At 47.7% G+C, this 144,179-nt stretch overlaps 1 protein-coding gene across 1 annotated transcript; it reads right to left on the bottom strand.

Annotated features, from left to right (window-relative positions):
* Positions 1–74,223: 74,223 nt before the first annotated feature.
* Positions 74,224–142,942, bottom strand: LOC142257456 (uncharacterized). The gene is made up of 13 exons (XM_075329577.1): positions 142,824–142,942; positions 131,635–131,946; positions 131,451–131,546; positions 130,203–130,379; positions 129,997–130,120; positions 129,848–129,915; positions 129,544–129,646; positions 92,057–92,175; positions 91,350–91,526; positions 91,144–91,267; positions 90,998–91,062; positions 83,535–83,637; positions 74,224–81,879 (listed from the first exon to the last, which is right to left on the bottom strand). Exons 3-13 carry the CDS (start codon positions 131,505–131,507, stop codon positions 80,633–80,635), a joined length of 2,364 nt encoding a protein of 787 aa, XP_075185692.1. The 5' UTR covers positions 131,508–131,546; positions 131,635–131,946; positions 142,824–142,942; the 3' UTR covers positions 74,224–80,632.
* Positions 142,943–144,179: the final 1,237 nt, after the last annotated feature.

Genomic DNA, 144,179 nt, shown 5'->3' with positions numbered 1-144,179 from the left:
GGATTCGTTTTCGAAGCTCTTGTCCCGTCTGTCCGACATATATTTTGGGGCATCCGCAAATAAGTCCATAGACCAGATTTTTGGTCCTGCAATTAAAGAAGCCCCGAGGTCTCTGTAAAGATGGAAACATAGTACAGTAAATTAGGTCCCTTGCTAACATAAGAGGGCAGATACTACAGTTACCACATGGGTAGGAGCCTTCAATCAAGGAACCCCCATCTGTTCTTTTTGTGGACCTAATGAAATGACTATTGGAAAGAGAATCCTTCAGATTCCTCGCCCTCCTAGCCACCATACTTGGTACATCCGAGATGTGTTTAGCTAGAGCTCGTTCACTTTGCAAGATATCCCAATTTTTTTGTAATATATGTCGCAGATCTGACCATTGATTATTATATATGGTAATAATACTAGTTTTGTATTCTGCTCTACCCTGGCGATCTTGTTTAGCTAGTACATCCTTCCTTTCTTTAGATGCAGAATACTGAAAAGCCTGGGAAATTACCTTTTTAGGATATCCTCGTGCCAGAAACTTTTTTGTCAGATCCAGGGATTGTGAGCGAAAGTCTTCCTCTCTACTACAATTCCTTCGAAGATGAAGGAATTGGCCCTTTGGGATTCCTTTTCGTTGATGTACTGGGTGAAAACTTGAGTAATGCAGGAGACTGTTTGTTGAGGTGGGTTTCCGAAAAAGGTCTGTCACGATTCTTGAGTTTGATGAAGAAATTTTCAAATCTACAAAATCAACTGTGGTGAGCGAAAAAAAGGATGTGAGAAAAATATTGAGTGACTTGTTATTCAATTCCATAACAAAGTTCTCACAATCCTCCCACGACCCAGTCCATAACATCAAAATGTCGTCCAAGTACCTAAACCACCTGTAAACGTATCTTCCATAGTTGATCGTATTTCGGACCTTCGTCTCCTCCCACCATCCAAGAAAAATGCCAGCATACGAGGGGGCACAACGTGCCCCCATCGCGGTCCCAGACACCTGCTTATAAAACACCCTGTCAAAGACAAAGTAATTCAAGTTTAAAATCAAAGACAGCAGGTTTAGCAGGAACTCATCATGTTCTCTGGAGCCCGTACTATTTTTAGATAGGAAATATGAAACTGCCCCCACACCCAGATCATGTTTGATGTTGGTGTAAAGGGACTCAACGTCCATAGTTACCAAAATAGTACCCTCCGGGATATCGAGATCTTCTAATCGTGTGATGAGGTCCGCCGAGTCTCTAATATAGGAGTCCAACTGTAGGGCAATGGGCTGTAAGTAAAAATCTAAATATAGACAAGGTTGTTCCAAAATTCCGCCTATTCCAGCAACAATAGGTCTACCTGGTGGATTAGTCAATGATTTATGCACCTTTGGAAGCATGTAAAACGTTGGCGTAGTGGGATTCTTGACAGTAAGAAATTCGAGTTCTCTCTCTGTAATGATTCCTTGGTGATGTACATGAATCAAAAGACGATCCATCTTAGCCTTAAAAATCAAAGTAGGGTCAGAGGTTTACCTGTGTTGTACTGCCCCCAGCATGGGTGCAGTACTCAGTGGCACCTGACCAGCTCAGGGGCGCCACAGGGTGAAATCATCATCAGACCAGTAACGCTTATACAGTACATAAGGTATAGTCGTTACCTGCGAGCCAGTGTCCAGGAGTGCGAACATCGGGATCCCGTCTACGGTGAGGGAGATGATAGGGCGGCCTCCGACATACTGCTCACGTCAATCAGCTGGACCTGGTGGATCTATTCCTGAGGATTGGCCCTTGGCCTCAGGGGTTGCTCGTTTAAAGGGCACCGACGGGAGTAGTGGCCGGTCTTGTTGCACCTGTAACAAACGGGCTGTCCATACCAGTTGTTGCTCCTTCTCTGCATCCAGGGCGAGCTGGATCTTCTCCGCCGGCTTGGTCTTTTGCTGGAGCTGCATGGCATCGAGGATCCTGTTGACGTCCTTGCTCAGCTGCTGAACTTGGGATGACAGGTCAAAAGGAGTTCCAGGGGTTGCAACTAGCACTGCAGGTGCTGGTATGGCTAATAGAGGAGGCTTCACCAATAAGTGAGAAGTATCAGTTGGCCAGGGCGATGGTACAGAGTCAATAGCTTTGGGGGTTTGTAAAGCCTTGATGGCCCAGTTATTTAGAACTGCAAAGTTTAAGTCCGGATGCTCCAGGGCCCACAGCTGCAGCTGCTTACGGTCCTTCGCTGACCCCAGCCCCTGCAGGAACTGCTCCACCAGCATTTTGTTACTCTTGGGCTCGTTGATAGAGTTTACCTGCCCCAGAGTGCGCAGAACGGTTTGTAGCCTCAAGGCGTAGTCTCTGATGCTGTCCTGTGTACGCTGCCGGCAATTATAAAACTGCATCCTTAATTCCGCCTCCGTGCGGGTCTCAAAGGCTACTTGCAACTTGTCAAAGATGGAGGCCCGATCTTCGTCAGTTCAAGTTTCTACAGCCTGCTCGGAGGCGCCGGTCAGCTGTCCGAGCACCACTGACACACGCTGCTTGCCAGTAAGGGCATACATATCAAGAACAGTGCATATCTTCTTCTTAAATACCTGCAGGGCATGGGGTCTGCCATCATATTGGGGTAGCTAGGCAGCGCCGGGCACGAAAGGAAAGGTGATCGGCATAACTTGTGTAACCGCCGGGACTGCTATCTCCACCGCTCCTGCGACCGGAGCAGGGCCTGCTGCTTCTCCGTCATCCTGCACCGCTGCGGGAGCCACCGCTCCACCGTCACCATCAGGTGCCGACATCCTTTCGGTCTTTCCCCGTTGGTTTTCGACAGTAGTCTCGCGGAACCAACTGTCCTTTGCAACTTCCTGCTTTGGGAGTCACCGGGTTCCGCCCACGTTCCTAGGGGGCGGAGCTTCAACTTTGCACCTTTTTCGGGGAATAAGATGACGATGTTGTTGTTTTGGGCGCCAAAGATGGTGGGCAAGATGGAGGCAGTTCAAAATTTTGCAACGGTTCACGGTCTAGAGTTCAAAAGAAGGCGCATGTCATCCAGGTCTGTGGATGGGGTAGGAATCCTGTTCGTGACGCCAGGTTCGGGTTGTTGCGGGCGTGGGCCGCTGCCGCTTCTGGGGTCGCTCGGATCTGGGTTCGCTGCTGCGGCTCGAGTGGTGACCGGACCCGGGCTCGCACAACCGTGCGTCCTCACAACCGTCGGAAGGGGATATTTACAGGGGATTGATGTGTCGGTGACACCACCCGTGGTTTGCAGTGAGGGATGGTGACACCACCGCTGCCTGGTGATGTGGGCACCCGAGGCTGATGGAGCGGGGCAGCAAGATGGGATCCCCTCCATGGGTAGAGGAGGTGTAGTCCCGGGACCCTTTTTGGTACACGGGAGTAATGGCGGCTGAAGGTGGCGTGCCGGGTTGGACTGGGGATCAATGGTGTACTCACAGTTCAGTAATCACACACAAGTCCAGTGGTAAACCAAATTGCCAGTGACCGGTCGCCTTTGGTAAGTGTATTCGGGTCCCACACCCGGGTGTAGCAAACAGGGGTCCCTTCCTCCTGCCCTCTGTCTGTGTCTTCTGTGGGACGACTCCGCATAAAACGGGGAAGTCCACTCCCGGTACTGTGTATGTTTGGGGTCTGTGGCCCGCGAAATCTGACCTTTGGGATTTCTGTGGGTTGTGACGGACACCCTATCCCCCACATTGGGCTTCTGTTTCACTCTCTGGGCTTCTGGGTAACAAGGCCTGAAACCTCGTCCTCTGCAGGTTGATTGACAAGGGGGCATGCAACCTTCCTCGTCCTAGGGTCCAGACACTCCATCTGTGCATGGCCTCCGGACCGGATTCCCGCTGTTGGCACCGGCGGGATACAACCCTGCCCCGGTCCATTAAGGTCTCCCGCGACCGGATCTCCGTCGCCTGTGGCCCTGTTTACTGTCTGCCACCTAGCCAGGTAGTCCAGGGGCCCCTACCCCTGACTTCACTTCACTTCACTGTCAGACTTCAACTTCCATTCTCCTTCAACTGTTAGCTTAAACTACTGCGCAAACTTGTCTCTACTTTAAAACTGTCGTGTTTCCGCCCCTGACACCTCAAGACCCCTAGGTGGGCGTTCTCATCGTCCTGATCCTGCCCACTGGTGTGTCCTTATTATCATGAGGGGGTGGCTAGGCTTTAATGGCTGTGTGTTGTACCTGGGTGTGGGTTTTTGGTGGTATCAAGGAGGGTGGACTACTTCTGTGACTACCTGATTTTGCCAGGGCGTCACACATATATATATATATATATGTTGAGGATAAAGAATTGAGTATCCAAAAATACTTAATTCAGCCATTTCATAGACTCAGTTATATAGTTCAGTAGATGTGAACTAACACACATATTTGTGAATGCTTTTGTTTCTTACTAACATGTATATAAGTATATTGCATATTCAGTGTATTTTCCTTAAACTCAGTATATACTAGAATATATATATATGTATAGCTTGAAGATGGCCACCATTTCCTGGTTTACACCCAAGACAGATGAACAAAGAGAAATTCCTGGAGCCTAGACTGACCAATCAACGGAGAATATGCAGATCTCTCTACGTCATGAAGCCCTGACCTACGATACTTGATTGGACTAAAACTTTTGTTTACACCCCTTTCACTTCGTGGTCTAATTGTCCGAGAATAAAGATTTTCAGTCTTGCCTCAGCCTTGGTCGTGAGAGGAAGAGTTTTAATTGATTTCCAATTAATTATTATTCTTTTTCGCCGTGCACAAACGACATTTTGATTTGGAACAACGATCAGATCGAGGGATCAATTGTATCTCATCCTTAACAACTGGAGGCACCGCTGGGATACCGTAAGAAAGATTGGCCGAACTTCTATCTCGGATCCGAGGGATCGTTTCCTAGTACCCACAGGCCGCCGAAACAGGAGCTGATCACTCAAAATCGCAGGTAAGTGTCATATATAATGTATATGAGAACTGCCTGCGGTTTCGGAGATCTGTGGCGAAAGGTCTGATCCCTGAACTGAGGAAGGGGTTGACGCTATTGACCCTTAGCGGGCTTGAATCTTTCGCCGGTAGTCTAAGAACAAAGAGACGGACCCAGACCCCATAGCGTCATAGGGTCCGTGGATCATACGATCTGATCGTTTGTTTTCTTTATTGCTAATTGTGAACGGTGTTTTTAGCTTCATAGATAGCTTGTAGATTCTACGCTCTGATCTAGTTTTCAAAGAGTTAATTGCCTGTAGTTTTTTTCTTCTTCGCTGTGAACAAAGGAAGAGGGGGGGGTAGTCACAGACTAAGCGCGGGAGTTGTATTACACGCTGTGTCTGCAGTGTCTTAGACAAAGAAAGCAGGGGGGTTGATAGTTAATTCCCCCTTGCCTGCACTTCTTCACTAAGAGGAAAGTTTGTGTGTGTTAGAAAGCGGGGGGGGGGGGGGTTAATAGAGCCCACATTAGACGCAGCCGCTGTCTTTGTTCTGTGGGGGAGAAGGGGGTGGAAGAGGGAAGAGGCAGACACCGGGTGTTAAAACAGCGCAGCTCTTTGGAGAGAGGAGGGGTCAGTGGGCTGCAGCCTTTGTATCGTAAAGCAAGCAGAGTTGTAATGATTTGAAAGAAAAACAAGTGTTATTTTAGTTTGGATTTGAGAGAAATTAACGGGTTCATGCATTTTTCAGTTTTTTTAACTTGTTTGTTTTTGAACAGAAGTATGAGAACTAGCGATTCCCCTGTGTTGCGGACACAGCCACTGTTTGTTAGATATTAAACATCAGATATTAAATATTGAATATTAAATATTGAATATTGAATGTTGGATAAATAATAAACGAGGCGGGAAGGGTTCTGTTAACTTAAAGTGGATTTAGCGTATTCCTCTGCGTTTTAAACGTGAGCCACTGTTATGAGCAGGTAGGTCTTCATAACGAGGCGGGAAAGGAACTCCCTTTAGTTGAGGTAAGGGTGCTGGAGTTAGCGGATTCTCATGCGTATTAGACGCGAGTCACTGTCAGCGTGTTACAAACGCGGACGAGACGAGAAAGGACTCCATTGGAACGGCCGATCCAATTAAGCACTGTATACTCTGTTCAAAAGATAAATATGTTGTTTTTAGTAGGAGCTGAGAACGCTGTCGCCCTAGTTACAAAAAACGGAAAAAATATAAAAGATTGCAAAAAGTTGTGTAATATCGTTGGACTACCACTAGATGGCAGGCTGCAACCCATGTATTGAAGTTCAGATTAATATGTAGTGAGTTTATAATGAAGAACAAAGACCTCATTCACTGTCTGTTGCTGTTTGTAGAATCACTAAATGTGTTTCTCTAGCGGTGCCTCATTGTTCTGCTCTAGAAGTCATTATATCTGGTGCTAATCAAATCTCTCCTTTGTATGCTGAAATGCAAATTTACAGGCACCAAAAGTATCCCTGGTTTACTACGTAGTTCCAGCCACTCCCAGTACACCCAGGGAGTCACAACATGGATGCTGCACCCGGAAGTCAGGTGCCTGGAACTTCCTGTGGCAGCCGTCTTGCTACACTCACTGATGGCAGTACACCTCATAAGCCACACCCCTCGCAATGGCTCTTTGTTCAAAGCTCTCCACCCATCCCCGGTGGGAGGTGTTCTCTGGTATATATGACTAACACATTTGAATAAGTATAAATAGTATATTTGTTTACTCAGTTATCCCATAAGTGCAAGTCAAAGATAAGTAAGTGAAACTTTTACAGAATTGATGTGGAAATAGATCTGTTCACATAAAATTAATTGGTATTTTAAAAGTCCTGCAGCATTATATCATAAAATAAAATAGAGGAAGGTAAATATATATATATCTTTGTACTATGTTAGTTAATTTAAAACAAAAATCGTAAACGACTTACCTCTACTGATGTCAAAATGTATCAAATCCATTTGTAAAAAAGGAATTAGGAAAAATGTATAATGCATCCAATGTACATATGGGTAATGGATGTGTTCCCTGCTACGTCTTTGTTATAACAAAGGATGAGTTTTTTTCTTCTTCCTGTCTCGCTTTTAAGAGACAGGGATGGAATGTGTCTTGATGGAATGTGTCTCTCTCCAATAGTGACGTAAGTTTGGTTTAACCCTTAGAGTTCAGGGTTTCCCATTTTTAGTTTGCTGTTTATACCTGAATAGGGAATATTAAATTTTATGGGATGTGCGATATAATTTGTGTTGTTTTGTTTTTAATGGCGATTTATTTGAACAATATATTTTTATTTTGTGACTCTATCACCTTTTCTGTTTTTTTTCGATTATTTCTAAACAATTTATATATTTTTGCAGGTTAGTCGCCTAATCACAGCTGTCATTTAATCATGTCTTAGTTGTTTCTACTATGAAAGGTTTTTCTTTTCTTTATGGATACAGTGTTTATTGTAAAGTTTAAAATTTCCCAGTAATGTATAGTGTTCTGAGATGTACGTTATTTTCAGTGTTTGTTCATTTTAGGTTTTAGTATGTGGCTAATTTATTACCTGCTGTTTTATATTTTCTTTTAGGGAATACCAGTATACAAATGCTGAATTTTGCCATATTGGTAAATAAACAATTAAACAAGGGGGGAATAAGGTATTAATTATATTCTCCAGTTTCTTGGAGGGCGCAGCAGGCATATTAGATAGGTTTTGAAGCTGACCTTTTTCCCATAAGTTATGTTTATTAGATTACTATGAGGTATATCTGTTAACTGAAATAGGAAAGTCTTGTCTTATATGTTTATTTGTTTATTTATTTGTTTGTTTATTTATTTAGTATTCTCAGTCATGTGAGGTATAGATGACCACTAACTGTATTATGATCAGAGATAAAGTTATAAGAATGATCTAATGTATATTTTTTAGTTTTTGTTTTTATAGATGAAACCAGATGGTGGTCGATTCTGCACTGGATATGCTGCTGTTTACACCACATGAGGTAGTCTAAATTCGACCACTCCCTCCAATCCTATTGATACAGGAGACAGTGATGCATTAAATGCCCTCTCTAGATGGGTAGAACAGGAGTGGTTAAGAGTCTTTAGAGGTGTATGTAGGTTGTAGATTTTTTCCTGTTGTCAAATGAATTAGGTATGCCGAAAAGAAAGTCTAGATCTGAGCTGATGGATTCGGATGGAGATCCCCGCACAGGTGCAGCTGACCAAGAAGCAGTGAACGGGCCTAGAGTTGAGAGTCTTTCACCAATACCGACCATGCCTTGGTGACATTGGTCACGTCAGTGACTTCTGTTACTCCTTGTGTTCTTAAATCCCTACAGGAACAAGCGATACAACAAGGAATGGAGTGTGACATGCAGGGAGCCAGCTGACTGAGGAAGGTCTGTGGATAAAGGGTGGTAAGCTTTCTCTGCCATGAGAGCTCTTCTTAATGATGGCCCAGGTAACATCTGTGAAAGACAATTGTCAGTGTGTGCTTTGGTGACACCGGGTTCAGTACCCAGGTGGGCAGATTCACCCAGTCTTGTGAGACAAGTGCCTAGGACGAAGTGAAAAAAAAACAAAAAAAAAAAAACTGTAAAGAGTCCGTAGAAACACCCTGCACCTACTCTACCCATTCTTAGAGACTGCAAACTGATTATAGATGTATATCATGAGCACGTTGTATGCAAGTCTGTGCGTGTTGTGTAAATTTCTCTCCAGGTTTGGTCAGAGGCATTCCAGTGCAGAAAACGACATTATTGTTGAGAAGCACATGAAGGTGGTATGTAAAGAAAAATGTGTTTACAAAAAGTGTATATTTTATAGAAAAGTGGAAACTAGTAAATGGTGTATAAAATGTATATGTTCTGTTTTCTTTTTGCAATAAGCAGGTCTTTATGTAAGATGTTTTTTTGGTTTAGCATAGGCATGTATATTTTTATATAATTGATTGAATAGTGTGATAATCAGGTGTATTTTATAATTCCAGATCTTAAATCAGAGCTATTAGCATATGGTCTCCAGTCAGGAGACTGATTAATCCTAAAGGACAAGCGAGAAAGAGCTATGAGTCAACACTAGAGGAGCTGATCCAAGCACAGAAACATCTATGGATCCACACCTCGCATTGTAGAAGGGTTAATCAACCAGAGCTGCACTGAGCGTTCTGCTCATACTTATCCTTTTCAGAAAACCCTGTACAGTTTTAGACCAGCATTGCCAGAACAGTTAGAAGAGAGGACTTAGAGAACCTTGAGACATGGGAAAGTCCAACTACAAAGGGTGAGGACTCGCCTAGGAGTCCTTGGTCTCAAACCGGTGAAGAAAACCCCTTTCCCCTTTCCGCCCATGTTTCAACGTTCAGTTAGGCAGGTTTTTCAACAGATCTTCCTACCTCTCTTCCTAAGGGAACACAGTACCCTTAGAATTCAGAAATGGCAGAAGTAAGTCTTTAGGGGGGACTGTTGAGGATAAAGAATTGAGTATCCAAAAATACTTAATTCAGCCATTTCATAGACTCAGTTATATAGTTCAGTAGATGTGAACTAACACACATATTTGTGAATGCTTTTGTTTCTTACTAACATGTATATAAGTATATTGCATATTCAGTGTATTTTCCTTAAACTCAGTATATACTAGAATATATATATATATGTATAGCTTGAAGATGGCCACCATTTCCTGGTTTACACCCAAGACAGATGAACAAAGAGAAATTCCTGGAGCCTAGACTGACCAATCAACGGAGAATATGCAGATCTCTCTACGTCATGAAGCCCTGACCTACGATACTTGATTGGACTAAAACTTTTGTTTACACCCCTTTCACTTCGTGGTCTAATTGTCCGAGAATAAAGATTTTCAGTCTTGCCTCAGCCTTGGTCGTGAGAGGAAGAGTTTTAATTGATTTCCAATTAATTATTATTCTTTTTCGCCGTGCACAAACGACATTTTGATTTGGAACAACGATCAGATCGAGGGATCAATTGTATCTCATCCTTAACATATATATGTATATATATTCTGTAAATGCCATCCTGTATATATTGTAGTATCTAGTGTGCCCTTAAGGCGATTAAATATATATAATTTAATCTTAGGCTGTTCTGTTATCTCGATCTCTGAATTCCATGTCTGTAAGCTCGGCGTAATAGTTATCATAATCAATTGGTGGCAGCAAATTTATGCCAAGGATCATTGTGAGGTGACCAGTGAAATCAGACCAGGATTAGATATATTCCGCTCGCAGGAGTCGGGAGAATATGTACCTTACTCTCACCGGGAACCCTTCAATCATCGGCATAGTAGAATAGCGGCCTTCTTGCTTATCGTCTGGCAATTCTACAATTGGCCTGACTATAAGAGGGGCGTTAGAGAGCGGGTCACATGCTCTGTCTGGTGGAAAGGGGGGGTCCCTTCCTCTTCCTTCCCCCTTTCCCTAATAACCACACTGGGGGGTACACACAGCACTGAGCGATGGGGCAGCGATGGGTTGTGTACTCACATTACTGGAGGGAGGAGTCACACACACAGCACAGGTTTGGGAGGCCAGTAAATCTGCTGCAGCTCTTCTGTCGCATGAGTGCAGCGTGCTGCTTACCCTGCCCACCAGAGCACGCTAGCACAGGCCGGGGTAAGCCTAGAATGTATGGGCTGCAGTTGGGTCCTGGAAGGAGCCCGTACATTCTAGTGTTTACAATGTACGGGCTAAAGTCAGGATCTGGATGAAGCCCGTACATTCTAGCATCTACCAACAGGGCATCATGCAGTGAGATTTAAAAGGTCGGCAGCCAGGAAAAGTGCGGCAGCCGCCAGAGCACTGCGGTCCCCGGGAATGTGCTCAGGGGCCGCATAAAAAGTCGTCACGGGCCGCATATGGCCCTCGAGCCGAAGGTTCCCCACCCCTGCTCTATTGCATTCCCTGCCCGGCTTTGGGTCATCTATGAAGACAGAACCTGTTCTTCTTTTCTCCTACAGAGGCGGATGAATGGCTAAACACCTGCGGTGCTGCCAAGAAGCGCTGATATGGATGCTAGAAAGAGATCCTGTTTTCATCCCCTGCTAAGAGACTGCTCTAGGGTCTGATGTACTTCGGTTGGAGGATGTCACCCTGGAGATTTTGGACTGGAGTTATCTTGTCTTCCCTCATCGTTGGAGTTGTATGAGGCTAACGTTTATAGTTCCCGTTGTTGCTGCTAATTGCTTCTCCTGCTGCTTCTGTTGTCTCCCAATTCCCTGATCCTATTATATTCCACTTCCTATTCTCCCTTCTCCTTTCCTTACTTCTTTCTGCCCTGTGGCGCCTATTCTCTATACTCTTCCCCTCATCCTTCCCCCTCCCCCTAGTACTTTTTCCTGTCCTCATATTGTATATCTATGAACATATTGCTTTTATATGGCTATATATTGATCACCTCTTACCATATGTTTGTACTGCTGTCACTATTAATGATGGCTATGCTGGGTGTTCCTCTGAGATATGTACAGTAAAGACCAAAAGTTTGGACACACCTTCTCATGTCTAGAACAACAGGTAAGAGGACACTTTGTGTAGTAGGCTTCATGGTAAAATAGCTGCTAGGAAACCACTGCTAAGGACAGGACACAAGCAGAAGAGACTTGTTTGGGCTAAAGAACACAAGGAATGGACATTAGACCAGTGGAAATCTGTGCTTTGGTCTGATGAGTCAAAATTTGAGATCTTTGGATCCAACCACTGTGTCTTTGTAGAAAAGGTGAACGGATGGACTCTACATGGCTGGTTCCCACCGTGAAGCATGGAGGAGGAGGTGTGATGGTGTGGGGATGCTTTGCTGGTGACACTGTTGGGGATTTATTCAAAACTGAAGGCATAAAGAACCAGCATGCCTACCACAGCATCTTGCAGTGGCGTGCTATTCCATCCGGTTTGAGTTTAGTTGGAAAATCATTTATTTTTCAACAGTACAATGACCACAAACACACCTCCAGGCTGTGTAAGGGCTATTTGACTAAGAAGGAGAGTGATGGGGTGCTACGCCAGATGACCTGGTCTCCACAGTCACCAGACTTGAACCCAATCAAGATGGTTTGGGGTGAGCTGGACTGTAGAGTGAAGGCAAAATGGTCAACAAGTGCTAAGCATCTCTGGTAACTCCTTCAAGACTGTTGGAAAACCATTTCCGGGGACTACCTCTTGAAGCTCATCAAGAGAATGCCAAGAGTGTGCAAAGTAGTAATCAAAGCAAAAGGTGGCTACTTTGAAGAACCTAGAATATAAGACATATTTTCAGTTGTTTCACACTTTTTTAAGTATTTCATTCCACATGTGTTAATTCATAGTTTTGATGCCTTCAATGTGAATCTACAATTTTCAGAGTCCTGAAAATAAAGAAAACTCTTTGAATGAGAAGGTGTGTCCAAACTTTTGGTCTGTACTGTAGATGCCTGATGGTTGGTGCTGTTCAGACAACACAGGGTGAGGGAACCACAATAATTAGACTTTATTGGATCCCATAACAATTAACGGCACATAACACATAACCAGCAAAACACACAAATGTAACAGGCAACACAGTCTCACCCTTCCGCTGGCTCACCAGGGATTTAGAATGTCCATGCTTCAGAGGTGCCAGGGCTATTCACTCCAATCCAGCAGCACCCCGCTTTTGGCGGGCACCCACCGAGAAAGGAATAATGCCAGATTTAGGAAGCTGTGTGAGGTCTGCAAAGTCTGTAACAGGTGACTGAACTGTTCCAACCTGAGTTTCCTCCTTAAGTAGTCTCTGGTTTGATGATACAATCCTGTCAGCCGGAGTCGAAATCCCTAGGCAGTGGATATGGTCTCCAACCGGAACCGGAGTCCCTAGATTGAAGCCATAAGGTATCCTGATCCTCTAGTCAGCTCCAAAGAGCTTAAACTGGATCCATCAGCATCCATCAACAACCACCTGGTGGCTTAAAGAAATCCCTTTTATAGCCACAGCCTTCCACTTGGATACACTGTGTCCTCATCGATTGGTTGGACAAGATCGCCTCTCCCATTGGCTGAATCTCAAGCTGAATGGACAATGTTCATCCAAATGATGTCTACAGAAAGACTGAGGGTATACATGTAGTCTGGAATGCACAGACTAGATAATGGCTACTAAGGTAATCACATTAGCAATACACAACTACAATACAATGATTACTGGAAAAGTCTGGAGAAACAATACGTCTGGCTTTCAGTGGCCAACACAATTACATGAGTGCACAAGAGTCTTGTAAAAACAATGAGGGACTTATCCCCCGTCTATAAACAATCTATCATCCTGTCTGGCTGAATTTTAAGAAACTTTAACCCATGAAAGTCCATGTCGTCACAGGGTACATGCCGGATAGCAGCACCTTGGACAATTTGAGCAGGGCACAGATAGTTCTGCAGATGGGGGACAGGTAGGAGAAGGATTGGGCCCTGGTGTCTCTAGATGCAGCCAAGGCCTTTGATTCTATAGAATGGCCATACCTTTATGAGGTCTTGCGAGAATTTGGGTTTGAAAGCAATTTTGTACAATGGAACAAATTAATATGCAAGTGTCCTAGTGCTAATATTCAGTTGAATGGAGATATATCAGATACTTTTCGTCTGGGTAGGGGCACTCGACAAGGTTGCCCCTTTCCCCCTTTTTGTTTGCACTGGTGATTGAACCCCTGGCGATCCGTATTCAGGGAGATCCCGTGTATGCTGGAGTGCGGTGTGGGCTGGGAGAGGAGAGGTTGGCATTGTATGCAGACGATCTGATTCCATTTGCCTCGACCCTGAATTCCTCGATTTCGAGGGCCATGGAGTTGATTGACAGGTTTGGAGAATTCTCAGGCCTGGAAATAAACTGGACCAAATCTTATGCACTTTTCATGTCCCATGGCAGAGAGCATCTGCTGGGCTCCAGAATGCATGGAATCAAAGTGGTAAATCAATTCAAATGGGGGTTCTCCTATCTAGATCTTCAACGGAGATGATAGCCTCCAATGTCTCCTCTCTGCTCTCTCTATTTAAAGATGAATTCAAACGATGAAGCTCTCTCCCTCTCTCGGTGGCGGTAAGAATCAATTTAATTAAGATGATAGTGCAACTGAAGTGCGTATATATCACCCAGAACATCTTTGTGTGGATCCCTCGCTCTTTCTTCAGATCATTGGACTCCATGATGATTAACTTCATATGGGGCCCAGCTAGACCTAGTTTGCCAAACTGCAAAGACCTAAACTCTTGGAGATATGGCGATTCCGGACCTATATATGTATTACGTAGCGGGGCAGCTTAAGTATTTGGGGTCGTGGACACGGACGAGCCCCCTTAGATCCCCTGAGCCCTGTCTGCCGGAAATTTTGGATCTGAAGGTTGCGGAAATCTGTTCCCTCCAGCAAGTTGCTCCCGGTACACAGGTTGGCAGTTAAAATCTGGAAGCAGGCTAAATTAATTTATAACCACATAGATGTCCCCCTGGAAACTCCGATTTGGTGCAATGCGTGCCTGCCTCAGTTTGGTGAACACGAAGGATTTCGTGACTGGGAGACTAAGGGAATAGCTCTGATTGGGGACTTAATACAGGATAATGCGTTCAAATTTTTTCCCCAAATTCAAGAAACTTTTGAGCTACAGACTCTGATTTCTTTAAATATCTCCAGATACGTCATGCATTCCACTCACAATTCCCGCACAAGGCAAATAAATTCTCCTCTTTCCCAAAAATTGGTATTTATCCACTCCCAGGGCCCTGGGCGTTTAATATCCAGGTTATACTGCTCCTTTATCAGGGCCAAGGCTCACGGCTATCCCCTCACAGTTCTGGATACATGGAGATCACGAATACCTGCTATAGATGACATTATTGAAAGCGACATTCTTGAATCTCATACATTGGTCTCAGCTGCTATAAATAATAAGCTGATTCAACTATGTATTGTACACGAAAGCTATATTACGCCTGCCTGACTGGGTAAAATGGGTGGTGTCAGGGGTCATTGCTGTCCGAGATGCAGGGAGGAGGCAGCGGATTTTTGGAACATGATTTGAGCCTGTAGTGACCTTCAACAATATTGGAGGGAGGTGGTAGTCTTTCTATCGGACATTTTGGATCAACGTTCCCCTTGACCCCTTATTATGTATTTTTGGAGTCCTTGATGCTGAGGAATGATCATAGTATAATAATATTTTCTTGAAGAAGACACGTAAAGGGGTAGTCTTAAGATGAAAGGACAGACATCCTCCTAGCATATGTAACTGGATACAGCTGGTCAACACTATGTCGTTCTTCGAACACTTCATTTACAAAAATAGAGGTTGTCCGCAGATGTGTTGATAGGGTATGGGGAGGTTGGCTGAACCCACCACTGACTGTGGGGTCTGTATCGGGCTTCAGATCTCAGATGAGGGACCTCATATGCCCTTGATATCATTATCGCATTTTCGCTTTGAATCCCTTGTAGTTGTCCAGTAATGATGTTTCTGTGGTCCAACACAACTTGTTTTAAGGTTGGGTTTATTTCTAGCTTCCTTAAGTTGACCCCTGAGTTGAATAGAACTCCGGGGACTGTTCAAAGAGTTTGTAACACACAAGTTAACTTGCTATGAGCATATTAAGATCTATATGTACTGATACGTATTCTTTCAAACGGTAATAATTGATATCTATGCTTTGATTCTATGTTTTTATATTTGAAACAAAGTATTTTTGTTTATTTGTATACTAAATAATAGAAAAGAGGCACTGCCAGATTAAAGTGAAAAACGTGGAAAATTTATTAAACGTTCAGTCTTAGTGCATCAGACGTTTCGGCCCAGAACATGGCCTTTGTCAATGACTGAAAATAAATTAGACAAATATTATACAATTAATAAAATTAATAAAAAATAAAATAAAGTTCATAGTACATATGGTTGCATCTTGAAAAAATTATGCAATAAATAAGGAAAAAAAGGGGAGGGAAAAAAAAAAGATCAAAAAGAATAGACCAACAGAGATAAAATAATGTAAGTGAGATTGGTAGTGTCATATAACATAAAGCTTCCAGGTGAGGGTGAAGGAGCAAGGGACTTGGGTGTCATTATAGAGAAATAGCGCTATTGTGAAGTAATACTCTTACCCAGCAAATGAGTTATCCCTTCAAACCATAGAAATTCCATAATAAGGGAACATGTGCAAAGCGCTGTTTAGTATATACAGAAAACAAAGTGGTCACTAATAGGTTAAAGTCTGGGGAACAGTCTGAAGCTCAGCCCACCCTGCTCACCTATTAGGTATGCGCTGTAAGATAAGGCTCTATTGAAAGCGGTATCCACGGTATGTAAGCGGTATGTGTATTTATAAAGCGCTAAGGAAAACAAACAGAAGCAGTCATCACTAATAGGTTCATGATAAGCATGGAGCGGGCTTGTTGATTACTGCGCTTACCTAGTGGGATGGCACCATCTGTATGGAATCTATGAAGCAGCGGTATCCACCGCCGTGCTAGCAAGAGGGCTGGGGAAGGCAGCGGGGTAAAAAAAGCGGTCCAAGCCAATCAGGTGTGAGTGGGCAGTTCTGTCTATGTCGCAGAGCGATGACTGGTCATAGGAGGCTTGTTCAATACAACCAATGAAAGGTTAGTGGGCGTGGCTAAACAGCACTGCATAGAAATGCATGGAGAAAAGCAGGCGCTTGCGCAGTGGCCCCAAATCTGGACTTAGGCGCTCATGGAGGGGAGTGTTTACACTAGGCTTGAGCTGTGAGCAGGCGCACATGTTGTGGACTAGAAGGGCATACAAATAACAGGAAAACGAGAATTAGTCAGTAAATTATAGGTGAAATCCTGATCTTATGGCAGAATCAGCCGGTGAGGCATGGAAACCAGTGGACACAGAGGAGAATCCAGAGGATAATTTATGAAAATTGTATAATCACAGATGTATCCATAAGGAAAGAGAATTTACGTTAGTATTCAAATAGGCACAATACTATTACAGTAAGGTCATCAGTAAAGGGCAGAAACAATTTAAAATTAATCAAAAATCATGAAAATGAGTAAATGATATGCCTTATTCAACCCTTTTTGGTGCAATATATTAAGTTTGTGAATCCAAAAGGCTTCTCTCTTAAGCATCATTTGCTTATTGTTGCCACCCCTGCGCGGGGGCAAAACCTGTTCAATTACCTGGAACTTCAATTGCGAAATTCTGTGTCCCGTGGTGTTGAAATGGTGGGGAACTGGTAATATATTGTCTTGGCATCTTATTGTGCACTTATGTTTAGCTATTCTATCCTTTATGCGCTGTGAGGTCTCGCTAACGTATAATAAGCCACATGGGCACTTGATAATGTATATAACATGCATTGAGTCGCAGGAAAATAGTCTCTTATCTGATATCTTTTTCCGGTACGTGGATGTACTAGTGTATCCCCCTTCTGTATATTATTGCACTGGGAACAATGCAGACAGGGAAATGTTCCCATTTTGGGTGTTCCCAGAAGTCTTTGGATGGGTAAAGTTTTATTGGGCCCTATATCGGCCCTGACTGATCTTTAAGATTGTTCCTCGACGAAAACAGGGGCGAAATTTGTTATGGAATTCAGGAACTTTGGGATACCCATTTTTCAAAATGTGCCAATGTTTACGAATAGCACCATGTAATTTATACATAAAGGGATGAAAGGTGTGGACAAATGGGATATGCCCTGTGTTACCCTACTTTTGAAAGGATGTGTGTTGTAAACACTCATCAAGGACAATTGGAGGATATCCACGCTGTGCAAATGTATTTCTCATTTCCGATAATCTTAGTTCCCATATATCGGGATCAGAAACAATTCTTTTAAACCGTTCAAACTAGGAGATAGGATTGAATTTTTGGTGGCTTTGGGATGGTGACTTGTGTAGTGTAGTAGGGTATTATGGTCTGTGGGTTTAACGTGAAGATCAGTGGAAAGATTACCATAAACATCCTTTAGTATATATGTATCCAGAAAATTGATCTTATTATGATGGAGCTGCATAGTAAACCTGAGTGAAGGTCACGTGTTATTGATGCTTAAGGAGAATTCATTGTACAAATAAAACCGCAAAAAAAGTGGCTTAAAGGGAATAACAATTCATATTTTATTGAATAACAAGTGCCTTACAAAGTTTCAGAAAAAACATTAATATTGCACAAAGATGAGGGAACAAAGGGTCCTCAGGTACATACATACACTAATTCATTAAAGCATGATTTTTGTAATACAAAAGATGCCATTAATCCCCACAATATGATAGATATTCATAAAGTGCTGTGTGCAATAACTACCGTACTGAACCCATGGCCCCAGAGCAGGCATTAGTCAGTATTTGTAATATCACATTATGCTCTGGCGCATATAAGGAACAGGGTGATCAGTTATACAAGTTACCATATTTTTTTGCTTTATAAGACGCACCTGATTATAAGTCGCACCCCCAAATTTGGAGAAGGAAAAGATAATTTTTTTTTTAATGTTAAATGGGGTCCATCTTATAATGCCAGTGTCCGTCTAACAAATCATATAGGGTATATGTCCCTCATAGCCCCCCATCCTAAAATTAGCCCCCTTAATCTGGATATGGCCCCCTTATATTGAATATAGCCCCCTTGTGATGGTACACGTTCCCCTGTGCTGCCGATGGCCCCCTATGGATTGCACACGTTCCCTGTGCTGCCTATGGACCCCTATAGATTGCATACGTTCCCCGGTGCTGCCTATGGCCCCCAATGGATTGCATACATTCCCCTGTGCTGCCTATGGCCCCCTATGGATTGCATACGTTCCCCTGTGCTGCCTATGGCCCCCTATGGATTGCATACGTTCATCTGTGCTGCCTATGGCCCCCCATGGATTGCATACATTCCCCTGTGCTGCCTATTGCCCCCTATGGATTGCACACGTTGCCCTGTGTTAGATATTGCCCCCATGGTGCTGCCCATGGCCCTATATAGATCGCACAAGTCCCCCTGTGTTAGATATCGCCTCCATGGTGCTGCCCATGGTCCCTATATAGATCGCACAAGTCCCCCTGTGTTAGATATCGCCCCCAGGCTGCTGCCCATAGTAAAATAAAACCCTCTTTCCTTACCTCCTCCAGCGCTGAGCTCCCTCCTGTCTTGCTCCGAGCTTCTCTTCCTCCACTTCCTGGTTCTCGGCCGGTCATGTGATCGGCACAGCAGACTGATATCTCTGCGTGCCTGATCACAGTGGAAGCAGGGACACAGGGAGAAACGCTGGAGGGGGTAAGTAAAGCTTTTTTATTTTAGAATGAGCAGCAGCATGGGGGCCATATCTAACATGGGGGGGCATGTGCGATCACAGGGGGGCGCAGAGACATATAGTATGCACCGCTCCCCCAGCCCGTCACTGCGGTGCAGTTTCAGCACCACTGAGATTGTCAGCGGCTGTGCATATTATATGGGCGGGAGCAGGAGATCAAACACTGCCGCCGCAGCGTTCACCTGCCCCCAGCACAGCGCCCCCACCTCCCCTGGACCCTGCAGTGTATATATATATATACATATATATATGTATATATATATATACACCCCCCCCCCCCGTATATTCGGCTTATAAGACGCACCCCCTACTTTCCCCCAAAATTTGGGGGAACAAAAGTGCGTCTTATAAAGCGAAAAATACGGTATTTACTCAAAAATAATGAATTCTATTTCACACAAGAACAAAATAAAAAACTACATTGTACAAGAGATTGTGCAAAATGCGTACTGCATAACATGGAATGATGGTAACAATTTCAAATATGTTCTATACAATAGCAAAGATGACGATATTCTCCTCAATATGATAAATGCTCATAAAGTGCCATGTGCAGTAGCTAACCTATTACCCCCATAGCCCCAGAGTAAGCATTAATTATTATTGTCCCATTATACTCCAACCCATGTAAGTGCATATAAGAGACGTGGTTAACATATAAGAAACATAGAAGGGGCAGGGTTAACAATTACAAGGGTTAATACTCATAAATAGCGATTTCATTGCACATTTGCTCAGTAGAAAAACAGACCATACAAGGGTTGTACAAAAAACCTAGAACATAGCCTAAAACATACATGATAACATTAGTGCATACATGTACCGGTGACCTAGGAGTGGAGGTGACAAAGCACCCGGCCTAGGACGTGCATTTTGTGTTCCGCTTTTTTGAAACCAGGCAGAGGATGTGGCTAAATCATACATGGACAGGACCTTTATAGATCCGCCCAGCAGGTCATGTGCTGCTGCGTGACCAATCCCAGCAGCCGGCGTGTACATGCACATTGCAACCAATAGGTCCTTCTACATCTCAACCACTTATGAGGGAATATCCCAATATATGAGCCATATGGTAAATACTCCGCCAGCACACTTGCGCTGGCGGAATATATGCACCACTCGCAATAGAATACAACAAAAGGAGGACAATCGAGTGTATATGCAAATAAATTGTTTATTATAGAAAAGACACACGCAAAACAGTAATAGGACAGGAAATAAAAACAACTACCACTGAATCAAGGGGGGGCATACAATGTGATGAAATGGTACAATATATAGGCCGCCAGTAGCCGTGGGAGAAGTGAACATATGGTAATATTGTATAAAAAAGGCCAATATAGTTAGGATATGGTAATAGAATCAAATGTTCATAGTCCCTGATAGTCGTGGGAGAGGTAAGCGGTCTAAAGGGAATAGTATAACAATTGGTAATATATAGCCGTGGAAGAGAGGAATGCAAGTTATGGTATCATCCTCTAGTCATGGGAGAGGTGAACCGGTCAAACTTAGTAGAAAAAAATAATAGTAATAGTAGCTCACCCGTCGGGGTGGATAGATACCACCTGCACCTTATTCAACTGAAAATCCCATTGTGCAAATTATAACATGTATATTAATGCAGTGCCGGAAGGAATCTAATCATGACCCAGGTGTATAAAATTACATGCATTCACATCATACCCAAGAGCTATACATTACCAATAAGCTTGCACTAATCAACGATATAGGAAATAGATACCATACATCTTTTTGCGAGCATGATGTCCAAAAACATAAAGTATGAGGGTCTGCTGCTTGAAGAAGCAACAACACCTCACGAAACGCGCGTTGGTGGCGATCCCCTTCCTTCTCTATCTGGGTATGTGCATTATGTGATGATTCCTTTATATGCCTGGTGCCAGTAGCTCATTTTATCTGTGGGTATGCGGTCCTTTACCATACTTTATATGATATTGTGAACTGTTTCTGGTATGCACTTGCACCTTATGTGTTTGGACATCATACTCGCAAAAAGATGTATGGTATCTATTTCCTATATCGTTGATTAGTGCAAGCTCTTTGGTAATGTATAGCTCTTGGGTATGATGTGAATGCATGTAATTTTATACGCCTGGGTCACGATTAGATTCCTTCCGGCACTGTATTAATATACATGTTATAATTTGCACAATGGGATTTTCAGTTGAATAAGGTGCCGGTGGTATCTATCCACCCCGACGGGTGAGCTACTATTACTATTATTTTTTTTCTACTATGTTTGACCGGTTCACCTCTCCCACGACTAGAGGATGATACCATAACTTGCATTCCTCTCTTCCACGGCTATATATTACCAATTGTTGGTTGACTATACTATTCCCTTTTGACCGCTTACCTCTCCCACGACTATCAGGGACTATGAACATTTGATTCTATTACCATATCCTAATTATATTGGCCTTTTTTATACAATATTACCATATGTTCACTTCTCCCACGGCTACTGGCGGCCTATATATTGTACCATTTCATCACATTGTATGCCCCCCTTGATTCAGTGGTAGTTGTTTTTATTTCCTGTCCTACTACTGTTTTGCGTGTGTCTTTTCTATAATAAACAATTTATTTGCATATACACTCGATTGTCCTCCTTTTGTTGTATCTCAACCACTTAGTCCGGACATTGTTCACAGATTGGGAGGAGGGACGCGTCACCATCCCTCCAAGCTCCTGCGTTACCGCACGCAGCCAGACAGAGGGGAGATATAGCGGACCTTGGTGCATATAAGGTGTCATTAATACTCTTTAGAGAGTAAATGGAAAAGTGCATTTGGAGATAATCACACCATCTCCAAAATAGCCACATACACCATATGTAGGGGAATAGACAAACCCCATAGACATATGAACCATGCTGATCGCAAACTTACTATATAGAATAGGATTTCCACAATATCCACCCAATACAGAAAGAAAGGACACCAAAATACATAAATTACATAAATCGCATATATGCAGACTACTGCAGAGAGTCGCACAGGACGCATCTGGAGATGATGGATGTATACGCAGTAATTAGCGGCAAGATAAAAAACTGCTGAATGGTCCAGACCGAATGAGTAGCCACGAGTGAAACTAAAAAAATTAATGAAATACAAATGTATTAAAAATATAATTACAATTAAAATACAAAAGGTGCATAAACAAAGTGAAGCATGGAAGGCCAACATAAAAGAGAGAACCAGATCACACAAAAAAAAAATCACAAAAAATAAATCACAAAATAGGGGCAAAACTAAGGCTTTCATTAAGTCCCGCGGGAGACATTGTGCCCAATATCACAATCCATCGTGTCTCCCGCTGGGCAAGCACGTTTTTCACGTCACCACCACGAAACCCCATATGAATGACATCAATACCTACAAATCTAAGGGATCTTGGATCACAGTCATGGAATTTTTTAAAATGGGTCAGCAAAGTTTTTAATTTTGTAATGTCCTTTTCAAATCTGGCGGCCTCAATGTCTCAAACGTGTTCCCGCACGCGGATACGGAACTCACGAGAAGTCAACCCAATATATATCCTGTTGCACGTGCAAGTTGCGTGATAGATAACATTTTTTGTGCCACAGGATACATAATGCTCAACAGAGAATTCCTTTGTATTAGCCACGCCCCGGAACAATCTAGTCCTACGTATGGTACTACAGGCCGCACAGCGACCACAGGGATAATATCCCTTAATGGGGCGAGTTTCCCCAAAGGGATTCCCTGAAACAGCAACGTAGTGACTGTGCATCAGGAGATCCTTGAGATTTTTTGATCTCCTTGGAGTCATAGCTGGCTCACCGGTGATACATTTCCCCAGAACGGGATCTGTACGCAGAATGGACCAATGTTTTCTCAAGATCAACCTCATGGTGTCCCACTGATCATTAAAGGTTCCAATAAACTGAATAATACTCTGGTCATCCTCCCTCCTCCCTTTGTTATATAACAGCTGATGTCTTAGAGTATTCTTATCACTTTTGTGCCCATGTCTCACACAGCGACGGCTATAGCCCCTTTCAAAAAGACGAGTTTGTAAATCACCAGCTTGTTTTTCAAAGGCTTCTGGGGTAGAAGAAATCCGCCGCCTACGTAAAAATTGTCAGATCGGGACAGCCCTGATAGTGCTAGAATGAGGACGCATGAAGGAGTGCATTTACAGATGTGTACTTCCTGTAGACTTCATCTGCAAATGCCGCTACCTATACACCATTAGGGAGATATCCAAGAAATCCATCCTCTGGGTATCAAATTTGAAAGTGAGTCTGATATTATATGGATTTTGGTTTAATGCATCCATAAATGATCTGAACTGGTCCACTGTACCCTGCCACAACACAATCATCGATGTACCTCATTCAGCACTGCACATGGGAAGCGACCCCAGCGCCCTTGTCACCAAAAATCTCCCTCTCCCAAAACCCTAGAAAGAGATTAGCGTACGAGGGCGTGCAGACCGCACCCATTGCAGTGCCGTGTGTCTGCAGATAAATCCGGTCACGGAATACGAAAAAGTTGTGGAACAGGCTATAGTGGAGTAGCTCAAGAATCAATTCACAAAGAAGGCTGTCCCGACAACTGCTCATCAAAAAATAGCGGACTGCTCGCAAACCATCACTGTGTGAAATACACGTGTACAGGGATTCTACATCAGCAGACACAATCAAGGTGTCTGGATCCACAAAGACCCCATCAACCTGTTTAAGGACGTCCGTTGTGTCCTTAACAAATCACGGCAAAGTCTCAACTAGTGGCTGTAAATAGAAGTCTATAAACCTGCAAGCTGGTTCACATAAGCTGCCAATGCCAGACACAATCGGACGCCCCAGGGAGTTGAAGGGGGCTTTGTGGATTTTAGGGAGGAGATAGAAGGTTGAGGAATCTCACCGTGAGGCCATTGAGTACTTTTTTGGTAATGATGCCCTCCAGAATCCTCTGTAACTGAGCCACAAATGTGGGTAGTGGGTTAAAATCCAATCTACGATAGGTGTTTTTATCATGAAGATGTCTCATTACCTCCTTCTCATATTTTTGATTAGGCCATACAACAATGTTTCCCCTCTTTTCCGCTGCTTTTATCTGAACATTAGTGATCCCCTGGAGCTCTCTCAATGCCACCCTTTGACGCTGACTGCAGTTATCATGTGCACGTCAAGTGGAGATAGTACGGAAATCATCCGCAACTAACCATGTAAAGATCTCCACTGATGAACACAGAGACAGAGGGGGAAACTTTGTCGATTTAGGCACAATCTTAGGAGGGAATCCACCTTGTGGCTCAGAGTTACTCTCTAACGGAAGCTCCTCGAGGGCCATCAATGCCTCCATTTCAGCGTCACTTGCTCCGGGTGTCCAGAACCACATGTGTGCAATCTTCTTAATAACAGTTTTTTGGAAAAGATATGGAAATCAGGTAGGGACTCGAGTGGCCCCACCCATATGCAAAAGACATCATCTATAAATCTACGCCATAGAGGACAATGTTTGATGAATAATGGATGCTTGTAAACGATGTTGTCCTCAAAGTCTGCCATGTAATAATTGGCATAAGGGGGGCCACAGTCAAGGCCATCATGGTCCATCGTGCTTTTAGATAGTATATATCCTCAAACAAGAAGTTTTCCCTTAAAACTAGATCATGGAGATCCATACACAGATCTATGACTGGTGATTGAATGCTATTGTCACATAAGAGGAGTTTACGTATGGACTCCATGCCCCTGTCGCGTGTAATATTAGTGTAGAGACTTTCTACGTCAAGCTGACCAGCAAGGCCGTGGGGTCAATTTTACCTATGCGTTTAATGGTGTCTAGAAAATCAGACGTATCCAAAATAAATGCTTTTGTTTTATTGGTAAGGGGGTCAGTATCTTTTCAAGAAATTTGGAGAGGGGGAGAGTAGAGAGTCTGAGGATGCAACAATTGGTCTCCCTGGGGGGGTATTAAGGCTTTTATAAATTTGCGGGAGTATATATATGACCAGTGTGACGGGGTGTTTATTCGTTAAATATTCTACTGTCTTTTGATTGATAGTACTATTATTCAGGTGTTTCAATAAAACATCCCTGATTTTTTGTGTGGGATCCCTCAACAGTGCATGATATACATCAGAATTATTTAATTGTCTTTTAATCTCTCCTATATAATCATTACGATTCATAATTACAACCGCGCCACCCTTGTCAGTGGGTTTAATTATGATGTCTTTATCTTCCAGTAAGCTGTTGATCGCCCGTTGCTCGACGACTTACAGATTGCTTCGTAGATGAATTTGTCCACATTCAACACTTTTTATTAGCTGTTCAAAGTCTCTCTGGGTGAACTCTATGAAGGTCTCTAGGGGAGCTGATCCCCTTGGGGGTCTGAATGAACTCTTCTTTCTAAGGCCCAAGTCTGTGATAGAGACCAAGGCAGATGTAGGTTGGGTTATGGATGTTATAGATTCACTATAATGGGCCTCGAGTCTAAGACTTCTATAGAATCTATTCAAGTACATTTCTAATTCAAAAGTGTTGAATTTTTGGATTGGGCAAAACGATAAGCCTCTCTGTAGAACCAGCAATTGTGCTGGACTGATTAACTTAGATGAAATATTAACGACTAATGAGTCTTTACCTGTGACCTGGTTGATTTCGACATTCCTATGTTGCCTCTCCTGTAGCCCCCTCTCCTTGTTGTTGATTTTGTTGTCGTGTGCATCCCCTTAAAACAGAAGAAGTGGAAGACTGCAGACCTCAAGGGTCCCTGGTATCTCTCTCCTGGCTGGACAAGGATTTGCTGGAAGATCCTCTGTATTGTGATCAGGGTCTGGAGCTGAAGAAACCTGAATACCATCTGTATACTTGATTGTATTGATAATCCTCCGTGTCACGAGAGAATTTTTGGCGTTTTTTATTCTCTACATCACTTCTGTGGGTAGCAAGGATTTCGTTGATTCGAGTTTTTAATCCCTCAAGTTCCTCTTGGGATGTGATAAAGGTCTCTAGCTGGGTGTTAATGCCTGTGATCTTATCTTAGGTCTCCTTAATTTCCTTCTGTAAAAATTCAACTGTTAGGGTCATTAAGTCAAAAGAACATTTGTTAAGAATCTGTTCAAACCTCCTGTTGTTGTCTGGGTTCTCGTGAAAAATTGTGGGTCTGAGGTTGACCTTCAGTCCTCCGGATATCCTCTGTGCCCTCAGGTACTCCGTGAGGGTCACACAATGCAGTTCTAGATTAATGAGGTGTCTTGACTCTTTCAAATTCCCATCCTCTATAAGATGCCAAGAGAATATATTTGTAAGGTTCTGGTGGTGGAACCGCTGGGCCGTGCACCGGACTCCTCCAGCGGAGCAACGCGGAGCTAACCCCTATACACGGACTGTCCGGTCACCCCGTCAGAGGGCCTAGATGCACGGTAGCTGAAGCACTAGCTGTGAGGGCACAGTCCGTTCCGGAAGGAGGAAGACAGAAGTCCCTGAGGTTACAAGGGTCCAGATGGTAGTCCCAACGACAAGGCCTCGGTTCCGGTGCCGGGTGGAGATGACAAGTGGATCCGGATCCAACTGGACGAGAGGACGGAGGTCACCACGTGGCGTTGGGAATTGGAACCGGGTCCGGACTGAAGATGATGGTGGAGTCCTCAGCCGACAACCCCCGACAGGAATTACGCAGCAGTCTTGGTTAGGACCGGATGGCAAGACAGGACGGGCTCTGCGAGACAAACAAGGGTTAATACCAGACAAGGCAAAGGGGGACCTGAACTCCTAGCTCACTAAACACGTAGAACAGGCCCCGCCCACCTGGAATGATAACCCTCTTATACCCTGTACCTGCATATGCAATATCCTGTTTCTGGACGCTGGCCCTTTAAGAGAGGGTCAATGACCGCGCGCGCGCCATAATGCGCATGCGCGAGGCCCGTGTGCCAGACGCCAGGGCAGGAAGCGGTGCAGAGGACGCAGGTGAAGGAGAGGAAGCAGGAAGGCCGTGGAGGAGGAGGCCAGAGGCCGGAGCGGTGAGCAGGGGGCGCCGTCGGGACCCAGAGAGCGGGGCACGGGACCCAGAGAGCGGGGCACGGGACCCGGAGAGCAGGGCACAGGACCCAGAGAGCGGGGCACGGGACCCGGAGAGCAGGGCACGGGGACCGGGGAGCGTGACAATATTACCAGTTCCCCACCATTTCAACACCACGGGACACAGAATTTTGCAATTGAAGTTCCAAGCAATTGAACAGGTTTTGCCCCCGTGCAGGGGTGGCAACATTAAACTAATGATGCTTAAGAGAGAGGCCTTTTGGATTCACAAACTTAATATATTGCACCCAAAAGGGTTGAATAAGGAATATGATTTAGTCATTTTCATGATTTTTGATTAATTTTAAATTGTTTCTGCCCTTTTCTTTTTTTTTAATCCAATTAGTTTTTATTGAAAACACGGCAGATACAAAATCATACATGGTAAATGAAGATTACATTTGTCAAGCGCCCGCACATGAGGGCTCCATACTAATATACTCCAAGACAATCCGGTTACAATTCCTCTGCCTTACACTTTAACCACACAACAACATGGGGAGGCAGGAAGGGGGGAGGAAAGATGGGGACTTTATTCAAGTAACTGGGCACAAAAACAAAGGGGGGGGGGAGAAGGTAGGGTTGTGGGGAGTGGGAGGGGAGGTTAGTAAGGGTAGAGGGTTTGATGCCTGCCTGCATTACCAACCCCAGCCCACCAGCCCGGCCCATCAACTCCTCCTAGACCTCTCTTATAGTTTCTGCCCTTTACTGATGATCTTACTGTAATAGTATTGTGCCTATTTGAATACTAACGTAAATTCTCTTTCCTTATGGATATTGGGATTACACAATTTTCATAAATTATCCTCTGGATTCTCCTCTGGTTTCCATGCCTCACCGGCTGATTCTGCCATAAGAACAGGGTTTCACCTATAATTCACTGACTAATTCTCGTTTTCCTGTTATTTGTATGCCCTTCTAGTCCACAACGTGTGCACCTGCTCACAGCACAAGCCTAGTGTAAACACTCCCCTCCATGAGCGCTTAAGTCCAGTTTTGGAGCCACTGCGCAAGCGCCTGCTTTTCTCCATGCATTTCTATGCAGTGCTGTTTAGCCACGCCCACTAACCTTTCATTGGTTGTATTGAACGAGCCTCCTATGACCGGTCATCGCTCTGCCATGTAGACAGAACTGCCCACTCACACCTGATTGGCTTGGATCGGCTTTTTAACCCTGGTGCCTTCCCCAGCCCTCTTGCTAGCACGGCGGTGGATACCGCTGCTTCATAGATTCCATACAGATGGTGCCATCCCACTAGGTAAGTGCAGTAATCAACAATCCCGCTCCATGCTTATCATGAACCTATTAGTGATGACTGCTTCTGTTCGTTTTCCTTAGCGCTTTATAAATACACATACCGCTTACATACCGTGGATACCGCTTTCAATAGAGCCTTATCTTACAGCGCATACCTAATAGGTGAGCAGACCCGGACATCCTACAAGTGTGTATAGGTGCCAGCTGAAACAACATAGCAAATACAAAATACAAACAGCTGCACACTAAAATGGCATCAATGTATAAGGGAACTCTGGTACTGCATTACTGCTATTGAAAAAATGAGATTTTTAGTTTATGAATTGGCCAATGCATGTAAGCCCGGAAACCAGCGGCAAGGTAAATCTCAATATTACGGGTACCTAACTAAAATGCCACTATCTAGGTTAAAAACATCCTTGTCTGGGCAGCTAGGCTAAAAAATCTAACTTGAAATGCCACTATGTGGACTAACCTCCATGCCTGGGCAGCTAGGACTCCTGGTATAAGGATCATGAACACAGCCTGGTTTATAGGGCGGAGTGCTCAGTCAGAAAGAGACTCACTCAAAATATTTCAAAAAAACTGACCCGCACATCCTACAAGTGTGTATAGGTGCCAGCTAAAAAACATAGCCAGGGCCGGCCTTAGCCTGAATGGCGCCCTGTGAAAAACTGCCCTTTGGTGCCCCCCGTACTGATTTTGTACCCAGTTTCCAGGAAACAAGCGAGGACCAGGGGCCATTTTTTTATATCCTAAGAAAATTGATTTCTTCAAATGTACAATAAAGTCCTCCAGATTTGTGCTGGAGAATCTGCACCTCAATCCACATTAATTCCACCACATCTGAAATTATTCTTATTGGGGTCTTCTCATCTCGTACATTCTGTATGCCTGTATATTACATTATGGATGGTACATATGGATCCCCCAATGGGGCGCACATGTATCTGCAGAATGAGGCGCTGCTGCTCTTTGTGGAGAGATGGTATAAATTCCTATTCACTTAGAGCGGCGCAGGTCGAGGTCCCATTGGTGGGATCAGCATCTACTATACAAATCCTGAGGATAAATGTACCAGATGATAGCAGACAAGGCACCATAGAGCCGATGGCCGATGCTGTGTGTAGGCCGGACCAAAAAGTCCAAAATACAGATGTTGAAGGGGAATGTACGAAATTAAAAAAAATCTCTGCTTTCTACATAATAAAGAGTCCTCAGGTTATATGTGTCGCTGCCTCTCAGCTCCAATGACCTGAACAGACTGAGGTGCAGTATCACATACACACCATAAGGACGGGGGGGCGCTGTGTATGTGTCGCTGCCTCTCAGCTAAAATGACCTGAACAGACTGAGGTGCAGCACCACATACACACCATAAAAACAGGGGGCGCTGTGTATGTGTCGCTGCCTCTCAGCTCCAATGACCTGAACAGACTGAGGTGCAGTACCACATACACACCATAAGGACGGCGGGCGCTGTGTATGTGTCGCTTCCTCTCAGCTAAAATGACCTGAACAGACTGAGGTGCAGCACCACGTACACACCATAAGAACAGGAGGCGCTGTGTATGTGTCGCTGCTTCTCAGCTCCACTGACCTGAACAGACTGAGCTGCAGTACCACATACACACCATGAGGATGGGGGGCACTGTGTATGTGTCGCTGCCTCTCACCTAAAATGACCTGAACATTCTGAGGTGCAGCACCACATACACACCATGAGGGAGGGGCATGGTGTATGGAAGAACTACGGCATATATATTGTAATCCCTTTATTAACCAGACTGGGCACACCCCATTTGGCAATGCTGCAAATAATTTTGTTGGAAAATTTGTAAGATAAATCCACACCGAATAATGTAATATTCTCTAGAACTTCATAATGCACACCTCAGCTGCTGCAGAACCTCAAAATACACACCTCAGATGCTATAGAACCTCATTATACACACCTCAGCTGCTGCAAAATCTCATAATTCACCTCAGCTGCTTCAGAACCCCATAATACATACATCAGCGGCTGCAGAACCCCATAATACACACCTCAGCTGCTGCAGAACCCCATAATACACACCTCAGCTGCTGCAGAACCCCATAATACACACCTCAGCTACTGCAGAACCCCATAATACACACCTCAGCTGCTGCAGAACCCCATAATACACAACTCAGCGGCTGCAGAACTCCATAATACACCTCAGCTACTGCAGAACCCCATAATACACACCTCAGCTGCTGCAGAACCCCATAATACACAACTCAGCGGCTGCAGAACTCCATAATACACCTCAGCTACTGCAGAACCCCATAATACACACCTCAGCTGCTGCAGAACCCCATAATACACAACTCAGCGGCTGCAGAACTCCATAATACACATCTCAGCTGCTGCAGAACTCCATAATACACACCTCAGCTGCTGCAGAACCCTATAATACACATCTCAGCTGCTGCAGAACCCCATAATACATACCTCAGCGGCTGCAGAACCCCATAATACACACCTCAGCCACTGCAGAACCCCATAATACACACCTCAGCTGCTGCAGAACCCCATAATACACACCTCAGCTGCTGCAGAACCCCATAATACACACCTCAGCTGCTGCAGAACCTCATAATACACACCTCAGCTGCTGCAGAACCCCATGATACACATCTCAGCTGCTGCAGAACCCCATAATACACAACTCAGCGGCTGCAGAACTCTATAATACACACCTCAGCTGCTGCAGAACCCCATAATACACACCTCAGCGGCTGCAGAACCCCATAATACACATCTCAGCTGCTGCAGAACCCCATAATACACAACTCAGCGGCTGCAGAACCCCATGATACACATCTCAGCTGATGCAGAACCCCATGATACACATCTCAGCTGCTGCAGAACCCCATAATACATACCTCAGCTGCTCCAAAACCCCATAATACACACCTCAGCTGCTGCAGGACCTCATCATACACAACTCAGCGGCTGCAGAACCCCATAATACACCTCATCTGCTGACAATGCATTACATTGATAGAATGGCGTTCATAACAACATTAAGGCTAAGTTCACACAGGACATCTTTTGTAGCATTTTTGAGGTCACACAGATGCCCCTATATGCAGCATTTCCTCCTCCCAGCAAAGTCTATGGGATTGCTCTTTTGCTGTCCACACTGGGCATCTTTTGTTGGCTGCGTTTTTGAAGATGCAGCTGTCAGTTCTTTTTGCGTTTTCGTTTTTGAGCCCTTCCAGTCAATAGATTAGACTTAAAAACCGCATTAGGCAAAACGCGGTAAAAATGTGTCAAAAACACATTGCTTTTTTATGCGTTTTTGCCGCGGTGCATTTTTGGTGCATTCTTGGGACAAAAACGCTGCATATTTGTGGTATAAAAGATGCCCCCGTGTGAACATCCTCTAAACCATTCCATGTGATGTGCAGACGGCAGTGACGCCAGGTAACATACGAGACTCCACTGTTATTTTCTACCAGGTGAGGAATCTGACAGCCGATTCCTCTGCACGACCCCCGCGTGGAAGGAATCAGACACCGGCTCCATTATTGCAGTCCTGTATATTTTACTCTGATGCTTCCACATTTCAGATAAAACACATTTTATCTCTGGCCGAGGACGATGCAACTAGGATGAGGAGCCCGGGAGGCCGGTGCCCAATGGCTTCTCCCTGCTCTGCTGCACATTGACTGGTCGAACCCCCAAAACGTGTAATACACACTGTTAGGATTTCATTTCCAATGAAATCACTCACAAGTGATTTGCAGACTCGGGGTCATCTGCTGAATGACGTCTCCTCCTGCTTCTCTCATTGTTATCATTATCAATTTCAGAGGAACAGGAGGAGACGTCATTCTGCAGATGACCACACATTGCAAATCGCATGTGAGTGATCAGGTGACAACTACTCGAATCAGCAAGTGAAATCCTAACAGAGCACATATTACACACCCATATGATATGGCAGGTCAATATTCAGAATTACAGCACATTACACACTATACGTGACAGGTACAGGGCATATGTAGGGTGTATAATCTAATATATAAAGCTGATGTGTGTGTGTGTGTCCGTCCAATAAAGGAATCCTAACCGTCACATTTACAATCACGAAATTTTGCACAGACGCCTCATGTGACTCAGGGAATGTCATAGACTATGTTTTGATGAGAAATTTTAACCCCGCACTTTACAGTTATTTGCCGCAAAAGCCTGCTTACACTAAAATCAATGGCGCTGGGAACTACAGGTCATTAATAAGAGCTGTAATTGGTTGCTATAGGCAACAAAGGACATTCTTTTTTTAAGACAGGTAATGTGTCAGATAATATGATGTCAATAGAGACAAACACAGGGACACAGAGTCTGAGACAGAGACACAGAAACACAGAGACAGACACAGAAACAGACACAGACACACACACACAGACTGATGCAGAGACACACACAGGGACAGGGACACACACAGGGACAGGGACACACAAAAACAGACACACAGAGACAAAGACACAGACATAGAATCACAGAGACTGATATAGAGACAGAGAAGAGACACACAGAGACAAAGAGAGAGAGACACACACAGAGACTGATACAGAGACACACAAACAGAGACTGATACAGAGACTGATAAAGAGACACACAGAGACATAGACACACAAAGACTGATACAGAGACACAGAGGCACAGAGAAAGAGACGGAGACACAGACATAGACAGAGACACACAGACAGAGACACACACACACAGGGACACACACACACACAGGGACACACAGAGGCACACATACAAAGACAAAGACACGGAAACACAGACACATACAGAGACATATTCACACACAGAGACACACAGACAGAGACACAGAGGCAGAGACACACAGAGACAGACACATAGACAGAGATACACAGACACACACAGAGACCCACAAAGACAGAAACACACAGAGACACACAGAGACAGACACAGAGACACAGATATAGTCACAGAAACAGAGATACACAGAGACAGAGACACACAGAGATACATACAAACACAAGCACAGACAGGCAGAGACAGAAACACAGAGAGAGCGAGAGGGAGACAGACAGACAGAGAGGGACACAGAGAGTGGAGAGAGGGAGAGGGAAAGAGACAGTTACTATCCCGGGCACCGCCAGGTACTACAGCTAGTAAATATATATATGTATCTATTACCCCCTACACATGCTCTGCACCCACTCTGGCCGCAGCTGCGGGGCCCACTGGCATCACATCCCAGGCTCCCCCCTGATGTCATTACACCTATCCAGGGCCCACAGCTGCAGAGCAAGGGCGAAACAGAGAGCCAGTGGCCAACTGCTCCTCAATGGTTTTCAACCATGCATCCGAGAAAATAGCAATGGCCACCATCACCCACAGGCCCCGTCACTGCCACTGCATAAATTACACAATATACATGACACATACATAGATACTATGGAAAAGATAGATGGATGCAGGGTTGGACTGGGGTGTCTGGGGTCCACAGGAGGAGTTAATGCTAGAGGCCACACAACTATATGCAAATCGCTGCAGGAGCCCCACACAGCCGCCTATGCACAGCAGGAACCCCCACACAGCCTCCTATGCACAGCAGGAGCCCCCACACAGCCTCCTGCACACAGCAGGAGCCCCCACACAGCCTCCTATACACAGCAGGAGCCCCCACACAGCCGCCTGCACACAGCAGGAGCCCCCACACAGCCTCCTATACACAGCAGGTGCCCCCACACAGCCTCCTATACACAGCAGGTGCCCCCACACAGCCTCCTATACACAGCAGGTGCCCCCACACAGCCTCCTGCACACAGCAGGAGCCCCCACACAGCCTCCTATACACAGCAGGTGCCCCCACACAGCCTCCTAGACACAGCAGGAGCCCCCACACAGCCTCCTGCACACAGCAGGAGCCCCCACACAGCCTCCTATACACAGCAGGTGCCCCCACACAGCCTCGTATACACAGCAGGTGCCCCCACACAGCCTCCTATACACAGCAGGAGCCCCCACACAGCCTCCTATACACAGCAGGTGCCCCCACACAGCCTCCTATACACAGCAGGAGCCCCCACACAGCCTCCTATACACAGCAGGTGCCCCTACACGCCCCCACACAGCCTCCTGCACACAGCAGGTGCCCCCACACAGCCTCCTATACACAGCAGGTGCCCCCACACAGCCTCCTATACACAGCAGGTGCACCCACACAGCCTCCTGCACACAGCAGGTGCCCCCACACAGCCTCCTGCACACAGCAGGAGCCCGCACACAGCCTCCTATACACAGCAGGAGCCCCCACACAGCCTCCTATACACAGCAGGAACCCCCACACAGCCTCCTATACACAGCAGGAGCCCCCACACAGCCTCCTATACACAGCAGGAGCCCCCAGACAACCTACTATACACAGCAGGAGCCCCCACACAGCCTCCTATACACAGCAGGAGCCCGCACACAGCCTCCTATACACAGCAGGAGCCCCCACACAGCCTCCTATACACAGCAGGAGCCCCCACACAGCCTCCTATACACAGCAGGAGCCCCCACACAGCCTCCTATGCACAGCAGTGGCCTCCACCTAGCCTCTTATATACAACAGGAGCCCTCACAGATCCCATATAGACAAAAAAAATTATACTCACCTAATCCTGATTCCCAGCACCGCAGCCTCCATCTTCTCTTCTATGGTAGCCTGCGAAGGCAGCGCGATGCAATGATGTCACTGCAGTGCCCTTGTGGATATACGGTCTCCTAAGACACAGGCCTGCAGCGGTCTGTGGCTTAACAGACGGGCAGTGATAGAGCAGGGAGCTCTGTGCTCTGTCACAGGATTGAACTGTATCGGGGTGACGCCGACATAGTTCAGTGCGGTGGTTGCAGAAGATTCGGGGCTCCGGCCAAGAAGTTCTGGGTCGGAGCTCTGGATCTTTGATGCCAGTGGTGCCCCTGCCGGCGGGTCCCTTTTATGTTCAGTTAGGCTGCTTTCACACATCCGGTTTTTGCTGAACGGCACAATATGGCGCTTTGCAGAAAAAACGCAACCGTTTTTTTTTTGCCGCTGGTTGCGTTTTTTCTGCATAGACTTGCATTAGCACCGTATTGTGCCGCATAACCTTGCGTTGTGTCAGTTTTTTGCCGGATGCGGCATATTTAGCCTATGCGGCGGCCGAATGGAACGTTGCCTGGCACTTTTATGGGCGCCGCAAAAACCGCATTGCGGCGGATCCGGTGCGATGCGGTGCGATTTACAATGCAAGCCTATGGACGCCGGATGCGGCGTCCTGCGGCAAAAACCGCATCTGGCAGCCGGATGCGGTTTTTACACTGCGCATGCTCAGTATCAAGCCGCATCCGTCAAAAAACGGATGGGCCGCATGGAAAAACTTATGCAACGGATCCGTATTTTTCGCCGCATCTGTTGCATAGGTTTTGGAGCCGGATTGAGCCGCATTGCAAAAAACGGATGTGTGAAAGCAGCCTTAGGCCTGAAACACACATCCGTGAAACACGTGCGTGTTTGGTCCGTTTCCGTGTATACTGGAGACACGGCCAAACGTGCACCAATGTTATTGTATGATAAAAGCTCCACGTGCATTTTTGTTGCATGTCCGTTTGTCCGTGTCCGTGATCCGTACCTGTGTGCGTTTTGCACGGAAGCATGTCCGTTTTCTGCACGGACCCAATGAAAGTCAATGGGTCTGTGCGCACGTCCGAGTGACACGGACGCATCTCTGTTTGCTCCCTCTGTACGTTTTGTGCTTTTTTCATGTGATATCGGTCTTTTTTCTTTTTCTGTTTCGTTCTCTCCCTCAGTCCGTCGGTCGGTCTCTATGTCTGTCGGTCGGTCTCTCGGTCTTATCTGTCCCTCTCGCTGTCTGTCGGTCAGTTCTTCCCCTCTCTCATACTCACCGTCCCCCGATCTCCGGCGCGGCGCTGCACTGCTGTTATAAAAACTCCAGCGGCTTTTACTATTTTGAAAAAGCCGGCCGCCCATTAATCAATCTCGTATTCCCTGCTTTACCCGCCCACCGGCGCCTGGGATTGGTTGCAGTCACACACGCCCACCACGCTGAGTGACAGCTGTCTCACTGCACCCAATCACAGCAGCCGGTGGGCGTGTCTATACTGTGCAGTAAAATAAATAAATAAATAAATAATTAAAAAAAACGGCGTGCGGTCTCCCCCCATTTTAATACCAGCCAGATAAAGCCATACAGCTGAAGGCTGGTATTCTCAGGATGGGGAGCTCCACGTTATGATTAATCATGGAAGGAATCTCGGGGAGACGCCTGACATGATTAATCTAGGACTTATTGGCAGCTATGGGCTGCCAATAACTCCTTATTACCCCGATTTGCCAACGCACCAGGGCAAATCGGGAAGAGCCGGGTACAGTCCCAGAACTGTCGCATATAATGTATGCGGCAATTCTGGCCGGCTGCTGACTGATATTGTTAGGCTGGGGGGCTCCCCATAACGTGGAGCTCCCCATCCTGAGAATACCAGCCTTCAGCCGTATGGCTTTATCTGGCTGGTATTAAAATGGGGGGGGACCGCACGCCGTTTTTTTAAATTAATTATTTATTTATTTATTTATATACTCCATAGGGACTGTGTGTGATTGGGTGCAGTGAGACACCTGTCACTCAACGTGGGGGCGTGTCTCACTGCAACCAATCATAGGCGCCGGTGGGGGGAGAAAGCAGGGAATACGAGATTGTTTAATGAGCGGCCGGCTTTTTCAAATTAGAAAAAGCCGCCGAAGCAGTGTGAACGCTGTGCAGCGCCGGTGATCGGGGATCGGTGAGTATGAGAGAGGGGGGGACACTTCAGTCACTCGGGGGATTAGCGGTCACCGGTGAATCCTTCCCAGGTAACCGCTAATCAGTACACAGCACACAGACAGAGCCGCGGCATGACAATGAAGTCGGTTGAAGTTCACCCGAGTTCATTCTCATCCCGCTACTCTGTCTTCCGACATGTAGTAACGACATTTTGCATCACACACGTACATTTCACACGGACAACACACACACATCAGTTATTTCACTCACGCACACACGGACATTCCACACGCACATACGGCTAGCATACGGGATACACACGCAGGCCACATATACCATAAAAACGGACCTAAAAAACGGAAAACGGACCCGAAAAATGGCCCGTTTTACACGTGCGTGGTTTTCAAGGACGTGTGTTTTAGGCCTTAGGGAGCTTTCTGGGGCATTGACTGGTGTCTGTGTATCAGACCAACGCTGGATAGATGATAGGCAAATAGATATCAGACAGATAGATGATAGATAGATAGATAGATAGATAGATAGAGGGATAGATAGATGGAGGGATAGATAGATAGATAGATAGATAGATAGATAGATAGATAGATAGATAGATAGATAGAAAGATAGAGGGATAGATAGATAGATAGAGGGATAGATAGATGGAGGGATAGATAGATAGATAGATAGATAGATAGATAGATAGAAAGATAGAGGGATAGATAGATAGATAGATAGATAGATAGATAGATAGATAGATAGATAGAAAGATAGATAGAGGGATAGATAGATAGAGGGATAGATAGATAGATAGATAGATAGATAGATAGATAGAGGGATAGATAGATAGATAGATAGATAGATAGAGGGATAGATAGATAGAGGGATAGATAGATAGAGGGATAGATAGATAGATAATAGAGATACGTAGATAAAGACAGATATATAATAGAGAGATAGACAGACAGATAATAGATAATTGAGATATATAGACAGATATATAATAGCAAGATAGGCAGACAGACGGATGATAGACGGACAGACAGATACACAGACAGACAGACATTGCACAGTATACATAACACACACACACAGCACATGATACATTACAGATGACACACAGCATGTTATACTCACAGTCACTTCCTGGGCTCCAGGAGTTCAGTGTGACTTTTGTAACTGCATCTCCGGCAGAGCTGCTGCCCCTCCCCCTCTCTATGGTAAAGACAGGAGACGACACAGAGCGGAGAGCAGGTGAGGGCGCCCCCTGCCTGAGGCTGTGCCGAGCGGGAGGAGACCAGACGCAGGGCACAGAGGAGGGGGAGGGGCGCTCACTCCCTGCTGGAGGCTGTGTGTGCACCTAAGGAGCAGCAAAGTGAAAGTAAACAGTTGCTCCCTAGGCGCCCCCCTTTGCTGTCTGCCTGCTGGTGCCCTGTGCGGCCACACAACTCGCACATGCCTAAAGCCGGCTATGAACATAGCAAATACAAAATACAAACAGCTGCACACTAAAATGGCATCAATGTATAAGGGAACTCTGGTACTGCATTACTGCTATATGAAAAAATGAGATTTTTAGTTTATGAATTGGCCAATGCATGTAAGCCCGGAAACCAGCGGCAAGGTAAATCTCAATATTCCGGGTACCTAACTAAGGCTGCTTTCACACATCAGGTTTTTGCTGTGCAGCACAATCCGGCGCTTTGCAGAAAAAACGTGTCGCAGGCGGGGAGGAGGACGCTGCGCTCACCACGCTCGGGTCCGGCACTGCTGCTTGCTGCTGCTTGCTGCTCGGTGGCTCGAGCGGTGGGCCGGATCCGGGCACTCGAGCGGCGCTCCTCGCCCGTGAGTGAAAAGGGAATGGTTTTGGGGATTAATTGTCCGTGATGCCACCCACAGTTGGGGTGAGGTTGTGACACCACCGCTGCTCTGTGCAGGGATCCCGGGAGCGATGACAGGGAGCAGCGCAGTTGTTGTTTTCCCCTCCGTGGGTAGGGGGGTTGGTTGTCCTGGGGTCCGGTGAGGGAGGGATGTGTGGCAGGTGGGTTACGGGACCTGGTGAGGTGCAGGGTCGCAGGGGCAGCGCGGTGCCGCACGGCACAGTGGTACTCACTCAGCCAATGATGAATGCAAAGTCCTTGGTAAAACACACGGCTGGATGGATGGGTCCCACTGACAGCTGCGGTGGTTTCTGCTCCCAGTAGGTTGGCGGCAACTGTCTTTCCCTGCACCTTTAGTATGTTTATGGTACTGATGACTTCCCACCGGTAACTCACTCCCCAGCTTGAATGGATGCTGAGGGAGCCCCTTTTGCCCGCAGGCTCTGGCCCTGGGAACTGTAGCCTTGGCGGTGACTGTGTTTCCCTTCACGGTGTGAGCTGTTGCCTTCTATCGGGTCTTGACTGCTGGGAAATCCAGGAGGTTCCCTTCGCTAACGGATTTGACCGGTTTTGCGGCGACTCCAAGCCTGGTCGGGGTCCGTAGGCCCTGCCGAACGGTGCTGGCTTCTCTTTGTTCCCCAGTCCGGTACCAGCGGGCCACCACCCATCCCCGGTCCTTACAGTTCACTCCAATCGGCCTCTCCTGCAGACAGTCACCACCGTCTGCCAACCTTGCTGTATGTGCCCGGGCCACGTACCCGGACACGGTCAGACTGCTCCTTTACCACTTTACTCTCCAACTCCAAACTCCACTCCTCTCAACTCCTCTCTTCCAAACTACACTGACTTCCTTTTCCCGCCTCCAGGACTGTGAACTTCTCGGTGGGTGGGGTCAACCGCCTGGCTCCACCCCCTGGTGTGGACATCAGCCCCTGGAGGGAGTCAACAAGGATTTTTGTTTGACTTCGGTGTGCCTAGCCGGGGTGTGGGGTGTGTTGTTGTAGTACCTGTGACGACCTGGCTTGTCCAGGGCGCCACATTCCCCCTTAGTAAAATGCAGACCGTCCGCGGGCTGCCCGTCCATCACCGGTTTTATTTTTGTGTTTAACTGCAAAGATAGAAAAACGGTAAAACATGTAAAAACATAAGCATTTTTCAATCTTCCCACAACGGGAGGCACATTCTTAAACGTTACCAAACATTTTTAATAAACGGTACGGCTTCCGCTTGTGACGACATGGACTCTTATGGGTTAAAGTTTCTTAAAATCCAGCCAGACAGCATGATAGATTGTCTATAGATGGGGGAGAAGTCCCTCATTGTTTTTACAATATTCTTGTTGACTCAATGTAATTGTGTTGGCCACTGAAAGCCAGACGTATTGTTCTCCAGACATTTCCAGTAACCATTGTATTGTAGTTGTGTATTGCTAATGTAATTACCTTAGTAGCCATTGTCTAGTCGGTAACTTGCCGACTCCATGTAGATGTACTGAGTCTTTCTATGCACATCATTTAAATGAACATTATCCATGCAGCTTGAAATTCATCCAATGGGACAAGCAATCTTGTCCAACCAATCGATGAGGACGCAGTGTATCCTAAAGGTCCAGTCACACTAAGCAACTTACCAGCGATCCCAACAACGATAGGGATCGCTGGTAAGTTGCTAGGAGGTTGCTGGTGAGATGTCACACTGCGACGCTCCAGCGATCCCACCAGCAACCTGACCTGGCAAGGATCGCTGGAGCGTCGCTACACGAGTTGCTGGTGAGCTCACCAGCAACCAGTGACCAGCCCCCAGTGCCGCGTGGAAGATGCTGAGCTTGGTAACTAAGGTAAATATCGGGTAACCAACCCGATATTTACCTTGGTTACCAGAGCACGCAGCTACACGTGCAGAGAGCAGGGAGCAGCGCACACTGAGCGCTGGCTCCCTGCTCTCCTAGTTACAGCACACATCGGGTTAATTACCCGATGTGTGCTGCAGCTACATGTGCACAGAGCAGGGAGCAGCGCACACCGCTTAGCGCTGGCTCCTTGCTCTCCTAGTTACAGCACACATCGGGTTAATTACCCGATGTGTACTGCAGCTAAATGTGCACAGAGCAGGGAGCAGCGCACAACGCTTAGCGCTGGCTCCTTGCTCTCCTAGCTACAGCACACATCGGGTTAATTAACCCGATGTGTCCTGCAGCTACATGTGCACAGAGCAGGAGCTGGCACTGACATTGAGAGCGGCGGAGGCTGGTAACAAAGGTAAATATCGGGTAACCAAGGACAGGGCTTCTTGGTTACCCGATGTTTACTGTGGTTACCAGCCTCCGCAGAAGCCGGCTCCTGCTGCCTGCACATTTAGTTGTTGCTGTCTCGCTGTCACACACAGCGATCTGTGCTTCACAGCGGGACAGCAACAACTAAAAAATGGCCCAGGACATTCAGCAACAACCAACGACCTCACAGCAGGGGCCAGGTTGTTGCTGGATGTCACACACAGCGACATCACTAGCAACATCGCTGCTACGTCACAAAAGTTGTTCGTTAGCAGCGATGTTGCTAGCGATGTTGCTTAGTGTGACGGGGCCTTTAGGGAAGGTTATGGCTATAAAAGGGACTTCTTTAAGCCACCAGGGTTGATGAAGGTTGATGGATGCTGATGGATACAGTCTAAGCTCTTTGGAGCTGACTAGAGGATCAGGATATCTTATGGCTTCAATCTAGGGACTCCGGATCTGGTTGGAGACCATATCAACAGCCTAGGGATTTCGACTCCGGCTGCCAGGATTGTAACATCATACCAGGACTACCTAAGGAGGACACTCAGGTTGGGATAGTTCAGTCACCTGTTACAGACTTTGCAGACCTCACACAGCTTCCTAAATCTGGCGTTATTCCTTTCTCGGTGGGTGCCCGCCAAAAACAGGGTGCTGCTGGACTGGAGTAAGCGGCCCTGGAACCTCTGAGGCATGGACATTCTAAATCCCTGGTGAGCCAGCGGAAGGGTGAGACTCTGTTGCCTGTTACATTTGTGTGTTTTGCCGGTTATGTGTTATGTGCCGTTAATTGTTTGGGGATCCAATAAAGTCTAATTATTGTGGTTCCCTCACCCTGTGTTGTCTGAGTAGTGTTACGCCCACGGTTAAGGAGGCCGGCGTTCAGTTGGGATGAGCCCTGAGCCACGCTGTCTTTCTAAAGGCAGCGGGTTTTAGTGGACGAGAGCATCCACTGAGCCCCGTGTCTCCACAATTGGTGGCAGCAGTGGGATACTACTCAGCCTGGTTTACCCAGGGGAGCTGCAGCGGACTGGTGTTCGTGGACACCGTCCAGGGCTCAACAACCAGGGAGGCACATAAGCATACCCAGCAGGCCATAGGGGAGGCATTCAGGTTTCGGACACTGCCATGTCCAACCCCACCAGCTCAGCCATGGGACAAGGACAAGAGAGGAGTTACGACCGCTGCAGTAAATGGATGCTACAGGATCTGTGCCAGAGGCGAAAGATTATCTACTGGAACGCTGAGACTCGGTCGGACTTGATCCGGAAATTAGTCCGTTGGGATGCCCAGAATGATGCAGAGGACGATGAGGATCCCGCCGATATTGACCCAGAGGATTTAAACTATGTGCCACATCATGGATCTAGTGACAATCGGGAATCAACTTTGTCCAAAATGGCCCAAGCCACAGCGCTGTTGGATGCATTGGGGCCTAGATCCTCAAGAGAAGAGAGGGCTTGGGTTCTGGAATATGTTTATGGGATTCCAGCTGCCGTACTGCTAGCACCAGCCGCTCGAGAAGGATGGTCCCGCTACCCAGCAGAAGCTGCGCCAAAACAAAGGACTACAAACAGGGCCTGTGACTCGCCCAATCTATGGCGCTGTTATACATGTGGGCGCCATGGACATATAGATAGAGATTGTCTCCAAAACCGAGGCCGCATGCTTGGAGCCCATCTACCAGCTCAGCCGGTCAAGAGCCAGGGACTACGAGACACTGTTTCCTCCATTACCCTGGTAAGTCTAGTTATTGTTTCCCCAGAAGACCCTGTACCAGATTCCCAATTATCCATCTCCCTGGCTGAGGGCCAGCGCTCAGACATTCCTCTGGCATGTGTGCAGTTGGACCTAAGGACCGACCAGGGAGAGGTCGAGGTGGAGCTTGTGGACAGCCTCCCCACACCTGGTATTTTGGGGACCAACCAGGAAGTGATCGATGTGGGGATTGTGAACAGCCTCCCCATACCTGACATTGTGGAGACTGACCAGAGCAAGGCTGATGTGGAGCTTATGGACACCGTCCCCACACCAGTTATTTCGGGAAAGGACCAGGGAGAAGTTGATGTGAGACTTGTGAACAGCCTCCCCACACCTGTCATTGTGGAGACTGACCAGAGCAAGGCTGATGTGGAGCTTATGGACACCGTCCCCACACCAGTTATTTCGGGAAAGGACCAGGGAGAGGTTGATGTGAGACTTGTGAACAGCCTCCCCACACCTGTCATTGTGGAGACTAATCAGAGCAAGGCTGATGTGGAGCTTATGGACACCGTCCCCACACCAGTTACTTTGGGGTCTGACCAGGAAGAGGTCCATATGGAGTTTATGGACAGCCTCCCCACACCTGTTGTTTCGGGGACTAGCCAGGAGGAAGTTGAAGTGGGGTTCATAGATGGCCCCACCAAGCCTGTTGTTTCGGATACCACTCAAAGGGAAGTGAAATTGGGGTTTGTGAATTACCTGCTCACACCAGTCATTTTGGAGAATGACCTAGGACAAGGACTATCCAGTCAGTTTGAAGAAGCCATCACCCACCTCCAAGCCAAGCAGGACCCTGATGTGGATCTTTCTAACATCTTTTCCAGGGATGGTTTGCATTCCCGGTCTCCATCATCCACTTCTGAGCCAAGAACCGTGAGTAAGCCTAACCACACTGTGGCTATTGACTGGGGCAGGATTGATAGTGGGAGATTTGTGCAGGCCCAACTCATGGACCCCACCTTAGTGCTTGTCCACAATATGGCTGCTCAACTTGGGGGAGGTAATCAGGGGGAGGTGTATAGATGCAAGCCTCTGTTGCTGACCTCACCATTAAAAAGGACAATGCCGTCAAGAGGAGAAGGATGATCGGAAGCCTATCATGTCTGGCTAATATTAAGAAGGGGGAGGAATGTGACGACATGGACTCTCATGGGTTAAAGTTTCTTAAAATCCCGCCAGACAGCATGATAGATTGTCTATAGACGGGGGAGAAGTCCCTCATTGTTTTTACAAGACTCTTGTTGACTCAATGTAATTGTGTTGGCCACTGAAAGCCAGACGTATTGTTCTCCAGACATTTCCAGTAACCATTGTATTGTAGTTGTGTATTGATAATGTAATTACCTTAGTAGCCATTGTCTAGTCGGTGACTTGCCGACTCCATGTAGATATACTGAGTCTTTCTATGCACATCATTTAAATGAACATTATCCATGCAGCTTGAAATTCATCCAATGGGACAAGCAATCTTGTCCAACCAATCGATGAGGACGCAGTGTATCCTAAGGGAAGGTTATGGCTATAAAAGGGACTTCTTTAAGCTCCCAGGGTTGATGAAGGTTGATGGATGCTGATAGATCCAGTCTAAGCTCTTTGGAGCTGACTAGAGGATCAGGATATCTTATGGCTTCAATCTAGGGACTCCGGATCCGGTTGGAGACCATATCCACAGCCTAGGGATTTCGACTCCGGCTGCCAGGATTGTAACATCATACCAGGACTACCTAAGGAGGACACTCAGGTTGGGATAGTTCAGTCACCTGTTACAGACTTTGCAGACCTCACACAGCTTCCTAAATCTGGCGTTATTCCTTTCTCAGTGGGTGCCCGCCAAAAGCGGGGTGCTGCTGGACTGGAGTAAGCGGCCCTGGAACCTCTGAGGCATGGACATTCTAAATCCCTGGTGAGCCAGCGGAAGGGTGAGACTCTGTTGCCTGTTACATTTGTGTGTTTTGCTGGTTATGTGTTATGTGCCGTTAATTGTTTGGGGATCCAATAAAGTCTAATTATTGTGGTTCCCTCACCCTGTGTTGTCTGAGTAGTGTTACGCCCACGGTTAAGGAGACCGGCGTTCAGTTGGGATGAGCCCTGAGCCACGCTGTGTTTCTAAAGGCGGCGGGTTTTAGTGGACGAGAGCACCCACTGAGCCCCGTGTCTCCACACCGCTCTTCTCCCACCCAAACAACCTGGCCCTGATGCTGCCCCTAAGAAGTGGGCAACACCCCTTGACCCCAGTCCAGAACCATGTTGCCCGAGCGTGTACGGTCTCTTTCAGGGGACCCGCGTCCATGAGGACCCCTGAACCCCCAGAGGATCGCCACCGGTTACGGTAGTGGCGGGCCTGGACCATCTCTTTCCTCCAGGCTCATCCTCCAAACCTGCCTCTCCGGAGGCGGTAACGGAATAAAGCCAACATTTTTATTTACATCCCACAAGTTTGTGGTTGCCCTGCCAGTTCTCGGGCGTGTCCGTAGCAGTTTCTATGCAATGGTTTCAGGAGGTCCCTACGGGGACCAGTTGCCGGCAACGGCCGGTTCAATCACGGTTTTCAATCAGATGAACTTCAGTTGATTCATTCTTCACTTTTATCATTCAAACTTGTAACACGGTACTGGTGGTCCCAACGGAGACAACTGCAGTGGGGCTCCGCTGCCTTTGAGGTGGCTACCACCGCAGGGGGTCGGCCCACTCGGGGACCGGGCGGTACATTGGGTTCTCCTGCCTATCAGTCCAGAACCACTGACGGCCGTTAGGAACGGTGGCGGGGGCAGCATGCTCGGGACCCCCTCCATCAGCAGCATTCTCTCTGGACCCCCGGCTGCAGTGCTGGCCCCCGGCTCCCACGCAATCAGGGCTGGTTCTGGAGTTTGGGTGGACTGATCGCGACGCGGCACGGCTGCAGCGGCCCCTTGCTCACGGGCCCCCACTTCGGCAACCATTCTGCGCATCTCCGCCTTCCAATCCAGCAGCTGCTGCAGGCTCTGCGCCCTCACCTTCAAGCAGAACCGGCCCAGCTCCCGCTCCAGCCACGCAGCGGTCCCGGCGGGGAGCTCACCCGGGCCGCAGTCTTCAAAGGCTACTCCTCCTCGGTTATCTTAGACGCCCCGGTGGCGGGTACCCCCGTGCACCAATTCGAGGACGCCGCCATCTCTCCATCCGCGTCCCCCTTAGTCTTTTTCCGGCTCCTTCTCTACAGGGGCGGGGTTTCGGCTTTCGCGCCTCCACTGCTCGGGAAGACGCTCGAGTGGGGATTTTTCGCGCCCAAGATGGCGGCTTCTCAAAATTTTCGGCCGGACACCTCCGGCGGTCACAAGGCGAACCTCTACCAGACGGCAGAGCGGTAAGATCCTGTTCTTGACGCCAAGTTGTCGCGGGCGGGGAGGAGGACGCTGCGCTCACCACGCTCGGGTCCGGCACTGCTGCTTGCTGCTGCGTGGCTCGAGCGGTGGGCCGGATCCGGGGACTCGAGCGGCGCTCCTCGCCCGTGAGTGAAAAGGGGAATGGTTTTGGGGATTTATTGTCCGTGATGCCACCCACGGTTGTGGTGAGGTTGTGACACCACTGCTGCTCTGGACAAGGATCCCGGGAGCGATGACAAGGAGCAGCGCAGTTGTTGTTTTCCCCTCCGTGGGTAGGGGGGTTGGTTGTCCCGGGGTCCGATGAGGGAGGGATGTGTGGCAGGTGGGTTACGGGACCTGTTGAGGTGCAGGGTCGCAGGAGCAGCGCGGTGCCGCACGGCACAGTGGTACTCACTCAGCCAATGATGAATGCAAAGTCCTTGGTAAAACACACGGCTGGATGGGCGGGTCCCACTGACGGCTGCGGTGGTTTCTGCTCCCGGTAGGTTGGCGGTGTGAGGCAAATCCTGGGATATGAAGAGGAATTATGACTGGAAGTCATAATCGCTCTCATCACTCCATGGCAGTGCCCCCTCCCTTCTTGTTCTCAGATGTCCAGCATCTGTGAAGGTGTCACATCCCAGCCATCTCCTGTGATATGGAGATTAGGTGATGTGGGAACAATGGACACAGGATGACTCCCTGCCGTGACCCTGTAGTAGGGGCTGCTATCTAATTAGCAAGGCTATGGAAGTATCCAGACAGAACGACTCCAGTAAAAAATGGTTCATATCTCGCAAGCCATATTTCCGATAAATATGGCAACCATAAAAATGGTGTCTCCGCATGCGGACGATGCTGGCACACCCTTTTTATGGGAGCAGGACCTGGGGAAATACCCCAGGCGTGATATCCGCCAATGTGGAACTAGTAGACAAGTCATGAGTCCTCTCGTTCTGTAGCTAAATTCATAGCTGTCACAATGAGAGCGTTGGCGTCCGCCTACGACGCTCCCAGGCAAAGTTATGGCCCATATTCCATGTTGTGGATTGTCCATAACTCCAGCCAGGGGTGGAGCAGTGTTCCCTGTGAGGTCACGAAGGTAGGAGGGGACCTGGATTTGCCCAGGTTGATAACCCTACTTCGGCCATTTTCCAGGGTTCTTTCGCTGGGGGTCACGTGTAGGAAACATCTGTGGGAAGGATCCTAGAAACCTGGCCTACAGCGCCCCCCTGTGGCCAGACGCACAAGGTAACTGCTGGAACTGTGTATGCCTGTTTGTAACCCATGCTTTGCTTGTAACTGTACTCTGACCTATGTATATTCTGTAGATCCCCTATTGTATATATTGTAGTTTCTAGTGTGGCTTTAGGCCGATTAAATTATATAATTAATCTTGGGCTGTTCTGTTATCTCGATCTTGAATCCCACGTCTGTGTGTTCGGCTAATAGTTACCGTGAAGCGGTTGGTGGCAGCGAGTTGTGCCAAGGATTATTGTGGGGAGGCCAGTGAGATTCGGGGAGGTTTTATATATTCCGCCCGCGGAGGTCGGGGGAATATATACCCTACTCTCACCGGGGACCCTTCAATAATCGGCATAAGTAGTATAGCGGCCTCCTTGCTTATTGGCGGGCAATTCCATAATTGGCCTGACTATAAGAGGGGCGCTAGAGAGCGCGTCACGTGCTCTGTCTGTCGGTCGGGAGGTATAAAGGAGGGGTGACCCCCCACTTGTTACCCCCCGATTGTGACGTACTGGTAGCCAGCGCGGGGGATTTCTGAGTGACCCCCCCCGGTGGTTCGTGACATATTGGTGGCAAGCGGTGGGATCGAGATAATAGTGTGTGTGAGTGTGAGACCCATACTCCCAGACACTAAAGACTGCCTGCAGCAGCTGTGGCTGCTGGGGTCTTCAGACCAGACCAACACTAGAGTGTCAGAGTGCAGATACTGTAAGGTGTGTGGAGGCATCAGGTGTCAGTTCTGTGTCAGTGACCAAAGTCTGCAACAATGGCTGAGAGCACCAGGAGCAAAGCCAAAGGAATGGCCGATGCTCAGGCCAGAGACGATGAGGAGGTTGTCCACGAGCCCTCCAAGAGCCCGACGCCAGAGAACCGCTCTGCAGAGGACATTGCACAACCTGGCACTGCTGGACAAGATGAGGAGCAGCTCACCCAAGGGTCCTCAACGAACCAGATGCCAGCCCTCCGCTCTGCAATGGACAGTGAAGCACCAGGCTCCGCAGCGGGCCGCAGATCACCACGTGCCATTCCACCGAGCCTGGGAGGCTCGGATAGCCTTCTTCAAATGGCTATGGCCCTTCTCCAGGCTGGAGACCGGGATACCTACGAGATACTCATGGCCGAGCGTGAGCGGCAAGCAGTGCGTGAGGCTGCGGAGCGGCAAGCAGCACGTGAAGAGCGCCAGGCAGAGCGTGACTACCAGCTGCAGCTAGCTCAGCTCCGGCCCTCATCAGCCACACGTGACCTTCAAGACACCAAACTTCCAAAGGTCCGTGTTGAGGACTTCCCAGTGCTGGAGAAGGATGGAGACTTGGACTCTTTCTTGACTGCTTTTGAACGGACTTGCCTGCAGCACCATCTGGACAAGGACCAGTGGGCCAAATACCTGACCCCCCGTTTAAGGGGTAAGGCCCTGGATATCCTTGGGGACTTGCCTGCTGAGGCAGATCAGGGCTACGACACCATCAAGCGGGCCCTGATCCAACAGTACAACCTCACTCCGGAGTCCTACCGCAAGAAGTTCCGGACCCTGCAAAAGGGACCAAAGGACTCCTGGGCTGACCACCGGCGGGCACTTGCCCGAGCTGCCGACCACTGGACCCAAGGCCTGCAGCTTTCCACCGGACCGGAGATCCTGGACTTGTTCATCACGGAGCAACTCTTGTGGAACTGCCCTGAGGATCTCCGCCAGTTCATCCGAGACCAGAAGCCAAAGGGATCCACGGCTACAGCTGCCCTGGCCGATGACTACACCAACAATCGGGCTCCTGAGGCCAGGAGAGCAGCCACCAGCAGCACCTGGAGAGGGGGTAAGATGAACTCTGCGACTGCCCCACCTGCCCCTAGACTGCAGGGGGTGTCCCCCTCAACTCCCCTCTCCAGGCCCGTGGCAGAACCAAGACGGTGCCACCAGTGCAACCTACCTGGACACTTCAAGGCCATGTGCCCTCAGCGTCCCAAGGCCCCGGCTCCGTCCCCGTCCCAAGGGCCGCCCAAGGTGTATTGTGTGGGTGGGGGTGGTGGTAGGTCCCTGGACAGCTTCCAACCTGTCACCGTCGGCCGGTCTGTGACCATGGGACTGCGAGACAGCGCCTCGGAGGTGACTCTGGTGCGGCCTGAGATGGTGTCCCCCCAAGACTTGATCCCTGGAAAAACCCTCGCTGTCTCCGGGATTGGAGGCATTGACCCGGCGCTGCCTGTTGCTGACATTTATGTGGACTGGGGCGCAGGGCGAGGGGTGAGGGAGGTGGGGGTAACTGATCGGATCCCCGCAAACGTGCTACTTGGGACAGATTTGGGGCAGATAACCTCCCAGTTTGGGCCCCAACCAAGGGCTGAACCTTCAGCCAGTACTGACATGCCTCCGGACAATGTTAATGTGTTATCTATGAATGATGTAAGGGAGGAGGGAGTGAACTCTGATATTTCTGCTTGCATAGACACCATAGACACACACACAGCTGCAGCTGTGACAGGGGAGGGGGTCAGAGAAAGGTGTGACAATGCCTCTACAAGTAATCAGCCTGTGAGCTGGGATCTGTTGCCCTCTGCAGGGATAAGCAGAGAGCAGGGTGCTGCAGGGGGAGGACCAGTGTGTGGGGTGGGGGCTACCACAGCAAATGTGGGGTCCCCAGAGATTTCACAGCGGGGTTCTGTTGCTGCAGGAGGGGAACAGGCAGGTGAGATTGGGGCCGGTCCAGGAGCGGAAGTGCTCCCAGGTAAGATCTCGGTGCATGGTTCCCCCACAACCGGGGTGTCAGGAAGCCAGGTAGGTCTGCCTGAACCGGCGACTTGGTCAGGAACGGAGGAGGAGCAGGCACGACCCACGGTCGCAGCGGCTGTGGCCGCTGTCACCCGCAGTGGGAGTGCTGGAAGCCAAGGGGCCTCCCAGAGGTCCGATAGCTCTTCCCCTTCTGACCCAGTGGCAGCCGAGTCAGGTGGAGGCCAGGACACAGGTCCCGGGGTACTGACCGAAGATGTGACAGTCTCGTCGATTCTGGCCACATCTAGTCAGGGGTTTCAGGCAGCGTTAGAAGCTGACGACAGCCTGAAAGCTCTTAAGGAGCAGGCGGCACAGCCTCCCTCGGACTCGGACCCGGAGCGAGTGGTCTGGGACCAAGGACGGCTGTACCGGGCCACGGTCCAGCAGGGTTCACCGGAGGCGTGGCCCAGGGACCGACAGTTGGTGGTACCCTATCCGTTCCGGACGGAGTTGTTGCGGATCGCACATGAGATTCCGATGGCCGGACACCTAGGGATCGCTAAGACCAAGGCCAGGTTAAACCAGCATTTCTACTGGCCAAAAATGGGGGCCGATGTGGCTGCCTACTGCCGTTCGTGTGAAACCTGTCAGAGAGTGGGGAAGGCGGGGCCACACCCCAAAGCCCCACTGGTATCTCTGCCAATCATCGATGAGCCTTTCAGGAGGGTGGCTGTGGATCTGGTCGGCCCGCTGGCCATCCCCAGCAGCTCCGGGAAACGCTTCATACTGACGGTAGTGGACTATGCCACCCGGTACCCGGAAGCAGTGGCCTTGTCGTCCATTCGGGCTGACAAGGTGGCCACCGCATTGCTGGAGATTTTCTCCCGAGTGGGTTTTCCCCAGGAAATGCTCACTGACCGGGGGACCCAATTCATGTCCCAGCTGATGGAGGCCCTCTGTAAGCAAGTCCAGGTGCGACATCTGGTGGCCAGCCCGTACCATCCACAGACTAATGGCCTGTGCGAGCGGTTTAATGGCACCTTAAAGCAGATGCTTAAGATGTTGGTCGACTCCCATGGGCGTGACTGGGAGCGGTATCTCCCACACCTGTTATTTGCTTACCGGGAGGTTCCACAGGCCTCAACAGGATTCTCACCGTTTGAGCTCCTGTACGGGCGACGTGTGCGGGGCCCCCTGGCTCTGGTGAAAGAGGCTTGGGAAGGGGATTTGGCCACCCCTGGAGTGTCGGTTATCGAGTATGTCATGCGCTTCCGGGACAAAATGCAGGCCTTGACGCAACTGGTACACGACAATATGGCTCAAGCCCAGGCCGATCAGAAGCGTTGGTACGACCAGAACGCTTGTGAGAGGACCTACCAAGTGGGTCAAAAGGTGTGGGTACTGGTCCCCGTACCACAGGACAAGCTTCAGGCAGCCTGGGAAGGCCCATACCTCGTGTACCAGCAGCTCAACCCTGTGACGTACCTGGTCACCCTGGACCCTGCCCGTGGAAGGCGGAAGCCCTTCCATGTGAACATGATGAAGGCACATCATGAGCGGGAGGCATGTGCGCTCCCCGTGTGCAACCTGCCCGAGGAGGGAGAAGCGGAAACCCTCTTGGATATGCTAGCCCAGGTTAGGGCAGGCGGATCCATTGAGGATGTGGAGGTTGGCCACCAGCTCTTGGAGGACCAACGGTCCCAGCTGTGGGCCACCCTACACCCCTTCCGGGGGTTGTTTACCAACCAGCCCGGAAGGACTGACTTGGCTGTCCATCACGTGGACACTGGGGATCATCCCCCGATCCGGCGTTCAGCATATCGGGTCTCCCTGGAGGTGCAGCAACACATGCGCCAGGAGATTGACGAGATGCTGAAGCTGGGGGTGATCCAGGCATCCAACAGCGCTTGGGCCTCGCCTGTAGTCCTCGTCCCTAAGAAGGACAGAACCACTCGGTTCTGCGTGGACTACAGGGGGCTCAATGCTGTCACGGTCGCCGATGCGTACCCAATGCCACGCATCGATGACCTGCTCGATCAGTTGGCCGGGGCTCAGTACCTGACCATCATGGACCTGAGCCGGGGATATTGGCAGATCCCCCTGACTCGCAAGGCCAGGGAACGCTCTGCCTTTATTACCCCATTTGGACTGTACGAGTCCACGGTGATGCCATTCGGGATGAGGAATGCCCCTGCCACCTTCCAGCGGATGGTCAACACCCTGCTCAAGGGACTTGAAGGGTACGCGGCCGCGTACCTGGATGACATTGCCGTCTTCAGTCCCACCTGGGAGGACCACCTAGAGCATCTAGCACAGGTGCTCAGGCGGATCCACCGGGCAGGTTTGACCATCAAGCCGGGAAAGTGTCAGCTGGCCATGAGCGAGGTCCAGTACCTCGGTCACCGGGTAGGTGGGAGAACACTGAAGCCCGAGCCTGAGAAAGTGGAGGCCATCGCATCCTGGCCCACCCCCAGGACCAAGAAGCAGGTGATGTCCTTCTTGGGGACCGCTGGGTACTATAGGAGGTTTGTTCCATGCTATAGTAGCCTGGCAAAGCCCTTGACGGACCTCACCAAGAAGAAGCTGCCCTCTGCAGTCGATTGGACAATGGACTGCGAGACAGCCTTCCGGGCCCTAAAGGACGCCCTGTCCAGCCCGCCCGTGCTACAGGCAGCCGACTTCATGCGGCCGTTTGTAGTACAGACCGACGCCAGTGACTTCGGCCTCGGTGCGGTGCTCAGCCAGGTGGACTCTGCGAGCCAAGAGCACCCAGTCTTGTACCTGAGCAGGAAGCTGTTACCAAGGGAAGTGGCCTATTCCACGATGGAGAAGGAGTGCCTGGCCATAGTGTGGGCCCTGCAGCGTCTGCAACCCTATCTATACGGGCGCCACTTCATCGTGGAGACGGACCACAATCCCCTCAGCTGGTTGCACACCGTCTCTGGGACGAATGGGCGATTGTTGCGATGGAGCCTTGCGCTCCAGCAATACAACTTCACCATTCGCCACAAAAGGGGCCGGGACCACGGTAACGCAGACGGGCTGTCCCGACAAGGAGAGGTCGCGGACGGGCGCACGGGGGAACACCGGAGTGTGCTGCCCCCTAGCGCCCTCAAAAGGGGGGAGGTGTGAGGCAAATCCTGGGATATGAAGAGGAATTATGACTGGAAGTCATAATCGCTCTCATCACTCCATGGCAGTGCCCCCTCCCTTCTTGTTCTCAGATGTCCAGCATCTGTGAAGGTGTCACATCCCAGCCATCTCCTGTGATATGGAGATTAGGTGATGTGGGAACAATGGACACAGGATGACTCCCTGCCGTGACCCTGTAGTAGGGGCTGCTATCTAATTAGCAAGGCTATGGAAGTATCCAGACAGAACGACTCCAGTAAAAAATGGTTCATATCTCGCAAGCCATATTTCCGATAAATATGGCAACCATAAAAATGGTGTCTCCGCATGCGGACGATGCTGGCACACCCTTTTTATGGGAGCAGGACCTGGGGAAATACCCCAGGCGTGATATCCGCCAATGTGGAACTAGTAGACAAGTCATGAGTCCTCTCGTTCTGTAGCTAAATTCATAGCTGTCACAATGAGAGCGTTGGCGTCCGCCTACGACGCTCCCAGGCAAAGTTATGGCCCATATTCCATGTTGTGGATTGTCCATAACTCCAGCCAGGGGTGGAGCAGTGTTCCCTGTGAGGTCACGAAGGTAGGAGGGGACCTGGATTTGCCCAGGTTGATAACCCTACTTCGGCCATTTTCCAGGGTTCTTTCGCTGGGGGTCACGTGTAGGAAACATCTGTGGGAAGGATCCTAGAAACCTGGCCTACAGCGCCCCCCTGTGGCCAGACGCACAAGGTAACTGCTGGAACTGTGTATGCCTGTTTGTAACCCATGCTTTGCTTGTAACTGTACTCTGACCTATGTATATTCTGTAGATCCCCTATTGTATATATTGTAGTTTCTAGTGTGGCTTTAGGCCGATTAAATTATATAATTAATCTTGGGCTGTTCTGTTATCTCGATCTTGAATCCCACGTCTGTGTGTTCGGCTAATAGTTACCGTGAAGCGGTTGGTGGCAGCGAGTTGTGCCAAGGATTATTGTGGGGAGGCCAGTGAGATTCGGGGAGGTTTTATATATTCCGCCCGCGGAGGTCGGGGGAATATATACCCTACTCTCACCGGGGACCCTTCAATAATCGGCATAAGTAGTATAGCGGCCTCCTTGCTTATTGGCGGGCAATTCCATAATTGGCCTGACTATAAGAGGGGCGCTAGAGAGCGCGTCACGTGCTCTGTCTGTCGGTCGGGAGGTATAAAGGAGGGGTGACCCCCCACTTGTTACCCCCCGATTGTGACGTACTGGTAGCCAGCGCGGGGGATTTCTGAGTGACCCCCCCCGGTGGTTCGTGACAGGCGGCAACTGTCTTTCCCTGCACCTTCAGGGTATGTGCGCACGTTGCTTTTTACCTGCTTTTTACCTGCTTTTTTGCTGCTTTTTCTTCTGCGCTGTTTAATGCCAAAATGGATGTGTTCTTCTATTCAAGCAAAGTCTATGGGAATTTGGGTTTCTTGTTCACACTATGTTGTTCAAAATGCTGCCTTTTTGAGGCAGAACTTTGGTCAAAAACTCAGCTTTTCAAAGAAGCAACATGTCAATTGTTTTTGCCATTTGGGTTTTGCACTGCAAAGCTGAGTTTTTGACCAAAGTTCTGCCACAAAAAGGCAGCATTTTGAACAACATAGTGTGAACAAGAAACCCAAATTCCCATAGACTTTGCTTGAATAGAAGAACACATCCATTTTGGCATTAAACAGCGCAGAAGAAAAAGCAGCAAAAAAGCAGGTAAAAAGCAGGTAAAAAGCAACGTGCGCACATACCCTAAGTATGTTTTTGGTACTGATGACTTCCCACCGGTAACCCGCTCCCCAGCTTGGATGGATGCTGAGGGAGCCCCTTTTGCCCGCAGGCTCTGGCCCTGGGAACTGTAGCCTTGGCGGTGACTGTGTTTCCCTTCACGGTGTGAGCTGTTGCCTTCTATCGGGTCTTGACTGCTGGGAAACCCAGGAGGTTCCCTTCGCTAATGGATTTGACCAGTTTTACGGCGACTCCAAGCCTGGTCGGGGTCCGTAGGCGCTGCCGAACGGTGCTGGCTTCTCTTTGTTCCCCGGTCCGGTACCGGCGGGACACCGCCTGTCCCCGGTCCTTACGGTTCACTCCAATCGGCCTCTCCTGCAGAGAGTCACCACCGTCTGCCAACCTTGCTGTATGTGCCCGGGCCACGTACCCGGACACGGTCAGACTGCTCCTTTACCACTTTACTCTCCAACTCCAAACTCCACTCCTCTCAACTCCTCTCTTCCAAACTACACTGACTTCCTTTTCCCGCCTCCAGGACTGTGAACTCCTCGGTGGGTGGGGCCAACCGCCTGGCTCCACCCCCTGGTGTGGACATCAGCCCCTGGAGGGAGGCAACAAGGATTTTTGTTTGACTTCGGTGTGCCTAGCCGGGGTGTGGGGTGTGTTGTTGTAGTACCTGTGACGACCTGGCTTGTCCAGGGCGCCACAAACGCATCCGTTTTTTTTGCCGCCGGATGCGTTTTTTCCGCATAGACTTGCATTAGCGCCGGATTGTGCCGCATTGCCTTGCGTTTGATCTGGTTTTTGCCGGATGCGGCAAAAATTGTCACTCCAGCGGCCGCACAGGACACAGAGAGGAACGTTTTTTGCCTGCGGCAAAAATTGCATAGCTACCGGGTGCGGCGCTGTGTGGCATGGTGCATAATGAAAGTCTATGCACGCCGGATACGGTGGCATGCGTCAAATGCCGGAGCATGTACCGTATCTGGTTTTTACTTCTGAGCATGCCCAGAAGTAATATAAATTCATTTCTTGTCAGAAAATCAATCACTCACTCATTCAATTTCTCTCAAACTCTCTCACTCACTCACTGACTCACTGATTCATTCACTCACCGATCACCGGCACGGCATGGCTGTCACAAAGCTCTGGCAGCTTCTCCTGATTTGAAAATGCCGGCCGCCCATTATTCAATCTCGTATTCACTGCTTTCCCCGCCCACCGGCGCCTATGATTAGTTGCAGTCAGACACGCCCCCACGCTGAGTGACAGTTGTCTCACAGCAACTAATCACAGTCGCCGGTGGGCGGGTCTATATCTTGCAGTAAAAAAAAATAAATAATAAAAAGAAACGACGTGCAGTCCCCCTCAATTTTGATACCAGCCAAGATAAAGCCATACGGCTGAAAGCTGGTATTCTCAGGATGGGGAGCTCCACGTTTTGGGGAGCCCCCCGCCCGGAATTGCCGCCTCCATTAGATGCGACAGTCCTGGGACTTTAACCGGCTCATCCCGAATTGCCCTGGTGCGTTGGCAATCGGGGTAATAAGGGGTTAATCATGGCAGGCGTCTATGAGACACCCCCAATGATTAACCTGTAAGTGAAAGTAAATAAACACATACACCCCAAAAAATACTTTATTTGGAATAAAAGACAAAAAACACCCTCTTTCACCATTTTATTAAAATCCCCAAATACCCTTCCAGGTCCGACGTAATCCACAGAGGTCCCACGACGCTTTCAGTTCTGCTACATGAAGCTGACAGGAGCGACCATAGAATCTGTAGAACACCGCCACTCTCTCTCAGCTCCACGCAGCAACTGAAGTGAATCGCTGTTACGGTTGCTGTGGCACTGGAGTCTATGTCCAGATTTCTTGCTACTGCACATGTGCAAGCGCTGGAGACTCAGGGCTGTGGAGTCGGAGTCGTGGAGTCGGAGTCGGAGCTCATTTTGGTGGAGTCGGAGTCGGAGTCGGAGTCGGTATAAAATGCACCGACTCCGACTCCTAAAATATATAATAAATTGGGGACAGGAGTGCAATGCAGAATGTGCTGAATATTTTACTAAATAATAACATTTAGTATAATGCTTATATTTAAGTGAAACATTTATTGTAGTACAATGTGAACATCAGACATTTAATTGTTTTTATGATACAATAATCAAGATATTTGGATAGAACATAAAATATTTATTGGAATACAACTTTAGAACACAAAAAACTAATAAATTGTAAATATGTAATATATATATATATATATATATATATATATATATATATATATATACACACAGTGTATATACACACACAAGATATATATGTAATCTACTGTATATTACATAGTGTATTACATATTTACAATTTATTACAGTTTTTTGTGTTCTAAAGTTGTATTCCAATAAATATATTTTATGTTCTATCCAAATATCTTGATTATTGTATCATAAAAATTATTAAATGTCTGATGTTCACATACACATATTCATGTACTACAATAAATTTTTCACCTAACTATAAGCAATATATGTAGGAGCCGGAGTCGGAGTCGGAGCCGGAGTCGGAGTCGGTGCAAGAGAATTTGAGGAGTCGGAGTCGGAGTCGGAGTCGAAGGTTTGGCTTACCGACTCCACAGCCCTGTGGAGACTAAGTCCTATCTTGGAGCCATTGCACATGTGCGGGTGACATCATCGCTGACACGAGGTCACATGTCTCTGACACCTTCTATGCCGATTGGCTGCTGGTCATGTGCTTGTGACACGTGGTCACATGTCTCTGACACCTTCTATGCCGATTGGTCGCTGGTCATGTGCTTGTGACGCTTTGCTCGGTGATAGGCCAGCGTGACGTCATTCCTGTCGTTCTGGCAGCGGATTGGCTCTGGTGTCCTCCATCTTGGATGAGGCACAGAGTCTTTATAAGACCCTGACGCACGCCGCCCGGCGCTCAGTCCTCTTGGTTCATGCATGAGAGTAGACGCTCTGTGCACGTTCCTCTAGGCATCTCTCTGTCTATGCTAGGTGAGCGCTACCGGCAGGGTAGCGTTCTTATACCTTACAGCTTCGGCTGCAGTCCGTATCCTTACCTCTTAGGGGAGCGGACATAGGCAGGTGCCTGAGGCCCATGGTCTGGCTGGGCCTTGTGATTCTACTCGTAGGTGGACGTTGCCGCTAGGGTAACGTTCCTTATACTGCGTCTGGCAGTTGTTAGTATCCTCGCACACTAGGGGAGCGAACAGAGGTAGGAGCTTTGTGCGGCTTATGCTGCTGTCCGTCTCTTTTGCACCACTAGAAGAGCGGACCTAGGCAGGTGCCATATCTAGTGGTTCGTGTCCTCGCACACTAGTGGAGCGAACGCAGGTAGGAGCTTTGTGCGGCTTACGCTGCTGTTCGTCTCTTTTGCACCACTAGAAGAGCGGACCTAGGTAGGTGCCATATCTAGTGGTTCGTGTCCTCGCACACTAGTGAAGCGAACGCAGGTAGGAGCTTTGTGCGGCTTACACTGCTGTCCGTCTCCTGGCACCACTAGAGGAACGGACCTAGGTAGGTGCTATTTCACACTCACTGCCTTTGTCTCTGTGATTATTAACAGAGACCATTCCACACACCCTCCAAGTAAGGGAGGAATTGCCTTATTTACTAATTATATTCCTCTGTGAGTTTAACAGAGGTATTGCACTCTGCCATAGTCTGCAGCAGAGTCTTTGCACGGTCGGTGGACCCTGACTGTCTGTTACTCCTTTAGGTTTTATTATCAGACAGCCCCCCGTAACATTAGGACTGAGCCAAGAGTCTGGCAGTTATGGCAGAATATCAGCAGTTACACCGTTACATACAAGTACTTGAGTCACGGCTCAAGAGTATAGAGGATAAACCTCGGACCATGGTGACATCTGCACATGATCCTCGACTTGCTCTGCCAAACAGATATTCTGGCGATGCCAGATCATGTCGTGGTTTCATTAGTCAGTGTCAGATACACCTAGAGGTCAACTCTTCTCGCTTCTCTACGGAGAGGTCCAGAGTAGGCTTTATCATCTCCTTACTTCAGGACAAAGCCTTAGAATGGGCGACTCCCCTATGGGAGCGCTCTGATGTGGTTACTCTGAGACATCAAGACTTTCTTGATGCTCTTAAGGCGATATTCATGGGTCCGCAGGTTATCCATGATGCGGCCCTGAGACTGTTATATCTATCTCAGGGTTCGTTATCCACTAGTTCTTATGCCATTGCTTTTAGAACTCTGGTGGCAGAACTAGATTGGCCAGAGAAGGTGTTGATTCCTATCTTCTGGAGAGGGTTGGCAGGCTATGTTAAGGATGCTTTTGCTACTCGTGAGGTCCCTGCTTCTCTGGAAGACTTTATCACAGTAGCAACGAGGATCAACGTACGCCATAGGGAATGTAGACTCAAGGTCTCTTCCTCACGCCCTAAGCATTGGGCTATTCCAGTTGTTGAGGGTCCACTACCATCTTCCTCAGCATCTGAAACATCTCCCACTCCTATGGAGTTAGGTCATACGTCCTCCAGACTACGCAAGTCTGGTCCTCCTATATGTTACGTATGTCGTCAGGCTGGGCACTATGCCAACAAGTGTCCTAGTCGTCAGGGAAACTCCCAGGCCTAGTAACCATTAGAGGGGGGTTACTAGAGACGTCTTCTGCACCCTCTAAGTGTAGTATCCCAGGTCAGCTCTCATTCTCTGAGAATACATGGCCTATTATGGCTTTTGTGGATTCCGGAGCTGACGGGACTTTTGTGTCCTCAGGATTTGTAAAGAGACACAATATTCCCTCTATCATGTTAGAGGCGCCTATTCCTGTCCGTGTTGTTAATGGAACTATGTTGTCTGACTCCATTACATTGAGGACAGTTCCCTTGCGCCTTTCCCTGTCTCAGGGTCACATAGAGGAGATTTCTTTTCTTGTTTTGCCTGAGGGTATAGACGACGTCCTTCTGGGTCTCCCATGACTTCGGACTCATGCTCCTCACATTGACTGGGAGTCCGACAGCATTATTAGTTGGGGTTCGAAATGTCAGTCCCGATGTCTTCCCTTACCACCTAAGGTCGTTGCGGTTGCATCAACTGATCTCTCTCCCATACCTACACCCTATTTGGATTTCGCTGACGTGTTCTCCAAACAGGGTGCTGAGGTTCTTCCACCCCATAGGCCGTATGACTGTGCCATAGACCTTATCCCAGGTTCGGTTCCACCTAAGGGCAGGGTTTACCCCCTGTCGATACCTGAGTCGGAGGCCATGTCGACCTATATAAGAGAGAGTTTACAGAAGGGGTTCATTCGTAAGTCTGTCTCTCCCGCGGGAGCTGGGTTTTTCTTTGTTCGGAAGAAAGAGGGTGATTTGCGTCCCTGCATAGATTACAGGGGTCTCAACGCAATCACAATAAAGAACAAATACCCGTTAGCTTTAATTTCGGAGCTCTTTGACAGACTGAGGGCAGCTCAAGTTTTTACGAAGTTGGATCTGCGGGGTGCGTATAACTTGGTACGAATTCGAGAGGGTGACGAATGGAAGACCGCTTTTAACACCCGAGACGGTCACTATGAATACCTCGTCATGCCTTTTGGTTTATGTAATGCACCCGCAGTATTTCAGGACTTCGTAAACGATGTGTTCAGGGATTTACTGTTATCCTCAGTAGTGGTGTATCTGGACGACATCCTGATTTTTTCTCCTGATCTGGAGACTCATCGTCAGGATGTCGTTCGTGTCCTTTCCCGTTTAAGGGAGCACTCATTGTTTGCTAAACTTGAAAAATGTGTATTCGAGCAGTCATCCTTGCCTTTTTGGGCTACATTATCTCACAAGAGGGTCTGGCTATGGATCCTGCGAAGCTCTCTGCTGTCCTGGAATGGTCCGAACCTCATTCCTTGAAGGCGGTGCAACGCTTCTTAGGATTCATAAATTATTACAGGCAGTTCATACCCCATTTCTCTACTTTGGTGGCCCCTTTGGTGGCCTTGACTAAGAAAGGTGCTAATCCCAAAGTCTGGTCTACTGAGACATCTCAGGCTTTTGAGGCAGTAAAAAGACACTTTTCAACTGCTCCTGTTCTTCAAAGACCCGATGAGAGTAAGCCCTTCCTCTTGGAGGTTGATGCCTCTTCAGTGGGTGCTGGTGCGGTCTTGTATCAAAAGAACGGTGCAGGTAGAAAAAGGCCGTGTTTCTTCTTTGCTAAACCTTTTTACCGGCAGAGAGAAACTATACCATTGGGGATAGGAAACTGCTCGCCCTGAGATTAGCCTTGGAGGAGTGGCGTCACTTGCTGGAAGGAGCGAAACATCCTTTCCAGGTCTATACAGACCATAAGAATCTGACGTACTTACAAACCGCTCAGCGTCTGAATCCTCGCCAAGCCCGCTGGTCCTTGTTTTTCTCCCGCTTTCACTTCTCCATCAACTATCTGTCTGGGAGTAAGAATAACAAGGCAGACGCCCTGTCTCGCTCTATGGTTTCTACCCAGGAAGAGATTGACGAACCTCGTCTTATCCTTCCCTCCAGGGTTTTTCATACGCTCTCCCCTGTGACGTTAGACCAAATCCCACCGGGCAAGACCTTTGTTCCGCCTGATCGACAGAATGATATACTGTCGTGGGCCCACACCTCAAAGGTGGGTGGGCATTTTGGTATTAGACGGACACGAGAGTTACTGGAGAGGTGGTATTGGTGGCCACACTTAGCCAGCCACGTCAAGAGATATGTCGGTTCCTGCTACTCGTGTGCTCGCAACCGTCCATTACGGCAGAGACCGGCTGGGCTCTTGCATCCTTTACCAGTGCCAGATAGACCATGGGAGGTGGTAGGCATGGACTTTGTGGGTGATCTTCCGTGTTCACAGGGACATAGATTTGTGTGGGTCATTACAGACCATTTCTCCCGGATGGTTCATCTCGTACTGTTATCGAGAATCCCATCTTCCAGGGTACTAGCCAAACTATTCCTCAAGCATGTCTTTCGGCTTCACGGGATGCCAGATCGTATCATTTGTGATAGAGGCCCGCAATTTGCTTCCCGTTTCTGGCGAGATCTTTGTAGCCTTCTGCAAATTGAGTTGAATCTCTCTTCGGCATACCATCCGGAGACCAATGGTTTGGTTGAGCGTACCAATCAATCCATGATTATATACCTTCGACACTTTGTTGCTGAGAACCACGATAACAGGTCCTCCCTCCTACCCTGGGCAGAATTTGCCCTTAACAATTCGCTGGCTGAGGCCACTGGGCAGACACCGTTCGTACTCAATAATGGGCAACACCCTAGGGTACCGGTACCGTTTCCCGCTGCTGCACCTCCTCCTCTTGTGGCCGACTGGGCAACTAATGCCAGAGAGGTTTGGGATCGGACTCAAGAGTCGATCCAAGCAGCTAAGGACCGTATGAAGACGGTGTCCGATCGGTTTCGTCGCCCGGCTCCTGTCTTTTCTCCGGGGGACTTTGTGTGGCTCTCTGCAAAACACGTGAGACTTAGAGTGAGCTCTGTCAAATTTGCTCCTCGCTTCCTGGGTCCTTATGAGGTTCTTCGACAGGTAAATCCTGTAGTCTACCAATTGAAGTTACCCGTCCATCTTAGGATCCATGACAAATTCCATGTCTCACTGCTAAAGCCGGCTATTTTACCTCACGCTCATGAAGTGCACTCTCCTGCCTCTGATTCCTCTCGCTCTAGCTATGAGGTACGAGCCATAGTTGGTTCTAAGATGGTTAGAGGGCGCAGGTTCTTCTTGATAGATTGGGAGGGCTACGGCCCGGAACATCGCTCTTGGGAGCCTGAGGAGGCTGTCCATGCTGCCGACTTAGTTGCCGATTACCTGCGTCACCGGGAGGGGTGCCCTTGAGGGGATTTGACCAGTTTTACGGCGACTCCAAAACTGGTCGGGGTCCGTAGGCCCTGCCGAACTGTGCTGGCTTCTCTTTGTTCCCCGGTCCGGTACCGGCAGGACACCGCCCGTCCCCGGTCCTTACGGTTCACTCCAATCGGCCTCTCCTGCAGACAGTCACCACCGTCTGCCAACCTTGCTGTATGTGCCCGGGCCACGTACCCGGACACGGTCAGACTGCTCCTTTACCACTTTACTCTCCAACTCCAAACTCCACTCCTCTCAACTTCTCTCTTCCACACTACACTGACTTCCTTTTCCCGCCTCCAGGACTGTGAACTCCTCGGTGGGTGGGGCCAACTGCCTGGCTCCACCCCCTGGTGTGGACATCAGCCCCTGGAGGGAGGCAACAAGGATTTTTGTTTGACTTCGGTGTGCCTAGCCGGGGTGTGGGGTGTGTTGTTGTAGTACCTGCGACGACCTGGCATGTCCAGGGCGCCACAAACGCATCCGGTTTTTTTTGCTGCCGGATGCGTTTTTTCCGCATAGACTTGCATTAGCGCCGGATTGTGCCGCATTGCCTTGCGTTTCATCTGGTTTTTGCTGGATGCGGCAAAAATCGTCACTCCGGCGGCCGCACAGGACACAGAGAGGAACGTTTTTTGCCAGCGGCAAATCAATCACTCACTCACTCAATTTCTCTCAAACTCTCTCACTCACTCACTGACTCACTGATTCATTCACTCACCGATCACCGGCGCGGCGCTACACGGCTGTCACAAAGCTCTGGCAGCTTCTCCTGATTTGAAAATGCCGGCCGCCCATTATTCAATCTCGTATTCACTGCTTTCCCCGCCCACCAGCGAACAGAGGTAGGAGCTTTGTGCGGCTTATGCTGCTGTCCGTCTCTTTTGCACCACTAGAAGAGCGGACCTAGGCAGGTGCCATATCTAGTGGTTCGTGTCCTCGCACACTAGTGGAGCGAACGCAGGTAGGAGCTTTGTGTGGCTTACGCTGCTGTCCGTCTCCTGGCACCACTAGAAGAACGGACCTAGGTAGGTGCCATTTCACACTCACTGCCTTTGTCTCTGTGATTATTAACAGAGACCATTCCACACACCCTCCAAGTAAGGGAGGAATTGCCTTATTTACTAATTATATTCCTCTGTGAGTTTAACAGAGGTATTGCACTCTGCCATAGTCTGCAGCAGAGTCTTTGCACGGTGGACCCTGACTGTCTGTTACTCCTTTAGGTTTTATCAGACAGCCCCCCCGTAACAATCGCGCTGTCAGCGGGAACGTCACTGAGGTAATACCTGTGTGTGTGCTGTGATGAGGAATGCGGTGGTGCCTGCGTGTGCGGTGATAATGTGGGCGGTAGTGTCGGGATGTGTGTGGTGATGATGTGGGTGGTAGTGTCGGGATGTGTGCGGTGATGATGGGGGCGGTAGTTTGGGAATGTGTGCGGTGATGATGGGGGCGGTAGTGTCGGGGTGTGTGCGGTGATGATGGGGGCGGTAGTGTCGGGATGTGTGCGGTGATGATGGGGGCGGTAGTGTCGGGATGTGTGCGGTGATGATGGGGGTGGTAGTGTCGGGATGTGTGCGGTGATGATGGGGGTGGTAGTGTCGGGATGTGTGCGGTGATGTGCGCGGTAGTGTCGGGATGTGTGTGGTGATGATATGGGTGGTAGTGTTGGGATGTGTGCGGTGATGATGGGGGCTCTCTCTCTCAGCATAAGAAAAGAAAAGGGAAAAACAAACAAACAAAAAAAAAAAGGATCAGTTTTTTTACCAGATCCGTCGCATCCGTTTTTACACAATCTAGGACGGATCCGTTGCATCAGGCACAAACCGGATTGTGCCTGATGCAAAAAAACTAATGTGTGACAGCAGCCTAAAATACCACTATCTAGGTTAACCTCTTAGTGACGGAGCTAATTTTCACCTTAATGACCAGACCAAATTTTGCAATTCTGACCAGTGTCACTTCATGAGGTTATAACTCTGGAACGCTTCAAAGGATCCTGGTGATTTTGAGATTGTTTTTTCGTCACATATTGGACTTCATGTTAGTACCAAATTTAGGACAATATTTTTTGCGTTTATTTATGAAAAAAATTGAATTTTGGCAAAAATTTTGAAAATTTAGCAATTTTCAACTTTTGAATTTGTATACTGTTAAACCAGAGAGTTCTGTGACACAAAATAGTTAATAAATAACATTTCCCACATGTCTACTTTACATAAGCAGAATTTTGGAAACAATTTTTTTTTTTTGTTAGGAAGTTAGAGGGGTTCAAAGTTTATCAGCGATTTCTCATTTTTACATCAAAATTTACAAAACCATTTTTTTAGGGACCACATCACATTTGAAGTGACTTCGATAGGCCTAGATGACAGAAAATACCCCAAAGTGACACCATTCTAAAAACTGCACCCCCCAAAGTACACAAAACCACATTCAAGAAGTTTATTAACCCTTCAGGTGCTTCACATGAACAAAAGCAATGTGGAATGAAAAAAAGCAAAAATTAAATTTTACCTAAAAATGTTGCTCTAACCCAAATTTATTCACTTTTAGAAGAAATAACACAACAAAATGGACCCCAAAACTTGTTCCCCACTTTCTTATGAGCACGCCGATACCCCACATGTGGTCAGAAACCTCTGTTTGGACAAATGGGAGGGCTCGGAACAGAAGGAGCAATATTTGAATTTTGGAAAGCAAATTTGGCTGAAATAGATTGTGGGCACCATGTTGCATTTACAGGTCCGCTAACGTACCTAAACAGAAGAAACCCCTCAAAAGTGACGCCATTTTGGAAACTAGACCCCTCAAGGCTTCTATCTAGGGGTATAGTGAGCATTTTGGATCCACAGGTACTTCACAGATTTTGTTAACGTTACGTTGTCATATTGAAAATTTTAATAATTTTCTCAAAAATGTTGCTTTAGCATCAATTTTCTCACTTTCTCAAAAGGTAATTCCAAAAATTTGACCTCAAGGTTTGTTACCCACTTTTTTATGAGCGCGGTGATACCTCACATGTGGTCTGAAACCTTTGTTTGGACAAATGGGAGGGCTTGGAACGAAAGGAGCAATATTTGAATTTTGGAAAGGAAATTTGGCTGAAAAAGATTGCGGGCACCTTGTCGCATTTGGAGGTCCCCTAAGGTACCTAAACAGCAGAAACCCCGCACAAGTGACCCCATTTTGGAAACTAGGCCCCTCAAGGAATTTATCTAGATGTTTGGTGAGTACCCTGAAACCCCAGGTGCTTCACAGAATTTTATAACGTTGAGCCATGAAAATAAAAAAATTAAATTCTACCACAAAATTGTTATTTCAACCAGGTAGCTTTTTTTTCACAAGGGTAACAGGAAAAAATTCACCATGAAATTTATTGTGCAATTTCTCCTGAGTTTGGCGATACCTTATATGTGGTGGAAATCAACTGTTTGGGTACACGGCGGGGCTCGGAAGGGAAGGAGTGCCATTTGACTGCAAAATTGGCTGGAATCAATAGCGGACGCTATGTTGCATTAGGAGAGACCCTGAGGTGTCTATACAGTGAAGCTCCCCAACATGTGGCCCCATTTTGGAAAATAGACCCCTGAAGGAATTTATCTAGATGTTTGGTGAGTACCCTGAACCCCCAGGTGCTTCACAGAAGTTTATAATGTTGAGCTGTGAAAATAAAAAAAATACATTTTTACCACAAAATTGTTACTTCAACTAGGTAGCTTTTTTTTTACAAGTGTAAAAGGAAAAAAATCAGCATAAAATTTATTGTGCAATTTCTCCTGAGTATGCTGATACCTTATGTGTGGTGGAAATCAACTGTTTGGGTGCACAGCAGGGCTCGGAAGGGAAGGAGTGCCATTTGACTGCAAAATTGGCTGGAATCAATAGCGGACGCTATGTTGCATTAGGAGAGACCCTGAGGTGTCTATACAGTGAAGCTCCCCAACATGTGGCCCCATTTTGGAAAATAGACCCCTGAAGGAATTTATCTAGATGTTTGGTGAGTACCCTGAACCCCCAGGTGCTTCACAGAAGTTTATAATGTTGAGCTGTGAAAATAAAAAAAATACATTTTTACCACAAAATTGTTACTTCAACCAGGTAGCTTTTTTTTTACAAGTGTAAAAGGAAAAAAATCAGCATAAAATTTATTGTGCAATTTCTCCTGAGTATGCTGATACCTTATGTGTGGTGGAAATCAACTGTTTGGGTGCACAGCAGGGCTCGGAAGGGAAGGAGCGCCATTTGACTGAACAATTGGCTGGAATCATTAGCGGACGCTATGTCGCATTTGGAAAGCCCCTAAGGTGCCTAAACAGTGGAGGTCCCCCACAAGTGACCCCATTCTGGAAAGAAGACACCTCAAGGCTTTTATCTAGATGTATAGTGAGCAGTTTGAATCCAAGAGTAATTCACAGAATTTGATAAGCTTAGGTTGCCATATTGAAAATTTTCATTTTTTTCACAAAAATGTTGCTTTAGCATCATATTTCTTACTTTTTCAAGAGGCAACAACAAACTGTGGACCCAACAGGTTGTTATCCAATGTCTTATGAGCACAGGGATACCCCACATGTTGCCAAAAACCTCTGTTTGGATAAATGGGAGGGCTTGGAATGGAAGGAGTACCATTTGAATTCTGGAAAAGTTTAAATAAATTGCGGGCACCACGTCACATTTGCAGGGCCCCTTGGGTACCTATACAGCAGAAACCCCCACAAGTGACCCCATTTTGGAAACTGGATTTTATTCAGGAGTATAGTAAGCATTTTGAATCCACAGGTACTTCACTAAAATGTTGCTGTAGCAACAATATTCTCACTGTTAGGCTATGTGGCCATGATCCAGCGACACGGCGTCTAGTACACAGTGTCAGCCTTCCTGCAGAGATGTGAGTGTTGTCCACGGGAGAACGCAGCTGCCCATGCCCACGATTTGGGTTCAGGCTGCTGTGGACTTTAGCTCTATTCTACCTGCAGAGAACACTCTCATCTCCGCAGCATAAATTGACATGCTGAGGCTCGGGAAGCTGCGCCACAGGTCGGTTTATGCTGCGGAGAAAAGAAGCACATTGGGCACCGGATTTCTAAAAATCCTTCCACTGTGCTTCTACTGCACAATGCAGCATTATGGATGCAGGGAAAACACTCTGCGCCCAAAACGCTGCAAACCCTGATCGTGGGCACATAGCCTAAAATGCTACAGTGGATGAATGGATAGATGTCAAACATATATAACATCCCACCCCCTGCATATTCTAAGCTGGTGCCCTTTAGTGCCTTTCATGTGGCACTAAAGGGTGCCTAGCCTTGTATTTAGCCCCCCAAAAAATTAATAATTAAAATAAACGACGTGGGGTCCCCCCTATTTTTGAGAGCCAGCTAGGGTAAAGCAGACAGCTGTAGCCTGCAAACCACAGCTGACAGCTTCACCTTGTCTGGTGATCAATTTGGAGGGCTCCCCAGGCGTTTTTTTTTTAAAAAAACAAACAAACGTGGGGTCCCCCCCAAATTAGATCACCAGCCAAGGTGAAGCGGACAGCTGGGGTCTGGTATTTTCAGGGTGGGAAGAGCCATGGTTATTAGACTCTTCCCAGCCTAAAAATAGCAGGCCCCAGCCGCCCCAGAAGTGGCGCATCCATTAGATGCGCCAATCCTGGCGCTTCGCCCCAGCTCATCCCGCGCCCTGGTGCGGTGGCAAACGGGGTAATATACGGGATTGATACCAGCTGTAATGTCACCTGGCATCAAGCCCTGGGATTAGTGATGTCACGGCATCTAAACAGATATTCGACATCACTAACCCAGTCAATAATAGAAAAAAATAAAGACAAAAAAAAAATTTATTTGAAAAAAACTCCCCGAAACATTCCTCTTTCACCAATTTATTGAAAATAAACAAATTCCGGTTGCTGTAATCCATTTTGGAGGTCCCTCAACGACTCTGGACCTTCTAGAATATGGGGGGCACGTTCAGGGAACGTATCCCCCATTTTCTGGAAGAGCAAGCTCTCCATGAGCAGTGTGGGTGCAGTAATCTGAGAATACTACACTCACACTGCCCCGGTCCAACATAGGGCAGAGTGACCTGCAGTAACCTCATTCCAGAATATGAGGGGCACGCTCACAGAACGTACCCCCCATTTTCTAGAACAGCAGGCTCTCCATGTGAGGAGTGTGACTGCAGATTACTGCACTCACTCTCCCCCGGTCCACAGTGCAGCAGTGAGGTCAGCGTCCCTGCTTGCAAAGATCCAGCTGACAGCCGCTGTCTGCGCATGCGCCGCCAGCTTTCTAGAAGGAGGGGGAGTGATCGCGGGAACGGAGCAGAAGCCAGATAACGGGGCTAACCGGGGGCTGACGGGGGGCTGACGGCGGGAGACCTGGCGACAACTTTTCTGTCGCATGTGACGTATCACATGCGGCAGAAAGAGCAGGATGAATGCGGCCGCGCGCTACTGTGCGCTGCGCGCCGCCATCTTGCATGCTCCGGCGGGGGGAACGGGGGGCTCTTTGGAGAACCGGAGGGGCTCTGAGGGACCAGAGGGCTCTGGTGTACCGGAGGAGGGGTCAGGGGGAGGACATTTCCCTCCGATCTGAAATGTTTGATCATTTCAGATCGGAGGGAAATGAATGTAGAGCCGTCGGCGGCGGCAGTTTTCTGTGCGCCATTTTGACTTCCAGAGGGGGGTAGGGGTGGGGGAGGGGACACTCCGATACCGGGGGCTTTGGGGGCACTAGGGGTTTATATTTCTTTCTCATCTGACATGTTTGATCACGTCAGATGAAAAATAAATCAGTTTTACTGGTCATTTCTTTTTTTTTCATGTGTTCGTCGGTATACGGTGTATACCGGCGATCACATTATCGGGGTCCAAAAAAAACACCCCGATTCATAATCTGGGGGGTCTCAGCTACCCCCGGTAGCTGAAACCCCCGAGATTTTCAGTCGCTGGGGGGCGCTACAGGCTTTTTTCGGCCCGCCGCTTTAAAGCGGCGGAACAGCATAAGTACCCTGTTTTGCCGCCGCTTTAAGTCGTATGGCCGTCGTTATGAGGTTAAAAACATCCATATCTGGGCAGCTAGACTAAAAACTCTAACTTGAAATGCCACTATGTGGACTAACCTCCATGCCTGGGCAGCTAGGACTCCTGGTATAAGGATCATGAACACAGCCTGGTTTGTAGGGCGGAGTGCTCAGTCAGAAAGAGACTCACTCAAAATATTTAAAAAAAAACTGACCCGCACATCCTACAAGTGTGTATAGGTGCCAGCTGAAAAAACATAGCAAATACAAACAGCTGCACACTAAAATGGCATCAATGTATAAGGGAACTCTGGTACTGCATTACTGCTGTATGAAAAAATGAGATTTTTAGTTTATGAATTGCCCAATGCATGTAAGCCCGGAAACCAGCGGCAAGGTAAATCTCAATATAAACCAGGCTGTGTTCATGATCCTTATACCAGGAGTCCTAGCTGCCCAGACATGGAGGTTAGGCCAGATAGTGGCATTTCAAGTTAGATTTTTAGTCTAGCTGCCCAGACATGGATGTTTTTAACCTAGATAGTGGCATTTTAGTTAGGGACCCGGAATATTGAGATTTATCTTGCCGTTTGGTTTCCGGGCTTACATGCATTGGCCAATTCATAAACTAAAAATCTCATTTTTTCATATAACAGTAATGCAGTACCAGAGTTCCCTTATACATTGATGCCATTTTAGAGTGCAGCTGTTTGCATTTTGTATTTAATAGGTGAGCAGGGTGGGCTGATCTTTAGCCTGTTCCCTAGACTTTAACCCATTAGTGACCACTTTGTTTTCTGTATATACTAAACAGCGCTTTGCACATGTTCCCTTCTTATGGAATTTCTATGGTTTGAAGGCATAACTCATTTGCATACAGATAGGGACTCTAGATTGTGAGCCCCAATGGGGACAGTGTTGCCAATGTATGTAAAGCGCTGTGGAATTGATAGCGCTATATAAATGAATAAAATTATTATTATTATTATTTGCCGGGTAAGAGTATTACGTCACAATAGCCTTATTTCTCTATAATGACACCCAAGTCCTTTGCTCCTTCACCCTCACCTGGAAGCTTTATGTTATATGACACTACCACTTTCACGTACATCATTTTATCTCTTTCTTGGTCTATTCTTTTTGATCTTTTTTTGCCCTCCCTTTTTTTTCCTTATTCATTGCATACATTTTTCAAGATGAAACCATATGTGCTATGAACTATTTTATATGTAATTGTATAATATTTGTCTACTTTATTTTCAGTCATTGGCAAAGGTCATGTTCTGGGCCGAAACGTTTGACGGGCTTCACAGTGAACAGCATGTTGCCGCTCTGCTGGGCAGGTACAGTGCACCGGAGTCCCCGCCCCCTCCTTCCCCCACTTCCTATGCGCTGCTATCTGTGCCCTGTATGTGCTGGACAAACAGGGTTGCCCTCTCTGTCTAGGACACCATCAGCGCTGTTTGCCCGACGGTTTCCTCAGCTCATTATCTTGTATGGTGTCCGGGCAACTGTGACCCCTCCCTCCCCACCTCCTCCGTGCGTTGTCTCTGTGATGAATGCAGCCTCCCGTGCTCCTGGTTTCTGAATAGTTAGGAGCAGAGAGCAGGAGCGTCACCTGACACCAGGTAAGCAGCACTGAGCTCTGCATTGCTCGGCTGTAAGGACGCTGCAATCATCACAGCATGGAGAAGAAGATACAGCATAGGTGAGAAGAGAGACCGAGCATGAGTGACAGTGCATGGGGGGCAGAGAACAGAGTGCACGGCTGACAGTGCGGAGGGCAGAGAACAGAATGCACGGCTGACAGTGCGGGGGGGGGGCAGAGAACAGAGTGTACAGCTGACAGTGCGGGGGGGGGGGGGCAGAGAACAGAGTGCATAGATGACAGTGCGGGGCGGCAGAGAACAGAGTGCACGGCTGACAGTGCGGGGGTCAGAGAACAGAGTGCACGGCTGACAGTGCGGGGAAGGGGCAAAGAACAGAGTGAATGGGTGACAGTGCAGTCTGGGTGGGCAGAGAACAGAGGAGTGTATGACTGACAGTGTGGGGGAGGACAGAGAACAGAGTGCACAGCTGACAGTGTGGGGGAGGGCAGAGAAGAGAGTGCACAGCTGACAGTACGGGGGCAGAGAACAGAGTGCACAGCTGACAGTGCAAGGGGGCAGAGAACAGAATGCACAGCTGACAGTGCGGGGGGGCAGAAAACAGAGTATACGGGTGAGAGTGCGGGAGGGGGCAGAGAACAGAGTGCACGGCTGACAGTGCGGGGGGGCAGAGAACAGAGTACACGGCTGACAGTTCGGGGAGGGGGCAGAGAACAGAGTGCATGGCTGACAGTGCAGGGGGGAGAGACAAGAGTGCATGGCCGACAGTGCGGGGAGAGGAGAGACAAGAGTGCATGGGAGACAGAGCGGGTGGGGCAGAGAAGAGAGTGCATGGGTGAGATACAGGGGAGTGCTGGGGGGCAGAGGAGACAGCACAGGGGGAGAGGAGAGAGTGCATGTATATATATAATATATATAATATAATATATTATATAACTGTAGGTGTATGTGTGCCAGTATATGTGTGTATGTATCTCCTATAGACTCACATTAGGGGCTATATATAATTTTCATTACATGGTATTCATTTATCAGGTGCTGGGGCAGAATACTGACAGGAATGTGTGTGCAGGGGGCGGGGCTGGACATTGAGGCCGGCCAGTGCCAGCTGTGACTGTGAAGTTTGGCAGTCAAACATGTCATGTTTGGTTGAGCTGCATGTAAACAAAGTGCTGCAGAGAAAAAAAGTGAAAAATCAAGAGGAACAAAAGTTAGAAAACGAAAAAAATAATGTAGGGGTGTTTTATATGACAATACAGCACAGATTAGCTTAACATTTTTTGGGGAGTTTATGTCAGACAAATCCTTTAAATATAAGCCTCCTAATGGCATTTTGCAACATAGGGTTAGTGACAAGTCATCGCTTATAGCTCAGTGTATTGTCACCTAACTTGAGTGATATTATACAATGAATTTTTTGATTATAAAGACGCACTTTTCCTCCCAAAAATTTTAAAGGTAAAGAGGGGTGCGTCTTAAAATCCGAATATAGCTTACCGGGGAAAGGGGGGCTGCCTGTGCGGCTCTGTGCGCGGGCGTCCGGTTGCCTCTTGGTGCGTGCGGGTAGCTGGGTGCATGGTGGTGGCGGCCGGCTGCCTCTCTGTGCGGCTGGGTGCCTGGTGCCGGCTGCAACTCTGTGCGAGAAGGCGGACTGCGGTGGCTGTGCTGCAGGTGTCCCAGTCTGTCCACGGTCCCGGCTTCAAATTATGGCACAGGGAGTCAGCGCGTGCGCAGATGTAGCTCTTGGATGAGAGCTCCATCTGTCCACGCGCCGCTCCAGGCACCATCGTTTGAAGCTGGGACCACGGACAGACTGGGACACTCGCCACTCAGGCCTGCTCCACTACTAACCCACCGCTGCCACCACTGAACAGCCGCTGCCACCACTGACCCGCTACCTCCACCACTGACCTACCGTCGCTGCCAGCACAGCCTCTGCCTCCTGTGTCCCTGCTCCACCACTGCTGCCGCCCCCCTCCAGTAAGACAACACCGGAGTATAAGACGGAACCCCCTTTTTTTTTTACCTTTTATCTCTACATTTGGGGTGCGTCTTATAATCTGGTGCGTCTTCTAAAACGAAAAATACGGTACATCTCTGGCAAAAACTGAGACATCACTGCAAAATTTTCCTCTTTATATTTTTGAGTAAAATGTAAATTGTTCTTTTATTCTATAAATTACTGACAAATGTCTCCGAATTTCCAAGCAATAAATTTTGTATTTATTTTCTGAAAATGAGAAATGGTGAAAATATCAGAACAATGCATTGCTTTCACACCTCAAATAATGCAAAGAGAACAAGTTCATAATCATTTAGAAACAACAATACTAATAATGTTTTACCTCAGGAAGAATTCAGAAATCAATATTTTGTGGAATAACCATGATTTTTAATCACAGCTTTCATGCGTGTTGGCAGTTCTTTTTTGTTTGATGCCTTGTGACTACCCATCTTCCTCTTGATGACATTCCAGAGGTTTTCAATGGGGTTCAGGTCTGGAGATTGAGCTGGCCATGACAGGGTTTTGATGTGGTGGTCCTTCATCCACACATTGATTTACCCAACTGTGTTGCATGGAGCATTGTCCTGCTGGAAAAAAACAGTCCTCAGAGTTGGGGAACAATGCATGAGCAGAAGGAAGCAACTGTTTTCCCAGGATAACCTTGCATGCAGCTTGATTCATACGTCCTTCATAAAGTTTAATCTGCCCAGTTCCAGTCTTGCTGAAGCATCCCCAGATCATCACTTCACGAAATTAAACAGTGGGTGCAAGACACTATGGCTTGTACGCCTCTCCAGGTCTCCATCTAACTATAGACGACCATGTGTTGGGAAAAGCTAAAAATTAGACTCAGAGAAGATTACCTTAAGCCTGCTTTACATGTTATGATATCGTATGCGATCGTAACCGCCCCCATCGTATGTGCGGCTTCTTCAATTTGTTGAATGTGCCGCACAAACGATTAACCCCGTCACACGTACCTACCCGTCCATACGACCTCGATATGGGCGGCGAACGTCACGCGGCAGCCAGCCAATAGAAGCGGAGGGGCGGAGATGAGCAGGACGTAAACATCCCGCCCACCTCCTTCCTTCCGCATTGCTGGCCGGGAGCCGCAGGACGCAGGTAAGATCTGTTCATCGTTCCCGTGGTGTCACACAGTGCGATGTGTGCTACCCTGGGTACGATGAACAACCTGACGTTCAATTTTTAGGAATTGAACGACGTGCATGCGATGAACGTTTTAAAGTTCAATCGCACGTACCTGTCACACACTACAATGTACCTTTACGATGCCGGATGTGCGTCACTTACGACGTGACCCCCGCCGACACATCGTAAGATATATTGTAGCGTGTAAAGCGGCTTTACTCTAGAAATTGGGAAGATTAAACTTTCTGCCTCCTTATTGTGCATCTTGAAAACAGCCACACTGCTAGTTTTCAGTGAGTCCTGTATTTCAGCTGTGACTTTTGCTGACGACACTTTACCACATACAGAACATAAAAATTGTTTCTACCCTTTGTAAATTCTCTGATATCTTACAAGATCTGATTTCTGGGAAAAACATTCTCACATTCTGGACATGAGTACGGCTTCTCCCCTGTGTGAGTTCTTAGATGTTCAGCAAGAGTTGATTTACTGGCACAGTGAAACCTTGTATTACGAGCATAATTGGTTCCAGGAGTCTGCTCTTAAACCAACTTATATCAAAGCAAATTTTCCCATTGGAAATAATTGAAGCGCAGACAATTTGTTCCACAACCTAAAAATATTTACTGTATTTATACAAACTGATTACAGTAATACAAAATAATGTACTCTATTCATGTAAAATTATTACAGTACACTAACAAAATACAGTACAGTAAAAACCATAAAACAAATTAAACTACACATTACCTTACAATAGAATTATTGGTGTGCGGGAGATACAATATAGAGAAAAAAATGATGTATAAATATGACAATCTATATTGTAGTACAGTACACAAAAGTACACACCCCAAATCTATTCTCCCCAAAATAAGGGCACAACTAAGCCAAATGTGGGGTAGGAATACTGCACAGGCAATTAGATTACAGTTCAAGCACTGTGCTGTACTGGTTAGCATAAAAAAAATACAGTGCAGTACTGTATCCACAAATGCAAATTGATAGACATACTATATACCGTGTTTTTCCAAAAATAAGACCTACCCCCAAAAATAAGCTCTAGCAGGGAATTTCAGCATTTTCAGAGCAAGGCATAAATATAAGCCCTCCACCAAAAATGAGCCCTAGTCGCGGTTCAATAATGAAGTGTCCGTGCAGCTAAAAAAGTTAAATACTGCAGGAAACCTCATTATAGAAAGCAGAGACCTCGCAATCACACACACCAGATGCCGAGCGGGAGGCCCTACAGTAAGCTCACCACCGCACATATCCGATCTCACGCACACAAACATCGGATCACACACACTCATGACATCTCATCGCCAGAATCCTTAGAGGCAATGCAGTGGAGTGCAAGGACCTGCCGCAATGCTTGCTTACAGGACCAGTGGACATGTGACTTCCTCCCATCGTTCCCTGTAATGCTGGATGTGATGAATGAGTGTCTGTCTGTGTGTGCTCTGCTGTGTGTGTATGTGTGTGTATGTGTGATCTGCTCTGTGTGAGTGTGTTGGCCAGAAGCAGGATAGGACGGCATGCAGCACCCACCGGAGATCACAGGAGGACCTGGGAGACAAGCAGATGTGTAGGTCTGGTAAGTATGAGTCTCGTGGGAAGTGGGGAGGGGGGTCTGCTTTTTTTGGGGGGTAAACTTACCCCAACCATGTTTCTCCAAGAATAAGACCTCCTCCAAAAATAAGCTCTAGAGCGTTTTTTTTGGGGGGGGGGGGCAAAAAAGTACAAGACAGTGTCTTATTTTTGGAAAAACACGGTAGTATATTATAATAATAATAATAATAATAATAATAATAATAAAACAAAAAGTTTAATTTATATAGCGCCAACATATTCCGCAGCACTTTACAATCCGGTGGGGGGTTGTATAGACAAAAACAAAACAAACTAGTACATAATTCAACAGCTACAGTAGGAATGAGGGCCCTGCTCGAAAGCTTACAATCTATGGGGAAAAAGGGGGACACAAAAGGTGAAGCACACTTGTAGATCTGGCCGGCCATTGTTATGCTAGTTTATTGGTTACATATAAAGATGAATGATCTGGTCTTTAGACAGTCACCTTTTGGGTGCCCTTACGTACTATTGGTTGTATGTAGGATGTGAGAACAGAAATAGGAGAGAGAAGGTTACGAGTAGCATTTAAAAGGTGGGACAGGGGAGAGTTAGGTTAGTAAGTTATTATGATAAGCTTGTCTGAAGAGATATGTTTTTAATGTACGCTTAAAAACTTGGGGGCTGGATATTAGTCGCATTCTTTGGGGTAGTGCATTCCAGAAAACTGGCACGGCATGAGAAAAGTTTTGGAGACGGAGGTGTGAGGTTCGTATTATGGAGGATGTTAGTCTAAGATCATTTGCGGAACGAAGGGGGCAGGTAGGATGATAGACAGAGATGAGGGCTGAGATATATAGTGGTGCAGAGCTGTGGAGAGCTTTGTGGGTGAGGGATATGAGTTTGTATTGTATTCTGTAGCTGATAGGTAGCCAGTGTAGTGACTGGCACAAGGTGGAGGCATCGGTGAAGCGGCTGGACAGGAATATGACCCTGGCTGCTGCATTCAAGATGGATTGGAGAGGGGAGAGCGTGGTCCGAGGGAGACCAATCAATAAAGAGTTGCAGAAATCCAGGTGGGAATGAATAAGAGCGACAGTAAGGGTTTTTGCAGTTTCGAAAGTAAGAAATGGTCGGATTCTAGAGATGTTTTTGAGATGTAGGTGACATGTGTGAGTGAGTGATTGTATATGGGGAATGAAGGAGAGTTCTGAGTCAAATATGACCCCAAGATAGCGAGCATGCTGCTTGGGAATAATGATTAAATCATCGAAGGTAATTGAGATGTCGGGTGTAGGTTGGTTGGTAGAGGGAGGAAACACAAGAAACTCCGTTTTGGAGAGATTCAGTTTCAGATAGAGGGAGGACATGCTTTGAGAGACAGCAGACAGACAATCTCTGGTGTTTTGTAACAAAGCAGGGGTGATGATTGGAGATGATGTATATAATTGGGTGTCATCAGCATAGAAATGGTATTGGAAACCGAATCTGCTGATGGTTTGTCCAATAGGGGCGGTGTATAGAGAGAAATAGAGAGGGCCCAAGACTGAGCCTTGAGGAACCCCGAAGGTGAGGGGGAGAGGAGTGGAGTAAGAGCCAGCAAAGGAAACAGTGAAGGAGCGGTTGGAGAGATAGGAGGAGAACCAGGCGAGAGTGGTGTCCTTGAGGCCAATAGAGCGGAGCATGGTGAGAAGTTGGTGATCGACAGTGTCAAAAGCAGCTGAGAGATCCAAGAGAAACAATAGGGAATAGTGGTCTTTAGATTTTGCTGTTAATAGATCATTTGAGACTTTGGTGAGGGCCGTTTCGGTGGAGTGTAAAGCGGGCTTTACACGCTACAATATCATTAATGAATTATCATTGGGGTCACGGTGTTTGTGATGCACGTCATTAACGATATCGCAGTGTGTGACACTTATGAGCGACCTTAAACGATCGCAAAAGCGGTCAAAATAGTTTGCCGCGGACAGGTCGTCCTGCGGCACCACACATCGCTGTGTGTGACACCACAGGAGCGACGAACATTTCCTTACCTGCCTCCACCGGCAATGCGGAAGGAAGGAGTTGGGCGGGATGTTACGTCCCGCTTATCTCCGCCCCTCCGCTTCTATTTGACGCCTGCCGTGTGACGTCGCTGTGATGGCGCACGAACTGCCCCCTTAGAAAGGAGGCGGTTCGCTGGCCAGAGCAACGTCGCAGGGCAGGTAAGTCCATGTGACGGGGGTAAGCGAGGTTGTGCGGCACGGGCAGCGATTTTCCCATGTCGCACAACCGACGGGGGCGGGTACAATCGCTTGCGATATCGCTAGCGAGATCGCAGGGTGTAAAGCCTGCTTAAAGAGCGGAAACCAGATTGAGAGGGATCAAGAAGTGAGTTTTCAGATATATAGCGGATTAGCCGAGAGTGGGCCAAGTGTTCCAGGAGCTTAGCGATAAAGGGAAGGTTAGAGACTGGTCTGTAGTTAGCAGCACAGTTCTGATTGAGGGAAGGTTTTTTAAGTAGAGGGGTTATGATGGCATGTTTAAATGATGAAGAAAAGATACCTGATGAAAGAGAGAGGTTAAACATTTTGGTTAGATAGGTAGTTACAGCTGGCGAGAAAGCTTGAAGGAGATGTGAGGTAAGAGGGTCACTGGTGCATGTTGTTAGGTGGGAAGAGGCAAGGAGATGCGTCACTTCTTCTTCTGTGACAGGTTCGAATACTGATAATGAGCTTGAGGTGCGGGAAAGGAGCGGATCCAGGCTCTGAGGGGATTTTTCAAAGATTTCTTAGTGGATGTCGTTGATCTTTTGTAAGAAGAAAGTGGCCAGATCATCAGAGCTTAGGTTGGTGACCAGGGTCTGTGCTTTAGGGCTCAGGAGGGAGTGGAAGGTTTCAAAGAGTCGCTTAGGATTGTTGGATAGTGAAGTGATGAGAGTGGTAAAGTATACTTGTTTAGCCAGATGGAGAGCAGAGTTATAGGTTTTGAGCATGAACTTATAGTGGATGAAGTCTTCAGCTGAAAAGGATTTTCTCCACAGACGCTCAGCACACCTAGATCAGCGCTGTAGAAAACGTGTTTGAGGCGTATGCCAGGGCTGCCGCTGCCTGTGTATTTTTTTTTCTGCATGTAGCTGGTGCAGCTTCATCCAGGGCACTCTGCAATGTCTTATTATAATGTGACACTGCAGAGTCTGCACAGGAGAGGGAGGAGATGGGAGCAAAGTATGACTGCAAATTGTTCATTAGCAGCTGGGTATTGATGGCTCTTAGATTTCTGTATGGGTGATAGGTAGGGGCATCCCGTGTTTGAAGACAGTTTGTGATGGAAAAGGAGAGAAGGTTGTGGTCAGAAAGTGGGAGAGGGAAATTGGTGAAGTCATGAAGAGTGCAGAGGCGGGAGAAGACCAGGTCTAGCGTATTCCCATCCTCATGTGTAGGAAACCTAGTGAGCTGTGAGAGGCCAAATGACGAGGTTAGAGAAAGAAAATGGGTGGCAGATGGGGAGAGTGGGTCGTCAATAGAGATGTTGAAATCCCCCATGATGAGAGTGGGAAGGTCACAGGATAAAAAGTGTGGAAGCCAAGTGGCAAAATGATCAAGGCACTGATGGAAGGAGCCTGGAGGGCGATACACGACTGCCACTCGCAGGGAGAATGGTTTGAAGAGTCTAATGGTGTGGACTTCAAAAGAAGGAAACATGAGTGAGGGTACTGAGGGGATGACCTGGAAGGCACACTGGGATGAGAGGAGCAGACCAACACCTCCATCTGTGCAATGGTATACTGTACATATGTACAGAAAGTTACTTCCAGAGCGGGTCAGAGCATGGTGAAAGGACTGAACCACAAGTGTTTGCAGTGAATATTTTCTCTTATTGCTCTTAAACAAAGTTACAAATTTTTAAAAAGCTTTGCTTGTCTTTGCAATACGCTCTCAAACTAAGTTACTGTTAAACCAAGGTTCCACTGTATAACATTTCCCACATTACAAACATAAAAATGTCTGCTACCTTCTGTGAGTTTTTATATGTCCAACAAGATTTGCTTTCCGAATAAAACATTTCCCACATTCTGAACATGAAAATGGCTTTTCCCCCGTATGAGTTTTTATATGGTCACCAAGATGTGTTTTCCGAATAAAACATTTCCCACATTCTGGACATGAAAATGGCTTCACCCCTGTGTGAGTTTTTATATGCTGACGAAGGTTTGCTTTCTGAATAAAACATTTCCCACATTCTGAACATGAAATTGGCTTCTTCCCTGTGTGAGTTTTTATATGCAGATCAAGGTCTGATTTCTGAATAAAACATTTCCCACATTCTGAACATGAAAATGGCTTCTCCCCTGTATGAGTTTTTATATGCCTATCAAGGTGTAATTTCCGAAAAAAACATTTCGCACATTCTGAACATGAAAATGGCTTCTCCCCAGTGTGAGTTTTTATATGCACATTAAGGTGTGATTTCTGAATAAAACATTTCCCACATTCTGAACATGAAAATGGCTTCTCCCCTGTATGAGTTTTTATATGCAAATCAAGCAGTGATTTCTGAATAAAACATTTCCCACATTCTGAACATGAAAATGGCTTCTCCCCTGTATGAGTTTTTATATGCAAATCAAGCAGTGATTTCAGAATAAAACATTTCCCACATTCTGAACATGAAAAGGGCTTCTCCCCTGTATGAGTTTTCATATGTCTATCAAGGTGTGATTTCCGAAAAAAACATTTCCCACATTCTGAACATGAAAATGGCTTCTCCCCGCTGTGAATTTTTAGATGTCTAAGAACAACGTTTTTCTGGGTAAAGCATTTCCCACATTCTGAACATGAAAATGGCTTCTCCCCTGTGTGAGTTTTTAGATGTTGAATAAGTTTTGATTTACAAGTAAAACATTTTACACATTCTGGACAAGAAAATGGTTTTCCTTTGTGAATTATATTATGTGAAATTAGAGCATACTTTTGGGTTAAACATTTTCCACATTGACTAGCTTTTAGATGTAAAATAAGCTGTGATTTTTTATTAAAACATATCTCACATTCTGAACAGGAGTACGGCTTATCCCTTGTGTGAGTTAGTTGCTGTTGATGCCCCCTTATGTGGCTTTTATTTTGCTGAACATTCTGAGGTGACTCAGGATATTGTTTAGAAACATAAGATGACGGATCTTGAATGTGAAGGAATGAGGATTTTTCTGGGATAATGACTTGTTCTTCATATGTATTCTGTATAATACCACAATATTCTGTCAAAAGAATAAAACAGATTTTGTAAATTTTAAAAATTGTAACATTTGAACTTGGTTTTTATTGGTAAATTCAGGCCCCTAACTGCAGTATAGTTGTGCTGCCCAGATTGTGATAGTTTTATTATATTTAAGACGACTCTTCCACAATTCCAAAAAGAAATCACATAGAAAATGAGTTAATAATATTGATTATATACTGAATATCATATCTGGTAACATAAGCACAGTGTCCATGTCTGCCTTATATAAGGCGACATAAAATGAATTATACTTTATGATGCCATGAAGTTGAGGGTCAAAATACAGCGCTCACCACAGCAAGTTGTGCTAGCAGGTACAACACTGGAAACAGCTGAGAAAAAATCCTCCGGAAGCTGCAGCACCGATCGCCCAAGACAGGGAGCTGATCATTGAATGAAAGGGGATGCATAGCAGGATGATCCGTGCGCTGCAAAAAGAGGAGGCGAGCAAGTGCCCGAGCAATCAATTCTTACAGAATACCGCCCTGCAGCCCCTTTCCTTCCATAAATCCTCTATAAGATGGCGGAGTCAGCAACAGAAATAAGCAACCAAGAAGAGATTTGTTACATTTCAGCATCTTGTGATTAAAAAGAAAAAAAATATGATAGCAATCAGTAACAATAGAGGGCTCGAGTTTGAAGCCACATGGGGGAAGTGGCTAGATTACTCCGATTCCAGGCAAGACTAGGAAAAGGGGAACACTCGCTGGTGCTCACGTTCATCTGGTGCCGACGTAGAGGTATAATCATTGGGGTTTAGATGTTACATATTGATTGTTACTATTTGGAAACTGGAAATCAGAATATGGATAATTGTTTCTTATTAAGGTTAACTGACTGGACACAAATGGAAATGAATAATACTGCCCACAATTTGTATGTTCAATTTCTATTGTTATAATTCAATAAAAAACTTATTGTTAAAAAAAAAAAAATAAAAAAAATAAATCTGAACATTTTGACTCCTAGAAAAAAAAAAATCAGAATATAGAAATAGTTTATGCTATTTGCTATTATTAAACTCGTATCCGGCACATTCACAGATGAAATGACGTCAGTAAAAGAATCGCCCAAGAATCCCACCCCCCAATATCAGGATTAAATTGCTGGACCCCGGACATCCTATCAGGACACAATGGGTTATATATAAGAGGACGTTCATCTTCATGTAACCATGATATTTGTTATGTGATGATAACGCTCTGCCATCTTTGTCTCTACCTCCTCCCTGGTGAGCACCATTACCGACCCTCAGAGCAGTAATCTCCATCCGCTCCAGTTATTTGGGTTTATGTCCCCATGTTCTTTATCTCTCACACAGACATGACTGTAATAGGAGATAATTCTTAGTCCCTAAACTGGAGAAACCCCTCATCAGCCCTGACAGTGGATAATAGGAAAGAGCTGGAGCTCATCCTCGCTCACATCGGCAGAATTCACGTCCAGCTGTATTTCTCTCCTATAACATAACTGCACATCCCGTGTTATAACCTGCACCGGGATCACAGATTCATTCCCGTTTCATGTGTATTTTACATGAAGGGTTAATATATCACTGGAAAAACTGACACCGCAAGTGCGGAGAAATAGGAATGTGTGACTTGTTTGCGTTATTCGGTGGTCTGTACTCACCGGGGCGGTGATCTGTAGGAATCTCCTCTTTACTCCGCTGATCGCCCCTCGCATTTCTCTCTGGAGAATTAATATTGTTCAGATCTTTAACAAGATCCAAAAACTGCAAAACAAAATATTGTAAAAGTCCCCGGGAATAATGGTGATAAGATCCGGACATGTGAAATCTGTGGTCAGCTGTGATCCTGCCGTCTCCACCGCTCTCATTACACAAGTATAAAACATCTAATACAGGAGGAGAAAATAGGATTTGTCATACTGGTAATTCAGTTTCTAGGAAACCCTCCACGACAGCACCACAGGAGTTAACTCTCCACCCGAATATGGACTGGAAACACAAAGAGGATAAATAACCTCTTCCCACCTCCCATCTGCAGTGTTGTTTTTTCAAGAAACCACACTAGCATGAATGGTCTAAATCTTTTATTTCTGAAATAAGCCATTAAGTGCGAAACAGACAGAGAGGGAATAACCGTGCTGTCATGAAGGGTTCCTAGAAACTGAATTACCGGTAAGATAAATTCTATTTTCTTTTTTCTCCATCCACAACACCACCACAGGAGGAGTACCAACAAATACACTTAGGAGGGAGGGGGGGGGCAACAGCTTTAAGGACCTTTCGACCAAAGGATAGGTCTTTATTAGATAGCAAATATACAGTTAGGTCCAGAAATATTTGGATAGTGACACAATTTTCGCGAGTTGGGCTCTGCATGCCACCACATTGGATTTGAAATGAAACCTCTACAACAGAATTCAAGTGCAGATTGTAACGTTTAATTTGAAGGTTTGAACAAAAATATCTGATAGAAATTGTAGGAATTGTACACATTTCTTTACAAACACTCCACATTTTAGGAGGTCAAAAGTAATTGGACAAATAAACCAAACCCAAACAAAATATTTTTATTTTCAATATTTTGTTGCGAATTTTTTGGAGGCAATCACTGCCTTAAGTCTGGAACCCATGGACATCACCAAACGCTGGGTTTCCTCCTTCTTAATGCTTTGCCAGGCCTTTACAGCCGCAGCCTTCAGGTCTTGCTTGTTTGTGGGTCTTTCCGTCTTAAGTCTGGATTTGAGCAAGTGAAATGCATGCTTAATTGGGTTAAGATCTGGTGATTGACTTGGCCATTGAAGAATGTTCCACTTTTTTGCACTCATGAACTCCTGGGTAGCTTTGGCTGTATGCTTGGGGTCATTGTCCATCTGTACTATGAAGCGCCGTCCGATCAACTTTGCGGCATTTGGCTGAATCTGGGCTGAAAGTATATCCCGGTAGACTTCAGAATTCATTCGGCTACTCTTGTCTGCTGTTATGTCATCAATAAACACAAGTGACCCAGTGCCATTGAAAGCCATGCATGCCCATGCCATCACGTTGCCTCCACCATGTTTTACAGAGGATGTGGTGTGCCTTGGATCATGTGCCGTTCCCTTTCTTCTCCAAACTTTTTTCTTCCCATCATTCTGGTACAGGTTGATCTTTGTCTCATCTGTCCATAGAATACCTTTCCAGAACTGAGCTGGCTTCATGAGGTGTTTTTCAGCAAATTTAACTCTGGCCTGTCTATTTTTGGAATTGATGAATGGTTTGCATCTAGATGTGAACCCTTTGTATTTACTTTCATGGAGTCTTCTCTTTACTGTTGACTTAGAGACAGATACACCTACTTCACTGAGAGTGTTCTGGACTTCAGTTGATGTTGTGAACGGGTTCTTCTTCACCAAAGAAAGTATGCGGCGATCATCCACCACTGTTGTCATCCGTGGACGCCCAGGCCTTTTTGAGTTCCCAAGCTCACCAGTCAATTCCTTTTTTCTCAGAATGTACCCGACTGTTGATTTTGCTACTCCAAGCATGTCTGCTATCTCTCTGATGGATTTTTTTCTTTTTTTTCAGCCTCAGGATGTTCTGCTTCACCTCAATTGAGAGTTCCTTAGACCGCATGTTGTCTGGTCACAGCAACAGCTTCCAAATGCAAAACCACGCACCTGTAATGAACCCCAGACCTTTTAACTACTTCATTGATTACAGGTTAACGAGGGAGACGCCTTCAGAGTTAATTGCAGCCCTTAGAGTCCCTTGTCCAATTACTTTTGGTCCCTTGAAAAAGAGGAGGCTATGCATTACAGAGCTATGATTCCTAAACCCTTTCTCTGATTTGGATGTGAAAACTCTCATATTGCAGCTGGGAGTGTGCACTTTCAGCCCATATTATATATATAATTGTATTTCTGAACATGTTTTTGTAAACAGCTAAAATAACAAAACTTGTGTCACTGTCCAAATATTTCTGGACCTAACTGTACATCTAAGGAATGGAATTCCACTTCTTTATTACTGGTAGACTTTTGGCAGAAGTAAAGAAACACAATGTCCTGGGAACTGGAAAACTCAGATACTACCTTTGGAAGGAATGACTGATCTAAGCGAAATAGTATTCGGTCTTTGAGAATTCTTATGTACGGTTCTCTTCTTGACAAGGCCTAGAGTTCACCTTTTCGTCTGGCTGTGGTGATTGCCACCAGAAAGGTGGTTTTCCAGGATAGGATTCTTCGGTTTGATGAGGTAACTGGCTCAAAGGGGAGGTTGTGTTAGTCCTTTAAGAACTATTTTCAAATCCAAAAGGGGAACTAGGTTGACTTGTCTGGGTCTTAACCTAACTGACATGAAACTTTTGATCCAACGGTGGCCTGTAAGGTTTTGATGAAAGTAGGAACCTAAAGCTGAGATTTGGACCTTAAGTGTTCCAGGTCTGAGGCCTTTCTTTAGCCCATTCTGCAGAAACACTAAGATTTGAGCTATGTTAGGACGGAATGGGTCTGGAATGTTGGGTTTACACCAGATGTTCCATATTTTATTATAAATGGCGTTTGTTACTGGTGTGCTGCACGTCTGAAGGGTTTCGATTACCCTGTCCGACAGGCTGGCCTCTGGCTTTCAGGAGTGTGGCTTCAGAAGACAAACCACCAAGTTCGACCTGTGGAGGTAATGGGTAAAAAAAAAGAACAAAAAAAACAAAAAAGAAGAAGAGTGGACCCTGGTGGGGAGGGTTGTATATTTGGTGTATGCTTCTTGGGCTAGACTGATGAGAGTAACTGCAGCTTTGAGAACCTACACTGGGTGCAGGATTATTAGGCAAATTGTATTTTAGCGGATTTTTTTTATTATTGATCAACAACTATGTTCTCAATCAACCCAAAAGACTCAGAAATATCAAAGTTTAATATTTTTGGAAGTTGGAGTGGGTTTTTTTTTAGATTTGGCTATCTTAAGAGGATATCTGTTTGTGCAGGTAACTATCACTGTGCAGACTTATTAGGCAACTTAATAAAAACCAAATATATTCCCATCTCACTTGTTTATTTTTACAAGGTAAACCAATATAACTGCACAAAATTTAGACATAAACATTTCTGACATGCAAAAATAAAACCGAAAAAAATTAGTGACCAATATAGCCACCTTTCTTTATGATGACACTCAACAGCCTACCATTCATAGATTCTGTCAGTTGCTTGATCTGTTTACGATCAACATTGCATGCAGCAGCCACCACAGCCTCCCAGACACTGTTCCGAGAGGTGTACTGTTTTCCCTCCCTGTAGATCTCACATTTTATGAGGGACCACAGGTTCTCTATGGGGTTCAGATCAGGTGAACAAGGGGGCATGTCATTATTTTTTCATCTTTTAGACCTTTACTGGCCAGCCACGCTGTGGAGTAGTTGGATGCATATGGTAGAGCATTGTCCTGCATGAAAAGCATGTTTTTTTTAAACGTTACCGACTTCTTCCTGTACCACTGCTTGAAGAAGTGGTCTTCCAGAAACTGGCAGTAGGTCTGGGAGTTGAGCTTCACTCCATCCTCAACCCGAGAAGGTCCCACAAGTTTATCTTTGATAATGCCAGCCCATACCAGTACCCTAGCTCCACCTTGCTGGTGTCTGAGTCAGAGTGGAGCTCTCTGCCCTTTACTGATCAGCCTCTGGCCCATCAAGAGTCACTGTCATTTCATCAGTCCATAAAACCTTTGAAAAATCATTCTTAAGATATTTCTTGGCCCAGTCTTGACGTTTTATCTTATATTTCTTGTTCAAAAGGTGGCCGTTTTTCAGCCTTCCTTACCTTGGCCATGTCCCTGGGTATGGCACACCTTGTGCTTTTTGTGCTCTAGTAACGTTGCAGCTCTGAAATATGGCCAAACTGGTGGCAAATGGCATCTTGGCAGCTTCACGCTTGATTTCATGGGCAGTTATTTTGCGCCTTTTTTTCCCAACACGCTTCTAGTGACCCTGTTGGCTATTTGCCATGAAACGCTTGATCACGCTTCAAACGTTTGGCAATTTCAAGACTGCTGCATCCCTCTGCAAGACATCTCACAATTTTGGACTTTTCAGAGCCCTTCAAATCTCTCTTCTGACCCATATTTCCAAAGGAAAGGAAGTTGCCTAATAAGTATGCACCCCTTATATAGGGTGTTGATGTCATTACACCACACCCCTCCTCATTACAGAGATGCACATCACCTGATTTACTTAATTGGTAGTTGGCTCTCAAGCCTATACAGCTTGGAGTAGGACAACATGTATAAAAATTGTCATGTGATCAAAATACTCATTTGCCTAATACGTCTGCATACAGTGTAGACTACTACTTTCATTTCCCTGACAGGGAAAGACTTGCAGCTGATGTCAAGTGTAGAGTCCCTGGAAGGCTATTTATTAGACCATTGCTCCCCAACCTCTCTGGCTGGCATTCTTTCTTGGACATCTACAATAAAAGTTATACTCTTATCCGCCCAGATAGAAGGACCTTCATGTCTAGGGACCTTGGCGATCTGTTGTGAATGTCATCAGACATGGTGCTGTTCCCGAGAGTGTTTCTGGGCTCCCTCTGGTGGCTAGTGCTGGTAGTGGGTCTGATTCTGCATCTGTTGCTCAGACAGGTGCAGGAGATGATTGCTGTTCCAGGAAGCCTATGGAGTCCAGCCTGGAGGAATAAAGGAAGGCAATTTCTGTCTAGCCTTTGCCAGTGATAATTGTTTCTGCTCAATGAGACAATGTCCTGAATTTTGTCCTTCAGCTTTGAGACTTTTGCCTTTCCCTGCAAGTTCTCTTTTTGCATTTTTTCTGCTCCTTTTTTGGACTCAGGAATGATTTCTGCAGCGATTTTGTTTACATGTCATCCTGGTCTGCAGCTATGCCTCATAAGCATTTTCGCTTTTTCCTTCTGAGATTGAATTAGTTCTCATGCACCTTTTTGTTTCTTGCATGTGAATAAGTGCTCTCCCTGCACTTTGTTTGGAGGACGATTTATTCCCAGCAAGAAAGGGAGTTTTGCTCCCAGTCTAATCTAATCTAGAGTTTGTATTTTTTGTATCTCATGTATTTGCACAAGAATTCCTGATATAGTGGGAGGAAAGATCATGTGATCTTTTTAAGGAATTTTTGATTATCAGGTGTTGGTATTTTTTTAAGGGTTTTACTGGCTGTAACTAGGAAATCTATCCTATCCTTTTGTTCTAGCTAGCAGGGCCTCACTTTGCTTAACCCTATACTTTCTATCTGTGTGTTGTTTTTTCTGATATCACCGTCGTTATATGTTGGGGTCTTGGAGCAATTCTGAGGCAAGTCAAGATTCCTCATTTCATCTTTGAGGTTAGTTAGTTCTCCGGTGGTGGCGAGGCGTCTACGTTGCTTAGGAACGCACTACTGCTACTTCTAGTTGTGTTTGAGCAGTTAGTAGATTGCAGCCAGCTAAGTTTCCAACTACTCTTGTGCATTATCTTCCATCATCGTTTATGGTTTTTTTGCAAGATCTTTTGCGGTCTCATGACCATACCAGCGATCCGTCCCAAGAGGCTAGGATGTGTGTCTGCAAGATTCTCATGCGGGCCTGGGCCTAGGCTACTGCTTGGATGTACGATGTCATGGATCCCAGTATTGACATTGTCGACCTCAGTGTTACCGATCTCTGACTGTGTATCGCTGAGATTTGGAATTGATTTCTGACTGTTTTTCCTTGGGCAGGAAGGATGTTTGCTTGCTTGAGTCTAGTAGGATTCTGAGGAAATTCTTCCTTGTGGAGGGTTTCAGATCGGACTTCCTTGGATTTACCTTCCACCCTAACTTCTTTAGGACCTCGAGGGTTATCTGTATGTGCTGTTCGAGTACCAGAGTTGAGGAGCAAGGACAAGGAAGCCATTGAGGTAGGGAACGATGCAGAAGTCTTGTTCCCTAATGAAAGCCACAACATCTGCCATCAGCTTGGTGAACACACAAGGAGCTGAGCAGATGCCGAATGGGTTTACGTTATAATGGTAGTGTAATATCTACCGGTTGTTAGACACCACAAACTCCAAGAATTTCTTGTGAGACTTGTGGATTAGGATATGGTAGTAGGCATCCTTTAGGTCGATTGTTGCCATTACGAAATTGCACCCGATTAGTGGAATTATGGACTTGACTGATTCCATTTTAAACCATGTGTAGGTTAAGTACTGGTTGAAGGGTTTAAGTTTATTGAAACCCTGTGCAAGCCATTGGATTTCTTTATCAAGAATAACCGAAAGTAGTGGCCTTGTCTGACCTCTGTCTCTGGAATTGGTGATATTACCCCAGACCTCTAGAGCTCTCGAAGACCTTACATGAGAGGATCCTGCCAACCCTTAGAGGAAGTACAGGTGATTCTTAGATGTCGTGGAGGATAGGAAGAGAGCTCGATCTTCAACCCGTCTCTGATAGTATTTAAGTATTTAGGACCCACTGGCTTGATGAAATAATTTGCCATTGGGAAGGATTTTTGAGATGCGGCCTCCTACTATGTTGGCGTCATTGTTTCTCCTGATGCTAGTTCCGATCGTTCGACCTCTGGGAGGTAAAGATGTTCCTGCCTTTTCATCCTTTTAGGTAACTCCACCATCCTGTTTTACCTTTACCTCTATACTGAAAGGGCTGGCTCTGAAAATATTTTTTATCGGTTTATGCTCTGGTAGTGACTTTTTCGATTGCCCTTCCTAGTAACTCGTTTAGAGCCAGACTGGAGATGTACTCTCCCTGGAAGGGGATGGAGAAGAGCCAGATCTTTGATGTAGCATCACTGCTACAGAACTTGAACCACAGGGCCCTTCTTGCAGAATTTGATAGTACTGCTGCCTTTGCAGATCACCGATGAAGGAGAAAGCGAGTGAGCTCTGACCTCAGCTACCTGGTATAAGGTGGAATTTTTCTGTAGCAGTGTTCTGGTCACCAGCCACGGAGCACCGCAGGTAACCTCTTCATGCCCTCATAAGAACAGGAAACAACACTGGAAATGGGAAGGGACTCTGTTTCCTATCCCTATTTGGTCAGAGAGTTAACTCCTGCTGTGGTGCTGTTCTTGAGGGTGACTAGAGAAAACAAGACTGAACACAACGAGGTCACAGCCGTCTACACCTCATAGGGGAGATCTCCATCTACCTGAGGGTCCTGTGGAGGAGGAGGAGCGGGACATCTCTCTGGGGTCGTCCTCGTACTGGTAAGACCTGCAGGAGACACAGAAAGGACGGACATCATTATTACATACAGATAATTATAGGCCGGGTGTATTCAGTCTTGTCTATTACCTGGTGATGTGCGGGGCTGGTGCTCCTCCATCATCACCTCCTTGTACTGGTCCTTGTGTCCTTCTAGATACTCCCACTCCTCCATGGAGAAATAGACGGTGACGTCCTGACACCTTATAGGAACCTGACAACACAATGATACCATCATCATCCAAAATCCTCCAGTGCCGTCCTGTATAATGTTCCAGCATTCCCAGCAGTGTCACCTCTCCAGTCAGCAGCTCCAGCATCTTGTTGGTGAGTTCTAGGATCTTCTGGTCATTGATGTCCTCATGTATCCGGGGGTGAGGTGGAGGCCCCGGGATTGGGCTCAGGGTTCCTCCCCGTCCTTCAGACACAGGGGCCTGACAGCGATCACTAGAGGTCTTCACTACTGTGTAATCCTGAGTGTGGAGACATTATTAATATCACTACAGACATTTCCAGAGTCCATCACCTCCCCGGTCATATCCTCTGTTATTCCCATAGATAATGATGTATTGTGATGACATCAGAGCCTCTCACCTCCCCGGTCATATCCTCTGTTATTCCCATAGATAATGATGTAATGTGATGACATCAGAACCTCTCACCCCCCCCTCCCGGTCATATCCTCTGTTATCCCCATAGATAATGATGTAATGTGATGACATCAGAGCCTCTCACCCGGTCATATCCTCTGTTATTCCCATAGATAATGATGTAATGTGATGACATCAGAACCTCTCACCTCCCCGGTCATATCCTCTGTTATTCCCATAGATAATGATGTAATGTGATGACATCAGAACCTCTCACCTCTCCGGTCATATCCTCTGTTATTCCCATAGATAATGATGTAATGTGATGACATCAGAGCCTCTCACCTCCCCGGTCATATCCTCTGTTATTCCCATAGATAATGATGTAATGTGATGACATCAGAACCTCTCACCTCTCCAGTAAGATGGAAGATTATCTCCAGGGTGAGGTGTATTATCCTCTCCGTCATCTTGCCTCTGTCCTTCGTTCTCGCAGAGATGTGATCAGCAGAGGATTCTTTATTATAGGAATCTGAATGGAGAAATGAGGAAACGATTAAAACAACGTAAACTTCATAGTAAACAATACAGAGAAACGTTTACAGAGTAACCGTCATTTAACCATAAACCCCGGTTTCTGCATCTAGGCGGTGCCGCATTTGCTCTGTGGACAGCACTGGGGGCGCAGGCACAGTGCTGTATGACATTAGTGTGGCTGTGATTTGTGGTGCCATTCAGCAGGGAGTCTGTGTTTCTCTGCAGAGTGCTGGGATCTGTAGTTCTCCACTCTGTGCTGGGAGTCTTGTGTGAGCACGGGTCCTGTTTAACCTTAAGAGCTTCTTCTGGCTCCAGGTATAAACAGATAAGTGCCCCCAAAGACAGTATGATACCCCCACTGTGAATTCCTCCACACGCACAGTATGATGGATCCCACACAATCCTTCATACTGTATAATTCCTCACATACAGTATAATGGCCCCATCATAATCCTGTAGACAGTGCAATGGCCCCACATTGATTCCATATACCGTGTTTTTCCAAAAATAATCCCTCCCCCCAAAAAAAGCCCTAGCAGGAATTTTCAGCATTTTCGGAGTAAAGGCCCCGTCACACACAGAGATAAAGCTTTGGCAGATCTGTGGTTGCAGTGAAATCATGGATATATTGTTCCATTTGTACACAGCCACAAACCTGGCACTGATTGTCCACAATTTCACTGCAACAACAGATCTGCCGCAGATTTATCTCTGTGTGTGGCAGGGCCTTAAGGCTTAAATATAAGCCCTCCCCCGAAAATAAGCCCTAGCCACGGTTCAATAATGGAGTGTCCGTGCAGCTAAAAAAGTTAGAGATACTGCAGTACACGCCATTATAGAAAGCGGGCACCCCGCAATCACACTCCACAGACAACGAGCGGGAGGCCCTGCAGTGATCACACACCCACACACATCTGATCTCACACACACACACAATCAGATCGCACACACAACAAACATCAGATCACACACACATCGCATCACACACATACTCACCATATCCAGCGACACCGATTTCTTCTGTCTGGCAGAATCTTGGGAGGCTGTGCAGTGGAGCACAAGAATGCTTGCTTACAGGACCTGCGGGCCAGACACGTGACTTCCTCCCATCATTCCCTGCGGCCAGAAGTATTCTGTAACACTGGATGTAATGAGTGTGTGAGTGTGAGTGTCTGTGTGTGTGTGTGTGTGTGTGTGTGTGTGTTTGTGTGCGCGTGTCAGTGTCGGTCAGCCAGAAGCATGGGAGGACGGCGTGCAGCACCCACCGGAGATCACAGGGAGGACCTGGGAGCCATGCAGACATCCGGGTCTGGTAAGAATGTGTCTCCTGGAATGTGGGGTGTCTGCTTTTTTGGAGGGATAAACTTACCCCCAGGCCATGTTTCTCCAAAAATAATACCTCCTCCAAAAATAACCCCTAGGGCTTTTTTTTGGGGGGGGGGGGGGGGGCGGCAAAAAAAGTATAAGACAGTGTCTTATTTTTGGAAAAACACGGTAGTAAAATGCCCCCCATTACTAGTGCTACCTGTGCAGCTGCACAAGGGCTCACGAAATAAGGGGGCCACATCCACCTCCAAAGCAGCATATCACTAAACAAGAGGAAAATGGGAATCATGGGAATCATAGTCCAATTTATCAAAGAATGAGTCATAAACTAGTTACTTGCAAAAATATAAAACTTTTTTTATTACATATTTTTATAGCAAGAAATAGATCATATCAAATAATTTACACATTCATAACACAATAGGTTTTACAAAAAGGGGTTGTAATGGTTAAACACTAAGGTCCAACCAAACAACCATGAGGGTGAGAAATCAGGTCCAAATCTATATATATTTAGCACACCGCAAACCAATCACATATGATGATATACAGCCATCAAAAGACATACAATTGTATGGAAATTGCATCAAAAAGTTTTTGTGTTTCCAAATGGAAAGCAGCATGTAGCTTCTGTTATAGAAACATTACTAGACTGTGAACGGCCAGTGCAGTGGCATGCAAAAGTTTATGCACCCCTGGTGAAAATTGCTGTTATTGTGAACAGTTAAGCAAGTTGAATATGAAATCTCTAAAAAGGCAGAAAGTTACAGATGACACATGTCCTTTGTATTTTAAGCAAAAAATAAAAATTATTTTCATCTTTTACATTTTAAAAATTACAAAAAGGAAAATGGGCTGATAGAAAAGTGTGGCCACCCTTGGATATTTGTGTGGTCAGATAACTTTGATCAAGGTTTCAGCCCTTAACCCCTTCACCCCCGGCCACTAAAACACCCTAATGACCGGGCCATTTTTTGCAATTCTGACCAGTGTCACTTTGACAGGTTATAACTCTGGAACGCTTCAACGGATCCTGGCGATTCCGAGATTGTTTTTTCGTGACATATTGTACTTCATGTCAGTGGTAAATTTAAACCGATAATTTTTGCGTTTATTTGTGAAAATTTAGGAAATTTTGCAAAAATTTTGAAAATTTCGCAATTTTCAAACTTTGAAAATTTATGCCCATAAATCTGAGAGATATGTCACACAAAATAGTTACTAAATAACATTTCCCACTTGTCAACTTTACATCAGCGCAATTTTCAAAACAAAATTTTTTTTCGTTAGGAAGTTAGAAGGGGTCAAAGGTCATCAGCGATTTCTCATTTTTCCAACAAAATTTAGAAAATAATTTTTTTTAGGGACCACATCACATTTGAGGTGACTTTGAGAGGCCGAGGTGACAGAAAATACCCAAAAGTGACCCCATTCTAAAAACTGCACCCCTCACTCTGCTCAAAACCACATCCAAAAAGTTTATTAACCCTTTAGGTGCTTCACAGGAACCAAAGCAATGTGGAAGGAAAAAATGAAAATTTTACTTTTTAACACAAAAATGTTACTTTAGCCATAAAATTTTCATTTTCACAAGGGAGAAAAGAGAAAGTGCACCCTACAATTTATTGTGCATTTTCTCCTGAGTACGCTGATACCCCATATGTGGTAAAAATCAATTGTTTGGGCACACAGCAGGACTCGGAAGGCAAGGAGCGCCATTTGAATTTTTGAACGCAAAATTAGCTGCACTCATTAGCGGACGCCATGTCAGGTTTGAAGACCCCCTGAGGTGCCTAAACAATGGAGCTCCCCCACAAGTGACCCCATTTTGGAAACTAGAGTCCTCAAATATTTTTTCTAGATGTTTGGTGAGCACTTTGAACACCTGGGAGCTTCACAGAAGTTTATAACGTTGAGCCGTGAAAAGAAAAAAATTTTTTTTTTACTACAAAACGGTTGCTTCAACTAGGTAGCTTTTTTTTCCACAAGGGTAACAGGAAAAAATGCACCATAAAACGTATTGTGCATTTTCTCCTGAGTACGCAGATACCTCATATGTGGTGGAAATCAAATGTTTGGACACACGGCAGTGCTCGGAAGGCAAGGAGCGCCATTTGAATTTTTGAGTGCAAAATTAGCTGCACTCATTAGCGGACGCCATGTCGGGTTTGAAGACCCCCTGAGGTGCCTAAACAATGGAGCTCCCCCACAAGTGACCCCATTTTGGAAACTAGAGCCCTCAAATATTTTTTCTAGATGTTTGGTGAGCACTTTGAACACCTGGGGGCTTCACAGAAGTTTATAACGTTGAGCCGTGATAAGAAATTTTTTTTTTTTTACCACAAAACGGTTGCTTCAACTAGGTAGCTTTTTTTTCCACAAGGCTATCAGGAAAAAATGCACCATAAAACGTATTGTGCATTTTCTCCTGAGTACGCAGATACCTCATATGTGGTGGAAATCAAATGTTTGGACACACGGCAGTGCTCGGAAGGCAAGGAGCGCCATTTGAATTTTTGAGTGCAAAATTAGCTGCACTCATTAGCGGACGCCATGTCGGGTTTGAAGACCCCCTGAGGTGCCTAAACAATGGAGCTCCCCCACAAGTGACCCCATTTTGGAAACTAGAGCCCTCAAATATTTTTTCTAGATGTTTGGTGAGCACTTTGAACACCTGGGGGCTTCACAGAAGTTTATAACGTTGAGCCGTGAAAAGAAAAAAAAATTTTTTTACCACAAAACTGTTGCTTCAACTAGGTAGCTTTTTTTTTCACATGGGTATCAGCAAAAAATTCACCATAAAATTTATAGTGCATTTTTTCCTGAGTACGCAGATACCTCATATGTGGTGGAAAGTAATTGTTTGGGCGCATGGCGGGGCTCAGAAGAGAAGGAGCGCAATTTGACAGCAAAATTGGTTGGAATCATTAGCGGACGCCATGTCACGTTTTGGATACCCCTATGGTGCCTAAACAGTGGAGCTCCCCCACATGTGACCCCATTTTGGAAACTAGACCCCTCAAGGAGTTTATCTAGATGTTTAGCGAGCCCCAAGGGGCACCACAGAAGTTGATAATGTTGAGCCATGAATACAATTTTTTTTTTCTCATTACAAAACTGTTACTTGAACCAGGTAGCTTTTTTTTCACAAGGGTATCAGGAAAAAATGCACCATAAAACGTATTGTGCAATTTCTCCTGAGTACGACGATACCTCATATGTGGTGGAAAGTAACTGTTTGGGCGCATGGCGGGGCTCAGAAGAGAAGGAGCGCCATTTGACAGCAAAATTGGTTGGAATCATTAGCGGACGCCATGTCACGTTTTGGAGACCCCCTATGGTGCCTAAACAGTGGAGCTCCCCCACAAATTACCCCATTTCGGAACTAGACCCCTCAAGGAATTTATCTAGATGTTTGGTGAGCCCCTTGTACCCTCTGGGGCTCCACAGAAGTTGATAACGTTGAACCGTGAAAATTATTTTTTTTTTTTTTAACCACAAAATTTTTGTATCAACCAGGTAGCTTTTTTTTTTTTACAACGGTTTCAGGAAAAACTGCGCCATAAAACGTATTGTGCAATTTCTCCTGAGTACGCAGATACCTCATATGTGGTGGAAAGTAATTGTTTGGGCGCACGGCGGGGCTCAGAAGAGAAGGAACGCCATTTAACTTTTCAAACACACAGACGCGGTACAATGATCGGCCGCTGCAGGATGCACGGTCGGATGAGATACAAAAAGCGTTGGGGATACGGAAAAAAAAAAAGGTCACGCCAAAAATTGAGCAGGGATGCAGATCCGTTATGTGCATCCATGATCAGCGCTCGGCGGGACGCACGGACGGACGCGATACAAAAAGCGTCGCAAATACGGAAAAAGTCACGCCAAAAATTGAGCAGGGATGCCGATCCGTTATCTGCATCCCTGATCAGCGCTCGGCGGGACGCACGGATGGACGCGATACAAAAAGCGTCGCAAATACGGAAAAAGTCACGCCAAAAATTGAGCAGGGATGCCGATCCGTTATCTGCATCCCTGATCAGCGCTCGGCGGGACGCACGGACGGACGCGATACAAAAAGCGTCGTGAATACGGAAAAAAGTCACGCCAAAAATTGAGCAGGGATGCCGATCCGTTATCTGCATCCCTGATCAGCGCTCGGCGGGACGCACGGACGGACGCGATACAAAAAGCGTCGCAAATACGGAAAAAAGTCACGCCAAAAATTGAGCAGGGATGCCGATCCGTTATCGGCATCCCTGATCAGCGCTTGGCGGGACGCACGGACGGATGAGGTGTAAAAATGGACAGGATACAAGAAAAAAAAAAAAAAAAAAAAGTTATACTCACAGTACCAGGAGGATCACTGACCAGAAGAGCTGCAGAGGAACAAGAAGGCAGTGAGATGGACAGCTTTACAGGAGCAGCAGGCAGGACGTTGAACAGATCAGCAGAAGGACCCAGCGATGGAGGCAGATGTGATCGGGCCAGTGAAGACCTCGGACGACCCGTGAAGGCAGGTAAGAGGACGTCGGGGGGGAGCAGAGGGGGATGGGGGGGGGATGGGGAGAGGGGGGGCAGATGGGGAGAGGGGGGGCAGATGGGGGGGGCAGAGGGAGAGCAAAGGGGGCGGAGAAGCAAAAGCAGAAGGAAGGAACCTTGGAAGCAGATGACAGAGGAGGCAGGCAGAGCGCGTGGGGAGCAGATCGGGATGCCGGGGGGCAGATCGGGGCGTAGGGGGGGCAGATCGGGGCGTAGGGGGGCAGATCGGGGGGGGCACGGGCAGGGGCCTTCACGGGAGCGCGCAGGGGCCTTCACGGGAGCGCGCAGGGGCCATCGCCGAAGCGCAATACTTACCATTGGAGCAGGCGCGGTGACAGCAGAGGCGGCGTCTGCGGCGGCAGCAGCGGTGGCGTGGTACCAAAAGTACCAGCCACACCACGCTGCAGACATGTTGGGGGAGGGTCCCCAGACCAGGACAGGCCTGGGGAGGGCGGCCACCTCCAGATCAGACCGCCCCACTGCACACTGATTGGAGCGATTGCGCGTCATAGCACGATCGCTCCAATCAGTGCTGCAGGGGCTGGGGGCGACATGTTTGAGGTCCACCTATGATATGCTGCAGCAGCTGCGGCATCTCATAGCTGGATCTCACAGGATCGCACTAATTCCGGCATTATTTTTGCCGAAATTAGTGCGAACGATGTGGTTGGCGGTTCAGATTTGAACAGCCAATCACATCGATCGCCTATGGGGGGTGGCGATGCCACCCCCCCTGGGGTCAAGCAAAGGTCCCCTGCTGTAAGAAACAGCAGGGGACATCATTTGAAAGCCGTTGCTATGGCCACGGCAATCAAATGAAGTTTAGGCAGTAAAATTACGTCCCTGGTCGTTAAGTCACGTTAAAATAGGACGTAATTTTACTGCCCGCGGTCGTGAAGGGGTTAATTACCCCCGTTAGGGTTATGGCTTGTTCACCATCATTAGGAAAGACCGGGTGATGGAAATTTCACAGCTTTATAACACCACAGCCTCCTCTAACCTTGTGCCAAAAAACAACAGCCATGGGTTCTTCTAAGCAGCTGCCTAGCACTCTGAAAATGGTGCAGGCCCACAAAGGTTGAGAAAGCTATAGGAAAATAGAAAAGCGTTTTCAAGTTGCCCTTTCCTCGGTTTGCTATGTAATTTTTAAATGGCCGTTAACAGTGAAGGTCAAGATTAGGTCTGGAAAGAAGAATTTCTGTGAATTCTGTGAAAGTTGACAAAAGCAAATCAGTGATGAAATTCATGGACAAAATGCAGCCAATTTCCCGGCTATGACGGCCTTTAGCGTGTGCGCAAGTTTAACAAACGGATACAAAATCTTTAATATCATTAAAGCATGGATGAACACCAAAAGAGTTTAGCAATAGCTTTCAGGGTAGCTGGGACCCCTGGGTGACCACTCAAAATAAAGTCATGAAAGTTCTGCCACAGACATAATCTCAGGTACACAGGATCAAATAATTTGGACTCTGGGGTAGTGGAAGGACCTAACAACTGGGCTTCATAGGCTGAGAGGCACTTCCGGGTTAGGGCTCATTGGCCTTTTCAGAAAAGCTGCATGCACGCCCTAAGATTGCTACCAGGAGAGCTGTGCGCAGGTCCCGGGAGGTGGCAGTAGGGACCGGGGACGAAGCAGACGGGTTGGTGAGTGTGCTGGCGTTCAAGCCGGGGAGGAAGGGCAGGACAGTGCGGGGATGCAGATATGGGCGTTACAGTAGCCCACCAACCCTCCTTACGCCCCCCCCCCTTTTTACAAGAATCTCTGAGGCCTGTTTCAGGCGTCAGTGATTATGGTACATATGTGCTTTTTTTTATACGTACCAGAATCACTGACATACGCAGACCCATTATAATCAATGGCTCTGCTCACACATCAGTGATTTTTCACTGACCGTGTCTCTGTACGGTGTACACGCGTGTCCGTGATTGCCGCACGGAGACAAGTCCGTTTTTTTCTGGCATCACTGATGTCCCACGGACCACACTACGATGTGGTCCGTGAAACACGTACCAGAAAAAAAACCTACATTGAAAATAATAAACATTTTCAACTCACCCATCTCCAGTGACGCTGTGTTCTGCCTCCCTAGCAGCTGCTTCCTGCCCGGCTCATTACTGTCGTGCATATTCATTATTACCTGCAGAGGACAGAGAGCGGCGGGGGCCGGATGCTGCAGAACTGGAGACTTCAGCACCACAGAGAGCAGGAACGGGACAGGTGAGTATACAGTTAGGTCCAGAAATATTTGGACAGTGACACAAGTTTTGTTATTTTAGCTGTTTACAAAAACATGTTCAGAAATACAATTATATATATAATATGGGCTGAAAGTGCACACTCCCAGCTGCAATATGAGAGTTTTCACATCCAAATCGGAGAAAGGGTTTAGGAATCATAGCTCTGTAATGCATAGCCTCCTCTTTTTCAAGGGACCAAAAGTAATTGGACAAGGGACTCTAAGGGCTGCAATTAACTCTGAAGGCGTCTCCCTCGTTAACCTGTAATCAATAAAGTAGTTAAAAGGTCTGGGGTTCATTACAGGTGTGTGGTTTTGCATTTGGAAGCTGTTGCTGTGACCAGACAACATGCGGTCTAAGGAACTCTCAATTGAGGTGAAGCAGAACATCCTGAGGCTGAAAAAAAAGAAAAAATCCATCAGAGAGATAGCAGACATGCTTGGAGTAGCAACATCAACAGTCGGGTACATTCTGAGAAAAAAGGAATTGACTGGTGAGCTTGGGAACTCAAAAAGGCCTGGGCGTCCACGGATGACAACAGTGGTGGATGATCGCCGCATACTTTCTTTGGTGAAGAAGAACCCGTTAACAGCATCAACTGAAGTCCAGAACACTCTCAGTGAAGTAGGTGTATCTGTCTCTAAGTCAACAGTAAAGAGAAGACTCCATGAAAGTAAATACAAAGGGTTCACATCTAGATGCAAACCATTCATCAATTCCAAAAATAGACAGGCCAGAGTTAAATTTGCTGAAAAACACCTCATGAAGCCAGCTCAGTTCTGGAAAAGTATTCTATGGACAGATGAGACAAAGATCAACCTGTACCAGAATGATGGGAAGAAAAAAGTTTGGAGAAGAAAGGGAACGGGAACGGCACATGATCCAAGGCACACCACATCCTCTGTAAAACATGGTGGAGGCAACGTGATGGCATGGGCATGCATGGCTTTCAATGGCACTGGGTCACTTGTGTTTATTGATGACATAACAGCAGACAAGAGTAGCCGGATGAATTCTGAAGTGTACCGGGATATACTTTCAGCCCAGATTCAGCCAAATGCCGCAAAGTTGATCGGACGGCGCTTCATAGTACAGATGGACAATGACCCCAAGCATGCAGCCAAAGCTACCCAGGAGTTCATGAGTGCAAAAAAGTGGAACCTTCTACAATGGCCAAGTCAATCACCAGATCTTAACCCAATTGAGCATGCATTTCACTTGCTCAAATCCAGACTTAAGACGGAAAGACACACAAACAAGCAAGACCTGAAGGCTGCGGCTGTAAAGGCCTGGCAAAGCATTAAGAAGGAGGAAACCCAGCGTTTGGTGATGTCCATGGGTTCCAGACTTAAGGCAGTGATTGCCTCCAAAGAAATCGCAACAAAATATTGAAAATAAAAATTTTGTTTTTGGATTTGGTTTATTTGTCCAATTACTTTTGACCTCCTAAAATGTGCAGTGTTTGTAAAGAGATGTGTACAATTCCTACAATTTCTATCAGATATTTTTGTTCAAACCTTCAAATTAAACATTACAATCTGCACTTGAATTCTGTTGTAGAGATTTCAGAATCCAATGTGGTGGCATGCAGAGCCCAACTCGCGAAAATTGTGTCACTGTCCAAATATTTCTGGACCTAACTGTATGTCCATGTGCAATCCCGAATACGGATCACATTTCACGGATTGCACATGGACAACCCACGTGTTCCGTGAATCATGGCACACGGAGGGACATAGGCGTGTTTTATATGTCAGTTAAGAACGTCTGTGTTTTTTACTGACGTGTGAAACAGGCCGTAAAGGGAACCAATCATCAGGATTTTCGTATATAAGCTGAAGCCAGTGCTATACTGGTGCTATGAGGCAGATTATCTACATACCATTAGTGGGCGGCTCGGATGTTTGGGCTTTCAAATCCAAGAAAGTAAAGTTTAAAAAATTCATCAGCTTTTTGATTGACAGTTTCACCACAGCAGATAATAGCAGGGTGGGTTATGCACATGGATTCCCACCCCCCGCCTGTTGTTTCTCCCTCTCTCTCTGGCTCTATACTAATTTTTCTATTCAGTAAGATAGCGTCGGAGTTGGCGCCTGTGCATAGCGCTTATCTCTGGCGCCATCTTTCTGAAGTCCGTGTTACCCCCCATCATTATATTCTTGTGGCTGAGGGCGGCGCATGCGCCCTTTGCTTCTTCAGCTCTCTTTGTGACCAAGGGAGCGTTACAGGACACCGGACCGCCCCAGAACACCGGGACACAAGAATATAATGACAGGGGGCAACACGGACTTCAGAAAGATGGCGCTGAGACAAGCGCTACGCGCAGGCGCCAACTCCGACGCCATCTTACTTAATAGAAAAATTAGCATAGAGCCAGAGAGGGAGGAAGAAGAGGCGGGGGGCGGGAATCCATGTGCATAACCTGCTATTATCTGCTGCAGTGAAACGGTCAATCAAAAAGCTGACGAATTTTTCAACTTCACTTTCTAAAGGCTGCTTTACACGCTACAATTTCATATGCGATCTCGTATGCGATGCGAAACGCCCAGGTCGTATATACGATCTGCAGAGATCGTACATAGGTCGTCTCTGAGCCGTCACACGTGCATATTCTATACGATGCCACATCGATCAATATCTCGTTAGATCTACCGGACCGCAGACAAGGATAAATGATTAACATTACACGAGTTGCGTACGCCTTGTAAAGCACGAAGGACAATTAGTAACGCAGTTGGTACCACCAATCATAGCGGTGGGCATGCGGCATGGCGTGGAAAGACATGCCCGCGTCGCATATGACGTACATAAGAACGATGAGGCTCATTGTTGTTACGGTGTCACAAGTATCAATATACCGGTTTCGTTCAACAAAACTAACAATATTTAGAAAATGAACGACATGTATGCGATCAATGTTTTTGAGCACAATCGGTCGCACGTGGGTGTCACACGCAACGATGTCACTAACTATGCCGGATGTGCGTCACTTTTGACGTGACCCCGCCGACATCTCGTAAGAGATATTGTAGCGTGTAAAGCCCGCTTTAGATTTGAAAGCCTAAACATCCGAGCTGCCCACTAATGGTATGTAGATAATCTGCCTGATAGTGACAGTATAACACTGGCTTCAGCTTATATACGAAAATCTTGATGATTGGTTCCCTTTAAGGAGAAGAAGGCCATATTATTCTAATTGGGCTCCCATGATCTCTCCTCAGGACCAAATCCCTTCTAGTCCTCTAAGAGGAGGGTTTTACTTTGAACCCTTTCCAGAATCCCAGAAGTAGCGGCTCAGGACAGATTGGAGGACAGAAACATAGAACAAGTTGGGAATATGCAAGGAGGATGGAAGCGTTAGCTTGTAGGACACATCATTGATCAGCTGGAGCACCTTGAAGGAACTGATAATGCAGGGACCTAAATTGTAGGATGGCAACTTGAGGCAGACATGTCTGGGATTGTCTCCTGGCTGGAACAAAGTGAGGTCTAGGTGTCTCTTATCCGCATGCCTCTTCATTTGGATAGAGGACTGCTCCAGGGAGGACTTGGTCTCCGCCCAGACATCGAAGAACTCACTCACTCATGAGTACTCACTCTTGAGGTTTTGTTATAAGCAGACAAGGGACAGGCTGAGACAAATTCCACAATGTCTTTAGGCAGCGTTGGCCACCAATAATGCAAGATCAGCAGAGTTGTCTTCATTTGTTCAGCGTGACCGGCCAGCTTAGAAGACAGACCCCGTTGCAACACACACCCATCTGCCTCAGCAACGAACGTCTTTCCGGGTGAGACTTAAGACACGTTTACTGGTGCCACCGGGAACATCTCAGAGGGGTCAATATGTTGAGGCTCTTCTTCTTGATTGGCAGTAGAAAGGACCTGGAAAGTGCATTACATCTGCCTAGACGTTTGTCTTGGCCAGGCGGAAGTAAAGAACAAAGTCAAAATGAGCGAAGAACAGCATCCAGCGGGTTTAGCACTGACTCAGCCTCTGAGCCAACTGTAGGTACTTGTGGTCAGTGTAGATGATGACTGGATGCACCCCCGACCCCCCCAGAAGGTATTGCCATTCTTACAAAGCCATCTTAATCGCTAACAGTGCTCGGTAGCGAATTGTGCTTAGAAGCAAAGAAGACCCTGGAACAGAAACCGCAGGTTAAGCTCTTACCAGCAGGTAGACTTCTGTGTGAGAACTGCACCGACCCTGGAGGACAAAGCATCCACTTTCAGGAAGAACTTCTCATTAATGTCTGATCTATGCAGCGCCGGGCCAAAAAGAAGGCCTGCTTGAGGGCGATAAACGTGCTGTCTTCTTCTGGAGTCCACATCTTAGGATTCACCCTCTTGCTTGTCAAGGCAGTAATGCGCAGAATCCGGGAAGAAAACTAAGGGATGAACTGATGGTAATAATTGGCAAAACTAATGGGCGGAGCCTGGCCATGGCAGAGTGAGGACGTGTTGGTGTCTCGCTCCCATCCTGAGCTGGGAATAAGAGCAACAAAATCAAGCCAGAAACACTTTAAAATGCCACCGATGGGAGCAAAAAAGAAAAAAGAATCCTGCAGCGGTGCCCAGCTCTGATCCACCATCAGCACAGGCAAGAATGGAAAGATTCTTGGTCGGACCCGGTGGGGCAGGAGAGGAATGGTGGGAACTGAATGCAGCAAACAGCATGACGCCGGTGAAGGGGAGAGAGGAGAGGGAGGATCCTGAAGTGCCGACCAGCATGAACATGGAGCTAGACTTTCAGGTGGGGAGATCTGGAGCTGAAGGTGCACTTGAGAGTGGAGGCCACTCTGACACATCGTGGCAAGATGGCGACGGGACACAGAAAGGGGAGAAGCAGGAAGTTGCAGCTGCCAGAAACGCGGTGAGAGTGGAGGAGGGGGGGACCGGACAGATCAGAGGCCCAAAGGCAGTAGCTGGAAAAATGAGGGCAGAATCCAGGAGAGCACAAGGAGAAGGGAGTGGGGGCGCCGAAAAACAGAGCCAGACACAACATAAATATAACTTGGAGGGAACGTTTTCTGGAGCGGGGGAGGGAGGCAGAGCTCAGGATCAAGTCACCAGACGCTGGTCCCCAAACACCCCCCCTCAGCTAGCTAAGCACCGTGTCTGGCAGTGGAATAAATAAGAGGCCGGGGACACTCCATGACACTGACACAGCTGCAATGTCTATCTCTGCACCCAGAAACACAGAGACACCTGGAGCTGAGATGGAAGAGATAGGAGCAAATGCTGATGTAAGAATAGGAGATTCTCTATCCCTAGACATACAAAATCTTACTGCATATATCCAGAGCATCCCAACAAAGAAAGATATGGAGAAATATATCACATGCCTGGAAGCCTCATATAAAGCGGAGATAACAATCCTGAGAGATGAGGTGCATCTAGGTGAAAGAGTGGTTGCAGCAGAGGCCTCTACTTCAGCTATGACTGCAAGAATGGATTCCCACAACTCTGAAATCTCAATCCATACATATCAGTTACAATACTTGGCCGATGTGCTGGATGATGCTGAGAATAGGGGCTGTCGTAATAATATAAGGGTTAGAGGTTCACCCGAATCAGTGACTCCGTCTGAACGGCACAAAACCTTACGTCACCTCTTTAACTCACTTTTGGGAGTCCCCAAAGACACTCCCTTGGAGATGGACCGTGCCCATAGGGCCCTGGGCCTGAGACCTGCGGATCCTGCCTATTCTAGGGATGTTATATGTCGGGTCCACAGGTACCAACTTAAGGATGCTATAATGACACAAGCCAGAGCTGCTGGAAATATACGATTCCAGGGAACAAGCCTGCAGATTTTGCTAGATCTTTCAAGATGGACCCTCCAAAAAAAGAAAAGCACTTTGTCCACTATTAGATATTCTGAGACAACGCAACATTCCCTATATTTGGGGCTTCCCTTTTCGCCTGCGGGTCCAGCAGGCAGGAAGGGTACACACTCTTAGTCACCCGAGAGGACTTCAGGAATTCACGGAAGCTCTGGAGATACCATCAGTTTCCATAACAGAATGGCCAAATTTACCAACAGGTCTTCTGGGCAATGACCCGCCTCAGCCTAGACCCCAGCGACAGAGGGAACCCAGAAGAGTAGAGAGGTGGACGACCTGGGATGAAATGAAGAATGCCTGATGAATCCAGAGTACAGTGTTCACTTATCCGATAACTTTGTTATACAATGCTAATGCATAGACGGGTATATTTGTGTTAAAAAGTTTTAATTTTGCATATAGTAAACAGTTATGGGTTATGTCCCCCCCCTCCTTGCTCACGCCCGTTTCCCATAGCCCTTTCCCCCCCCCCCTTTTTTTTTTCTTTATCCCTCCCCCCCTGCCCCCCTCTTCCCTCCTACCCCCTCTGCCCCTTTAGAGAACCCCCCCACCCTTCCAAGCAAATTACGTGACTAAGAGGTGGAATATCCTACTGTTAAGGGTTCGTAGGATCAAGAGAGCCTTATAATACAACCAGCCCCACAAAGGAAGGGCAAATCAGACAAGACGAGTCACAGGATGGTCAATTTAAATATACTTAGTTTTCTTTAACTTTTCATCATAAAATCGTTATAATAATACAATGATTGTTAGCTTGGTTTAGAACAGGGGTGGGCAATTCATTTTCCCATGGGGCCGCATGAGAAATTGGGATGGTTTTAGAGGGCCGGACTAATATAATTAACTCCGATATATACATTATATATATATATATATATATATATATATATATATATATATATACACACACACACACACACACACACACACACACACGCAAATATATACTGTGTGTGTATATAATATATATACACATACACAGAATGTATACATACATACACAATCCCCATATACTACATCACTACACCCGCCACATACTACACCTGTGATAACCTACATCACTACACCCCTATATACTACACTTGTATTATACTACACCACTACATCCCTATATACACCTGTATTATACTACACTCCTATATACTACACCTGAATTATACTACACCGCTATATACACCTGTATTATACTACACCACTACACCCCTATATACACCTGTATTATACTACACCACTACACCCCTATATACACCTGTAATATACTACATCACTACACCCCTATATACACCTGTAATATACTACATCACTCTGGTTGTTTGGATCCCTCGTTTTGAGGATTAAAGAGTAAATTGGTAGGTTGACTCTATACGTATTGGGTATTGATTAACCTAAATAAGTTGCAACTTGCATCAGACATGATTGGTGGTGGTGTGACAGGAAATGTGAATCACAATCAAAGGTGATACTACCACGTGTTACAGCGTTGTCCTCTTTGTGTATTATTGCCAATGATACCTGAATTTCTTCTTTTTGTAATGTAACTTCCTACAATAAAATTGATTGGATTAAAAAAAAAATATATACTACATCACTACACCCCTATATACACCTGTATTATACTACACCACTACACCCCTATATACTACACCTGTAATATACTACACCAGTACACCCCTATATACACCTGTATTATACTACACCACTACACCCCTATATACACCTGTAATATACTACATCACTACACCCCTAAATACACCTGTATTATACTACACCACTACACCTGTAATATTACTACACCACTACACCCCTTCTCTCCGTACAGGTCCCGCCGCTGCAGCTTCTTCTCCTGCCGGGCGGGAACTTTTCAAATGACACACGCGCGTCGTACTGACGACATCAGGGTGCGCGTGTGTGTGTGTGTCACAGAGAAAAGTTGCCGGGCAGGGAACAGAGGAGAGATTCCTGCGTTCCGCTGCATACACTGTGCGGCGCTGCAGGATCTGTCCTCTGTTGTTCCCTGCCCGGCACACAGCGTGTGATGAGAGCAATCTGACCACGGGCCTCCCAGAGCCTGGAGCTCCGGACAACAGGTCAGATTGCCCTCATCAGTGACCGGCCAGCAAGGACGCCCTGAGCAAGGCGGGCCGGTCACAGAGAGTAGACGGGCCGGATGTGGCCTGCGGGCCGCCCCTTGCCCAGGTCTGGTTTAGAACATAGCTGAGATAGTTCCCGGCTCCGGGGGAGGATCTGGATCCCTTTGGAAAGCGCGCTCCCAATAGAGGGCACTATACCTCGCAGGTCTGGGTGTAGTATAAAGTTCTAGACCCTCTACCTTACTCGCAATACGGGATTATCCTGGGGCGAGTGAGGTCATAAAAGTTAGGTAATTTGGTTATCTTACAACCAAACTTTATCTGTTGCTCATATAGTTTGTATCTTCTATTTTCTTTTCTTTTCTGACTTCTACTATTCTGGTAGTGTTTTTCCCCTCCCCTGTGTGTTGACCGGTACTGCTACAGACTTAAGGGTGCTTTATACGCTGCGACATCGGTAACGATATATCGTCGGGGTCACGTCAGTAGTGACACACATCCGGCACCGTTACCGACATCGCAGCGTGTAACACAAATGAGCGACAATCATCGAGCACAAATACGTGAAAAATCGTTGCTCGTTGTCACGTCGCTCATTTCCTTAATATCACTGCAGCGACAGGTACGATGTTGTTTGTCGTTTCTGCGGCATCACACATCGCTGTGTGTGACGCCGCTGGAATGACAAACATCTCCTTACCTGCCTCCACCGGAAAAGGAGGAAGGAAGGAGGTGGGCGGCATGTTCCGGTCGCTCATCTCCTCCCCTCCTTTTCTATTGGGCGGCGGTTCAGTGACGCTGCTGTGACGCTGAACGAACCTCCCCCTTAGAAAGGAGCGGATCGCCGGTCACAGCGACGTCGCAGAGCAGGTATATGCATGTGACGCTGCTGTAGCAATAATGTTCGCTATAGCAGCGATCACCACATATCGGCCGTACGATGGGGCGGGTGCTATAGAGCTCTACATCGCTAGCATCGACTAGCGATGTCGCAGCGTGTAAAGCACCCTTAAGATGCCGAAAATAAAGCTGGGATCTCTGAATGTCAGGGGTTTTAATGTACCTCAAAAGAGATCTCAGATATTATACAATATGCACAAACAGAAAATACATATATTGCTTCTACAAGAGACACATTTTAAAACGGGTCAAGTGCCTGACATTCACAACCGATATTACACCGAATGGTTGCATAGTACTAATAACGAGTCTAAATCAAAAGTGGTATCGATAGCCCTGCATAAAAACCTAAGCTACTCAGTGTTGGACTCACGGGTGGATGACGCGGGTAGATATGTCTTGCACAAATTAAAAATTAGCTCCACCATTTATACAGTGGCCGGGTGGTATGCCCCGAATCGAAACCAAACTAATGCTTGTTGTTAATTTCTAGATTCTGGCTGATTTCGCGGAAGGTATGGGTTTGCTGGGAGGAGATTTCAATTTAACCCTGGACCCACAGATCGATGTGTCGACTGGGAGAAGTACGGTGCCCACTAAACGAATAGCAGCATTGAAGCGTGAGTTACACAGGCTACACCTCTCAGATGTATGGAGGATCATGAACCCCCAGGGGAGAGACTACACATTTTTTTCCAATCCTCATCAGTCTTATAGCAGGATTGATTTTTTCCTGGTTAACCAACCGGTCCTGTCATGGCATCCGAAGCCTATTTGGACAGATCATGCGCCTATATTTTTAGAGATCACTTCAACAGACTGCCCGAATCGGGAATGGACCTGGAGACTGAATGATAGGTTATTGCGGGATGACGTGTGTGTCTCTGACCTGGAGAATTCTATTGATCTCTTCATATCTACACATGCAAACGACCCTACACCTCTCCCGGTTCAGTGGGAGGCATTTAAGTGTGTACAGAGAGGGGTGCTAATCAAGCATGGAGCGCGGCTTTAAAAGGAAAGGGCCATGGAAATAGCAGGCCTCCTTCAAACAATTAGCACATGCGAGAAGGCACATAAAGCCCACCCCTCCTCAGACATATTAGCCCAGCTGATTAAGGCCAGAGAAGACCTCCGAGGTGTTCTGGATACCAAATTCCTAAGATTTAAAACCCAATTTAAAAGATTATACTGTTATTCCGATAAGTGCAGCCGTCCTTTAGCTCGCCTCCTCCACCCACGTAATCATACCTTATATATCCCTAAAATGAAATCAAAAGGAAACACAGACACACATGACCCTGCGGAGATACTGAACATATTATTATTAGAGAGTATTATTCGGGATAGTACAATATTAAGGGGAAATTTGCGGACATGGCCCCACAGGACTTACAACACCGTATTGATTCATATGTCAGAGAAACCTCCCTCCCAACCCTAAAAGCAGAAGAATCGACACTATTAGATGACATCTTCTCAGGGAAAGAGGTAGATGCTGTCATTAAAAATACACCAGCAGGGAAGAACCCGGGCCCTGATGAATTTTCACCGGCATTCTATAAGAGATTCCGTGAAAAAAAATCACCCCTTTTATCACTAAAGTGTTCAACTCTGTGTCAGAGGATTCCCCATTTATCCGACAATCCCTCGAAGCCCATATTGCTGGGAAAGGACGCAACGGTGGCCTCCAACTACAGACCCAAATCACTGATAAACATTGATATGAAATTATTCGCCAAACGTTTGGCAGATAGATTGGCCCCCCTACTTCCTTCTCTGGTTCATACGGATCAAGTGGGGTTCGTTAAAGGGAGAGAGGCCCGGGACAACGTAAATAAAACAATCACTATGATAGCACAGGCCATTTCCAGAACTGAACCGGTGGGGCTCCTGGCTGTAGACGCTGAAAAAGCGTTCGACCGTGTACACTGGGGGTTCATGAGGTCTGCATTAAAGCAGATAAGTATAGGAGGGAAATTCCTCGGAAGGATTATGGCTTTGTACACCCACCCCTCGGCCCGCATCAAAGCCAATGGTTCCCTTTCCGCTCCCTTTGAGATCAGGAACGGCACCCACCAGGGATGTCCACTGTCCCCCTTACTATATATAATAATTCTGGAACACCTGGCAAATGCGATCAGACAGAACCCCAGTGTGCACGGTCTCCGCGTAGGACAAAGAGAATACAAAACGTCGTTATATGTAGATGACCTCTTGTTATATATATCACAGCCAGTGGTCTCCTTCCCAGCGCTCTTACAGGAGTTTGACAGATTCGGCGCATTGAGTAACTTTAAAGTTAATTACTATAAAACAGAAGCAATGAACATAACACTGGCCCCGTCAGAAGTCCAGATAATAAAAAACACATTCCCTTTCCGGTGGCAGACAAAGGCGATCAGCTACCTGGGAGTAAATATTCCAAATAGGCTTGACCCGCTGTACGCTCTCAATTATCAAACTTTGTTATCCAAGACTCTAAAGGATCTTGAGTCGTACGGCAGAAAGAGCTTATCTTGGTTTGGAAGGATGAACTCTTTCAAAATGGAAATTTTACCACGATTTTTATATATCTTCCAGACGGTACCTATTAACCCACCGGCTGCCTTCTTTAAGACTCCTAAAACAGCACTGATACGGTATATATGGAAAGGAGCTAAACCCAGGATTAGCTACCAGACTCTCACAAGATCAAAAATAAATGGAGGGGCTGGACTAACAGACCTGAGAGTATACCATCAAGCATCATTGTTGGCCCGGCTTATTGATTGGCATTTTCATGACCAAACTAAGCAATGGGTATTACTAGAACAAGAATGCTCCCGGACAATGCTGAAAAAATTACCCTGGATCTCCCCTAGACAGGACACATTGTTTGAACCTGGAGGGATCTTGCCTGCGGCTACGTTAAAAGTATGGGACAAAATTAAAACCACAAAAGGGGTTAACTAGTACCAGTTCCCCACTGACCCCCCCTGTTTGACAACCCTGATTTCCCCCCGGGGTGTGTGGTGGAGGAATTCCTGGGATGGAACAGGCGGTCAGATATCAGAATGGGTGACATAATGAGATCTTTACCATCCTTTGAGGAACTACAGAACCAATCCCCCTCTAGACAATTAAAATGGATGGAATACATATACAGCTAAGTTCATTTGTAAATTCCAAATATGGAGGGGGGCGATCTCTCTGATTACTATCGACCACACCATTTGAACAACTATTCTCAAGGGAGACACCCCCACACACCAGATCTCATTAATAAGTAACTTATTAAATCGACAAGGGTCGATGGACCCCAATTATATCCGGGCATGGGAGAAGGAATTGGGTTATGACCTCACAGAGGAAGACAAACAAAAGGCATATTTATTCTCCCATAAAATATCTGTAGCGAGTAATGCCTAAGAAAAAAGTTACAAGCTACTGACGAGGTGGTACCAATGACCCACTAGAGTCCACAAGGCATTCCCTTTGGTATCAGATCGTTGTTGGAGATGTGATAGGGAAAAGGGAACCATGCCACACATATGGTGGGAGTGTCAAGGAGTGGCCCCATTCTGGACAAAGGAGTATCAGGTTTATAATCAAATAACGGAGGAACGAGTCACGCCGTCATTCAAAACCGCAATTCTATCAATCCTTCCCGGTTCCATAGGGCAACAGAAAAAGAGTCTGCTGCGCTTCTGTCTAATAGCGGCACGAGCAGTTATCCCAAGGCACTGGCGATCGACGACGCGACCTAGTATAACAGAGTGGCTGACGGAATTTTCCATATATTTTGTAAATTTGTGAGGTTGTGGCAACCTTGGATATCATTTAGGCCTAAAACACACGTCCTTGAAAACCACGCACGTGTGATACGGGCCGTTTTTCAGGTCCGTTTTCCGTTTTTTAGGTCTGTTTTTATGGTATGTGTGGCCTGCGTGTGTATCCCGTATGCTAGCCGTATGTGCGTGTGGAATGTCCGTGTGTGCGTCAGTGAAATAACTGACATGTGTATGTGTTGTCTGTGTGAAATGTTCCGTGTGTGTGTGTGTGTGTGTGTGTGATGCACAATGTCATTGATACATGTCAGCTGACAGCAGACAGAGTTGCACGATGAGAATGAACTCGGGTGAACTTCACCCGACTTCATTGTCATGCTCTGTCTGTGTGCCGCGTACTGATTAGCGGTCACCCGTGAAGGACTCACTGGTGACCGCTAATCCCCTGAGTGACTGAATTGAGCAGCCCTCTCTCATACTTACCGTTCCCCGATCTCCGGCGCGGCTCTTCACGGCTGTTATAAAAACTCCGGCGGCTTTTACTATTTTGAAGAAGCCGGCCACTCATTAATCAATCTCGTATTCCCTGCTTTACCCGCCCACAGGTGCCTGTGATTGGTTGCAGTGAGACACGCCCACCACACTGAGTGACAGCTGTGTCACTGCACCCAATCACAGCAGCCGGTGGGCGTGTCTATACTGTGCAGTAAAATAAATAAATAATTTAAAAAAAACGCCGTGCGGTCCCTCCCCCCCATTTTAATACCAGTCAGATAAAGCCATACGGCTGAAGGCTGGTATTCTCAGGATGGGGAGCCCCACGTTATGGGGAGCCCCCCAGCCTAACAATATCAGTTAGCAGCCGCCCAGAATTGCCGCATACATTAGATGCGACAGTTCTGGGACTGTACCCGGCTCTTCCCGATTTGCCCTGGTGCGTTGGCAATCGGGATAATAAGGAGTTAATTGCAGCCCATAGCTGCCACTAAATCCTAGATTAATCATGTCAGGCGTTTCCCCGAGATACCTTCCATGATTAATCTGTAAGTTACTTCTTGGTTCTCTCTTGATCTTAATTCCTTGTTTCATATGTATTAGAGACAGAGACAGCTGGATTAATAGTAGATTCTGCAATGGAGTTTGAGGATTACCCCAAGAGTACAGTTATAATACAGGGCAGAAATGACATGAATATATGAGAATATGTTATATATCTACGTTGGGTTTGATATTAATGTAATACTTCCCAATACTCTTCTCTTTTTTTTTGCTTTCTGTATTTCCTAAAATTCTTTTAATAAACACTGATTGATTATAATTGGCAAAACTGAGGAACAGTTGTATCACCTTTACTCCATCAGGACAGGGTCACTTCAGCACCACGGACACCTTGTCCGGATCAATCTTCAGGCTGGTGTCCAAGATTACGTAACCAAGCAAAAGGAGGGAAGACAGTTCAAGGGGCACTTCTCAAATTTGGCGTATAATTGATTCTCACTTAGTCTCTGTAGTTCCTGTGTGTAGAGAGATCAGGAGAGACCACCAAGATGTCGTCCAGGTACACCACCACGCATGGGTAGAGGAAGGTCCTGAAATATATCGTTCACAAATTCCTGGACGATCGCCAGAACATTGCTGAGCCCAAATTTCATTTCCTGATACTCATAGTGACCGTTACGGGCATTAAAATCAATCTTCCATTCATCACCCAACTATATCTGGACGAGGTTGTAGGCACCACGGAGGTCGAGCTTGGAGAAGATCCTGGAACCTCAGAGACAGTTAAACAATTCCAGTATTTATTCTTGACAGTTTCGTTAAGACCTCTATCATCAATACATGGCTGAAGGAAACCATCCTTTTTCTTGACAAAGAAGAATCCGGCTCCGGCCGGTGAGCAGGACCTTTGAATGAATCCTTTTGCCAGGTTTTCCTTGATGTATTCGGACATGGCTTGGGTCTCCGCCTGAGACAGAGGGTAGATACGACCGCGCAGAGAAGTGGAACCAGGAAGGAGGAGGTTGATAAGGTAATCACGTGGCCTATGTGGTGGCAGAGTCTCAGTTTCCTTCTTGTCGAAGACATCCGAGTAGGTCCAGCAGGCGGACGGCAGACCCAGAAGATTTGAAGGCCTCACAGGTTGAGCTGAAAAGAAACAAACATTCTTTGAGACAGGTGTGAACCCCACCTGAGCACATCTCTGGATCTCAATTCTAAAATCGGTTCATGCCTCCAAAGCCATGGCAGACCCAATAACAGTAAATGCAACATTCTTGGTAGCAAGTAGAAAGTGATTCTCTCCATGTGCAGCATTTCCACCTGAAGGTCAACTTGCTCGGTGATTAAGTGAATAGCCTCTAACAAGGGCTTTCCATCCACAGATGACACTGCATAGGGAGCTTGTAGCTGATGGACCTGAATCAGATTCTGATCCACAATGGCCTGCTGTACAAAGTTCCCGATGCAACCAGAGTCCAATAAGGCCAACTCTGTGAATCGGGTGTTGCCACTAGTTACAAACATGGATATAAATAAATAGTGATGAAACTTGCTGTCACCTGGGGTAGGCTCTCCTACTGACCCTCAGGTTGGCAATTTCCCGGAATTCTTGGACAGAAACGAATCAGGTGAGCAGCACTTCCGCAGTAGAAGCATCCCTCTCCAGTGGGATGGATCTCTCGGTGGAGCTTTTCTGGATGCATTTGATCCGCTTCCATGAGCTCGGGAGGAGTCACAGAGACTACGGGTCATGGCATGAGGGGTTTCTGGAATGAAGGAACCAGGTGCAACATTCTTTTCTCTAGGTTCGTCTCTCTCGGTCATTCTTGGAACCTGAGGTCGATGTGGATATCCAGCAAAACCAGGTCGCCCAGAGAAGAAGGCACATCTTGACCAGCCAGCTTGTGCTTAATCCTACAAAACAATCCTTGCCATAATGTAGCTGCCACCAGTGTTTCATTATTCCAGCCCAGTTTGGAAGAGAGTGCGGACAGCATACTGGCACCCAGAACGAGCAGTTCTGTATAGATATCTAGAATCCTTGCCCAACAGTCTCAGCATATACGTAGTAGCACACAAACAGATTTTTTTTACTCTGAAGCCAGCTGTACGTGTCCTGACTTCAGAGATGTAAGAAGCAAAAGAGGAGGGCACTCACTGGGCTGCATCAAAAAGTCTGTTTATTTCAGCATGAAATAAAAACAGCGGGGGGGGGGGGAATGCACGGCACAGCAGACAACGGCGTTTCGTGCTTAACAAGCACTTCACCAGGTCTACAAACACATGACGTCAGATCCCCTTTCTTATAGGGCAACACCCAACAGTGGAAATATCAGAAACGTATAAAAACATTTTGAAAACATCAATAAATAACATCAGACTGTAACACTTATAACAAAGACATGAAAAAAGCAAGAAATCTCCGGCTTTTCTAATGTTACAAGAACACTGTGAGATCGTTTTTCTCGTTTAACGCTAAGGGGCCCAGTGCATTGTACTTTATTATATATTGAGCTTCCTTTTGTAGTAGAATTTTATGGAGATCTCTTCCTTCTGCTCTGGGCTCCACTTGCTCTAAACCAGCAAAAGCTAGTGTTAAGGATTGGACCCAAGTGATCCCTCTCAATCTGACTGTTGTTTCAAATTATATTGTCGTGTGTGCACAGTGAGAAAGAATGACAATTAGTTGAATCAATTATGACTTTCTCTCTCACGACAGACGCTGAGGCAAGACTGAACTTTATTCTTAGACAAAGCCCCTATACCGAGAAGTAAAGGGGTGTAAACAAAAGTTTTAGTCCAATCAAGTATCGTAGGTCGGGGCTTCAAGACATATAGAAATTAGCATATCCTCTTTTGGATTGGTCAGTCCAAGCTTTTAGGAATTCCTTTGTTCATCGTCTTGGGAGTTGGCCAGGATGTAGGCTCCATCTTTAACCCCTTCACGACCTTTGACGGATCTAGCCATCATGGTGCCCTGGTACTTAAAGACCCATGACGGATACATCCGTCACGGCGAAATCGCGGCCCCGGAGCCCCAGGCACCGCGATTGGTTTTCAAAAACTGTAGATTCGGGAAGGAGAGGACTTGTACCTGACCTCAAAAGGGGTGGTGTCTCCTTCCCGGACCTACGGAGGCTGTGATTGGCTGACGAACGCCGCTCAGCCAATCACAGCCAGTGTAATGTTTCAGCCATTGTAAATGGCTGAAGCATTGAAATCCAGCTATGTCAGTGCAGCTGCAGCACTGGCCATTGGCTGGAGCTCTGTGAGCTTTACTGCACCCGCCCCCAGCTCTGATTGGAGAGATCGGCCTTGTGACCGATCTCTCCAAGCACCGTGCATCTGGGACCGGGTGACCTGTAGATCGCTCTCCTTAGCTTCTCCCTCCGTGGAATCTGAGGAGAGCGATCCCTGCGGGTGCCCATCTGTGAGTCACAGCCCCCGATCCACCGCTGCCCTCCTCCATCTGCTTCGCCCCTGCTCTCCCGCTGCGCCCCTGCATGTGAAGCCGCTACTCTCCCGCTGCGCCCCTACATGTTACGCCGCTACTCAGCAGAAAGAGAGCAGCAGCGTCAGATGCAGGGGGTGGCGCAGCGGGAGGAGAGCAGCGGCGTCAGATGCATGGGGGCATCTGACGCCGCTGCTCTCCTCACGCTGCACCCCCCCGCATCTGACGCCGCTGCTCTCTTTCTGCTGCCTCCTTGTATTCGCCGCTGCGCCGCCCCTGCATCTGCCGCTCCACTCCCCCATCAGCCGCCGCACTCTCCCCATCAGCCGCCGCACTCTCCCAATCAGCCGCCGCACTCTCCCAATCAGCCGCCGCACTCTCCCAATCAGCCGCCGCACTCTCCCAATCAGCCGCCGCACTCTCCCAATCAGCCGCCGCACTCTCCCCATCAACCTCTGCCCCCTCCCCATCAGCCTCTGCCCCCTCCCTGATCTGCTGCCTGCTCTCTCCCATCCCCTTAATCCTCTGCCCCCTCCCGGATCTGCTGCAATCCTGCTACCTAGATCCATTCTGTAAGGTAGCTATCCTCAATCTCACCTCCCACTCCCCTTCCACCCTCCCCCCCACCTTCCTCCGCCGCTCCTGCATCCATTGTGCCCTTACCCATCCTCCGCCGCTCCTCCATCCGCCGTGCCCTCTCCCATACTCTGCCGCGCCCTCTCCCATCCTCCATCCATCTTTTTTTCCATCCCACCTAGTCCCCCCCTTTTTGCAGCACATCCGTGCGTTCGTCCTGATTTTTTTTCTGTAAACTAAGAAAGAAATACAAATAAACTTAGTTTAGGGCCAGTAAAATTATACTGTAGTAATTGTCAACTACAGTATTTTTTACTGAATATTGTAAGGGTCAGCCCAGTGCCACACATGAGAGCGATGCACAAGTCTCACACCGCATCATCCGGCACAGCCGCTCTCTTCCAGACAGGAGTGTGCGGCTGTGCCGGGTGATGCAATGCGAGATTTGTGCATTGCTCTCACGTGTGGCACTTGCCTTAGTGTCAGTTGCAGGCGCTCATATATATTATGCCGGTCCGGCGTTGTATGGCTTGTCTCACCCTCCTGACTGCCTGTACCTGCATGCTTTTTTAGAATAAAGATGGAATGACATGGAGATCTTCGTGGAGAGCGACTCTCTTTCTTCTTTGGAGTATTTGTGGTCTGCATACTGAGTCTGCACCTGGATCTCTTCTATGCTTTGCCGGGGTTAGAACTGCGGCATATACGGCATCACGTGGAGCAAGCGGTGCACCGGGATTCCTCATTTCTACTATATATCTATCTATCTATCTATCTATCTATATATATATATATATATTTTACTGACGTCCGTATTTTTTATTTTGCCAAACTAATATTTCTTTGTATGGGGGGGGTCTAGTTTCCAACATGGGGTCACATGTGGGGGAGCTCCACTGTTTGGGCACATCAGGGGGATCCCCAGACGAAACATGGTGCGGCTAACGATTCCAGCTAATTTTCCATTTAAAAAGTCAAATGACGCTCCTTCCCTCTGGGGCTCTGCCGTGCGCCCAAACAGTGGTTTTCTGCCACATATGAGGTATCAGCGTACTCAGAACAAATTGCCCAACAAATTTTGCGGTCCAATTTATCCTGTTACCCCTGTACAAATTAAAAAATTGAGCCTAAAATAACAATTTTGTGGAAAAAAAAGTACTTTTTTGTTTTTATGCCTCAATGTATGAAGCACGTGAGGGTTCAAAATGCTCATTACCCATCTAGATTTATGCCATGGGGGGTCTAGTTTACAAAATGAGGTCACTTGTGGGGGAGCTCCATTGTTTAGGCACCTTAGGGGGTCTCCAAACGCAACATGACGTACGCTAATAATTCCAACCAATTTTGCTGTGAAATGGCGCTCCTTCTCTTCTGAGCCCCGCCGTGTGCCCAAACAATTACTTTCCACCACATATGAGGTATCTGTGTACTCAGGAGAAATTGCACAATACATTTTATGGTGCATTTTTTCCTGATACCCTTGTGGAAAAAAAAGCTACCTGGTTGAAATAACAATTTCATGGTAAAAAAAAATATATATATTTTCACGGCTGAACATTCTAAACTTTTGTGAAGCCTCCAGGGGTTCAAAGTGTTCAGTAAACATCTAGATAAATTACATGAGCGGTCTAGTTTCCAAAGTGGGGGAGCTCCATTGTTTAGGCACCTCAGGGGGTCTCTAAACACAACATGGCATCCACTAACGATTCCAGAAAATTTTGCGTTTGAAAAGTCAAATGTCGCTCCTTGCCATCCGAGCCCTGCTGTGCGCCCAAACATTTGATTTCCACCACATGTGAGGTATCTGTGTACTCAGGAGAAAATGTTTCAATTTTTCCTGATACCCTTGTAAAAAAAAAAAAGCTACCTGGTTGAAGTAACAATTTCGTGGTAATTTTTTTTTTTTATTATTTTCACGGCTCAAAGTTATTAACTTTTGTGAAGCCCCCAGAGGTTCAAAGTGCTCAATAAACATCTAGATAAATTCCATGAGGGGTCTAGTTTCCAAAATGGGGTCACTTGTGGGGGAGCTCCATTGTTTAGGCACCTCAGGGGGTCTCCAAACGCAACATCGCATCTGCTATTTATTCCAGACAATTTTGCTTTGAAAAATTCAAATGATGCTCCTCCTCTTCTGAGCCCTGCCGTGCACCCAATTGATTTCCCCCACATATGAGATATCGGTGTACTCAGGAGAAATTGCACAATTAATTTTATGGTGCATTTTTCCTGATACCCTTGTGAAAATGCTAAATATTATGGCTAAAGTAACATTTTTGTGTTAAAAAGTAAAATTTTCATTTTTTTCCTTCCACATTGCTTTGGTTGCTGTAAAGCTCCTAAAGGGTTAATAAACTTCTTGGATGTAGTTTTGAGCAGTGTGAGGAGGGGTGCATATTTTAGAATGGGGTCACTTTTGGGTATTTTCTGTCACCTCGGCCTCTCAAAGTCACTTCAAATGTGATGTGGTACCTAAAAAAAATTTTTGTTTGTAAATTTTGTTGGAAAAATGAAAAATTGCTGATGAACTTTGAACCCTTCTAACTTCCTAACGGAAAAAAAATTTGTTTCGAAAATTGTGCTGGTATAAATTAGACAAGTGGGAAATGTTATATAGTAACTATTTTGTGTGACATATCTAACAGATTTATGGGCATAAAATTTCAAATTTTGAAAAGTGCGAAATTTTCAAAATTTTCGGCAAATTTCCACAATTTTCACACATAAGCGCAAAAAATATCGGCGTAAATTTACCACTGACATGAAGCACAATCAGAATCGCCAGGATCCGTTGAAGCGTTCCAGAGTTATAACCTGTCAAAGTGACACTGGTAAAAATTGCAAACAATGGCCGGGTCGTTAAGGTGAAAACAGGCTGGGGGCTGAAGGGGTTAAAGTTACATATACTGATATATACTGTGTTTAAGGAAAATCACTAAATATACAATGAAGGGAATTTTGTTTACTTACCGTAAATTCCTTTTCTTCTAGCTCCAATTGGGAGACCCAGACAATTGGGTGTATAGCTACTGCCTCCGGAGGCCGCACAAAGTACTACACTTAAAAGTGTAAGGCCCCTCCCCTTCTGGCTATACACCCCCCCGTGGGAGCACGGGTCCTTCAGTTTTAGTGCAAAAGCAAGAAGGAGGAAAGCCAATAACTGTTTCAAACACAAATTCAATCCGATAAACAATATCGGAGAACGTAAGTTATTAACATGAACAACATGTGCACCCGAAAAACAAATACCCTCAGAAAAACAGGGCGGGTGCTGGGTCTCCCAATTGGAGCTAGAAGAAAAGGAATTTACGGTAAGTAAACAAAATTCCCTTCTTCTTTTTCGCTCCTAATTGGGAGACCCAGACAATTGGGACGTCCAAAAGCAGTCCCTGGGTGGGTAAAATAATACCTCGCGATCGGGCTGTCAGGCAGCCCTTCCTTACAGGTGGGCCACCGCCGCCTGCAGGACTTGTCTACCTAGGCTGGCATCCGCCGAAGCGTAGGTATGCACCTGATAATGCTTGGTGAAAGTGTGCAGACTCGACCAGGTAGCCGCCTGGCACACCTGCTGAGCCGTAGCCTGATGCCGTAATGCCCAGGACGCACCCACGGCTCTGGTAGAATGGGCCTTCAGTCCAGAAGGAGTCGGAAGCCCAGCAGAACGGTAGGCGTGAAGAATTGGTTCCTTGATCCACCGCGCAAGGGTGGATTTGGAAGCTTGCGACCCTTTATGCTGACCAGCGACCAGGATAAAGAGTGCATCCGAACGGCGCAGAGACGCCGTGCGGGAAATGTAGATCCTGAGTGCTCTCACCAGGTCCAACAGATGTAAACCCTTTTCAAATTGGTGAACTGGATGCGGACACAAAGATGGTAAAGTGATATCCTGATTGAGATGAAAGGAAGATACCACCTTGGGAAGAAACTCTGGAATTGGACGCAGTACTACCTTGTCTTGGTGAAACACCAGGAAGGGAGATTTGCAAGATAACGCCGCCAGCTCTGACACTCTCCGAAGAGACGTGACCGCCACCAGAAAAGCCACTTTCTGTGAAAGCCGAGAAAAGGAAATCTCCTTCATAGGCTCGAAAGGTGGCTTCTGGAGAGCAATCAGAACCTTGTTCAGATCCCAGGGTTCCAATGGCCGCTTGTAAGGGGGAATGATATGACAAACCCCTTGCAGGAACGTGCGTACCTTAGGAAGTCGCGCCAGGCGCTTCTGAAAGAATACGGATAGCGCAGAAACTTGTCCTTTAAGGGAGCTAAGCGACAAACCTTTTTCCAACCCAGACTGCAGGAAGGAAAGAAAAATAGGCAATGCAAATGGCCAGGGAGAAACTCCCTGAGCAGAGCACCAAGATAAGAATATCTTCCACGTTCTGTGGTAGATCTTGGCGGAGGATGGTTTCCTAGCCTGTCTCATGGTGGCAACAACATCATGAGATAAACCTGAGGTCCCTAGGACCCAGGACTCAATGGCCACACAGTCAGGTTCAGGGCCGCAGAATTCAGATGGAAAAACGGCCCTTGAGACAGCAAGTCTGGACGGCCTGGTAGCGCCCACGGTTGTCCTACCGTGAGATGCCACAGATCCGGGTACCACGACCTCCTTGGCCAGTCTGGAGCGACGAGAATGGCGCAACGGCAGTCGGACCTGATTTTGCGGATCACTCTGGGCAATAATGCCAGAGGTGGGAACACATAAGGTAGTCGGAACTGCGACCAATCCTGAACTAAGGCGTCTGCCGCCAGAGCTCGGTGATCGTGAGACCGTGCCATGAAAACCGGGACCTTGTTGTTGTGCCGTGACGCCATCAGGTCGACGTCCGGCATCCCCCAGCGGCGACAGATCTCCTGAAACACGTCTGGGTGAAGGGACCATTCCCCTGCGTCCATGCCCTGGCGACTGAGAAAGTCTGCTTCCCAGTTTTCCACGCCTGGGATGTGAACTGCGGATATGGTGGATGCTGTGTTTTCCACCCACGTCAGAATCCGCCGGACTTCTTGAAAGGCTTGTCGACTGCGTGTTCCCCCTTGGTGGTTGATGTACGCCACCGCTGTGGAATTGTCCGACTGAATCCGGATCTGCTTGCCCTCCAGCCACTGTTGGAAGGCTCGCAGAGCAAGATAGACTGCTCTGATTTCCAGAACATTGATCTGAAGGGTGGACTCTCTCTGAGTCCACGTACCCTGAGCCCTGTGGTGAAGAAACACTGCTCCCCACCCTGATAGGCTCGCATCTGTCGTGACCACCGCCCAGGATGGGGGTAGGAACGACTTTCCTTTTGACAATGAGGTGGGAAGAAGCCACCATCGGAGAGAGTCCTTGGTTGCCTGAGAGAGGGAGACATCCCTGTCGAGGGACGTCGACTTCCCGTCCCATTGGCGGAGAATGTCCCATTGTAGAGGGCGCAGATGAAACTGCGCGAAAGGGACTGCTTCCATTGCTGCCACCATCTTCCCTAGGAAATGCATGAGGCGCCTCAAGGAGTGGGACTGGTTCTGCAGGAGAGATTGCACCCCTGTCTGCAGAGAGCACTGCTTGTCCAGTGGAAGCTTCACTATCGCTGAGAGAGTATGAAACTCCATGCCAAGATATGTTAGTGATTGGGTCGGGGTTAGATTTGACTTTGAAAAGTTGATAATCCACCCGAAACTCTGGAGAGTCTTCAGTGCCACGTTCAGACTGTGTTGGCATGCCTCTTGAGAGGGTGCCTTTATAAGTAGATCGTCCAAATACGGGATCACGGAGTGACCCTGCGAGTGCAGGACAGCTACTACTGCTGCCATGACCTTGGTGAAGACCCGAGGGGCTGTTGCCAGCCCGAAAGGTAACGCTACGAACTGCAGGTGTTCGCTTTCTAGAACGAAGCGTAGAAAACGCTGATGCTCTGGCGCAATCGGCACGTGAAGATAAGCATCCTTGATGTCTATTGATGCTAAGAAATCTCCTTTGAGACATTGAGGCTATGACGGAGCGGAGAGATTCCATCCGGAACCTCCTGGTTTTTACGTGTTTGTTGAGCAACTTTAGATCCAGGACGGGCCGAAAGGACCCGTCCTTCTTTGGCACCACAAACAGATTGGAGTAAAAACCGTGACCATGTTCCTGAAGAGGAACGGAAGTCACCACTCCTTCCGCCTTTAGAGCGGCCACCGCCTGCAGCAGAGCATCGGCTCGGTCGGGTGGTGGGGAAGTTCTGAAGAAACGAGTTGGAGGACGAGAGCTGAACTCTATCCTGTACCCGTGAGACAGAATGTCCCTCACCCAACGGTCTTTGACCTGTGACAGCCAAATGCCGCCAAAGCGGGAGAGCCTGCCACCGACCGAGGATGCGGAGAGAGGAGGCTGAGAGTCATGAGGAAGCCGTCTTGGTAACGGTTCTTCCTGCTGTCTTTTTTGGGCGTGACTGCGTCCGCCAAGAATCTGAACCTCTCTGATCCTTTTGAGTCCTTTTGGACGAGGAGAAATGGGACCTGCCTGAGCCTCGAAAGGACCGAAAACCAGACTGACCCCTCCTTTGTTGGGGCTTGTTTTGTCTGTGTTGAGGTAAGGATGAGTCCTTACCCTTGGAGTGTTTAATGATTTCATCCAAACGCTCCCCAAACAATCGGTCACGAGAAAAGGGCAAACTGGTTAAGCACTTCTTGGAAGCAGAATCTGCTTTCCATTCTCTCAACCACAGGGCCCTGCGCAAAACCACGGAGTTGGCTGACGCCACCGCCGTACGGCTCGTAGAGTCCAGGACAGCATTAATCGCGTAAGACGCGAATGCAGACATTTGAGAGGTCAATGGTGCCACCTGCGGGGCAGATGTACGTGTGACCGAGTCGACTTGTATAAGCCCAGCTGAAATAGCTTGGAGTGCCCATACGGCTGCGAAAGCTGGCGCCAACGACGCTCCAATAGCTTCATAGATGGATTTCAGCCAGAGCTCCATCTGCCTGTCAGTGGCATCTTTAAGTGCCGCTCCATCTTCTACTGCAACTAAGGATCTAGCTGCAAGCCTGGAGATTGGAGGGTCCACCTTGGGACACTGGGTCCAACCCTTGACCACGTCAGGGGGAAAAGGATAGCGTGTATCTTTAAGCCGTTTAGAAAACCGCTTCTCAGGATAAGCGTGGTGTTTCTGGATTGCATCTCTAAAGTCAGCGTGGTCCAGAAAAGTGCTTAATTTACGCTTGGGGTATCTGAAATGGAATTTCTCCTGCTGTGAAGCTGCCTCCTCCTCAGTAGGAGCTGGCGGAGAAATATCTAACATCCTATTGATGGACGCTATAAGATCATTCACTATGGCGTCACCATCCGGTGTATCCAGATTGAGAGCGGACCCAGGATCAGAATCTTGATCAGTTACATCCGCCTCATCACCCATAGATTCGTCCCGCTGGGATCCTGACCAGTGAGACGAAGTTGAGGGCCCCTCATAACGAGCCCGCTTAGGTTGTCTGGGACTGTCGTCCGAGTCAGAATCGTCACCCTGGGGTGCATGTGACACCCCCGGAGCTTGGAAGTGTTCCAGCTGAGGGGGACCAGGGAGCAATGATGCCACAGTGTCCATGGTCTGAGTTACTGGTCTAGACTGCAATGTTTCAAGAATCCTTGACATGGTCATAGACAATCTGTCAGCAAAAGCTGCAAACTCCGTTCCTGTCACCTGGACAGCATTCACAGGTGGTACACTCTGGGTCACGTCCAGCAGAGGCCCCGGCTGTGCAAGTTGCACAGGGGCCGAGCACTGCACACAATGGGGGTCAGTGGAACCTGCCGGTAGAGCAGCCCCACATGCGGTACAGGCAGCATATAATGTCTGTGCCTTGGCACCCTTGCGTTTTGCGGACGACATGCTGTTGCCTCCTTGTAATCTAGGAGGGTATATAGCCGAGAATCACCAGCGACCGTACAGTACAAAGTATTTGCAAACACAAAATACTCAGTATACAAACGGCACAAGTGGGGGTGAGCCCTTGAGGGCTGCTTACCGCCCGCTGAACAGCGGGTATGAGGCCGTAGAATCCCGTGTCTGGGTCTCCCCGTCTCCCCTCTGCAGCTCAGCGTGCAGGCAGGAATGGCTGCCGGCGTTCTGTGAAGAGGGGCGGACCGTGGGCGTGCCACAAACAAAGAGCGGGAAACTGCGTCCTACTGTGCCTGGTGTGAGGGCTGGAGTATGTAAAAAAGACTCCAGCCCTCAGCGCTGATGCTCTGTACAGCGTCCCGCCCTCCTCCTGACTGGCAGGTGCGGAGGCGGGAACGAACGAACTAGGCCGCAAAAGCCGGGGACTGTAGTAATAAGCGCGGCCGTGATATATGCACGGCCAGCGCGGAAGTCCCCGGCGCACCACAAGTCCCAGCCGCGTCGCAGTCCCAGCGGCCGGCGCGACCGTTCTCCCCGAGTCTACCCACTCAGCTAAGCTGAAGTGAGGAAATGGCACAAGCGCAGCAGCGCTGTTGTCCCCGGCGCACTAACACACCCAGCAATGCTGCGGTGTGCGCGCGTATGCACGGGGACACAGAGTACCTTGACGGAGCAGGGCCATGTCCCTGACGATACTCAGCTCCAAATCCAGCGGCTTCTCCAGGGGCTGCGGATGGAGCACGGTCTCTGTGCCTGGAGACCGGTAAAATCCCACTTCGCCCAGAGCCCTAATGGGGATGGGGAAGGAATCAGCATGTGGGCTCCAGCCTCCGTACCCGCAATGGGTACCTCAACCTTAACAAGCACCACCGACAGAAAGTGGGGTGAGAAGGGAGCATGCTGGGGACCCTTGTATGGGTCCTCTTTTCTTCCATCCGACATAGTCAGCAGCTGCTGCTGACTAAACAGTGGAGCTATGCGTGCGTGTCTGACCTCCTTCGCACAAAGCAAAAACTGAAGGACCCGTGCTCCCACGGGGGGGTGTATAGCCAGAAGGGGAGGGGCCTTACACTTTTAAGTGTAGTACTTTGTGCGGCCTCCGGAGGCAGTAGCTATACACCCAATTGTCTGGGTCTCCCAATTAGGAGCGAAAAAGAAATACATATATACACGTTAGTAGGAAACAAGAACATTCATAAATATGTGTGTTAGTTTACATCTACTAAACTATATACCTGAGTCTTTGAAATGGCTGAATTAAGTATTTTTTGGATACTCAATTCTTATCCTCAACACTAGTATATTTTTATTGGCTCCATGTATGTCTCTAACATGTGAAATCATTTTAGTTGCACCAATACCTGTCTCTACAGAGTTGCGGTGCTCTCTAAATCTAACAAAGAGCGGCCGGATAGTTTTCCCGATGTACATTCCGCACGGGCAAAAAATGATACATACCACCATTTTGGTTTTGCAAGTGATCAGTTGTTTAGTAATATGCCAGATGTTCCCTATTTTTAGAGGTCTATCTGTGCAGTGAAACTTGCAAAATGAACAACTGCCACACTTGTAATTCCCCTTTGGGCTATATTTATGCAACCAGGTAGTGGGTGGCACATATCTTTTTTTAACCAAAATATCACCCAATTTTTTGCATTTTTTTGAAGCCTACTATTGGTCTATGTCTTGCCAAATCGGTTAGATCCCCATCTTTCTGTATTAAATGACAATTTCTGTTAATAATTGAATAAATAGTATTCTCTAGTGGACCATATTTGAAATAGTTTTGTTGTTTATTGATGTTTTTAAAATGTTTTTATAAGTTTCTGATATTTCCTCTGTGGGGTGTTGCCCTATAAGAAAGGGGATCTGACGTCATGTGTTTGTAGACCTGTTGAATTGCTTGTTAAGCACTAAACGGCCGTCGTCTGCTGTGCCGTGCATTTCCCCCTCCTCTCCCCCGCTGTTTTTATATTTTACCTGATGATGAAATAAACAGACTTTTTGTATACGGCAGCCCGGTGAGAGCCCTCCTCTTCATTTGCTTCTTATGGATGGGACTTATGCTTGGAAGGAGCACCAGTGCCCGGAGTAAAGCTGTAACTATCCCGGAGCGAGCTGTACCGGACTTTGAGTGGAAAGGTGAATTTGCTTGGAGGTCGGTCGGTGAGCTGATTAGTGCCCGGTGTTCCTTTTCTTGGATTCTTCTGTTGTTGGCTTCAGATATACATAGTGTGCATGACCGGAAGTGCGGTGACTTCTGACCATGAGCAGTGAGCCTACACCTGACGTTGGACATGCTCAATGCCGAGAGGTACGCCCGGCTTTGTATAGAGATGCAGATGACGCCTAGAAGAGGGCGCTGTCACGATTCCTCCACACAGTGCGTCTGGGAGGCAATGAAGGATTTCATGCCTACTAAGGTATTCTCATGGCTCCTCTCTGGGGTTCAAACCGGTGCTCTCTGGTTGTTTGTTGCTTTCCCTCTTGGTTGGACACTGCCTGTTTTGTGTTCGTACAACTAATGAAGGATGTTGTCTTTATTTCTTATGTTTTGCCTTCCAGTTTCACTTCTATTCAGGAGGGTGCAATTTCTTGTTTGGTTTGCCCCATTACATTTTGGGAGAAGCCATTTACACTCACTGCTCACATGCCTCAGTGCTGGTTATTTCTGGATGGATGATTGTCTGGAGTCACAGCTACTCTGTTAAAGGGGTTCTCTGGCCTTAAATGTTAAGTCGTCAGTCTCTCTTTGTGACTGCAGACTTATGCACCCTCCCAGTGCGCACACTGTGTGCTGCGAGGATTCACCGGTTTTTGAGCTGAGAACGGCGGTAAAACAACGCAATTCTGCGATATGCATTATCCCAGTCAGAATTCGACTAGTAGGCGTGGCATCACTTAATACAACGTTGGATTGGAGAGTAACTCCATCTTGTACCCATTAATGATGGGTTTCAGGATCTAAGCATTTCTGGTTATAGATTCCAATTGTTAGGCCAAGCCGATCAGTCATCCTCTGATCTCTATGGCCTTTACTCTGGAGATTGGGATTGAGGATAAAGTCCTGGCCTTTACCACCTTTAGGTTATCCCCAATAACCCAACTTCCCCGTAACCTGGTATTTCTATTTCCAGAGGGAAAATACCTTCTCTTCTGTTTGACTTCAAGAAACCCTTTATGTCAAAATAACGTATTACCTTTATTATATGGGTTACACTCTATAGGAGTCTATTTTCTATATTTGTAAAAATAAAAAGGTTTTAGATTTTTTTTATTCCGGTGCACATTCATTTTTCAAAAAAATATATTTATTTAGTCCATTGGGTCTCATGGGTGAGAGAGAAAGTCCCCTCCATTATCTAACCACCTAGAGTCCTTCTTTGCTACTAAGCGCAGCATCTTAAGGGGTAAAGATGAGGCTCAGCGTTATCTCCAATCCCAATCAGTATGGCGGGAGCCCGGCTGTCAGTCACTGATATTGGGGTTTATGTCTCCATATTCTTTATAATGTTATCAAACACTAACATGAGTGTAATAGGAGACGATGGCTTCTTAGTCCCAAATTGGACAAATACTTTTTCTTCATCAGGACTGACCGCGGATGATGAAGAAACCGGCTGCAGTCACATTAGTATAATTCATCCCCGGCTGTATCTTATCATCCAGATTATAAATCCACAACCTGTGACATCACATAACAGTATTGCATCATAAAGGAGCAAGATTTTGGCTAAAAAAGTGACTATACATCTAAGAGCCTCACCGGGGCGGTGATCTGTAGGAATCCCCTCGTTACTCCGCTGATCGCCCCTCACATTTCTCTCTGGAGAATTAATATTGCTCAGATCTTTATCCGGGTCCAAAAGCTGCAAAACAAAATATTGTAAAAGTCCCCAGGAATAATGGAGATAAGATCCGGACATGTGAGGTCTGTGGTCAGCTGTGATCCTGCCGTCTCCACCGCTCTCATTACACAAGTATAAAACATCTAATACTGGAGGAGAAAACAAGACTGAACACAAGGAGGTCACAGCCGTCTACACCTCATAGGGGAGATCTCCATCTACCTGAGGATCCTGTGGAGGAGGAGGAGGAGCGGGACATCTCTCTGGGGTCGTCCTCGTACTGGAGAGACCTGCAGGAGACACAGACAGGACGGACATCATTATTACATACAGATAATTATAGGCCGGGTGTATTCAGTCCTGTCTATTACCTGGTGATGTGCGGGGCTGGGGCTCCTCCATCAGCACCTCCTTGTACCGCTCCTTGTGTCCTTCTAGATACTCCCACTCCTCCATGGAGAAATAGACGGTGACGTCCTGACACCTTATAGGAACCTGACAACACAATGATACAGTCATCACCCAGAATCCTCCAGTGCTGTCCTGTATAATGTCCTAACATTCCCAGCAGTGTCACCTCTCCAGTCAGCAGCTCCAGCATCTTGTTGGTGAGTTTTAGGATCTTCTGGTCTTTGATGTCCTCATGTATCCGGGAGTGAGGTGGAGGCCCCGGGATTGGGCTCAGGGTTCCTCCCCGTCCTTCACACACAGGGGCCTGACAGCGATCACTAGAGGTCTTCACTACTATGTAATCCTGAGTGTGGAGACATTAATAATATCACTACAGACATTTCCAGAGTCCATCACCTCCCCGGTCATATCCTCTGTTATTCCCATAGATAATGATGTAATGTGATGACATCAGAACCTCTCACCTCCCCGGTCATATCCTCTGTTATCCCCATAGATAATGATGTAATGTGATGACATCAGAACCTCTCACCTCCCCGGTCATATCCTCTGTTATCCCCATAGATAATGATGTGATGTGATGACATCAGAACCTCTCACCTCCCCGGTCATATCCTCTGTTATTCCCATATATAATGATGTAATGTGGTGACATCAGAGCCTCTCACCTCCCCGGTCATATCCTCTGTTATCCCCATAGATAATGATGTAATGTGATGACATCAGAACCTCTCACCTCCCCGGTCATATCCTCTGTTATTCCCATAGATAATAATATAATGTGATGACATCAGAGCCTTTCACCTCCCCGGTCATATCCTCTGTTATCCCCATAGATAATGATGTAATGTGATGACGTCACAGCCTCTCACCTCCCCGGTCATATCCTCTGTTATTCCCATAGATAATGATGTAATGTGATGACATCAGAGCCTCTCACCTCCCCGGTCATATCCTCTGTTATTACCATAGATAATGATGTAATGTGATGACATCAGAGCCTCTCACCTCCCCGGTCATATCCTCTGTTATCCCCATAGATAATGATGTAATGTGATGACATCAGAGCCTCTCACCTCCCCGGTCATATCCTGTTATCCCCATAGATAATGATGTAATGTGATGACATCAGAGCCTCTCACCTCCCCGGTCATATCCTCTGTTATTCCCATAGATAACGATGTAATGTGATGACGTCACAGCCTCTCACCTCCCCGGTCATATCCTCTGTTATCCCCATAGATAATGATGTAATGTGATGACGTCACAGCCTCTCACCTCCCTGGTCATATCCTCTGTTATCCCCATAGATAATGATGTCATGTGGTGACGTCACAGCCTCTCACCTCCCCGGTCATATCCTCTGTTATCCCCATAGATAATGATGTCATGTGGTGACGTCACAGCCTCTCACCTCTCCAGTAAGATGGGAGATGAGCTCCAGGGTGAGGTGAATGATCCTCGCCGCCATTTTGCCTCTTTTCTTCAGAGGATTCTTTATTGGAGGAATCTGAATGGAGAAAAGATGAGAAGATGAAATAACGGAGATTTCACAGGAAACAACTCGGAGAAACGTTTCCAGAGAATCCGGTATTTACCCTTATTCCCGGCTTCTGCCTGTAGGTGGCGCTGCACTTGCTCTGTGGCCAGCACTGGGGGCGCAGGCGCAGTGTGACATTAGTGTGGCTGGGACTTGTGGTGCCGCCCAGCAACGAGTCTGTGTCTCTGCAGAGCGCTGGGATCTGTAGTTCTCCGCTCTGTGCTGGGGGAGGACTCGTCCTGCAGATTTCCTGAAGGGATGACGTCACCGAAAGGGGCGGGGCAGAGCTGTGGGCGGGGCAGTGCTGTGGGCGGGGCAGTGCTGTGGGCAGGGCAGTGCTCGGGCTGTGCAGAGCGGACGGATCCTGACCCTGAGGTGGAGAAGATTAAGCTTTTCCTCATTAGTAGGATAGCTGCACATGAGCGTTTTTTGCCTGTAGGCAAAAAAACGCAAACTGCATGTTACTGGATCCTTTTTTTTTGGCTTCCAATGCATGCCACCACTAGTGACCTGAACGTTTTTTAACTGGATCCGTCTACCGGATCCAGCATAAAAACGGACCGTTCACTTGCGTTCGCATGCAGTTTTTTGGCTTATTTTTGACGGATCCGTTTTTTCTATGTCATCTGCCATTCAGCTCTGCTATATGGCCGCTGACAGCAGACACAGACAGAGCCGCACGATCAGAATGAAGTCGGATGAACTTCACCCGACTTCATTGTCATCCCGCGGCTCTGGCTGTGTGGCATGGCCTGATTTTCCCGAGTGACAGAAGTGATCGGCGCTATCAGCAGTGCCGTCACTGAGGTCACCCGCGGCCACAGCAGAAGTCCTCCCACTGAGATCTGTGGCCGCGGGTAACCTGAGTGACGTCATCGCTGATAGCGCGACTCACTTCAGTCGCTGCGGGGAGCTCATAGAGAGGGGTCGTGCTCTGTGACCGCTCTCTGTCAGATTCTGATGTAGCAGAGGTGAAAGCGTCGTGGGACCTCGGTGGATTACGTCGGACATGGAAGGGTATTTGGGGACTTTAATAAAGTGGTGAAAGAGGTTGTTGTTTTTTGTCATTTATTACAAATAAAGGATTTTTTGGATGTGTGTTTTTATTTTCTTTAACTAACAGGTTAATCATGGAAGGTATCTTGGTGAGACATCTGCCATGATTAACCTAGGACTTATAACAGCTATGGGCTGCTGCCATTAACTCCTTATTACCTCGATTGCCACCGCACCAGGGCAATTCGGGATGAGCCGGGTAAAGTCCCGGGACAGTCGCATCTCATGGATGCGGCTATTCTGGGCGGCTCCAGGATGATATTTTTAGGGGGGGGCTCCCCATAATGTGGAGCTCCCCATCCTGAGAATAACAGCCTTCAGCTGTGTGACTTTACCCTGGCTGGTATCAAAATTGGGGGGGACCGCACGCCGTTTTTTTTAATTATTTATTTTACTTCATGATATAGACCCACCCACCGGCAGCTGTGATTGGTTGCAGTGAGACAGCTGTCAATCATCGTGGAGGCGTGTCAGACTGCAACCAATCATAGGCGCCGGTGGGCGCGGAAAGCAGGGAATACAAGATTGAATAATGAGCGGCCGGCAAAAATACTTAATTCAGCCATTTCATAGACTCAGGTATATACCGTATTTTTCGGATTATAAGACACACTTTTCCTCCCAAAAATATAGGAGGAAAATGAGGGGTGCTGGGTACTAGCATATGTAACAAAGATGGCTCCTACATCCTGGCCAATGCCCAAGAAGATGAGAAACAGAGGAATTCCCAAAGTTTGGAATAACCAATCCAGCAGAGACTATGACAAATTCCTATACGTCCTGAGTCCAGCCTGTGATATTTGATTGGACTATATGTTGTCTACACCCTTTACTAAATTTTCTGAACAATAAACTGAGGCAGAATCTCTGGCGTCCGTCATGGAGAAGGTTCATAACTGACTCATAGTCCGTTATTTTATTCTTTCTCGTGTGCACACACGATATTATAATCTGAACACTGCTGTCAGACCTCAAGAGATCTGTTGTAGTCTCACCTCAACACCCTCCTGGGTTTACAGTCTACAGGGTAATGAGGGTGGGGGAGACAAATATACACTGTAACAATCAACTTTACAAATCAATACGTAGAATTAAGCCATGTTGGACATTGGCGACAATGAAAGATAAAAAATCTCTTGTACCCGAGTCCCCTGCGTTTTAGGTGTAAAAATTGTATTTCTGCATTTACCATAAATTTTTCTCTCATTGAATACATTGGAGGACACCGGAGGATGATGTGGATTACACCGCACTGTTCTCTCCGTCTCTAAGGTGGGACGACGGGGAATATTAAGGAATATAATTTTATATATATATATATATATATATATATATATATATATATATATATATATATATATATATATATATATATATATATACATACATACACACATATACACACACATATACTGTACAGACCAAAAGTTTGGACACAATTCCTCATTAAAAGTGTTTTCTTTATTTTCATGATTCCAAAAATTGTAGATTCACATTGAAGGCATCAGAACTATGAATTAAAACATGTGGAATGAAATACTTAAAAATGTGTGAAACAGCTGAAAATATGTCTCATATTCTAGGTTCTTCAAAGTAGCCACCTTTTGCTTTGATTACTGCTTTGCACACTCTTGGCATTCTCTTCATGAGCTTCAAGAGGTAGTCACCGGAAATGGTTTTCCAACAGTCTTGAAGGAGTTCCCAGAGATGCTTAGCACTTGTTGGCCCTTTTACCTTCACTCTGCGGTCCAGCTCACCCCCCAATCCATCTCGATTGGGTTCAGGTCTGGTGAGTGTGGAGGCCAGGTCATCTGGTGTAGCACCCCATCACTCTCCTTCTTAGTCAAATAGCCCTTACACAGCCTGGAGGTGTGTTTGGGGTCAATGTCCTGTTGAAAAATAAATTATTGTCCAACCAAACGCAAACCGGATGGAATAGCACGCCGCTGCAAGATGCTGTGGTAGCCATGCTGGTTCTGTATGCCTTCAATTTTTAATAAATCCCCAACAGTGTCACCAGCAAAGCCCCCCCACACCATCACACCTCCTCCTCCATGCTTCACGGTGGGAACCAGGCATGTAGAGTCCATCCGTTCAACTTTTCTACAAAGACACGGTGGTTTGATCCAAAGATCTCAAATTTGGACTCATCAGACCAAAGCACAGATTTCCACTTGTCTAATGTCCATTCCTTGTATTCTTTAGCCCAAACAAGTCTCTTCTGCTTGTTATCTGTCCTTAGCAGTGGTTTCCTAGCAGCTATTTTACCATGAAGGCTGCTGCACAAAGTCTCCTCTTAAAAGTTGTTCTAGAGATGATAAGGTGTGTCCAAACTTTTGGTCTGTACTGATTATATATATATATATATATATATATATATGTGTGTGTGTGTGTGTTAGTAAGAAACAAAAGCATTCATAAATATGTGTTAGGCTACATCAACTAAACTGCCTTATTTTTCGTTTTATAAGACGCAACTGATTATAAGACGCACCGCATATTTAGAGATAAAAAAAGGTAAAAAAAAAATAAAAATGGGGTCCGTCTTATACTCCGGTCTTGTCTTACCAGAGGGGGGTGGCAGCAGTGGTGGAGCGGGACCACAGGTGGCAGAGGCTGTGCTAGCAGCGGCGTCAGGTTAGTGGTGACAGCGGCGGGTCAGTGGTGACAGCAGCAGTGGCGGGTCAGTGGTGGAGCAGGCCGGGACTGCCACTCTGGGCGGGAGGGCTGGTCGCTGTGTGGACTGCGGTGGCTGACTGTGCGGTGAGTGTCGCAGCCTGTCTGCAGTTGCGGTTCAAATAATGGCCCCCGGAGCGGTGCGTGCGCAGATGGAGCTCTCATCCAAGAGCTCCATCTGCGCACGCACTGACTCCCGAAGCGGCGCTTGCGCAGATGGAGCTGTCATCCAAAAGCTCCATCTGGGCACGCACTGATTCTCAGCGCCATCATTTGAAACCGGGACTACAGACATACTGGGACACTCACCGCACAGCCAGCCACCGCAGTCCGCACAGCCGCACAGCCACCCACCCAGAATGTTAGCCAGCAGGCCGCCCACCCGCACAGAGAGGCCGCCCGCACGCAGGGAAACGCACCCGGCCGTCCGCACGCAGAGGCACGCACCCGGCCGCCCGCACGCAGAGGCACGCACCCAGCCGCCCGCACGCAGAGGCACGCACCCGGCCGCCCGCACGCAGAGGCACGCACCCGGCCGTCCGCACGCAGAGGCACGCACCCGGCCGCCCCCGCACGCAGAGGCACGCACTTAACCGCCCCCGCAGGCAGCGACACGCACCTGGCCGCCCCCGCACGCAGCGACACGCACCTGGCCGCCCCCGCACGCAGCGACACGCACCCGGCCGCTCCCACATGCAGCGACACGCACCCGGCCGCCCCCGCACGAAGAGCTGCACAGACAGCTCCCCGGTAAGCTATATTCGGATTTTAAGACGCACCCCTCATTTTCCTCCTATATTTTTGGGAGGAAAAGTGTGTCTTATAATCCGAAAAATACGGTATATACCTGAGTCTATGAAATGGCTGAATTAAGTATTTTTGGTTACTTAATTCTTAGGCTACATTCACACGACCGATCCGTTTTTTGTGGTCCGCAAAAACGGTCCTTTTTTTCACGGATGCGTCTGTGTGGCATCCGTTCCGTATACGGTCCGTGTGCCTTCCGTTTTGTTTTTTTTTTTGCAGACCGCAAAAAACGGAAGTAGCAAGGAAGATAAATAGATGAGTAGATATAGAGATGGATAGATAGAGATAGAGACAGAGAGATAGAGGGATGAATGAATGAATGGATATAGATAATGGATAGACGAATCGATAGATGAGAGACATATATAATGTCCCACCCCCTTGCATATTCTAAGCTGGCACCCTTTAGTGACTTTCATGTGGCACTAAAGGGTGCTTAAGGCCCTGTCACACAGAGATAAATCTGCGGCAGATCTGTGGTTGCAGTGAAATTGTGGACAATCAGTGCCAGGTTTGTGGCAGTGTACAAATGGAACAATATGTCCATGATCTCACTGCAACCACAGATCTGCCAAAGATTTATCTCTGTGTGTGACGGGCCTTTAGCCTTGTATTTAGCAAAAAAAATAATTAAAAAAAAAAAAAAACCCAAACACGTGGGGGTCCCCCCTATCTTTTGTAGTCAGCTAGGGTAAAGCAGACGGCTGCAGCCTGCAAACCAGGGCTGTGGAGTCGGAGCTCATTTTGGTGGAGTCGGAGTCGGTATAAAATGCACCGACTCCGACTCTTAAAATATATAATACATTGGGTGGGGACAGGAGTGCAATGCAGAATGTGCTGAATATTTTACTAAATATTAACAGTTAGTATAATGCTTATATGTAAGTGAAAAATGTATTGTAGTACAATGTGAACATCAGACATTTAATAATTTTTATGATACAATAATCAGGATATTTGGATAGAACATAAAATATATTTATTAGAATACAACTTTAGAACACAAAAAACTAATTGTAAATATGTAATATATATATTATATATATACACACACACACGATAAATACACACACAAGATATATATGTAATTTACTGTATATTATAATGTATTACATATTTACAAGGTATTAGTGTTTTGTGTTCTAAAGTTGTATTCCAATAAATATATTTTATGTTCTATCCAAATATCTTGATTATTGTATCATAAAAATTATTAAATGTCTGATGTTCACATACACATATTCATGTACTGCAATACATTTTTCACTTAACTATAAGCAATATATGTAGGAGTCGGAGTAAGAGAAATTGAGGAGTCGGAGTCGAAAGTTTGGCTTACCGACTCCACAGCCCTGCTGCAAACCACAGCTGACAGCTTCACCTTGGCTGATAATCCAAAACAGTGGGCACCCCACGCTGTTATTTTACATTAAATAAATAATTTCAAACAAAAAACACGGGGTCCCCCCCAAATTGGATCATCAGCCAAGGTAAAGCAGACAGCTGTGGTCTGGTATTCTCAGACTAGGGAGGTCCACTGTTATTAGACACTCCCCAGCCTAAAAATAGCAGGCTGCAGCCGCCCAAGAAGTGGTGCATCCATTAGATGTGCCAATCCTGGTGCTTCGCCCCAACTCAACCCGTTGCCCTGGTGCGGTGGCAAACAAGGTAATATATGGGGTTGATGCCAGATGTGTATTGTCACCTGACATCAAGCCCTGGTGTTAGTGATGTCACGCGTCTATCAGATACCTGATATCCCGAACACAGTCAGTAATAAAAAAAAAATAGACAACAAAAAAAGTATTATTTGAAAAAAACACTCCCCAAAACATTCCCTCTTTCACCAATTTATTGACAAGAACAATCAAATCCGGGTCCGACGTAATCCAATAAGGGGGTCCCACGACGATCCATACCATAGTCAATGTCCCAGTCAATGAAGAACTGAACATTCCCCATTGGCTGGGAGAGCAATGCAGTGACCTGAGCTAACATCAATAGGTCAGCCCAGGTCACTGCAGGGGATGACGAGCGCTGCTATCAGGAGGTTAGATGAGATCATTACCTGCTGTGACGATCTCCTGCTCTCCTGACGTCACGCTGTCACTGACTTCTATGCCCGCTGCGTTCACAGCGAAGAATCGCGGGAGCCTGTGACGTCACCACTAGTGACAGTATCGGGCCGCCCGCAAGACGTGACGTGAGAGCGCAGCGGGCATAGACGGCAGTGACAAGCGCTGACGTCGGAAGAGCAGGAGATCGTCACCGCAGGTAATGATCTCATCTAACCTTCTGACAGCAGCGCTCGTCATCCCCGCGGCTGCACGCACTGCAGTGTGAGAAGCTGCTGATACTGCAGGGCAGGCAGACACTGACACACTGCAGTGCGAGCCGCCGCGGGGCTGGCAGGGAGCCGGACACAGACTGCAGCGGCACCCGAGAGAGGTCACACGGAAGCGCTTCCATGCGGCTTCGGGGATTTGGCGGGCCCATTGACTTGTATTGAGTCACGGTCCGTTATTACAGAACAGAATAGGACATGTTCCATAATAACAGAACGGACATATGGCATCCGATGTGTTTTTTTGTAGGATCGAATGCACATGGAAGTTCTTCCATGTGCCATCCGATCCTACACAAAAGACATTGAAAAGATGGTCCTGTCCATGGGTCCACAAAAAAACAGGAACTGACCAGGACAAGCGGTCGTGTGAATGAGCCCTTATCCTCAAGAAGGGCAGGGTCCGCTCCCCTCTGTTATCGTCTGTCAGTGTTATATATTTGTATCCCCGCCCTACTGTCTCCTCCCCATTACCCTGTAGACTGTGAGCCCCCGAGGGCAGGGTCCGCTCTCCTCTGTACCCGTCTGTCAGGATTGGTCTATTCACTGTGCGGGGTCTGTCGCTCTCTCTCCCCCATGTGTAGTGCGGGGTCTGTCGCTCCCTCATGTGTAGTGCGGGGTCTGTCGCTCTCTCTCTCTCCCTCATGTGTAGTGCGGGGTCTGTCGCTCTCACTCCCCCATGTGTAGTGCGGGGTCTGTCGCTCTCTCTCCCTCATGTGTAGTGCGGGGTCTGTCGCTCTCTCTCCCTCATGTGTAGTGCGGGGTCTGTCGCTCTCACTCCCCCATGTGTAGTGCGGGGTCTGTCGCTCTCTCTCCCCCATGTGTAGTGCGGGGTCTGTCGCTCTCTCCCCCATGTGTAGTGCGGGGTCTGTCGCTCTCTCTCCTCCATGTGTAGTGCGGGGTCTGTCGCTCTCTCTCCTCCATGTGTAGTGCGGGGTCTGTCGCTCCCTCTCTCCCTCATGTGTAGTGCGGGGTCTGTCGCTCTCTCTCTCCCTCATGTGTAGTGCGGGGTCTGTCGCTCTCTCTCTCCCTCATGTGTAGTGCGGGGTCTGTCGCTCTCTCTCCCCCATGTGTAGTGCGGGGTCTGTCGCTCTCTCTCCCCCATGTGTAGTGCGGGGTCTGTCGCTCTCTCTCCCCCATGTGTAGTGCGGGGTCTGTCGCTCTCTCTCCCCCATGTGTAGTGCGGGGTCTGTCGCTCTCTCTCCCCCATGTGTAGTGCGGGGTCTGTCGCTCTCTCTCCCCCATGTGTAGTGCGGGGTCTGTCGCTCTCCCCCCCCCCCCCCCATGTGTAGTGCGGGGTCTGTCGCTCTCCCCCCCTCCCCCCCATGTGTAGTGCGCGGTCTGTCGCTCTCCCCCCCCCCCATGTGTAGTGCGCGGTCTGTCGCTCTCCCCCCCCCCCCATGTGTAGTGCGCGGTCTGTCGCTCTCCCCCCCCCCCCCCATGTGTAGTGCGCGGTCTGTCGCTCTCCCCCCCCCCCATGTGTAGTGCGCGGTCTGTCGCTCTCCCCCCCCCCCCCATGTGTAGTGCGCGGTCTGTCGCTCTCCCCCCCCCCCCATGTGTAGTGCGCGGTCTGTCGCTCTCCCCCCCCCCCCCCATGTGTAGTGCGCGGTCTGTCGCTCTCCCCCCCCCCCCCATGTGTAGTGCGGGGTCTGTCGCTCTCTCTCCCTCATGTGTAGTGCGGGGTCTGTCACACTCTCTCTCCCCCATGTGTAGTGCGGGGTCTGTCGCTCTATCTCCCTCATGTGTAGTGCGGGGTCTGTCGCTCTCTCCCCCATGTGTAGTGCAGGGTCTGTCGCTCTCTCTCCCCCATGTGTAGTGCGGGGTCTGTCGCTCTCTCCCTCATGTGTAGTGCGGGGTCTGTCGCTCTCTCTCCCCCATGTGTAGTGCGGGGTCTGTCGCTCTCTCCCTCATGTGTAGTGCGGGGTCTGTCGCTCTCTCCCTCATGTGTAGTGCGGGGTCTGTCGTTGCACCCTCCATAGTGGGTCTTTATAGTGGAGAGTATCGTAGTGAGGAGAAGATGCTGAATACCATGAAACTGGTGACAATGAGGAAATAATGTTTTGTTATGAAATCCCCGGGGTCTGATTCCTGCACAAAAGCTTCCGAATACGAGGAAAACAGACGCAGACTCAGAGAAGGTCACACACACTCCGGGACCCCTCAGTGATGACCCCCCACAGGTCACACACACTCCGGGACCCCTCAGTGATGACCCCCCACAGGTCACACACACTCCGGGACCCCTCAGTGATGACCCCCCACAGGTCACACACACCCCGGGACCCCTCAGTGATGACCCCCCACAGGTCACACACACTCCGGGACCCCTCATTGATGACCCCCCACAGGTCACACACACTCCGGGACCCCTCATTGATGACCCCCCACAGGTCACACACACTCCGGGAGCCCTCATTGATGACCCCCCACAGGTCACACACACTCCGGGAGCCCTCATTGATGACCCCCCACAGGTCACACACACTCCGGGAGCCCTCATTGATGACCCCCCACAGGTCACACACACTCCGGGACCCCTCATTGATGACCCCCCATAGGTCACACACACTCCGGGACCCCTCATTGATGACCCCCCACAGGTCACACACACTCCGGGACCCCTCAGTGATGGCCCCCCACAGGTCACACACACTCCGGGACCCCTCAGTGATGACCCCCCACAGGTCACACACACACTCCAGGACCCCTCAGTGATGTCCCCCCACAGGTCACACACACTCCGGGACCCCTCAGTGATGACCCCCCACAGGTCACACACACTCCGGGACCCCTCAGTGATGGCCCCCCACAGGTCACACACACTCCGGGACCCCTCAGTGATGGCCCCCCACAGGTCACACACACTCCGGGACCCCTCAGTGATGGCCCCCCACAGGTCACACACACTCCGGGACCCCTCAGTGATGGCCGCGCTCCCCCCACAGGTCACACACACTCCGGGACCCCTCAGTGATGGCCGCGCTCCCCCCACAGGTCACACACACTCCGGGACCCCTCAGTGATGGCCGCGCTCCCCCCACAGGTCACACACACTCCGGGACCCCTCAGTGATGGCCCCCCCCACAGGTCACACACACTCCGGGACCCCTCAGTGATGGCCGCGCTCCCCCCACAGGTCACACACACTCCGGGACCCCTCAGTGATGACCCCCCACAGGTCACACACACTCCGGGACCCCTCAGTGATGGCCCCCCACAGGTCACACAAACTCCGAGACCCCTCAGTGATGGCCGCGCTCCCCCCACAGGTCACACACACTCCGGGACCCCTCAGTGATGACCCCCCACAGGTCACACACACTCCGGGACCCCTCAGTGATGACCCCCCACAGGTCACACACACTCCGGGACCCCTCAGTGATGACCCCCCACAGGTCACACACACTCCGGGACCCCTCAGTGATGACCCCCCACAGGTCACACACACTCCGGGACCCCTCAGTGATGACCCCCCACAGGTCACACACACTCCAGGACCCCTCAGTGATGGCCGCGCTCCCCCCACAGGTCACACACACTCCGGGACCCCTCAGTGATGGCCCCCCACAGGTCACACACACTCCGGGACCCCTCAGTGATGACCCCCCACAGGTCACACACACTCCGGGACCCCTCAGTGATGACCCCCCACAGGTCACACACACTCCGAGCCCCCTCAGTGATGTCCCCCCACAGGTCACACACACTCCGGGACCCCTCAGTGATGACCCCCCACAGGTCACACACACTCCAGGACCCCTCAGTGATGGCCCCCCACAGGTCACACACACTCCGGGATCCCTCAGTGATGACCCCCCACAGGTCACACACACTCCGGGACCCCTCAGTGATGACCCCCCACAGGTCACACACACTCCGGGACCCCTCAGTGATGACCCCCCACAGGTCACACACACTCCGGGACCCCTCAGTGATGACCCCCCACAGGTCACACACACTCCAGGACCCCTCAGTGATGGCCGCGCTCCCCCCACAGGTCACACACACTCCGGGACCCCTCAGTGATGGCCCCCCACAGGTCACACACACTCCGGGACCCCTCAGTGATGACCCCCCACAGGTCACACACACTCCGGGACCCCTCAGTGATGGCCCCCCACAGGTCACACACACTCCAGGACCCCTCAGTGATGGCCCCCCACAGGTCACACACACCCCGGGACCCCTCAGTGATGGCCCCCCACAGGTCACACACACTCCGGGACCCCTCAGTGATGACCCCCCACAGGTCACACACACTCCGGGACCCCTCAGTGATGGCCGCGCTCCCCCCACAGGTCACAGAGGAGTCCCCGTCTCTACAGCCCGCGCTGCCCCTGCACAGAGGAGCCGGGGACACTCACAGCTGCAGCAATGAGGCCGCTTCTTCTGCTGGGATGTAGCGGAGGGGATGTGCGGGGTTTCCCGGGGCAGGCAGCGGGGGCCGCCTCTTGTGCTGAGGTAGAGTCTAGATCCCAGTGGTAGAGGGACCTCTGTGACGTCACGCCCATGTGACCGGCCTGTTGTGTGGGAGGGGCCTGTTGTGTGGGAGGAGCCTGTAGTTCCCGGCAGTCACGTGCAGCAGGACGTTCCCCTCTTCCCTGTCTCTGCTGTTTCTATCCCGGGGTGTGATGTAACAGGAGAGGCCGCATCTGATGGAGCTTCTCACATTGAGCCTCAGGGGGAAGAAAAAGGGATTGTAGCTCAACGTCTCTGGCTGCAATAGTCTGCAGCAGCAGGTGCAATGCTCTATCTGTGGGGGGAGAGAGAGGGTGCGATGCTCTGCCTGGGGGGAGGAGAGAGAGGGTGTGATGCTCTGCCTGGGGGGGGGGGAGAGAGGGTGCGATGCTCTGCCGGGGGGGGGGAGAGAGGGTGCGATGCTCTGCCTGGGGGGAGGAGAGAGAGAGGGTGCGATGCTCTGTCTGGGGGGAGGAGAGAGGGGGGGTGCAATTCTCTGCCTGGGGGGGAGGAGAGAGAGGGTGTGATGCTCTGCCTGGGGGGAGGAGAGAGGGGGGGTGCGATGCTCTGTCTGGGGGAGGGGGAGAGGGTGCGATGCTCTGTCTGGGGGAGGGGGAGAGGGTGCGATGCTCTGGGGGAGGGAGAGAGGGGGTGCGATGCTCTGCCTGGGGGGGGATGAGAGAGAGAGGGTGCGATTCTCTGCCTGGGGGGGAGGAGAGAGAGAGAGGGTGCGATGCTCTGCCTGGGGGGGGAGGAGAGAGAGAGAGGGTGTGATGCTCTGCCTGGGGGGGAGGAGAGAGAGAGAGGGTGCGATGCTCTGCCAGGGGGGGAGGAGAGAGAGAGAGGGTGCGATGCTCTGCCTGGGGGGGATGAGAGAGAGAGGGTGCGATTCTCTGCCTGGGGGGGAGGAGAGAGAGAGAGGGTGTGATGCTCTGCCTGGGGGGGATGAGAGAGAGAGGGGGTGTGATGCTCTGCCTGGGGGGGAGGAGAGAGAGAGAGGGTGCGATGCTCTGCCAGGGGGGGAGGAGAGAGAGAGAGAGGGTGTGATGCTCTGCCTGGGGGGGAGGAGAGAGAGAGAGAGGGTGTGATGCTCTGCCTGGGGGGGAGGAGAGAGAGAGAGGGGGTGTGATGCTCTGCCTGGGGGGGAGGAGAGAGAGAGAGAGGGTGTGATGCTCTGCCTGGGGGGGAGGAGAGAGAGAGAGGGTGCGATGCTCTGCCTGGGGGGGAGGAGAGAGAGGGTGTGATGCTCTGCCTGGGGGGAG

This window comes from Anomaloglossus baeobatrachus, chromosome 1, assembly GCF_048569485.1.
Source record: "Anomaloglossus baeobatrachus isolate aAnoBae1 chromosome 1, aAnoBae1.hap1, whole genome shotgun sequence".
NCBI lineage: Eukaryota > Metazoa > Chordata > Amphibia > Anura > Aromobatidae > Anomaloglossus > Anomaloglossus baeobatrachus.
Note: the sequence above shows the minus strand (reverse complement) of the source record. Positions and strands in the feature narration are given on the sequence as shown.

Excerpts from the sequence above, each read along its gene's own strand:
- LOC142257456 (XM_075329577.1), bottom strand. The coding sequence starts at position 131,507 with ATGGCGGCGAGGATCATTCACCTCACCCTGGAGCTCATCTCCCATCTT. Across the intron at positions 91,268-91,349 it reads TGGAGCTGCTGACTGGAGAG|GTTCCTATAAGGTGTCAGGA; the intron begins GTGACACTGCTG and ends TTGTGTTGTCAG. Across the intron at positions 83,638-90,997 it reads CTCCTCCACAGGACCCTCAG|TTTTTGGATCTTGTTAAAGA; the intron begins GTAGATGGAGAT and ends TTTGTTTTGCAG.